This window comes from Alosa pseudoharengus, unplaced genomic scaffold (genome assembly GCF_046254945.1).
Source record: "Alosa pseudoharengus isolate Yale_2024_CS ecotype anadromous, Long Island Sound unplaced genomic scaffold, YU_APseudo_1.1 YU_APseudo_1.1_scf_4, whole genome shotgun sequence".
In the NCBI taxonomy this organism is placed as follows: Eukaryota; Metazoa; Chordata; class Actinopteri; order Clupeiformes; family Clupeidae; genus Alosa; species Alosa pseudoharengus.
Genome location: NW_027468774.1, coordinates 25,791,235 through 25,933,355, shown reverse-complemented (window position 1 = coordinate 25,933,355; position 142,121 = coordinate 25,791,235). Strand labels below are relative to the sequence as shown.

Genomic DNA, 142,121 nt, shown 5'->3' with positions numbered 1-142,121 from the left:
CAAACATGAAGTGAGAAAATTAGTTGGTATGCAGTTTATTTCAATATCCTGCCTACACCTCAGAAAGTTAATTAGTGGAGAGACTTTCTCCAATTAAAGAAAGAGACATCATGGGAATGTCATTATTAAAAACGAGAAATCATCATATGCACACATGCACTGGGTTTTTCTGAAGGCGAACATATTTAATAGCATATGGACCGTGTCTGTAAACTGTAAGAACATGGCAAAACCATGCCATTATTTGTCACAGTTTATCACAGTGCACAATGTGTTTCAGACATTTGCTTACAATGGCTGTCAATCACCAGTGTCACTGTTGAATCTGAGGTGTTGGCTAAATTAAATGTCACTTATCCAGTGATTTGCGGGTGATGCACTGTAGTGGAGGACTCTGTGGCTGGAGCAGGGACTGGAGGAGTGTTGCACCAGTGTAAGGGTGTGAGGGCATTAGGCATTTGCATGCTGGGAGATGTGTGGAGAATCTAAATGAGATTTGAACCATTGACTTTAAAATCTTTTTGGCAGAGGGGCTTTAGTTATGAGAGATACTAATCAGAGAGGAGAGATTAGAGACAGAGAGAGAGAGATGGAGGGTGAGTAGTGAGGGAGAGAGAGAGAGAGATTATTAGAGATTGCTCTAATAGCTTTAAGCTCTCATTTTAACCATGACCAAAGATGGGCAGATGAACACAAAACCAAAAAAATTAAAAAGGCTTCATTCCTCCGAGCAGCTCGAGCTGATGGGGAGAGTGAGGGGGGGAGGGGAGATGAAGGAGATGGGGAGAAGGCTGAGGAGGATATTAGCTGAGTGCATGTACCCCTTTTGTTTGTGTGTGTGTGTGTGTGTGTGTGTATGTGTGTAAACACAAATGTGTCTTCGTATGGATATGAATATGAGTGTATGTGTATTACCATATGTTGGTGTGTCCGTGTGTGCGAGTTTGGGTGTGTGAGACACAGAAGATGTATGGATTCCCCACTGTCTCCATTTCATCCTGATGGCCTTCCCATCCCCCTTTCTCACCCCCTTTCTCTCTCTCTCACACACAGTCAGCTTCCCTCCTCCCTTTCATTCCCACATCCCCCAATCCTTCTGTAGGGGTATTAAACCCCCTCCTAATAGCTCTCTCTCTCTCTCTCTCTCACATACACACACTCACACACACACACATTGGTACACCACCCCAAAAATGTTGTGCACACCCACATACCTCATCTCCCTCTGCACTGACCCAGTTTTGGGGGATAAGGGGTAAGTGGGGACCATTGTGTGTGTGCCACAGACAGAATCTCTCTCCTTCTATCTCTCTCTCTCTCTATCTCACACACACACACACACACACTCATTCATGTAGACACCTACTCAGGGATGGCTGCCGGTGTGTGTGAATATGTGCACATGTGTATGCCTTTGTTTGCGTTGTTTTTAAGTAGTTGATTTTTTTCAGCAAGTGTTATTGTTATGCCAACAAAGGTGAAGTTGATTTCCAAAGGAAACGGAAGAGAGAAGAAAGGAAAGAGGAAGAAGAGAAGAGAAGAGAGGGATGAACAATGGAATATGGAGAGGGAAGACCCAGACACAAAGCATGGGGACAGACAGGCAGATCCTTTGAGTGTGTGTGAGTAAAATGCAGTGCAAAAGCAGGTGTGTGTGTGTGTGTATGTGTGTGTGGTTAAATAAGGTTCCAAACAGTGCTGTTTTGTTGATAGTGGGTTGTCGCTAATGTTTTTGATGTATGTTTGTCTCACTAATCCTTGTCTGTTCTTCTAGAGGTGTTCACAAGTGTAGGCTGAAAACATGTCAGACGATATGAACATACACCATTAGATGCTGTAATTTTTCTGTACACCTTTATTCACTGCAAGAGACTAAATGTGTTGTACATTGACATTTTGTTGTAGACAAAGAGTGCACTCAGACATAACTGCACATTTCACATGTGGACTTCATCCCGCCCTCATTCTCTCTCTCTCTCTCTCTTCCCCCTCTCTCTCTCTTCCCCCTCTCTCTCTCTTCCCCCTCTCTCTAAACACATCTACTCAAAGTGTACAGTGTACAGTGCGAACATGCTGTTCGCATTTTGTTGGAGTGGTGTTTTGGTTTCCCCCCTTAAAAAGGTCAGGAGTTTCACGCCCTATTTATAGATGGCTTTTCCCAAACACACAGATATTTCCTTTGCATGGCCTCCAGCCCTCTCAAAAGAATTACTGAGGCTTGGTCAGTATGTGTGTTTGTGTGTGTGTGTGTGTGTGTTTGTGCGCACGCACACACACATAGTTTATATGCTTTGTGCATCATTAGTGAAGCCTTTTCAGCAGAGAGAAAAGCATGTGAGTAAAAACAAAGGGGAAGAACAGAGAAGAAATGGAGTGAGAATTATGAAGAGAAAGAGAGAGGAGAAAAAGATTGAGGGGCGGGGGAAGGGACAGAAAGAAAGAGAGAGAGAAAGAAAGAGATAGAGAGAAAGAAAGTGACAAGGAGAGTCACGGAGGGACACAGGGCAAAAGACAGACAGAGAAGGAGAAAGTCAGAAAGAGAGGGAAGGAGGGGGAGAGGGAGCAGATCAGAGCAGGTTGGCATTGACACTGACACAAGGACGTTGTACTGAGCCTGTGCCCCCAACTGCCATCCTTCCCTACCCGTGGGGCAGATGCCGTGTGTGAGATAACACTGTGTGTCTGTGTATGTAAGTGTGCACATTGGTGTAAGTGTCTGTGTGTGTATATTGGTCTATGTGTCTGTATGTGTATACATCAGTGTGTGTGTGTGTGTGTGTGTGTGTACACGTTTTTGGATTGCCGTCTGTTTGCATGTGTGTTCTTGTTTGTGTGTTTATGATTATATTTGAATAGTTGTTCTTGTGTTAAATCATGCCATTTAGACCACATCTTCATTTATAATCTGTTATACACACAAACACACAGAGGCCACAGGCCACGGCCTAATGAGCATAAATGGAATGACAATGTCCTTGTGTTTGTGTGTTTGTTTGTTTGTGTGCTTGTGTGCCAGATGGAAAGTTAAGACAAAACAAAAACTCTTTCCTCTTGGGTATGAGAAAGTAACAGAGAGATGAGAAAGTCTGTGTGTATGAGAGAGAGAGAGATAAAGGGTATGTGTGCGTGCCCGCGTGTATACATGTCTACACTGAGTAGAAGAGTTTATATCTGCGTGTCCGCTGATGGTCGTGCCTCCAAATGTGCTTACTAACATTTGAACACACACGTACATCACTGCACGCCACACTATGCGTTTCTCTACATCATGTGAGGTGGCTGATGCTCATATCTATATCATCCTCACTGTCAATGAGAGATCTTGCAGCAACACACAGACACGTGCATGTCTCCTGCACCACATACACACATCAGCTCTTAATCACAATTAAGAGGCACAGTGGAGTTTGCCTCAACCTCAGTCACAGCCACAGCATCAGCCTGCGAGATGCTTACTGGCATCCTGCGAGGGCTCAGTGGCCACTCATTGACAGTGATGTATAAACCCTGACACTTGATGACTAATAGGCATCAGTGTCATAAACAATGCTGATGAACACTCAAATAGGTCCTTAGGTGTAGGACATGCAGCACGGTTCCACGGTCATTTTGTGTGTGTGTGTGTGTGTCTGTGTGTGTCACAGTGAGTGAGAGGGAGACTTTGTGCGATACAAATGTTTTATTTCAGGGGTTTGCCTATCGGTGACTTTTGACCTCTAATGGTATTGTGTATTCTAACTTCACTGTGGGCTGGCAAGTCATAATGAGTTTGATGTTAGGTGAGAATATTCACAATATGCATAGATGTGTGTTTGTGTGTGTGTGTGTGTGTTGCAGAGTGCTAGACGGTCTCTGTGTTTGTGTTTGTGTGTGTGTTGGTGAATGCGTGCGTGCATGGCATGACTCACTTTGTAGGTTCCATCCCTCGGGTCCATTCCCCACTAGCACACAGAAACACAGATTGGATTGGAAAGGTGCCCAGGGTAACGTGCTCTTGTGGTTAAATGCAGTGATGGGGGGAGACCTCTGCCGCAGTATGCCCTGACTGGGGGTCCTCTCTTGGGCAGGTTGTGTTAGGAAAGCTCCATGCTTTTGCAAAGGCCTTTAACTGCCCGCATAGAGAATGCTTAAAACTGGCTGCCAGGCAAGGGGAAGGTTGCACCAGGGATTTAACTCACTGTAACACTTATCAACAGACACCAACGCACTCTCAGACAAACTTGTGCTCTAATACGGCCAGACAGTGTGTTTTTGTGTTTGTCTGTGAGGGTTATTTCAGTTATGGCATTTGAGTATATTGCTGTAATAGTGATGTTTATGTAGAGTCACTGAAACATACACACACACATGCGCGAGCGCACGCTCACACATGCACACACACGCACACACACATTCCTGTGTTTGCCTCCTATGGCTCCGTCACAACCTTATATGGTCAAAGTAATAGTGCACATGTTTTATGGAGCACAAGTCCAAACACCCAGCCAAACACAGAAACCAGCAGACAAAGACCAGAGAACACAAGCACAATCACACACACACACAGACATACATAGCAACCTACACACACACCACTTCTGTAACTCTTAAGAACTTGCTTTGCCGCTATACTTCAGGAAATAGCCACACTACTGTGACTGTGATTTGTTTTTTGGAAACATTCACAGACATTTGAATATCACAATTCAACGCCTACACACAAAGCATCAAATACTCACATACAATTAAACATCCCCATAACAATGAAGTGTGAAATCCTGCCATAGACCCTGATGTTTTGCTGTGTATTTTACTGATAGTGCCACTTAGCGGACAAAGTGTGTGTGTGTGTGTGTGTATGTGCATGCATTTGTACTCTTGCATCTTTGTGATAAAATTCTCCAACTTTATAATCGGCTTTCTCCGATAAGACATGGTCCCTCTTTGGGGCTTTCATTTTCCACAGTTGGTGGGACTCCTACACTTTAATGCTTTTTCTGATTTTTACGCGCCCACACTCTCCCTCCTTCACTGTGTGGCGTTCTTATCTCCCTTTTCCTTCCCCTCTTCACTCCTGTCCCCCTCTTTCCTTTTCCTCTCCCTCTCCCTCATTCTTTGTCACTGTCCCGACAGCAAATGTTTCTGATCCATGTGGCCTGTGGTTAAATGTCTTCTCGAGCACAGATAGTATAAAATTCAAATCATTAAGGCACAGATTAAGAGGAACGTTACATAATACACTATTAATTTAAAGCTATACTGAGGATGACATGTTCCAAGTTTTTAAGCACCTAAATGACAATAATGTACAATAGCACATTTAATTCTTAATGTTAATAAACAAAAAATGTGTAACTACACTGTGTGAATAGACTCTTCTAGGTAATAACATGAAGACTCTTTTAAATGACATATTAACATGTATGAATGCAAATGGTTATAAACCTTTTATAAACACAGGTTATAAACACAAAATGAATATAATTTGAAAAAATCTGTTTTTTCTATAAATGTCATCAATATCCATCATCGCTCTGTGTGTTAAAATATTTTTTTTTGTTTGCTTCTAACCTTGTATTACAGGACTCCAACTCCCTTGTAATATTTTGCAATGCCTTTCAATTCGACTCTCTATGTTACTATTTAGCAATAATGGGTTAATAATTTACAACTGTTACTTCTAGAAATAGTGAGTTTCTTTTGGTCACATTTCTGATTTTGGAAACCTTTTGAGGAAACCAGACAATTTTACATTATGATAGTTAATTTGCTACTGTGCAATACCAGCTCTCATTTCTGAAATGTAAGTGTACATTTGCTAGATGTAAACTAAATGTAGTATTAATTTGAAAAGCTGCCAACATGAGTCTACTCTCTTTTTTATTACTGGGGTTGGTCAAAAATCTTGCATCCCTCTTTCTATTCCTCTCTGTTGAACTTGGGATATCTGCCTTTATTAAACATAAAAAATTCCTCTCTCCCTCTCTGTAGAGTCTGTGATACCGGCCCTCTGAGACACTGTCTGCCCCGTTGTCCTCTGACATCATGAGCTGGAGCTTCCTGACGCGCTTGCTGGAGGAGATCCAGAACCACTCCACCTTCGTGGGGAAGCTGTGGCTCACCGTCCTTATCGTCTTCCGCATCGTGCTGACGGCCGTGGGCGGCGAGAGCATCTACTACGACGAGCAAAGCAAGTTTGTGTGCAACTCGGGCCAGCCGGGCTGTGAGAATGTCTGCTACGACGCCTTTGCGCCCCTTTCGCACGTGCGCTTCTGGGTCTTCCAAATCATCCTGTCCGCCATGCCTTCGCTCATGTACATGGGCTATGCGGCTAACAAGATCGCCAAGATGGAGGACATACGGGGCGGAGGGTCAGGAGCGTCGGGAGGCACTGGGACGAGCACCGGGGGTGGCGGCGGCTACACGCACCGCCGACCCAGGAAGATGTACTTCGGAGCGCGCAATAACCGGAGTGGGATGGAGGAAGGCGAGGAGGAGCAGGAGGATGACCCTATGATCTACGAGGTGCCTGAGCCGGAGCCTCCGCGGCGAGACCTCATGCCTCCGCGGCCCAAGCCCAAGACGCGCCACGATGGACGGCGGCGCATCCGTGACGATGGGCTCATGCGCATTTACGTGCTTCAGCTGGTGACGCGCACGGCGCTGGAGGCCGGCTTCCTGGCAGGCCAGTACCTGCTGTACGGCTTCCGCGTGGCGCCGGTGTTCGTGTGCTCAGGCAAGCCGTGCCCGCACAACGTGGACTGCTTCGTGTCACGGCCCACAGAGAAGACCATCTTCCTGCGCATCATGTATGGCGTCACGTGCCTCTGTCTCACACTCAACGTCTGGGAGATGCTGCACCTGGGCATCGGCACCATCACTGACATCATCCGCCGCCGGAGGGCCAGGCCGCCCGACGACGAGTACCAGCTGGGGCTGCTGGCAACGGCCGGCGTGTCCGTTGGCGTAGGGGGCACCGGCGGGCCGCTCAGTGAGGGTGAGGGCACTGGCGGCGTCGGGGGAGCGGGCGGCGCCGACTACGTGGGATACCCGTTCTCCTGGAACACGCCATCGGCGCCGCCGGGCTACAACATCGTGGTTAAACCCGAGGCCATGCCCTACACGGACCTGAGCAACGCCAAGATGGCCTGCAAGCAGAACCGCGAGAACATTGCACAGGAGCAGCAGCAGTACGGTTCCAACGAGGACAACTTCCCCACGGGCGCGGAGCCGCGCGCACCGCCCCTCAACAACAAGGACGTCATCATCCAGCAGGCGCACGATCAGCTGGAGGCCGCCATACAGGCCTACAGCCAGCACCACGGCGGCCATCAGCAAGATGACACACACCGAAGCGGAGGCGGGGGTGCCGATGACGATGACAAGCCGCAGAGCAACATCACCCCTGCGCAGAGGGAACGCAAGCACCACCACCGGGCCAAGTCTGGGAGGGGAGGAGGCAGCGCTGGGAGTGGGGGAGGGAGCAGTAGCAACAGCAGCAGCAAATCAGGAGAGGGCAAGCCATCTGTGTGGATCTGATACCTGCATTACACTAGTATCCAATATATAGATATAGAATATATAATACGAATATACAACTTTATATATATGCATTATTCAACACATATACACACACACACACACACAGGTACACACACACAGACACAGGTACACATGCTAATTAGAGTGAGGGGAAGGGATGGTGCTTGGACACACCCTCTTAGTGCCTTCAGAGTTCCCTTGCCCTCTGCAGGAGAGAGAGAGGGGATTTCTGGGAGATTTCATCATTTCGAATGCTTCAGCCCTGCGCACTGACTGGCACATGCCAAAAGAGCTGGCAGGCCTGCCATCTGTCCGCCTCAACGATGTGGCATGGAAGCTCATGACGAATTAATGCACCTTTGTCTTCCTCAAGGGGAGTCCTACAGAACCCCTTATGGCTCGCATTGTGTTTGAGAACTCACCGGAAACTCTCGATTCGCTCCTTACCCAGCACCCACTCAGACATGCCAATCCCAAAGTCGACTGACTGACTGACTGGCTGGCTAGCTGCCCTACGCAGCAGATCAAAGACTCCTGATTTGGAGTCATGTGCCATTCCAAACACATACTGAATTCCAAATTCTTTAGTCCGTGACATTCCAGACACTGTCTTCCATGATGAGAGTTGTCCAATCCCAAGAGATTCCCGGAGCAATGCTGTCAGTTCCCTTTCCCCTGCCGACCCTTCTGGGGTGACACAGAAGCACAATCTGATTTGAAGGTGCCGGAGGTCGTGTGCTACCTCCATTTCAGGGGGTTTATGTGAAACTGAAAGGGTTGCCTGTAACTTGGACCCAGGACACCAGGCCAAATTAGATCCAGAGCCATATGAAAGCCCACCCAGGAGCTTTTTGTAGGATAGAATGTGGTCGGATGTAGTTTCAAGACTTTTTGCTTTTATTTACCTTTTTTTTTTTTTTTCAAAAGTATGGTTATGGTTAATTCATATAAGTCGGTAAGAAAATTACAGAGTATGTATGAAATCTAGCATTTTGAGGGGTATGGGGGGTGAAATCACCAGCACTTGAACTAATGCTAAACCCATCCAGTGTTCTGTGATTTTAGATTAGATTCAGTTGCATTCCAGCTAATCCAGGTATTTCCAGAAAAATTCCCACAATCCTGCTCTTCTCTCTATGTCTACCTAATGCACAGTGGCGAGTCTAACTCCTTTGAATACTGTACATTGCCAGTGCCATGTGTCTGAGTATGAGACAGGTGAAACAGGTATGCCTTTCTATTGTATTTAACTGTGCATTAACATGTTTGCAAAGACTGTGGGAGACCATACACTGTTTTGATAGCTTTGATGATGCCACCTAGAGCCATGTACTCTGGCGGTTTAGCAAACGAATACTTATGCCATAGATACCTGACTAGAGAGAACACAGATTTGTGAATTTAATCCCTTTATGAGTCAAAATGTTTTTTCTATACGGTGAAGCCAATGTGAATGGCTGAAGAGACAAACAGGATTTGCCTAATTGTTTTTGTCCAATCAAGTTAACGTTTTTTTCTATGAACTTTTTTTATATCAGAAACTTCCATTATGAACATATCAGTTGTTTCTTTGGATAAAATCTTTAATATATTTTTTCTTTCTTTCATTTCCAACTTGTAAGAAAAACTATTTTTATATTTAGCTGTAGCCTAGGTAATGACATACTGCAGTAAGGAAAATTCTCAAACTTCATGTAGGTGTTGTAGAAATACAGTGTAAATTGTACCAGTAGTAAACCGATTAGGGTTAGATGACCTGTTTTATTTAATGATTCCTCGTTGGTTCAAGTCACAGTCCTGTTTACTCAAGGAAGAACTGACTGGCTGTTTCAGCAGGACTTTAAAACAGCAATGAACCTTGTGCACAATGGTACTTGCTCAGATTGAAAGAGGCGGTGTGTGTGTGTGTATGCGTGCGTGCGTGAGTGTGTATGTGTGTGTGTCAATATGGGTGTGCACACACGTGGGAGAGAGAGAACCACGGCCTTTAAAAAATTACAAATGCTTGTGTATTGTATCAAAGACAGGCCTATGTTCTGTAAAAATGATAAAATCACCGGAAGTTATTATTTTGTTGTCCTTGTGCGAGGAGTCCAACAAAATGGAAGACTGACTTGAAAAGAGGAGAGTGAAGGTGTTAGTGACTCAATCTTAAGCACTGACATGTTACTTATCAAGCACCTGTCACTCAGCGGGCCTGTACACTCTCATTAGTCTGGGTGCCATTTGCCTGTATGTGTCTGTATGCGTGGGCAAGTGTGTGTGTGTGTGTGTGCGCGCGCACACACATTTTCTCTCCTGTTTGAGAGGAGTGATGCCTCTATACTTGTGCAAATCATCATGTTAACTGTGTTTGTGTGAATGTCGAATTTGTAATGGCATTTTTTGATTTTTTTTTCTCTTAATGTCAACAGCTGGAGTCACCAGCAGTGTAATATATTTCCATTTTTGGAAACACTTTTTTCGATTAAGTATTCCTAAATGCATGTTTAAAGTTATTTTGTTAAGACATTCAAATAAATGACCATGGAAAAATTGTCACTGTCTGAGTGTGTTTGTTCTAAACCTGTCTGCTTGTGTGCATGTCAACCCAGGGACGTGCAAGTGTTGTACCGTTCCGTTCTGTCAGACCTGAGCATGCGGCTGATTTTGATGAGCATTGAACAAGAGAAAGTTTGTCGGTCAATCTCTATCATTACAGAAGTGATGGTTGATTCCGTGTCACATGTCACAGACCGCAGGCAGGCCGCGCCAGGACTGTCGCTCTCACTTTTCTCATACGCCAATTGCCAATCTGTCCGCTTGCGCTTGTCAGCCATGAATAACACATTCACATCTAATATACCTTTTAATAATGTTGTAATTTAAAATACAGTAACTACATAATTTGACTTTTGAACAAAGCACAACAGTGTCTAGACTACTGAGCTACAGTGTGTGAAATAATTCCAGCCTTTGGGCCTCTTGGAAATGCTTTTATGCTATAGCGTTACGTTTTTCTCTCAGGCGCTGATCTCTCTCTCTCTCAGTGAGTGTTTGAGAGCATATGCAGTCTATCTCCCATGGATCTCGAAGATTTGTAGAAAATTCCTCAGAGAGCTCGAGCACAGCTGGGTTGGTATTTGCGGTTTCAGCCGTTGTGAACGGAGCCTCCCGTCAAACAGCTTGCACACAGCAGAAAAAATAAATATAGCCCAACATCCTCAATGACTTAGCTCACTGACCGACAACGACAGTCAATGTAGATACTTGCCCAGGGCGTATAGACAGTAGAATTTCAAATCAAAGAGGTGGGCCTAAATTTAAAATACAGTGGTTTAAGCATACCACATGTTGCTTAATTGTTATTTAAATGATGGCATTAGCATTAAAACATAGGCATTGAACTAGCTCTGCGTTTTTGCACATTAAAGGAGAATATAGGCTACGTTATGCCTGTCGATTCAAACTCTGACTTGGTGGTGTGTAATAATTCGGTCTATAAGAATAATCTTTGGTTTTGTCCACCAATGGATATACTGTAGCTCTTAGTTTAGATTGATAAACTGGGATGCACAAAGATCATGCATTTCAAACTGTTCAATAGGCCCTCACCAAAAGCCAAAATTCACATGTGCCCTAATTTTGAAACAAAGACAGACGTCTTCAGTAGGCTAGGCTTAACCATATTAGGCCAAAACCAAACTGGCAGTCTAACAGCTATAACAATAACAGCTATTGTAACATTTTATTTTTAGGATTCAAGGCCAGTGTTGCTCAATCGTTTTATACACTTAGGTTTCTTTAAAATGGTATTTTGTTTCATTTAATTATTTATAATATTAATATATAAATATATATATCTATATATTTGTTATATAGATATTCATTTACATGTATTACGTAATTTCTCTGCCAAGTCTGACAGTGCAAATGCAGGCCTGTTCATTATGTATAGTCACACACATTTAGAGGACACTGCTGCCACCTAGTGTAAAGTCTCTTGTCACAAGTAAGTAAATTCAATTCAAATTCAAAATTCAATTTAATGACTTGCCATATGTAAATTCACTATTGTGCCGAGTGAATGTACCAGTAATCACTTAACTGTTTGTGTTTTCCAAATGAGTGTCCTTACATCAGACTATAGAAGAAATGTCCTGTTAATTTTCAGCTTAGTACATTATTTACAGCAAAGTAGTCATTACTACTGAGACTGACCATTTTCATAGGACTATTTCAGATTGGTGGTTCATAAAGACTTGGTTCTAAACACAATATAACATTCTCTCTGTCTCCTTTCTTTCTCTTTTCTTAGTCAATAGGCACTTAAAGGAAAATTCCGGTATTTAGCACTTTGAGTCCCTTTTCTGGTTTGTTTTGGATGAACTAGTGTGGTGGACACCGACATTTTGACGATTGGTCCTGTCTCGACTTTTCTGACTCGTTTTGAATCGCCTTTGACTACTCAGAGTGGCTGCCAACAGGCATACTCAAACATGTCCTAAAACAACCCTTAATGTTTGTTTTCAAAACTGTGCAACTCACCGAGTGGTTAGTGGTGTTCGTTGATGTTCCAAAACAAGTAGCATAGCGAAATACAGTTTCTGTCGTGTTTTATTTGGCACTTTGTAAAATCCCATTGATTTCTGTTGGAAGACTCATTGCACGTTGATATTACTGCGCCACCGTCTATGCTTCAGGTTCAAATATTGAGCGGAAGTTTATACGCGGTTGTGAGGTGTCTGAAAAAATAGTTCCACAATAGCAAATAAGACGGCTGGAAATCATACATTGCGCCGATATATTTGATTTTAATAATCAACGAACACCACTAACCACTCGGTGAGTTGCACAGTTTTGAAAACGAACGTTAAGGGTTGTTTTAGAACATGTTTGAGTATGCCTGTTGGCAGCCATAGTAGTAGTCAAAGGCGATTCAAAACGAGTCAGAAAAGTCAAGACAGGACCAATCGTCAAAATGTCGGTGTCCACCACTCTAATTCATTCAAAACAAACCAGAAAAGGGACTCAAAGTGCTAAATACCGGAATTTTCCTTTAAAGACCCTGTAAACCAAAATCAGAGATTTATGTGGAAACACCTTGTATAAGTTAAAAAAAGGAATACATACCCAACCGTTGTAAGCACCACAGTGGAGCTCTAGAAAGGCATGGGTGATGGACTCTGCCAACTACTTTATGTCATGTTTCCACAGACTGCAAAAAGCCCTAAAAGAAGAACCATGAGAAACATTGACAGCACCTGTAATAACTTGGACTGATCTTACACTGTTAATATATCCATAACAACTTCCACACGTCTGCATCTCTTTATTGGAACTCTCCGACTGCAAATGTAGTCAACATCCGAACCCAACATGAAGAAAAAAAATATTTTTGCCATGGCGAGATTAAACTCGACATGTTGACTTTAAAATCGACATGTCGACATTAAACTCGACATTTCGAGAATAAAGTTGAAATGTAATGTCGACTTTAATCTCGACGTGTCGACTTTAAAGTCGACATGCTGACATTAAACTCGCAATAGGCCCTACTGTTTAAACATAGCCTACACAGTTTAAGCTATGTAGCCTACACTAATAAACAATAGCCTATGTTACATGAAAAATGGGCTTCAAATAGGTGTTATCTCAGATAGATTGCTAGATTGCAGATATTCAGATAGATTGCGTCTTGTCTGTTAACTACTCATTGCCATCATCGTGAAGTGCTGTCTCGCGGTTATGGAAATACCATGCACTATGCCGTTTAGGCTAAATAGCTAGAAAAATATATGTATCCAATAATATAATGTTTCTATACAAAAGGTTATTTCACTCTGTTTTACGTGGGTAAGGCCACTGCACATCCAAATAACTGCCCTTCATGACCCACAGGCCGTCACTCTCCATAGGATAACATGGCAAAACTCATTTTTCTAAAACTGCTTTTCCATGTCTCACCTGCAATACGTAGCCTATAGGAGGCTAGAAACACAGGTATAGCCTAAGCATATATACTATTTTGATCCCGGGAGAAAATATGTGTGCATGCACTTTATTTATGCACTAGGCTATGTGTGCATATGTGTGCATGTAGGCTACTAGCCTACATGGGGTGGTCTGGAGGACAGCTTCATTCGTCCCTCCATAGACATTCAGCAATAGGCTGTTTTGCATCCATTACAAACAAGCAACGTGAAAGTCTAGGATTGGGGAGAGCGCCTAGTATGCAGTTGAACCTTTAGATGAAAAACAACACTTTAATAATGGGCCTACAATAAATAAATAAACCGCTAATGACGTTTAGGCTACTTTTGACCATCGCATTTACCGCCTGTAACTCCGTGATAGGACAGCAAAGTAGCCTTTTTGGCTGAGCAACGTAGGTTAATATGTTCTATGTTTTGTCCACATGATATAGTCCTATGTCTAATCATTGTTGCACTCGAACACTCTGAATCATTGTTGCACTAGTTGTTTCATTCGTCCTCCCTTTCAATCGTCTCGAGCGGTCGTTCTCTCTCCAAACTAACTTTATTCTCAAAATGTTGAGTTTAATGTCGACACGTCGAGATTAAAGTCGACATGATATTTCAACTTTATTCTCAAAATGTTGAGTTTAATATCGACATGGCGACATTAAAGTCGATACGTCGAGATTAAAGTCGATCTTACATTTCAATTTTTTTCTCGAAAAGTCGAGTTTAATGTCGACATGGCGACTTTAAAATCGACATGTCGAGTTTAATCTCGTCATGGCAAATTTTTTTTTCCTTCATGTGTGGCCCTAATACTCCGTCGTAGTATCAATATACTACACTCCTTCCCCTTAAGCTGTGAAGTTCCCCCTAATAATAAACTCCTAACTTAAACAAAACCTTTGCTACTACAAATTACTTTCCAATATTGTAACTAAATAATTACTGCCAACACAACCTATTTGACCCATAATTGCCGTTTACATTTCAGTCTCAGGAACTCTTTTTCACATTTGTGTCTGAACAGGAACTCTATTGTTTTAGGGACAATGTTTCTCAGAAACTGACTGATCACAAAGTCAGTCGTTTAGGAGGCGCCCTCTCTCTCGAAGGGTACCTGCGCCCAAGCACCTCAGGGGAAATGGCTGCTCGGTCGGCAGGTGTCACTGCCTTGTCACAGGCCACTGAGCCTGGTAAGGGTGTTGCAAGCGCCTTAGCCTATATTTGTGTCAACGGTGTAGCTTCAGGTGAGTACGGGCTACCACCTACTGCTCCAGGTGTGCCTTTCCCCCCCAAGTCCGCATGAACCACTGGAGGGTAGTTGTTGGTGACGTCCATCTGCTCATCCTGAACCTCAAATGTCTCTGGACTGGACGGTCGGTTGTACAGCAGATGGTCGATGTGGACTGGGCGTCGGTTCACTCCATTCCACACCAGGTCCACCTCTCCTTTCCTCCACGGAATTTCTGGATCAGAACTGAATCACCCTCAGACAGATGTCTCAGCTTGGAGGCGGTTTGATCATGGTAGTCTTTCTGTTTTTGTTGTTTGGCTTCCACCACTCTAGCAAGATCTGGTTTCAGTAAGCTGAACCTGGTTCTGATCTGACGTTTGAGGAACAGTTCAGCTGGTGCACAACCAGTAACGGTTGTGTGGTGTACTCCTGTAGGCCAACAGGAAGTTGGCTAGCCGGTGCTGCATTGTTATAGTGACATTATGTTTCTTCTCATCGAGCACTTGTTTCAGCAGTGATGCTTTCACTGTCTGGACTGCTCGCTCTGCGGCTCCATTAGAAGCGGGATGGTATGCTGGTACCTAGGTCTGCTTTATGCCATTGCTTTGCAGGAATGTTTTGTACTCCTGCGAGGTAAATTGCGGACCGTTGTCGGAAACAATCTCTCTTTGGGGGGAGACCGTAGGAAGAAAAGATGTTCCGCAGCACCTCAATCGTTTTTGCGGCTGTGGTTGTTGCCATGGGAATTACCTCAAGCCATTTCGAATGAGTGTCCACTAACACTAGGAAGTGGTGCTGATCCTTCTCTGCAAAGTCAATATGTAGCCTCTGCCACACCCTAGCAGGCCACTGCCAACAGTGTAGTGGTGCTGCTGCTGGTAGTTTCCTCAAACTCTGACAAGCATCACATTGCTGTACTGCATGTTCTACCTCACTGTCTAGCTGGGGCCACCACAAGTAGCTCCTGGCTAAATTCTTCATCTTGCACCCTCCAGGGTGCCCTTGGTGTAGGTCATGCAGTAGTCGTTCTCGGTGTGCTGGCGGAATGATCACTCGAATTCCCCACAGAATGCATCCTTGTTCCACAGACAGTTCATTCCTTCGGGTGAAGTATGGTTTCAGTGTGTCATCCTTGATCGAACTTGGCCAACCTGACCGAGTCAGCTCCAGTACCTTGCATAGGATTGGGTCCTTTAGTGCTCTGTGCAATCTCTGTAGCCTGCACGGGGAGCTCATCTACTAATGAGAAATAAAAGATACTACTCTCCTCTGCTGTATTATCCTTTTCCTTCTCTGGCAGTCTAGATAATGCATCTGCGTTTGCATTTTCCGCTGACGTCCTGTACTCTATACTGTAGTCATAAGCCATCAGTCTCAGGGCCCATCGCTGCATTCGCAAAGCGGCTAGTGTGGGGATTTCAGACTTGGGTCCTAAGATGGCAAGGAGGGGTTTATGGTCAGTTATTAAACTGAACTTGCGGCCATACAAGTACTTATTTGGTCACGCCAAATATTATGGCCAAAGCCTCCTTCTCTATCTGACTATAGTTACTTTCTGCCCCTGTCAGCGTGCGCGATGCAAAGGTGATGGGTTTCTCGTCCCCATTTTCCATTATGTGTGACATGACCGCACCTATCCCATAAGGGGATGCGTCACAAGCTAATCTCAGGGTTTTCTTGGTGTCATAGTGAATGGCCTCAATGTGTCCAGTTACATAGTCTGTCTGTTCTTAGTCTTGGATTCTGTGAAATAAATTTCTAAATATCACCTGCTTGCTGCAGCTTCGGTCTGCACATCCTTTTAAAACCGCATCTTTTTCTCTCTCAAGAATTTAATCTGCTGCCGGCTTGTCTCTCCACAAAATGCTTGATTGCATTGCATTCTCCACATTTTTAGCTAAATGTGCATGTACCACATCAGCATTTTTGTTCAGTGAATCTTTTGTAAATTGCTTTACAATTACCGTCAGGCCTATAGGCCTATTGCCTGGCTTGCCTCAGCTTCGGTCACGTCCTTTTAAAACCGTATTTTTCTCTATCGTGAGCATTTAATCTGCTGTCAGCTTGTGACTCCACATCGTCCAAATTGCTTGATTACATTGCATTCTCCACATTTTTAGCTATATTTTCATGTATCATATCAGCATTTTTTTTCAGTGAATCTTTTGTAAATTGCTTTACAATTACCGTCAGGCCTATAGGCCTATCGCCTGGCTTGCTTCAGTCTCGTCTAAAACTGCATCTTTTTCTCTCTCGTGAGCATTTAATCTGCTGCTTGTGACCACATCGCCCAAAATGCTTGATTGCATTGTATTCACCACATTTTAGATACATTTTGGTGTACCACATGGCATTTTCTTTCAGTGAATCTTTTGCTTTGCAATTACCTTCTTGCCCTCCTCTTGGCTCCTTCGTCTTCATTAACATTAGGCTAATCTTTTTTGGCTCAATAATCCAGTTACATAGTCTCTGTTTTTGGTTTTGGATTTTGTGAAATACATTTCTAAATAAATGCGACTTATAGTCCGGTGCGACTTATATATGTTTTTTTCCTGTTCATGACGCATTTTTTGACTGATGCGACTCAGGAGCGACTTATACTCAGGAGCGGAAAATACGGTACACCAATTCTGCATGGATATATATTTGTATGTATGTATTTTGGCAAGCAAATGTTAAACTGCTACAAAATTCCCTGATACCGTAATTTCCCAGCTATTAGCTGATGTTTATACATTGATTTTGTAAAATTTCTTCAGCTATGAGGGTAATACACGGGGGCAGTTAATAGGTATTAATATGGTTTTGTTTTTTTAAACTTACATAAAACACTGTCCTGCAGTGTATACACAATACAGCTAATACACAGGAAATTACTGTATTCCATGGCTTTGGCCCAAAAATGATAAAATTCCCTGACTTTCCATGTCTGGTATAGACTTTCAAAAATTCCATGATATTCCAGAAATTTCATGACCCGTGGGAACCCTGGATATGTTACTAATGTGGGTAGATTTAGTAGCAAAGCCTACTTCTTGTGCACAAGGGCTGGGCTGATTGGTGATTTTGTGTTTGCTGCTTTGGTTCACTGTTGTTGTTGTTGTTGCTGTTGTTGTGATAACTAATTATTAAATTATTACTAATTATAAAAATTGCAGTAATTTGAAACTATTTTGTAAGTGAAGCATTATCTAACCATACAGAGATGGCTTGAGTAGATTGAAGGAAATTCAATAATACAAAAACAGTTTGATCAGGATGACATGTCAGGGAAGAAATGCCTATTTGTGTCCTGTAATGGCAAAGGACAATGACTTGATATCTGGATCCAAAGGCATAACTACTCTGCTTGAAAGAAGTGAAGAGTTCAGAATTACAGCCATACATGTAATGAGACTTTATCAAACATCACTGCGACCTATGGTGCTCTATCAGCTTCTGTCTTAGGTCACAAATCATGTTGATAGCTCATACCTGCAAGACACTCTTTCTTGACTAAAGCAGAGATGGTTGAGGAAGCTAAAGTTCTAAAGGATCTTTGACTAAAGTTTTCCAGTTATTACATTTTTTATTTAAACTTTTATTCTACCAGGAAGGTCCCATTGAGACACAATGTCTCTTCTGCCAGGGAGTCCTGGTCAAGATCCAAGGAGTCCTGGTCAAGATGTTACATGTTGTGTAACTAGTGCACATATGATCTTTTTTTGTTGTTGATAATTTTGTGTTTAAATCTTGTTCCAGGTTGTGTTCTAACTGTTATTATAATGTGTTTGTATTATACTCCTTTTTCTCTTTTTAAAAATATGTTATTTAGACAAAATGTTATTACACTAGCTTGTTCATCTTTTTATTTTTCATGCATTTCATTGGCATATTATCCAGTGATTTACAGAGAGTAGGCCTACCTTAAGGTTAAGTGCCTTGGTCAGAGGCACAACAGTGACAGACAGGGATGAACCCACTTGTAAGTTCCCTAACAAATACACCACAGATAGCCTATGGCATGTGTGTGAATAGTCTGTGTTCATACTCACAGTGTTCTCAAATACCTGAATTACCCAAAACCTCATCAAAATAATCCTGCCAGGAGTTGAAATGTGACCTAGCCAGGGTAGGAATTTCATGGCGGCCACGACGGCCATGGCCGTCTTTGCCCCTTGCGTTGGCCGTGATGCCCCTTTGAAAATCAGAGGTTTACAGGCCACTGTGGCCTTGGTGCCCCCTTCTTTCAATATTCTGGTTTGCGTCCGACTAATAGCGTATTTTATTAGCCTATGACCTGACAAAATAATCTTAGCATTCACAGCGCAAATTAATGTAGTCTTTTATGCAGTGGAGAAAGTGACAGCGCATTTCAAGAACGAAAGTGCGTCCAGATTCACCCATTCTTCTCAGTTTAACTACAGTAGGCCTACTCGCGAAGTAGCCTACTCATCATACAGACATCACAAGTATCACATCACATGAAAGAGCTTTTTCTCAGCTTGTAAACGATGTTAGCCGTTTGGTGAACGGTTCACGAGACAAATAAATAGGCCTATTATGATTAAATTGAATCATAAATTCTAGGTTCTGCGCCTATCTCCCTACCCATTCATCTTGGTGGAATACTGAACCCTTCGTTCAAAACATGGCAAACCATATATCAAAATAACAGCAGACCTTACCGAACACGAAGGTTTAAAGCAGTCCCCCGTACAGTTAGCCGTTCCAGAGTAATCCGGTTTTGAATTTGCAGCAAATTTCGACATGCATGTCTCCAAATTTGGCCTTATAAGTTTCACAACGTGTTTCAATTTTTCGATGTGATTTCATAACAGGCCAAATACAAAATGTAAATGTTACAAATATCGCCTAGATGTTGGTAAATATTAAAATCAGAGGATATACAGCTGACTAAGAGTTTGTTAAAGTAGCCTTAATGATCACAAAATGCTAAGCATGCATATAGGCTATTTGAGTTTCTTAAAGCTGAGCTGTGCTTAAATTGTTCAATACATGACTTCATAACAGGCCAAATATAAAGTAAATGTTAAATATAGCCTAGATATCTGTAAATATTAGATAATCAGATGATTTACAGTTATGTAGGCTAATATGTCATGTTTCATGTTTTTGTAATGTTTCATACAGTGATACAGGTCTACTGCAGTGAATAGGCTAAATACAATTTTGATAATTTTTAGAGCCTACTACTGTATAGGCTAACTTTGACCTTTGTGCCCTTACATGTGGCCTTTGTGCCCCCCACCAAATATGCACAACTGAAGGCCAAGTGGCCTTGCCCAGGGCTAAAATGGTGAAATTCAGGGGCGATTCTAGACCTAGAGCTTTGCTGGGGCACAGGCCCCCAACTCCCAATACATAAAAAAAAAAAAAAAAAAACTGTGCGCGCAATATGAAATAAATGGCTAGCCTGATTTGGACCATCACATATCTCCCCTAGGTCACAGACATCCTCCTCCATACTCTGAATAGTTTTACGTCTAGCCTCCATCATGTTCTCATCCGTTTCTTGCCTGTCTCTCTCCTCCTCCTCCCCCTGCCTGGTACTGGACTGCCCAGCCTGTGCTCTTTCTCCCCTCTCTTCTCCCTCTCTTTGACCTTCTTCTCCTCCTCCTTCTCCTCCTTCAGCACTCTCTCCCTCAATTGTTGTAGCAGCCACTATCCAGCAACATCCAAACACATAGGCATAAGTAGGCCTATACTCACTGCATGAATTTAATAGGCTTTCCTACTAACACAAGGGAAGCTTATTTTTAGTCAAAATTGAGATATACTTCCCTCCTAGGCAAGGGTCCTATAGATATCCTGGCAATACTGCAGTTCTTTGTAGCTTAAATAGCCTACTAAAGCCTTCATACTGACTTTTGGTGATCATTTGCAAATGTAGCATATAATAATCTACACAGATGGCTATCTGATTATGTGTATTATTAGATAGATAGACAGATAAAAACTTTATTGATCCCCAAGGGGAAATTCAGGGGGGTCTCGGTAGCATATAGACATCACAAACAACATGCACTTACAGCAGAAATGGTAAATATAAGTATAAGTATAAACATATAACCAAACTCCACTGTACAATAGAGACAGTAGGAGATAAGAAAAACTAACAAAACTAAATACTAAATATACTATATAAATTAAATGTAAAAAATCCAGTGTGCTTGAGGGTGATCAAGCATGAGACGCTTGTAGTGACAGGGCCTGTAGTTCTGTGTGCATGGTGAGGTGCTCAAGAGAGTGAGTGTCATGGTGAAGGTGCAAAAGTAGTCCAACAGTAGTCCTGCAGTTCTGTGTGTATGGTAAGGTGCTCAAGAGAGTGAGTGTCATGGTGAAGGTGAAAAAAGTAGTCCAACAGTAGTCCTTTAGTTATGTGTGCATGGTAAGGTGGTCAAGAGAGTGAGTGTCATGGTGAAGGTGCAAAAAGTAGTCCAACATTAGTCCAACAGTGCAAAAATAAGGTCTAGAGACCAGCATAAATAATATGGACAAATAGGAGAGCAAAGTATAATGTAGACAAGGTAATATAAAAAACTATAGGCTACATTTGCAAATGCAGCAAACTTATTTAAGTTTGCCATTAAACCATTGATCAAATCACAGCACTGGCTATTACCAGCATAAATGTTAATGTTACCGTTAATGTGGGCAAAATTATCATACCTCCCTCATCCTCCTCATCTCTCCTCACTGTTCCTCTCCCTCTGCCTCTGTTCAGGAAGAATTTTCTGATGTCCATCTCTATATAGTTTATCAGAAGGCTATGTTTAGTTTTACAGTAGGACAGCTTCACAAACAGTATAGGCTACTTTTACAGGACTCTCTCTACAGTAAATCCGTATTAATTGTCCGCATGTGTGCATGCAGCCTACGCATGGTGTGTGTGTGTGTGAGTGAGAAAGCACAAGCAGGTAAACTGTTGCTAAATTTAGGCTACAATGACGCTAAGCATTGAAAAACAGATGCTAGTTATGTGGGCAACACTCTCTAACAGCGATCAACTTGTCATTTTTTCTGTCAAACAAGTTGTGAATTTGTTGTAACTTTAAACAGGGGACGACTTACTCTGTGCTCAAAGTGATGTAATGAGCTCCAGCGGATTCCACAGTGTATGTGTGTGCAGTAGCCTACAACGAAACACTCGGAAGAATCATGTGAACGATTTTCATTGGTTGTTGCGTTCAATCTTACCTAGCTACAGAGGTGCTATTTCCTGATTGGCTATTATGGCCCCTTTCTTTATTCCTTGTTTTTTTTTATTGGCTGGTAAGTGACAGGCTCGAGCCATGAGTTAAAGCAGGCACGGAGATGCGCTCATGAATGCCGTTTCCAGCTAGAGCCGCGCTAGAATTTTACTGGGGCACTGGAGACTTTTACTAAGGCACGTGCCCCAGTGAATAAGGTCTAGTGACGCCCCTGGTGAAATTCCAAGCCTGGTCATGCCATAGATTTTTGTGAATGTCATCTTTCATATGATATTCAACTGTAAATGCACAAATTAAATACCAATAGTCTAAAACGAAATGCAGTTTTACATCTAACCAGTGGTACAAATAACTGACATGTCCAAAAGGGCCTTCATGAAATGCGTCGCTAGACTGTTGGCCCCGATAACGACGGATACACGCTCTAAGCATCCCAAGTAGCCTAGGTTATATACCACACAGAGACATAAATAATTGTAATTATTTTAAGATTAGATTGTTGCACCATGCAATAATTTTACGCGGTGCCACTTAAGAACACGTTTGAAGATAAGAAAGAAGTCGAGTAAGAAAGAGAGGAAATGTGTAGGCTTAGATTTTGATGCAGTAGGTTACAGACTAAACCACATGTTGCTTTCTCTGCTTTTTACCTCATAGGCCTAATAAAATATTCACTTAGCAAAGATAATGTCAAACTATTCTGGCAACGTCTCGTTTCATAACTTGATTGCATTTTTGTCCGCTTTTCATCACATTATTATGACCATTAAATGTAGGCTATTTTGCACGCTAAAATCTGATTCATCACAGGTAAACACAATAAAGAATGGGAACGTAAATTGTATTCTAAGTTGTAATTATGACCGCCGCGCAGCGAAGCGGCGGTCATATAGGTTTAGTCAGATTTTTTTTTTTTTTCTTTTTCGCATGTCCAAATTTCCGTCAATGAGTCCCGGGACACTGAAAGACCGGGGTAGACGAAACTTGGTGGGCATGTAACCCCATATGTATAGCATGGAACCATCGTTTTTCGTTTTGATCTGTAGCCCCCGCCGCTGGACTGCACCCCCCGAAAGGAGGGTAGGGCAGACAGTTTTCTGTGAATATCTCGAGAACCATAAGGTTTAGGAGGACTATTTTTTTTTTGTATGTTGATCTCAAGGGGCCATGTCAACCCATTCCATAACCACTCATTTCATGTATAGCGCCACCTAGTTAAACACAAAAAAGTAAAAATGAGGTGTTGTAATCGCAGGTATCTGTGACCTAACATAGTCAAAACTGCACGAAATTGGAAGTGTAGGATCATTATGACACCCTCTGAATGCACGCCAAGTTTCGTGGAATTCCGTTCATGGGGGGCCACACAATAAATTCATTTATGTTACTATACACCAACTGGCCTGTAGGTGGCCGGAGACAGTTTTCTGTGAATATCTCGAGAACCGTAGGGTCTAGGAGGTCCACCTTTTTTTTGTATGTTGGTCTTAAGGGGGCATGTCAACCCATCCCATTACCACTTATTTCATGTATAGCGCCACCTAGTTAAAAATTAAAAAGCAAAAAATTAGGTGTTTTCATCACAATATCTCTGGCTGACATGGTCAAAACTGCACGAAATTGAAAGTGAGGATCATTATGACACCCTCCGAATGCATGCCAAGTTTTGTGAACTTTCGTTCATGGGGGGCCTTACAATAAAATAATTTATGTGTACATTTAGTGACCGTACACCAACAAGGATTCCCGGGACACTGAAAGACCGGGGTACACGAAACTTGGTGGGCATGTAACCCCACATGGATAGCATGGAACCATCGTTTTTCGTTTTGATCTGTAGCCCCCCCGCTGTACTGGACCCCCCGAAAGGAGGGTAGGGCAGACACAGTTTTCTGTGAATATCTTGAGAACCGTAGGGCCTAGGATGACCAATTTTTTCTGTATGTTTGCCTCCAGGGGTCATGTTAACCCATTCCATGTGCACACATGTGCATAAACAGATACACACGCACACACATACATTCACAGTAATCATACGTATGACACATACTCATACAGTAGACATATGTACGCATGCATGCACATGCACAAACACACATACGCAGGCAAACACACAAGCACGCACACACACACACACACACACACACACACACACACACACACACACACACACACACACACAAACATAAACGTGTACACGCACACATGCACACAATTCAAGAATTTCTCAGAATTATGAACAGGCAAGATGGGGGTGGGGTTGTATAAAATGAATTTTACATGTGAAATCTATGAACTAATCATGTTTTGGTACTTGTTGTCTAGCAGATACCAGTGAGAATTGAGTGTGGCTAATGCAATTTAGTGAGACAGTTAGAATCATATAGGCCTTTCAGCGTGATTTATTTTTGTGGAAAAAATGTGTTGGACTGGGCGGCGGTCATATTTTGTACCGCTCTGCGGTACATCTAGTTCCTCTGTATGTCCTGTTGGTGACCTCAGTGAGAAGTACTGTTAAGACGCTCTTAGCCGTAACGAGTACTCTGGAGCACTCGTAGATCTAGAGCTTAAGCTACGATGGTTTCGGGAAACAGTCGGCAAATCTTAAGACGTTCGTAAGAGGGACTTTACAACGCTCTTAGGCTTAAGATGCTTTCGGGGAAGTGGGCCCTGGTCAATAATCAAATTGGCCTCCATTTCTCAACCAATGCTAACTAGGGTGACCACCTGCTAATAATCCCAAGGGGGGACAAGGGGTATGTTTCTGAGGGACAATGTGGGACACTGCATGGCGCGGCGGTGCCCCCACCTCACGGGCAGACTCACTGATAGTGGTTTACCCATTTCTAGCACATACCACCGTACATGGTATATTGATAATGCCCTCCCCTAAACATGTGTAATTGCTGATGTATCATGAAGCCAACCAATGTGTATTTTTTTTTCTAAATAAAGATTCATAATATTTTGAACATTCAGTGAATTGACAGATGCACTTCCACTTCCGATTTACTTTAGCTAGGCCTATTTCATTTTATTTATTTCTCTTTATAATTTATTTAAAGTGTAAAGAAGGAGCTGTAAAAAACGAGAAGGGGGAGGAAGGATGGTGAACTTGCATGTTAGTAAAGGCAGGCGCAGGGGAAAAAACTGTTCAGTGTTCTGGGTAGCCTAACATTTTAGCCACCACTTGGCCTAATAGTTAGGGAAAGTTAGGCTTTTTTTTCGCCAATCTGCAAAAAAATTTCTTACCAATAGCTTTTTTTACTATGTGTTCCTATAGGTGTCTATTAACACCTCCCAATTTATCCACGGCCAAATCCTCGGGGAAACACCTGGAGAGCCCATCAAGTTTGGGGTGCCCAGAGATACTGGGCGAAAATAATGAAAACATTTTGTTGACCAATATTAGCTTTTGAGATGTCTAACTAGGGTTTTTTAGGGGTGCTCTATCCCAGCCATTAGTTTTGAGTAAAAATTACTTTAAGTCCATAAAAAATCCATAACAAGTGGGGGCGGTGGTAGTGTAGTGGTTAAGGAGCTGGGCTAGCGTGCAGTAGCCTGAAAGTTGTCGGTTCAATTCCCAGCTTCCACCGTTGTGCCCTTGAGCAAGGCACTTAACCCCAGTGCTCCGGGGACAATGTGATCCCTTGTAATATACTGTACAGTAGCTGAGATATGTAAGTCACTTTGGTCAAAAAGTGTCTGCTAAATGTAATGTAATGTTTTATTGAACAATTACAAAACAAAACTTTCTTAATCAGTTTAAAATTTAACAAACCTCATCCCTCAACTCCCCTGCACTTCCTCACTCCTGTTATCTTCTGGCTGGTTGATGTTCTGGCAAGAGTTACCATGACAGTTCCAACAAGCAGAAATACACTTGACTCCTTGCTTTTTACAGCAGCACCTGAGAGTGTCACAGACGCCTGCACAGTTGCAGCTGACAAACTTCAGAAGGTAGTCTGGTGCAATGGGATCTGGTGTGACTGCTGCATAATCATGTTCTCCTTGTTTCTATCCACACTCAAGGACATCTAGTGATGGATTTTGTAGCAGTAGCCAATCTCTGGTCTGGAGATATGCCCGCAGAGAGTGCTACAGTGTATGCTGCACCTCCTGTAGTCGGAGGTAGTTTCTAAGGATTGACACTAGTTATGTTGTCCTCATGAGTTTTACATGTTGCTCACTGTCCACCCTCAACGTTGGACACTCTTTTCTCTCTCTATCTATCTCTCTCTCTCACACACACACACACACACACATTTATGCACATTGACTCTCTCACAAACACATTCATAACCACACACCCACACATCTATGCACATTGACCCACACCCACACAAACACATACACATATGCACACACTTACAAATAAAGTTCACACCTTCACTGATACTTCACTCTCTCTCTCACACACACACACGCACAAATACACACACATGCAAAATGTCCTTTCTCACACACACTATGCTGAGACAAAACTATCTGTGATTATAGTACCAGTGTGTTACATGCAAAGTGTGTGTGTGTGAGTGTGTGTGTGAGAGAGAGAGAGAGAGTCCATGCGGAGAGTGGACGGTGATTAACAAAATGTAAAACTCATGAGGATTAACTGAGTTCATATTTTTGTAAATATGTTATTATATCTTTTAATGGGACAACACTGAAGAGATGACGCTTTGCTAGAATGTAAAGTAGTCAGTGTACAGCTTGTATAAAAGTGTAAATTTACTGTCCCCTCAAAATAACACAACAAGCAGCCATTAATGTCTAAACCGCTTGTGAGTACACCCCTGCAGTGAAAGTCCAAATTGGGCCCAATTAGCCATTTTCCCTCCCCGGTGTCATGTGACTCGTTAGTGTTACAAGTTCTCAGGTGTGAATGGGGAGCAGGTGTGTTAAATGTGGTGTTATCGCTCTCACACGCTCATACTGGTCACTGGAAATTCAACATGGCACCTCATGGCAAAGAACTCTCTGAGGTTCTGAAAAAAATAATTGTTGCTCTACATAAAGATGGCTAGAAGATTGCCAACACCCTGAAGCTGAGCTGCAACACGGTGGCCAAGACCATACAGCGGTTTAACAGGACCCGTTCCACTCAGAACAGGCCTCGCCATGGCCGACCAAAGAAGTTGAGTGCACATGCTCAGCGTCATATCCAGATGTTGTCTTTGGAAAATAGACGTATGAGTGATGCCAGCATTGCTGCAGAGGTTGAAGGGGTGGGGGTCAGCCTGTCAGTGCTCAGATCATACACCGCACACTGCATCAAATTGGTCTGCATGGCTGTCGTCCCAGAAGGAAGCCTCCTCTAAAGATGATGCACAAGAAAGCCCGCAAACAGTTTGCTGAAGACAAGAAGACTAAGGACATGGATAACTGTAACCATGTCCTGTGGTCTGATGAGACCAAGATAAACTTATTTGATTCAGATGGTGTCAAGTGTGTGTGGCGGGAACCAGGTGAGGAGTACAAAGACAAGTGTGTCTTGCCTACAGTCAAGAATGGTGGTGGGAGTGTCATGGTCTGGGGCTGCATTAGTGCTGCACTGGGGAGCTACAGTTCATTGAGGGAACCATGAATGCCAACATGTACTGTGACATACTGAAGCAGAACATGATCCCCTCCCTTGGAAACTGGGCCGTAGGGCAGTATTCCAGAATGATAACGACCCCAAACACACCTCCAAGACGACCACTGCCTTGCTAAAGAAGCTGAGGGTAAAGGTGATGGACTGGCCAAGCATTATTCCACACCTAAACCCTATTGAGCATCTGTGGGGCATCATCAAATGGAAGGTGGAGGAGTGCAAGGTCTCTAACATCCACCAGCTCAATGATGTCACCATGGAGTGGAAGAGGATTCCAGTGGCAACCTGTGAAGCTCTGGTGAATTCCATGGCCAAGAGGGTTAAGGCACTGCTGGAAAATAATGGTGGCCACACAAAATATTAAAACTTTAGGCACAATTTGGACATTTTCACTTGGGTGTACTCACTTTTGGTGCCAGCGGTTTAGACATTAATGGCTGTGTGTTGAGTTATTTTGAGGGGACAGCACATGTACACTGTTATACAAGCTGTACACTCACTACTTTAAATGGTAGCAAAGTGTTATTTCTTCAGTGTTGTCCCATGAAAAGATATAATAACATATTTACAAAAATATTAACTCTGTTAATCCTCATGAGTTTTACATTTTGTTGATCACCATACACTCTCCTCATTGGACTGACTCTCTCTCTCTCTCTCACTCACACACACACACACACACACACACACACACACACACACACACACACACACACACACACTTTGCGTGTAACACACTGGTACTATAATCAGATAGTTTTGTCTCAACATGGTGTGTGTGAGAAAGGACATTTTGCATGTGTGTGTATTTGTGCGTGTGTGTGTGAGAGAGAGAGACACAGAGAGAGACAGTATCAGTGAAGGTGTGAACTTTATTTGTAAGTGTGTGCATATGTGTTTGTGTGGGTGTGGGTGGTTGTGAATGTGTTTGTGAGAGAGTCAATGTGCATAGATGTGTGGGTGTGTGGTTGTGAATGTGTTTGTGAGAGAGTCAATGTGCATAAATGTGTGTGTGAATTTTTTTTTGCAGATTGGCGGAAAAAAAGTCTAACTTCCCTAACTATAACGTAGGCTACCGCAGTGGATAACGTTAACGTTAGTGAAGGTAGCGGTACCGTTAAACCTCTTTCAAGTAGGCCTATGGCTAATGAAATCTCTGATAACATCAATCCACAGCAATGAAATGTATGCTTTGAGTGGTAATGATGGGTAGATGTTTGGTAGCCTATTTGTAGGTCCTTATGATTTCCAGTGAATATAAACATCATTCAAACACTGCTCAAGTAGCTAAATTAAATGTGTGTAATTGGTCGCGTATATAACTCTTCTCGACTTAGGCCTATACTTTGTTAAATTTAACATCCTTACACCTAGGGAGAGGGGGGTGTAATTTAAGTCGTAACTTGTGTTACGTTGAAACTATTCAATTTGGTGCAACCCGATACATTTTAGTAGCTCGTAAACTTCAACGTGCCAGTTCACGTTAGAACTGAGCTAAGATGGAACTTACGTGCAACCGGCTGCAGGATATAGAGCGACCAATTTTTTTTTGAGCAAGCATTGATTATGCGTAACAGTCTCAATTTGCGGGACGCATGAATATGGCTTCAAACGCTGTGTGCGCACGTGCTACGCGGGACGGGTGGTCACCCTAATGCTAACGGTAGGCCTAACATTATTTTACCTAGGTCATAGGTATACAACTTGTATAAGATTAACGTACCTGCAGTTAAAACCAAGCATGTCCGATAAACATTCTCAGATTTATTTCGGCTTCAAGAAGAAATGGGACTTACATTTCATGTGAAAATCATCCTACCCTTAATTAGACATTCTCTGCGGTAAACTACAGTGTTGTCCTGAAGAGTCTTTCCAACCCACTTTAGATTAACTTCCAACAAAATTACGTCTCACTGCAACGATGCGCCATCTGGTGGACAAACGACTACGTAACGCCAATACTGGAAATGCTGCCAAATGATGATGAATATTTAGTTTTCCTTTAATCCTACTGAATTTGTAATTATGTACCTGCCGTTCTAATTGCCGATACCGATAGTATGTACGTGCCTGTGTGTGTGTGCGTGTGTATGTGTGTGCACCACCATCTACAGGCCAATGAGTGTACAGTCACTAAATGTACACATAACTTCATTTTTTTAGACCCCTCCCCCCCCCATGGATGAAATTCTACGAAACTTGGCATACCCCCAGAGAATGTCAGGTTAATCATACACATAAAATTTGGTGCAGTTCTGAACATCTTAACTGAAGAGAGGGGCGATTAAAGCAGAATGATATTGCATTTTCATTTTTTACCAGGGGGGGGGGGGGTTGGGGTGCAAATCACAAATGAGTGATTCCGTAAAAGTCTAGGGGGGCTACATACCCACCAAATTTCATGTGCCCCGGTGTTTCGGTGTCCCGGGTATCGTTGACCAAAAATTCAGGAAGTAGATGACGGAAAAAAAAAAAAAAAAAAAAACTTTGACAATCCCTATATGACCGCTTCGCTAGCTTTGCTAGCGACGGTCATAATAAGTGAATGTTATTTCCTGAATTCAACGTTTGTTGGCATATAGCCTAAACTCAAGTTATCCAACATTGACTAGTTAATGTTAGCTGTCCTGTCATAGCTCATCCATCCATCCATTTACCATGTTGGCTGATTCATTTTGTTAATATAATAAAAACCAACACCAATTTACAATTTCACTTACCTGCTCCATGACCCACACTCGTAGTTTTACTCTAATACACGTGTACACACTTGTCCATCAGTTGTGAAAATCTCTCTCTGCCATGCACGAGATTGTTTAAATTTCACACAGCTGCTCATGACGTAGGTTTTGGTGGCGCTCAAACAGGAACTCGGGGTCAAGCAACTTTAAAATATTTTAAAATTATGTCTGTTATGCAGTTCTTATGATCAAAATATAATAAGACCCTAATAAAGTAATAATAATGATCATAATATTTTAAGTGATATAATTTTTTGTATGCTGTTCATTACGTTAATTCAACTCACAGATCTTGATTGAACACTGATTCATAAGTGTCTTGTTGACCTTCCTTCCTTCCTTGACGGTTGTCAATGGGATTCTTTCCAGTCTGACCTGCAAAGCAAATTCAAATTTGCTAACAGGTCCGTCTGGGTTCACCCAGGCTAGGTTTTTGTGCAGTGAACATTTTGCTTGAAGTAGAGGATCTTAAATGTTTCCTGAATGCTTCTGGGAAGAGAAGGATGAGGACAATGGGATCACAGATCAGTGTTCCTTCAGACATACTCGTGAGTAGCATCCTATTTCAATGTCTTGTATTCAAGCTTGGCTGCAACAGTCCCCTTCTAATACATAAATAAGGATGATTAATGTCTTGATGGAGTATAAGAGAATTGGCATGAGCCAATTTTTTGTCAGCAAGTTTCATTTTGACTATACTACAGCCCTGCAGTCTGGTCTGTTACAGTGTTCTTCATTGGTGGTGGGAGGAAATTCTATTCTTGTGAGTTTTCCAGCTACACTATACATTAAACTCTCCATAGAGGTGTTGGTTGGTGAGCAATTAATCCACAACCAAACGGACTTCAGCTTTCTCAATGACTTCTGACTGACTGAAAATGACAAACATTTCACTTTATGTGCAATGAATTGAGAATATATGAAAGATTCACTTTTTGAAATAAATTATGTGAAAAAATGAACTTTTCCACAATATTCAAATGTTTTGAGATGCCCCTGTACTTTTTTGAGATGCCCCTGTACTGTATTCAGATCTGGAAAACAATCAAATAAAATTCCTTACTGCGTAAGAATCCTGCTTGTATCAACTATTCAAACTGGTGGTAGTGGTGTAATAGTATGGAGATATATTCTTGGCACACTTTGGGCCACTTAGTACCAATTCAGCATTGATTAAATGCCACAGTCTATCTGAGTATTGTTGCTGACCAAGTCCATCCCTTTATAACCACAGTGAGTGTACCCATTCTCTGATGGCTACTTCCAGCATAATAATAATAATATATTTCTGTTTAGATATTTTACTTTACGAAATACAGTATACAAATACAACAGCATGTGACATTCCATAGAATGTAAAACCCTTAGAATGCTTCGATTTGCATTCAGTAACTCAACATTATATTCAGCAAGGTGTTTTTGACTGTTGAGCCACGAAACAGAAAACAACCTCTGCAATAGCTTCAACAAAGAAGTTCAGCAACATGAAATGAGAAGGGAAGCCTCAATAGTGTCAATATTCTATCAGCCCTCTCATGTATCTCATTCAATTAATGTATTAAACAGGCAAAATTGTAAGAGCAGGCTTTCTCCTTTCTCCTACACCAGCAAGCTAACTTAAAATGGAAATTTCTGTGACTAAGAGTCTCTGGGAAGGCATCTGTAACTAGAAAGCCGCTATCACACAAATATGGATGTGGAGTGAGTGTTAAGATTGTCATGCACAATATTGTCGGTCATCTTGACTGCTCCTCTCCATTTGAACAGCCTTCTCCATTTGAACAGCCTTCTCCATTTGTGCACCCTTCTCCATTTAAAGGTGTGCCTCCAGCCACCTCCTCAGATCCCACTGTATCAGTCACTAAAACAAGTACAGCACATTAAGTTAATGGTGTAAAGGAACACTTAAGAATGTCATTATGAAAACTGCTTTAAGGGTGAAAATTATACTCCTGAATCTCTGATTAATGTTGCTCTTATTTTGTTTACGCCAAAAAACAACAGATTATGTATATCTTCCCAGATGAACATGTAACTCACATTGAGATGCTGCACTCTGCTGTTGGTTGTCGTCTGACTTTTCTGACAAGTCAACCACAAAGGAGCTATCTTCAACGACGGCTGGAGAAAACTTTGGAAAAACAATGACATACATCAGCTACAACCTAACCTTGCAATACTCTGACACAGTTAGGAGGCCTTCAATTACACACTAGAACACTAGTTTTTATTCTAGATTAAAACAGGCAGACTTCAGGAGACAGACTCCAGACACAAAAATTCCTGCTGTGGCTGAATCATTAGTAGGATTTTTGTCTCACTACTACTCTCTTACCGGTAAGTCTCTGGGTGTGGTGACTGGTTGGGGTTCTTTGAGGTACATGCGGGCAAAGGGACTCTTTCCAATAGTGGGATGCTCACTGCAACACAAGCGAAGAACACCACCAGGCAGGTACACATTCCAGGTATCAGGGTGTTCCTTTACGAGTTCAGACACCATGCTGTTAAAGAAACATTAAGTCATATTCTTGAGCCAAAGTGAACATGTCTGTTTTCATTTAGAAGAAGAATTCTTTACCTTCACAGAAAGAAAATCCAGACAGCCCATTAATTTAATTTTTAATAACACTTCTAGGAACATAAATTACATTTCATAAAGTACAAAAAATTGCATACTTTACTGCAGAAGTAATGGCTAAAACTTGAATGAAAACAATGGAAACATTAATTTTCTAATAGTTTAAGTTGGGCTATGTCACTTCAATTGGAAAGTGTATCACACTGCAGATATTTGCACAACCAAAGGAACAGTACAAACAAGGATACAAGGATACAAGGAAGTTTATTGTCACATGCATATAGTTACTGGAAGTAAGAAATGCAGTGAAATTATGTCTGGTGTCAGCCTATTTGTGCATTTATGGGGGGGGAGCAGTAGAAGAGGGGTTTAGTAGATTACGTGGCAAAAGCTGCATAAGAAAGGTGGGGGAGGATTGGGATTGGGGGGGGGCACCAACAAGGAGCACCCAAGAGCAACACAATTAAATGTATTAGTTCTACATACAAGAAATTAAATTACTTTTCCAGGATTTCCATGACCATGGAAACAACTGATTGTATATAGCGCAAACTGTTGTAAGGAGGTTATAACCAAATATGGAAGCATTTTCAGACATTATTGTAATATGGTGCATTACTGGAAAGAAGACTGTAATTTGCTGCCTCCTGGATGAAGTACAATTCTGACAGCACTATGGGTAGAATCAATCTTCTGGACGCTTTTACGTCTCTTTTGTCTCTTTTACCTGCTGATGCGCGACTCTGTGACAGGATCCAGGTATGCTGTTTGACGGTGGTGCACAATTAAATCACTGTCGTATTGCAGCCCCTTCTTCTTCTTCAACTGATAGCGGATCATAACGTTTAACTGAAAATAGCAAAGATCAACCGCTAGGGTCAGTGGGATATCTGCAGTGCTATGCCTTCAAGTTACCAAACAGGGGTGTGTCAGATTTACTCACTTTTCTTATGGAGTCTCTACTGAGGCGCGAGAGAACACCGAACGGGTAGCCAAACTGAGCAAAGAGATCACACAGGATTCCAGCCGCCTCATGACTGACCATGGCCGTCACAGGAAAAGCTTCAACCCACTTGGAGTGATAGTCAGTTATGGTCAATAGAAACCGGTCACCATTCATGGTCTGTGGTAATGGGCCTCTGAAATCCAAGCCAAGCCACTGCCATCTTCCGGTGACCTGAGGACAGAGTTGTTATTGAGAAGTGAAAAAAAAAGAGAGAAATTATGACCGAATCTTAAATGCGTTCCGTTTAACTTTAGGGTCTAAAAAATATTTACATTATTGTGACACTAATTAGCAGGTTGCCAAAACTTTGGGATTCTTCAAGGTATTAGCATGTCCATGCCACATTACAGGCCTGGGAATAAAACCTTTTCTCACATGTCATCACTGAATTACAAGGGCTCCCTTCCATGTAGTAAGATGTACCATATTGTACCTTTATAACATGTGGGATTGTTGACACCACATTCTTCTCAGTCAGCGAAGGCTCCTGGTTAACACAGCAATTATGGCTTAAAATACTTTACATTCAAATGTTGATGTTGATGTTGTATATATTTGTAATATGTTGAATCAGATAAAAAGTGCCACTTACAAAATTAGCTTCAGCATCACCAGGCCAGTGAAAAGACTGGAATAAAACATTTAAAAAAAAATAAAGGAACATGATGAAAACGTGGTTTTTTTTATGTTTTTTTCCACACTACTAGCTATAACCTATATTATGTTCAATATGTTGGTTGTATATAAATAAACTTCTAACCCAAACAAAATATGTGAGTGATCATACAAAATGAATGAGTATGCCAGGAAGAAAGTGCACCTGTGGACGACAGTAGTGGCTGTGGAAGAAACTTGGCAAACTTCGTCTCCTGAACATGGATGCATCTCCTACAATGGGCCAGATCACTATAGAAGCCCTGATTTCAAGTCAAACAAAAAAGGAAATGACAGTCTTTAGAATACAGAAATACAGGAGAAAAAATTCTCCCGAATGACTGAGATGTTGCATGCCTTATATACTACTCACTCAGCCACAGGTGCTGAGGACTGCTTCTGTGCCTCTGCGGGCTGCTTCTGTGCCTCTGAGGGCTGCTTCTGTGTCTCTGAGGGCTGCTTCTGTGCTTTTGAGGGCTGCTTCTGTGCCTTTGAGGGCTGCTTATGTGCCTCTGCTGGCTGCTTATGTGCCTCTGCTGGCTGCTTATGTGCCTCTGCTGGCTGCTTCTGTGCCTCTGAGGGCTGCTTCTGTGCCTGGGGTTGAGGCTGAGCATGGAAAATTTGTTTGAAATCTCTTGGGGTCTGTTGCAGATGTTTCTTCCTTCGCCACACTGGCAGATACTCCAGAGACGTGAGGAGCCCGGGGTCAGTCTCCATAAAGAGATTAGAGGTAACATTAAATAGTGCATTTAAACTATTCATAAACTATTCATTTTGACTTACCAACAATAATTAGATAATAATGATCAACTACAGACATGCCCAGAATCTTACTGTAGCTCGTTTACTGCGTGGGTTGATTAATACCTGGAAAACAACACACAAAATGTGTTTTTGCATTTGAGTAGCACACGCTTTACTAATAGAGATGATATTTTGCCATGTGCTACCATTAGAGGAAATACCAACTTTTCTTGGCTTGATGGCGATGGACTCAGGAAAGTCGAAGATGGTGGGCACGGCTCCTGGTCTTAAGCGTGGTCTAAATCCAGTCACATCCACGTCTTTTGCCTCAAAGTGTTTGGAACAGATCATTGTATTTGGACTTGGAGTCCAGTCCTTCCATTTAAGTTTGGCAATCCATAACTTGAGAAGTTTAGGGTTTTCATGCGGAAACCTGTGAATATGGTAAACAATCCATTTTAACAACCACTTAGCCTAACTTGAAATTTGGAGACTTTCCCTTCATTGCAGCAATAACTGAGTTATCAGTTACATAATGAACATAGATAATTTCTAAAACTGATAGATCTGGTCCTTGATTGTGATTGGCTGAAGATCATATCTAACAGGCCAGCAAGTATAATAGGGTTAGAAATGAGCCAGGTTTGCTACCTACATAAGAAAAACAGATAAACCTCAGGAAGCTTTTCAGAAATGTTCAGGACAGTATAAACCGTATGGTTAACCTAGTCAACGTTTCACATTTCTCCTAAGAGTCCAACCCATTTCAGATTGTTGCAAAAATAACTGTTATCAGTTACACACAATGGACATAGATCATATCTTACACACCCCCTTTGTCAGAAAAGGCTAGTTTAGCTTTTAGGCTTTCTAACTTTAACAAATATGCCAAGAAGCTAACTCACTGGTCTAATATCAATTTACCTGTGAAATCCCACGCCCTTTTCCCTTTTACTACGACAGTTGTATGCAATGCAAGATACTGGCATGTTTAAGGCATCCAAAAACAGATGTCTTGAAGAGTAAAAGCACAAAATGTTGGACTGCTGTGCTGCTGTGGCCATCAAACAAAACACTGGCGAACAATGATGACGCAGCGTACCACCTTTTCTTCTTTTTCGGGCATTCGTTTATTTTTGTATTAGTGCCCCCTACTGGACTGCGCTAAGAATATAAAGACAGCTGGAGGGCTATTAACAGCACTTCGGTCAACTGTTGTTTTTTTAAATGTGCTATATAAATAGACATTGACATCGATAAATAAATCTAGTAGTGCAAAGGTGCTGTATGTTAGAAAAAACATGTAGCTTTCCAAAAAGTGGTCGGACCAAGGCCCATTCTTAATATTAAAATAGCTTTAACCCTTAAAGGTGTAGGTTTTTGAACATTCTAAGTTCCGCAACAATTGAAGGTTCTAAAATTCTATGTTGAATTCAATGAACCCAGATATTCTTTAGAACGTTCATTTCTCAACATTCCCATCACACCGGTGTGACGGTACTCCTTTAAGGGTTAATAAATAAGCTAGTTCATCATAGAACTCTAAAAACAAGTATTGCACAACATGTTTCAGCCTCTAGGTGCAGGCCTTCATCAGGGCAAGGACAACCATCAGTGTTCCAACTGGAATATCAAGCCACAGGCTTCAGCTGGAGTAGGCGGAGTAAATAAAGTACTCATATAACTCATACTTATACTCGTATAAATATATCCCTATCCATATGTACTCATATTTATACTCGTATAAATATATCCAATGATACATACACTAAATTCTAAAATTTCCCTCGGGATGAATAAAGTATCTATCTATCAATCTACCTACACAAACAAGATAACATGGAATGGAAACATACCCATTTCTATTGTATTAGCCAATTCAATACTGCTCATCTAGCCTGCTGCTGTCTCGGACAAGAGTCCTTTAACATGTGCTTCACAAATAGGCTTCCTTAAAAATATTTATGATGCCTCTATTCAGAATGACACATTTAATTCAGTCAAAAAGTCAAATAACTCATTAGAAGTCAACAGATTTATTAGAAATCAGCTATGAATTAAGAAATGACAAGGGTATGATAATCATAATATCCATTGACCACAAATGTAGCATTGCCATTTACTTCTTTGAATACACACCACAGATTAGACAAACAATTCAGTTTTAAAAACCAAACTGGATCCATAGCCATCTGATCAATCCAATATTTACGCCCAGTTGGCCTTTACTGGACTGACAACATCTCTTTGTACTGCAAAAAAATATTCATCCATCTTGTTTCTCTACTGTCTTTTCTCTGTGTCTGAGACGTCTGATTCAGCTCATCTTTTTTCTCCAGTCTACTCTCCACTCATTCCAATCCAGAAGAGTTCTGTCTGTGTGCCATCTGGTCTCTTTCAGGTCTGCAAATGGATAGAGAATACAATGACATTAAAAAGATGCTAAATAAGTTTGTGATTAAAACAGATCAAAACTGAACTATCAACGACGCATTCATTCATAACCTTGTTACTCAAGGTTATCGCCAGGGATTCGAAATGGTTCAAAGAACAAAAACAAAAACCGGAAACATTTTTGGATGAAAGTAACAGAAAACAGGAACAAAATCAATTTCACTTGTTCCGGAGTGAAAACACTATTTTATTTTTTTTATAACCGGTTAATAATGGTATTTATCGTTCCAATTAACCTGAATATTATTCAAAAGTCCATAGGCTTGGAAAGTCACCTGCCCACACAGACCCCTTATAGGAAGAATTTAGTCAGATTCTATGAATCAGTGTCTCCCCTGTATAATAGTATGTAGCCTAAATTACTGAAACATTGTGTGAAATAACATAGGTTACCAGAAACACTAGGAAAATATCTAGGTCTAGTGTCATGCCGTTGGTAGCACCATGCATAGGTTATTATTAGGCTATTACAGAGCTTAAAGCAAGGACATTTTCTGTTAGGCTATTAGACATTTCTGAAGATCTAATATTATATAGGCTAATTGCCTACTTTCAAATCTCGTCCCACGCCTGAATTCAGGCACAGTGTTTTTAAGAGTTAGCCTTGATATCTAATGTGCTTTAACCTGTTGAGGAGTGAATTATTTTCCTGATTCCTTCTAGAATTCTATGCAAACGATCTATAGTTTCAGTGTTTTTTATACAGTCTATGGGGAACATCTCTGAGGGTAATTGTCGCATCATAATATGGAACTCTCGGATTGCGAACATTCTAATCACATATTTGTGACCGTACTCCTTAACAGGCTGTTGGGCAGGAAAAAGCCCATAGTTTTGTGCCACAGGCCATAAGTCAATTTGTAAAGGGAATATAATTTTTAAAGGAACGCTATTAACCGTTCTTCTATAACGTTCTAACTGGTTACCATTTAGAGGAGAGGCTTTGGAACACTGGAACGGAAACGCAAAATAATGTTTTTGCTCAGAACAAACCGAAATGAAAATCATTCTGTTTTCAGTCCTTGGTTATAGCAGATAAGTAAGTAAGTAAGTTTGTGTGACACAAGCATGTTTCTTCCAACATCAACCTACCTTTGAGGAAAGGCTGAAACATCTTCTCCATGAACTTGTAACTGTCAGACACCAAAATCCATGGGTCTGTATAAAACAAATAAAAGAATAATAAATAAGTGTCATTTATGACTTTATTTATCACTTTTTTCTACAAATATTTGTCATATTTTGTGTACAATAGAACTGAAACACATCAGTTAATGAACAAAGACTCAACCTCAAGATTCTTTTCTTATGCCTCTTTTGTACATTGAGGATCAAATGTGGGCATGTGAAATTAAAGTGAAAACTAGCAGTGTTTCCCAGAGAACTGAATTCCATTTGTGGTGGTTGGTTTGCAGAATTAACTTGAATGCAACCGTTTTTAACAAATTAGCATAGCGTGGTTATGATGCTAACCAGATTTAAGCACAATTTAGTACAACCTGGAAAATCATTGTGTGGTGGTCAATGTTGATATTGTGGTGGGCCGCCACAAATAAGTCAATGTATGGGAAACACTGACTAGCATTAGCAAATGTGTAGGGACATAGTTGTAATTTATATTTTGTCCCCTGCAACATGATGATGATAATGACAAACATTCATCCTTTGTTCAAACAGGAGAGGGGGGGGGGGTGGGGGAGTAATTTAGACTTCATAATTTAGAATAGACTCAAGATTTTAGACTGCATTTATAAAAGAGGAAAACATTGCTGTTCCTCACAACTCCTTGTTCTGTCATACACTATATAAATATAAATATGTCTATGGTCCAATTGGATACTTTGGCTTCTGCTCTGTGAATTCTGACCTTGACTCTTTGACGCTGACAATTGCTTGAGTGCTTCCTGTGGTGGAGGGGAGGCTGTCAACACTGTGCTGAGACACACTGCTTGGCAGGCCGCCTCGATCTCCTCATCAACTGATGCATCACTTGCCAAACACACACAAACACATCCTTGTGGAAAAAAAACAGATTGTTAGTGACAACTGTACAGACGGAGACAGACACCTTAGACATCTGTATCAGGATGATGAGAGAGCACTGGAGTTGAAGACACACCTTGTTGGATACCAATGAGGAAAGGCTTGTGATTGTTTTTCAAAGCCATCTGCAGGTCCTGAGGTCTACATGGTGTGAAGACAAGGTTTAAATGGTATCATAACAGTGCACACTGACAGTGGTTTTCAAACAGCTCAGCATATCTTAAATATAAAAGAGTGCACATACGATTGGACAACTTCCTTAAGACTCACTCCTAGCTTTATAGGCACTTCCTTCCACAGCTCTAAAGGAAAGAAAGTATTCACAGAATGGTGTACAGTTTAGTGTGATATTGCGAAAGGAATGAGTTTTGTAAACCTTTTATACATTTCAGTCTGGCTGTTTTGAGTAACTTGAGTAGCCCTGGCCCTAGCATTTTCTCTTCAAGCCAAAATTCACACACACCCAGAAATACAGGCTCTCTTTGGTTGGCCTCCAGTGGACTGAGGACCATCCCATCAGTCAAATATTGGTGAAGTACAATGGACAGTCTGGCCTCATTAAGGGTTTCCATGACAACAGAGCGTACAGCTTTGTAATTGGCGAAAAGGTGTAGGGTTGTGAACAGGAAGAAAAGGACAAATGTCAACCTATGGAATAATAATAATAAAAAAACATTAACTGTGAGCCTAAGATATAAAAACATAAATATCTTTTCTTCTTAATCACTTACCCTGGATTGTCTGTCACAAGAGGAATAAGAACAAGGCTAACCAGTAGACCAGCTAAATTTACCAAGGTCTCCTAAAACAGACAGACAAAAAGAGATCATCATCAGGCTCATCCATTGCAACGAGACAAGCATTAAAACCATTTTATGCTCATATTACTACAACAAAGGAGAATAACAAATCCAGTTTCAGCTGTTTCTCTGTGGTTACAAATATGACACCAGACCAGGGCTCCTTTAAAGCGAATGCTCACCTGACTTCCATCTTTTGCTGAGATGTCAGCCATGTTGTTTCTCCGAGCCTGGTGGACCGTTAGAGCAGCTCGGGTGGCTCCGCCAGCCACACCTACTATTGACTGGAAGGAGAAGAAGATTGAAATAAAATGAATGGAGGTAGTGAAGAAATGGTTAGGCTTGCATAACAAAGAAACAACCATGATGACTAGTTTTGTTACACTAGTGGTAAGGTATGATGGTGTACGGTGTACCTTAAACACCCCGGCTATGCAGACGATGAGCGTGAAGAAAGGGGGATAGTACGGGGCCAAGATCTCAATAAACATGGCAATATCGTTTAGAATATCAGCAAAGAGCCTGGAAGAAAGTGGGAAGGAGGACATGCAGTTCAAGATGAATAATCCCCATACAGGTATGTGTCCAAAACAAAAGCTGATAAAAAAGAAATACATACAGTAATCGCAGCCTTTTTTCTTTTAAAAAATTAAGTGATCATATAAAATACTATTCATCATGTCAGCAGCTACTTTCGTAAGAGACCAACCTCCATTTCTTGGCCTCGGAATCCAGCTTGCTCCTGAATTAAGGAAGCAAAGAAGCACAGATTGAAAGAAGAAAACAATCACATTTTGTACCAGTTCAGAATCATTCAGAAAACTAAAGAAAGTAAGAAACTAAAGGTCAAAAGAATCTCCAAGAATGGCAAACATAAAGGCCAAGCTCACCCTTTTAACCATGCAAACAAGATCCTCCCAAGCATCCCAGTGCCATCTGGGGAAGAGCAAGATCAGTGTACCCAAATTCATAAAAGACTGATAGATACATGTATGGATGGATGTGTAACCATAAAGGATGGATGTGCTCACCTCGTAGTAGCCAGGTAATGGTTGCAGCAGCAACAGTTGCTTCTTGGTTTCCAACCCCTACACCCTTTAAGGATGCCTGTGTGGCTAGGGTGCCAGAAAGGGAGCTGGAAAAGGCCTGTGGAGGTAAATAAGAAAACACATTACAGCTGCAATTGGGCATGTATTCCATCATTGATTACAACAACGCACTCATACACACCTGTACAGTGTCCCAGATCTGATACTGCACATAATCCTCACTGACGCTCTCTGGGAAGCCTTGAGGCAGGAAAACACTCTGATTGTATGATGGTGAACAGAGAGACACATTAAAACTCGTGTAAATCGTGAGATCGAGGTTATGTCTTTAACAAAACGAGACTACTCACTTTGAAAACACCAGTGATAGAACTCCCTCTGCTGAAGCTACCTTCGCTTTGTCTCTCTCTCTTCATCGTACCATCCCGCAGTCGATGGTACTTCCACGTTTCTTGAGAGCCATACCTCTCTGTTGCAAGCACTGCTTCTTCCACCGGTTCCATCTGATTCTGCAGTGGTCATTTGAAGATCATTTTTAGAATGTGGCAGCAGGGTGGCATGAAGATGCAATTGCACCACATGCAGTGGTCGACAAAACTGGTGTAAAGGACGGCATCTACCAATCAACTTACCAACAGCGTTTAGTCTAGCGAATTAACTGCCATTAATATCCTACACATTCCAACTTACAGCTAAGATTGCATGCACAAACACGACACTATCCAAATATATGCAATTCTACGTCGAAGCTATTTTGGATAAAACGGGCAACTGAGATCCAACCAGGTCTATATGTAGTATGTACTGTATGTTATTGTACAAATGAGCATATACCATGTACACACTTACTTACAATGTCCCGCAGCTCTTCCGTGTTTGACTTGAACCGCCACGTCAGCTGATAATGTGAAGCATTTTCATTGGTGTGCTTTTCCGATGACGTTTTGAGAAAACGTGCTTTTCAGTGTGTAAGCTTACGGAGAGCATCAACAACGCCTGTGACCACAACTGTGTATGCACAATGTAGCCTACAGTGGAAGATCTATTATTTAAGTTATGTAGGAGTGTTAAAAGTGTTAACACCCTGTGTTTGTGTGTGTGTGTGTGCAGACATGGGCAGTATTTTAATTATATGTATTTTAAATACGTATTTAATTACTTTAGCGTATTTTGTATTTGTATTTTGCAGGATTGGAACAAATCGAATGTAGTTTGTAACAAAATACTTTGAGGGGTTGTATTTAGAGTATTTCAAATACTTAAATACTTGAGAAAAATCTGTCATTTTTTCTCTAATAAGCCAACATTTCATCACTTAGTTAAATATACTAACCATTACAATAAGCTATGCTTATCATAGTCCGGGAGCCAAAGGCCAGAATCATGGTGAACCTGTTTTTTTTCCCTTTGTTGTTTCTTGTTGCCTAGGGGTTACTCCATCAGAACAGGGTGGGTGCCCAATGATATCCCTTGGGTAATTCCCTATCAGCTCTATTTGTCCATACAAATACTAATTTCATTACCCTTTGGGAAGGATAGCGTAAAATGTAAACTCATTTTTCCTTTTTCTTGCAGTATTGCCACATTGTGACCAACGTAAGTGTTAGATACAACTTTTCTCTTTTACGATCCCCTCTGGACATGTCTGAAGTTGGAAAAAATGAATAGAAAAGTCAACTGAGGGAGCCAAAATGGTCAACATGGGTTGTAAACCCAATTTTTTTGCATCTGTCTTTTCAGTTTTATCATCCCCTTAGAACATTGAAAGTTAAAAAATATATATAAAAAGTAACTATCTTCAGGAGCTTGAATTGTCAGGTGTGTCAAATCAAGACTAAAATGTGAAAACGATACAGATAAGATACTGAAGGAGAACATTAGGACATGGACCCCATATGATGACCTTTGACCCCATGACCTTGAGTACCTAATAGCTGATATTCATTCTCATTACAGGACAGTATTAAAACCACTTAATGGATTTGACATGAGGATTCATGCCAGGGATAACATCTGCAGAGGTATGCAGAAATAATGGAGGAGATGGACACAAAGACCTCCCCGATGCAGAAAGAGTTTTCTCCACCAAGTTAATTAATTCTGTAAATCAACCATGCAGGATGTTATTCTGTGTGTCCCCCATGTTGCCAGTCATTTATGTAGGCAATAGGCATTTATAGCACAAAAAGGGAAATGCAGTTCAGTTTAAAAAGAGGCCGACCTGTTAAATTTGTCGTTCTACATTCATTGGTTACGGAAATGATGGTGGGTAGTATGCCATGTCAGTGGTTCTCAACTGGTCTGACTTTGGGACCCACAATTTCCCATGTTCATAGTCACGACCCATATATTTCTTTTAGCGTTCAAGCCATGGATATTAGTCCAGCAGCCAAATGCCATAATTTAGGTGAACCTGGTTTTGTGGGTTAAAGGTTTTTTTTTGCTGTTTCTTGTTGCCAAGGGGTAACTCAATAAGATTAGAGAGGGTGCCCGGTGATATCCCTTGAGCAATTCTCGATATTCAGCCTTTCTTGTTCAATGTGTTGAATATAAGGCGAGGCACTACAGGTGAATAGGGTAAAAAAAAATAACTAGCAGATATCACTATGAAACTTCCCCAGTTGATTACTTACATTAATATGAAAAAAAAAATGTATTGCAAGTTTTCTGTAATTTATTAATGTTTAAATATGCAAATTAAGCATGATCTAATTAAATATGTGCTGATTTGCATAAAAAAGCTAAATCTGAACATTGGATAAAGCCAGGTTCAAAATTATTTTTTCATTGTGTTGACATATTAGATGAAAAGTATTTGACACAGGGAATTATGGATATCTCTTAGTTATTCAGTAAGTCAGAAAATACTACTACTGTTCTAGTTTCCATAAAATATAAATTTATTTTTTATTCTTTATCGCAGTATAGTCTATGCTCAGAGCCTAACCTCGTCATTCAAAAAGAGAATATTCATTTTTAAGTATTGATCCATAGACATGCATTAAAATACTAAGGCCTAATAATACACACAGGTCAGTCTGACTAATTAAAAACAAAATTATTTAAAAAAAATTCCAGGCTTGATTTTTGATTCCACTCAACTGAAATATTTAAATTCCCATCCCTATAGTTGACATAGTATATATATACTTGGATATTAAAGTGAGAGTTTTTAGTTTGGTACAGAGTTCACATTCATGGAGCCTGAAACCGAGGAATGCTACTTCAGTTGGAAATTCAACTGCTATTTGAAGAAGGATTCATTGATTCGTTACTGTCTATCCAGTCTATCAGAAAATGTCAAACTTGCACCAGACTCCATTTTGGAGATGATCAGATGTGGCTGCAAGAGTGAAACCCCTTGTAGCTCTAAGATGCAGTTTCCAGGTTAATGGTGTGCCCTGCACAAGGTTCTGTGCATGTTTTAAGGTACTGTAGGATGTTTAAGAACAAATGAGCCAGAACTGCTAAAACTAATACTAGAGGAAATGTGTACATATTCCGAATTATTACAGGAGATATCTGAAATTATGAATTCATTATTTGACATAGAAAAGGGTTAAATTTTCCCAATTTGAATGCATGAAAACTATCACACGGCAAACTGTTTTTAGTACATTCTATTTGAGTTGATTTGCTTTTGATATGTGTACTCACCTTGAAATGAGAGGTATTTCCTATTTTTTTCATGATTTTGGCACATAGGGCTTTAGGGGTTAATATATGAAATTGCCCTTGGGATATCACTGGGCACCTTCCTAAATATTAAAGAGCCACCCCAATCAATAAGTCTAAGCAAAAATAAATGAATAAATAACTGACAAAGCCAGGTCTGACCCCATGACTACTACTGGCGTTATCTGAAATACAGACATGCAATGGTATAGAAAAGGGTTAAATTGTCCAAATTTGAACACATGCAGTATTGTCTGAATAACTATCACACAGAACACTGTATTTTAGTAAATTTTATTTGAGTTGATTTGCATTTGATATGAGTAGGCCTACTCACCTCGAAATTAGAGGTATTTCATTTTGTTTTTCTTAATTTTGGAACATTGGGCTTTTTTCATATTTAAACATTAAATTACAGAAAACTTGTAATACATTTTTTTTTTCATATTAATGTAAGTTATCAACTGGGGAAGTTTCATAGTGATATCTGCTAGTTAAATTTTTTACCCTATTCACCTGAAGAGTCTCGCCTTACTGTATATTCAGCACATTGAACAAGAAAGGGTTAATATATGAAATTGCTCAATGGATATCACTGGGCACCCTCCTAAATCTTAAGGAGATCTAGTCTACAAGATTCTGCAAAAAAAAAACTTTAACCGACAAAACCAGGTCTGACCCCATGGCTGCCGTACTATATGGCGAGCTACATGGTAAGACAAGCGAAGTGCCTGTAGGCCTACAGTACTTGTTTGGCATTAGCCTACATTTGTGAAGTCTTCAACTCTTGATGTCACCTTTCAAAGTACTTTACATGTATGACTTTGACAGGGGTACCTTGTTTCTATGTGGCATTTTAGTTTTGATGGTTTCATGCTCTCATGTGCCAGCCATACTGCACACCACACAATGGGGTTTCTATCCTATTTTGTCCTCAGTTTAACAGAAACCATATCTGAGCCTACTGTAGGCTACTTCAAATATTCAGAGTAGCAGCCTACTTCCGTTTACCACTAAAATGATCTAACATGACCTGTCACATAAACATTGTCTATGTCAATCACAATGACTGATATGTAGGCTACAAATAAAGTTTATCAAAAAAATAAAGGTCCAATATTAGATCTGATAAGTTATCATTTTAAATTGCTGATTTTTAAAATTTATTTTTAACCACAAGCTCTGCGACCCACCCAGAACGGTTCTGCGACCCACTTTTGGGTCCCGACCCACCAGTTAAGAAACACCCTGCTATGTTACAGTTGATTCCACTGTTGCAAAGTTTGCTTCTTGTCAGTTCAATCATCGATATGGGATGCTGTTTACATTTTTGTTTACCAGATCTACTTCATAGGAGCACCCATGTACAGAATTAATAGCCCTCTGCCAGCCAATCAGAAAATAGTATTTATTGTCTCTTGGGGATACGTTTTCAATAATATGACTTGTAGTTTCTTTTTAAAAAGTTGGTATACCATGATTATTGTGAGGACATTTTTGTATTTTCAAATGACTAATTACTTGTATTTTAATTAAATACATTTTTCACATCAGTATTTTGTATTTTATTTTGTTACATTTTATGAGCCAGTATTTGTAGTTTGTAACAAAATAGTTTTTGATGTATTTGTGCCCACCTCTGTGTGTGTGTGTGTGTGTGTGTTCATTCTTCACAACACAGCACCTTAGCACCACATGGCAGGACATGTTATTTAGGCTCTGCATAAGCTGATAAACAAAATAGGTTTCTTTCGGAATGACAAAAATATATTAGGTCATAGTTGTTTAGAACTTCATTGGTCTAATATGGATTAAACATGACAAAAATGCCCTGCCACAAACAAGGACTGTGTGTGCCTATGGCCAATGTGGGGCATGACTGAAATGTGCTCTCTCTCTCTCTCTCTCTCTCTCTCTCTCTCTCTCTCTCTCTCTCTCTCTGTGTGTGTATGTGTGTGTGTGTGGGTGTGTGTGAAGGCAAAGAAGAAAGGCATGATGTTACCAACGTTTGAATACTGATTATCTCACCACAAACAAGGAAGTTGCTCAAGAAAATATGTTCTGTCTAACCTCGAGGTAAAGTACCCGCCCCTCTTTTTCCCCCTTTTCACCATAGTAGGCTGTGCTAATGAAAACCCTACACTAGTGGTAGTACGACAGTAAAAGCACATAGCCTACAAGCTGACAACTACTTAAGACACTACCCTGAGGGAAGGCTTGAATAACCTAATTTGATGAAAAAAGGAGCAACTAACAGCCTAAGACAACCGGCAAACCCAACCCATGTGGGTGGAGAGAAGAGAGGGGGAGCGTGGATACCTGGGCTGTGGGGCGTGTAAGTTTCACAGCAACTTAGTTTCAGTCACACATTACGTCTCAGGGACAGTGGTGTAGCCGGGTACGTGCTTCCTCTCAAGTTCACTCACAACACACTGTGAAAAGTGAAAGAAGGACCTTATTTTGTGATTTAGAAACTTGATCTTGTCTTCTTGAAAATTGTCTGAGCTGGAACAGTTTAATTTCTTGACATTCCTTGAAATTAAGCTTGGATATAATCTGCTGAAAAGCTGAGGACTGGAAGACCAGAGATCTTTATCAGAGCCCTTGTATCAAAATCACACTTACTTTGGCTGGTGTGTTACTAAGTCTGCCTCAGACAAACAGCACTGAGGGCCCAGCTGTGGAATCTCAAACAGCCCCTCAGCACAAAGATCAAGTCCAGACGAGTCTGTAAGTACGAAGAAAAATGGTATTCTGTGTTTTGCTGTACATAACAAAGAAGAAACATCAACAGATTATTCTCTGGTGTTTTAAAGAGACTGTTTTTTTCTTGATGCTCAAAGCAAATGACAACCTGTTTTTCATTTTGTTACACAAAAAGTGGCAACTTAATTTGACTTGTCAGTTTGACTACATACATACATACTGTAGCACTGCTCATTTGACATCTCAAGAGAAGAGATATGAAGAGCCAATGTCACATGGACAATTAGGTTTCTCTCATCGCTCATAAAGGTTTCATAGCCAAGCAAACCTTTTCAGTTAAATCAGAGGTAGGCAGTGGTTTGTAAATAGCCTGAAACCGTGTGAATCATACAGAGGGAGTGACAGGCAGACAGAGTAAGGGCAGTTAAGGTGAGGCCAAGTATTGTTTACACTGATAAGATCTGTGTAGAAACATTGTGAATCAAGTGACCAAAGGGTTCAGATTCCTTTGTGCTGAATACATACCTGTCTTATGAGAGGTAATATTGTGAGGTAAATGAGGTTTAAGGGATTGAGCAAGAGAAAAATTGAAAACTGAATCAAAACTGAAAGAAAGACATCTAAAAGAAACCAAATGACAAAGACCTACGCTATGGTCAGACATGCTGTCACCAGACATTGTAACATGAGACAGAAAAGTTTTTAAGGTATGGTATCATACTCCATTACAGCTAATCATACCAGTTCTTCAAGCTACTTTTCTGAATAGCAGAAAGTTGATGACTTCCCAATGATCCATTTAAAAAGGAGTGGGTGGAACATTTTTTTGGCAGATAGCCTACAACACACTGTATACAGTCATTCTCTCTTTGAGAGTGTACCTGTCTCAACTGGCTCCTCGGAAATGACTCATTAATCCCTCTGAATGCTGAGAGCAACTGTACACTGACTTCTGGGGCCCTGCTAGATAATTTGGGCCCTATGACAGACTGGGCCCTTATTCTGTCAGTGCTGGACCCTTACGTCTGAGCTACACCAGGCGCGTAACTGAAGCGTTCCGTTCGCGACGCGTAAAATCCATTTTAGATGAATGGTCTATTTTTTTCGAACGTACGCCCCACTGTCACGTCTGGTGTAGCTACTTCCATTGATTATAATGGAAGCTAATTGTTGCAGCAGACGCAACGCGAACGGAACGCTTCAGTTACGTGCCTGGTGTAGCTCAGCCCTTAGAATCATCCTAACTATACCCCACCCCCCAACGGTGCCCCTGCTTCTGTTATTCATTTACAAGCCTGTTGTTTTCCCTGCTAAAATCTGTTCTGCATCTTCATGGTATTGAATTAAATTGTGTGTCCTCTGCAGCATAATTCTGCAGCAAACATGGCTGAGACTGGGTCAACAATGTTATCCCACATTTTTCTGACAATAGCTATGGACTCAAATGATATTAAGACTAATGTGACATGTTTGGTATCAATTTATCATCTGTTCTCTCATATGCACACCCTTTTGTTTAAATATATCTCCTCTCCCCTCTGTCTTGTGCCTTGTACAAAGATGTCTCAGATGACCAATCACACAAACTCATCAGGGGTAGAGAGACCTGAGGCGGTCACCGTCCCACTGCAGCTTGTTGGAGGGACAGGTGAAAATGGGGACGCTCCCTGTGGCTTCAACAGTCAAAAGTTTTCCATCAGCAGATGTCTTGATTCCCTTAGCCAGCGCATCACTTCCCTCTGGCCCTGCTGCAGGGACAGAGACCACAGGAGACTAGCCATCTACAGTGTTATTTGTGGACTGTCTTGTGTTGGGGCCACAGCTTTGATCTTTTCTGTCAAGGTACAAGAGCACCTGTGTTTATTAACTGTAATAGCTATGATTATGGGGGTGGGGTGGTGTGGGGTCACCACATCTGGGTCCATGAGCCCATAAGCAGAGATGTAAAAGTTCTACCATGTATTGGTTCTACCTGTGCACTTGTTAACTAACTAGCTGATCTACCTGGCTTAAGAGTTAAATCAGCTGATTAAGGGAATGGTTGAAACAAAAATATGGCAGGACTTTTACTTTCTGAAGCCAGACTTTTACACCTCTGCCAATAAGTCCACGGCGATTTCCCACCTCATCTCTCTAGGGATAGGTGAAACTCAAATCTGTGTACCTTCTGCCTCATCTATCTCCCACTCGCCTCCCGTCTGTCTAGAAAAAGGCAAAAGCCCAAAAATACATGTGATCAGGTTGTGGAAAGACCTGACACCAGACTAAATGAGAAAGATACAATTGTTCATGTGTTTTCATAGTTTTACTAAATGGTTAGCACAACCGTTTCCATAGGGGTGTGATTTGTGTCATCTCTTTTTGCCATTTTTTTGTGACAGGCACGGGAGAGGAGAAGGGCTGACCCAGAGAGTGCACAGATCTACTCGGACAAGGCCAGGAGTCGGGCTCTAGTGTCCATTCTGCTTTGCCTGGCTCTTCCTTTTCTCATCGCAGCTGTTGTGATTTTTGCATCGTACCTCCTCACTTTTGTAAACTGAGGCAGAATTTGGGCTTTTGCTTCTCATCTGTACACAAAAGGCATAAACAATGCTCTGCTGAAATCGAATTGAACATCGAATCTACTCGGAGGAAGCCCATTGGCCAGCATTAAAGGATATGACCGATATGACTATTGAATGTGAGCATTAGTTACAATTGGACACAAGCTCTTCACTGATCACCAGCTTTGAGGAAATGTAGCACTATATAGCCCTGCTCTAAAGGTTAGCTCACTCCAAGTCACTCTGGTTAAGAGCATCGGCTAAATTCATATAATGAATCCAAACCTTATTTCACAGTACTGCAGGTGCATTTCCACGAGACGCTGCCTAGACCAGTTTATCAGCACCTCTGCCACTAAAGAAATGAGAGAGGTCAAGTTCTGTTTTATTTCCCTGTCCATTGGCGAGGCGTAAGGCTTGTTATCGGAGTGGTGCTTTAAAGTCAAGCTAAAGAAGGCCGATGAGATAAAAACAATGGACAAAGGAAACAGAGTGGCATTTGAGATAAATACTTTTATCGGACAAACAGCGCATGTTAAGATACAATTGCCCTGTTGGACGGACTGAGCTCAGAGTGCTACACTTTGCAATCAACTCACAAATCATTCCTCTAATTTTGGCACCATGAAGACCATTCTTATGGACTGTGGCTGACCTGTTATAGAACTGTAATAACTAAGTGGGTCCCCCTCCATTGTATTGTTACAAACATGGGAATGCCCATCAGAGAGAAGCCCAGCCACTCGGCCAAAGGGGATGTAAATAGAAACTTGTTTGGGGCCTTCTAGCTCCATAACATGATGTAGGCATACATTTACACAAAAATACAAAATCATGTTTTGAACTTTGCATGGTTAGTTCTCATGAGACATTCTGGTCAGTCTGAACACCATCCAAGACTGCTTTTAGCATTGATTCACACTGTTAAACATTTCTATTCTGTTACATTACCGTGTGAATATAAAAATGTATTTTTGTGCTTTCAAAACCTTCTTTTATATATGTAATTTGTACATTGCATGTTTTCAGTACTTCTCCAATAAAAAAAGATAAAACAGCACTGTTGTCAACAGGCATATGTCAAAAAAGAAGGTATCTTTGTCAAAACCAATATGAATGCATTAATGTAGACTAAAAATGTACATAGAAGAGAACTTACATTTATTCATATAAAACATTTTTAAAACTCCAGACAATTATCCCCTATATATACACATGACAAAAGATACAAAATATGAGCTCTCCTATACATGCCATCCACATTATCAAAAATATACAGAATGATTGTATTAAATGTTTCACAAAATGATCGTAGCAAACTAAAGAACTTGCCCTGAACTGCATTCATTCAGGTAACATAAAACTGATCCTGTAACGCCATCAGACAATTGGATCTTGATTTTCAAAGGTGGCTCAAAATCGTTTACGTGATTAGAGCAGATCACCAAACTACTCACTGAATTAAACAAACAAAAAAAAAAACCCTGAAAATGCTGTTCATTGTCCTGATGAAAACATGGGAGAAACTTTCATATAAAATGGCAGGTTGGTGAATTTAATTTAGGATATAAAGAGTAGCTATTTCTGAGGTTAGTCTTACTGTTGTTGTTAAGGGGATATTAAACAAAATCCCATTTTAATGGTTATATTAACACTTACATTCACCTTGATGCCACATTGATTTGTATAAACAAAATACATAACCCATGCAATATTACTGAGGCAAAATAACTTCTCTTTAAAATGCTGAGACTGGTGCAAGTTTGAGCTGCCATTTGACAAAGAACCAAACCAACAAAGTTTGACAAAGCACAGGACTTCAAAAGCAGCGGTTGAATGAAGCAAATGGTCTTCTGTTTGATTTGAAGCCACTACAGTACAGTGAGTGCTAGAAAATGGCATGTTGCTCTATGCCTTGATCAGTGACCCATGTGCATGTCCTTTACTTGAATAGCACTATTAAATAGTCAATCTATAGGCCTGGATGAGCTGCACAAAAGGTTTTGGCACATTAAATAAATACAGAGCACACAGATGGCCTTTTTGGTTGTGTTCTTAAAGGGTGCGTTGGTAATAGAAGGCTATGAGTGAAATTATTGCCCCGTTTACAAAGAGGATATTACCATGAGAAAGACACTCCCTGTGCTGTGACTATAAGTAATCTAACTTAATGTACCGAAGCTATGCCATAACTGTAACTATACAAAACCAAACATACAAATTAAAACATACAAAAATACAATTTAATGAAAACACACAACTAATAATGGAGGGAGGTCTTCAAACATATAAAACTAAATAATAAAAAAAAAGGGATCTGGATCTGGAGGGATCTTCCAAAGTGCTGGAGATCGCCAATCGCCTGCATTGTTTTTTTTTGTTGTTGTCTCAGCTAGTGCCCTCGTCCACAGCCATCAGAGAGTCCAGCTGATCCAATTTGGAGCACAGAAGGGAGTCCAGGTCCTCTGGGGACGGTTGGGGGTCATCCTTGGAGGTGGACCACATTCCACGCCGGGGTCGTCCACCTGAGGACTGCCCAACCGTCTTCTGGGTGCTGCTACCGGTACCTGCAATGACCAGTGGCTTCCGGAGCTTTCTAACCTTGCCAATTTCAGGGAATTCAACAAACCGCTTCACTCGTTTCTGCGCAAGCAGACAATGGGAGCCATCACGCCGCTTGAGTGGGTCTTCAAAGATGGTCTCTAGACGTCTAAAGGAGGACACAGAAAAGGGAAAGTGTGAGAAACTGACAGGAGTGAGCCAACAAATATGGAACATGTAAACATGTAGAACACATTTTAAAATAAACATAAGCTTATCATTTAAGAAGCATAAGCAGCTATGTCACTGCCTAATGAAGAAAGAAAAGGAAGATTATGGTAATATCTAAATATTGGCAATATGGTCACAACATTTTATCTGCTATTGTGGCACTGACCCTTCTGCAGGTTTGGTAAAGTTTTTGTTGGTATAGATTTCCTCAACACTGAACTCTTTCTTCTTTGGCCTGTTAAGAGAAGAAAGTAGCTCATTACATACTGAATAAAGTGCCATGATGCAGGAATAAATACACATAAGAATATAGTCATAAAATGTGTGTTGACTCAAATGTTCATGCATACCTGATAAGTTTGGGTAGACCCATTGGTGTCAGGTTATTAAGAGGCTTAGGCAAAGTTTTACGAATGCGTATAGATGAAACCTTTCCCTGTTCACCTTGCTTTGTTTCCATCTGTGATGAGAAATTTGACAGTTGCATTGTGGGTGAAAACATGGGAAGGGGAGAGTTAACACAAATCGGACAGTATGAAAGCTACAAAAGCAATGTTGTTCCAGAAAATGGAATGTTCCAGTAATTGTTATGCAACAAAAGGTTGTTCCAAAAATGGAATTTTAGATATTGAGGGAGTTCCAGAATACCAAGTAAAAAACAAAAACAGAAGCCTAAGCGGGAAGCTACACCAGGCGCATAACTGAAGCATTCCGTTCGCGTTGTCTGCTGCAACAATTAGCTTCCACTTAATCAATGAAAGTAGCTACACCAGATGTGACAGCGGCGCGTACATTCGGAAAAAATAGACCAATCTTCTAAAATGGATTTTATGCGTTGCGAACCGAACGCTTCAATTACGCGCCTGGTGTAACTTCCCTGTAACATCAGAATAGAACATTTTAAATGGACGTTTTCCTGCAAATGTATTTTATGTAGGCCAGACATAAACTGTGAATTATCAAATAAACCACGGCAATAGTAATAAACTTAAAACTGTTATGAGTAAATTGTAACCCTGTTGGTTATACCTTAATTTCTGAATCAGAGAGAGCTTTTTCCTCAGGCGTTTCTCTCGACAGCAGATCGAGACTGAGATTACCCACGTTCTCCTCCCCATCTTCAGACTGCTGCCCAGAATCATCCTCTCCCTCTGAGGAGACCTGAAAAAGGCTGCTGTGTGCCAAAAGAAAGCATGCAATATCAGTGATCATGCCCTCGAAAACATCAATTACTTATGGAAGGCAATCATTAATAATCAATACTAATTTACTAGTACTTATCATAGTTGTATTAACATGTATTGAACATTTGTACAGGAAATATACGGTATATACAGCCTCTGCATATACAGGCTTCTAACAGATAACTAATTCAGTTGGAGTTTAAAACAACCAGTAAGGGTCTGACCATTATTATCCATCATTGCCTCTGCAGTTGGGTAAGGGGCAAAACATCAATTACGATTGAGTGAGGACTTTAGACAATTTACCTGCAGCCTGGCGATACAGAGGCTGAAAAAAGGCTTGATCTGGGTGGGGCATTGCATGTGAAACCAGCAAGCGAGTGGTGGACGGCTGGGCCCAACGCAAAGGGAGGGGATGAGGTGGAGCAGGGTGGGGTTACAATGGGACTTAGTGGGCAGGAGGAGGTGGAGGAGGTGATAAGGCTATCGTCCTCATGGGCCTTGCGTTTCCCTCTGTCGGATCTCCTCGACAGAAAAGCCAGGGGACTGGACAGAAAGCTGGAAACGAGGGCCGTGAAGGAGGTGGACGGGGAGGCCGTGCTGGGACAGAGCGGGTGGGACGGGCTGCCGTAGAGGCCGCATCTACCGGTGGGATACACCTCCTTACGGAGACACAGTGGTGCAATCTCCCTCTCTACCTCTACACTGCAGACGGTGTGTCGGCGGGTGCGCTTGGAGGGCGAGGGGGGAAGGTGTGGGGTGGGGTGCACGACGGGATGGTGTGGCGCGGGCACTGGGGGAGCTCGGCCATGCGGGAGGAGAGTAGGGGATCTCCAGAGCTGTTCGTGGTGGGAGAGAGAGGCTATCTCTGGGCAGGAGTAGCTCCGCAAGAGGCGGTTGGAGCCGCTACCTGACGCTGTGGCCTTGGGGGGCCTCTCCGTGTCTATAAAAGCATCGTCGTCCTCCACTCCGTTTTCAGTGCCATCCACACGGCTCTGCTTTGTGGAAGGCGACGGGGACTTCCTCTTGAGCGCTTTACCACACTCTCTTTTGGACGGTGTCTTTTCGACTTCATCTGAGTTGTTGTCCTTCTGGGTCTGCACAGACTCCTCTTGCCTCTTCTTCTCTCCCCTGACACACATCTCAGAGATGGTGTTATCCAGCTTGAGAATCGAGGCAGACGGGGAGTCATCGGGAAGCTCCTCACCGTACATCTGACCCCATTTCTTCATCAGCCTCCTCTTACTGCCTTTGGCACTCTTGGAGTTTGACTGGGCTAGGGAGCTCAGGAATGACCCAGAGGAGTTCTCCATGTTGGGTGAAAAAACAGAGCTGCGGTCATCTTCCGATTTCAATGTTGATTTGCTCGTCACTAGGCTGCGGTCATCCGAAGCAGCGGTCTGCTTTGCCCGCTGCCTGGGCTTTCGAGACGATGAACCAGTGATTCCGTCCTCATTGTCTCTTCCATTGATGCTTTTGTCATTAAGTGACTTATCGTTTTCTGCATAAAAGCTAACAGCAAGGCAATCAGTAAAAATATCAGCATACTCATTTTCAAGTGGGTCAACTTTCACTGTGGCAGGTGTTGACTGCTTTGATTTGGCCTGTCCTCTTGTCAATCTACTGCTGCCTTCAAACTTTAGACCAGCATCTGACACATTCATGTCTGGCATTTCTGTATCTGCTGTTGACTGGGAATTTGAGAGCAGATCTTTTCCCGAGTCAGTCAGCTCACGGTCTGTTGTCTGTGTGTACAAAATCTCCTCGGAGGTTTCCAGCCATTCGCTCAAGGATTCTTTTGGTGCCACATCTTTATTTCTACCTCTTCTCCTTGTAGCTCCCTCAACTTTTCCGGCTTTCACTCTTCTCTTTGCCCTCCCAGCCAACTCGGGGTCCGCTTGGAGCGGCTTTCTTGTTCGCTTCCTCTGCCTGAGTTGGGGTCGTCTCAGTATGCCCTCAGCATCAGGTGAAGACTCAGGTGACAGGCCCAACTCTTCATCTTCACTACTTCTCTGACTTTCAACTTTTTCCTCCTCATCTTCTACTTGGACTTTTATATCAAATGTCACTTTTCTCCCTGTAACTTTCTGCCGGCTACTTTCCCGCTTCACTGCGAACGGTGCTGGAGTAACAGAGATGCTCTTGGGCAGCTTTCTGGGGCTTGAACGAATCTGCGTGTTCTGAATGGGGGTGCTTTCCTTAAGGTCCTCTTGCTCCGGTGTTCCCTCATCTTTGGAGAATGAGTCAGGAGGGGTGTAAAACACAGAGGAATCAGACAAACCGCTCGTCTTCACGTCTTGCAGGTCATCTACATTCTTCAACTGCTTTAGATTGTGAAACAAAACTCGACAAGACTCGGCAGAGGATACAGCGCTTGTCTTCATGGCATAGTCTGGCGAGACTGATTTCTTCTGGGCAGCCTGTCTGATTTGAGGACGTCTCTGTAGAGTCTGCCTTTCTGAAACGTTATTAGAGGAACTGGAGTTGCCACACAGAACAGCGGGACTGTGCCGGACAGACTGATTATTCCGAGATTTAAGTGGGTCTGGGCAAGCCGGCCCATCACCCCTTAGCAAGGCACCTCGTGTCAAGCGAAAAGAGGCAGACTTATGTTCACCTTCTGGTCGCTCCATTTTGACTTTCAATTCTCCCTCTGTGCCCGCTTGTTCATGCTCTACTGTGACCTCATTTGAACTTCCATCAAAATGCAGTGTCTTGGACACGTAGGCCTGCTGGTTGTGAATGGGATCATTGCTGTTGTCTGCCGTTTTGCTAAAACTCAAAGCTTCCCCATCATCCGTCCCTTTTGCATCTGAGGGCGGCAAGTCAGTGGGTTTAAAAAGACGGACAGGGCTCATCACGATCTCTGAGAAGCTTGACATCTTGGATTTGAAAGAGTGCAACAAGGGGCCGATGACCCAGCCCTTTGCAGCAGGGTCTTTGTCCTTTGCCGTTTCACAGGACTCAAGCACCTGCTTGGACTTGTCAGTGGTGGTGCAGTCCATTTGGTTTTTGGCCGAGGGTGGCGCCATATTCTGACTAGGGCCTTTTATATCTTTGTGTCTATGGAACAAAGAGAAGTAAACCATGGACAAACATTAGCAAACAATATGTATTATTTGGAATAACCAAATAAAAACACAGAAAAAATATAAAAGAAGGCAAAATCAACACATACTTAAATGATTTGCTAATTGCAGTGTTTTCATCCCCACAACCTGCCTGAAAGGGAAAAAAAATAAGAAATTCAAAATTATAAACAAAAACAGGGAGTGTTAAATCAGTGAGGCACAATGATTATTTGAAGGTGAAGGTAATTATTTATGATTATTTTGGCACTGATGCACTATTTTCCTAGGGTTTTCCATGCACTCAAATTCAATTGCTTCCCTATGGAACAAAGAAACTAACAAGTTTGTGTGCGTAAATCATCTGTATTTTTACAGCGACTTTGGATGTCTTAAAAGGCGCTTTATAAATAAATTGTATTATTATTATTATTATTATTGTTATTATATATTAATATAGCACATACGAGCCCATTGACGAGCCCAACACTGTTCAAAAAGATTTCAACTCTCAGCGCTCTGAGCACTGCGGAAAAAACGTAGTAACAAGGGCTTTTTTCCACCGAGGGGGCTGAGCGCTGTGAACGGTGAGCTTCATTAAGATTTGTATAGAAAATAGCTGTCGTCGGCACAAAAAAACGAGATTGGAGGACACAGGCCCCAATGGAAGACATTAGGTACTTCTCTATGTATAAAATTATGATATCAACACGTTTACACATGGACATTATCAAATACTGTTGCTGAATATGGCTGCTTTCACTGCCAAAAAAACCTCACTGATGAAGAACAGGCCAGTGAACCTTTCTTCTTTTTCGGTGAGCTTTTTTTTTGGCAGTTTGCAAACGGAGTGCATTACCACCACCATCTGCTGGACTGAGCTGTAATGGCAAGTGTACCCCTTAGCCTCGTAATGGCTGCCGGGTGAATAAGGCGAATTAGCCTAAGAATTAAACTAATACTGTTCAATCAAGAGGAAACCTACCACTCTTCTGTTCCCCACTCTCTTTGTGGATGCTACTATTTGGGACCGTTTTGGTGCAGCCTTGCGGGCTTTGGGTTTATTCCTGCCCTCCTTTGGGGTTGCCTGTAGTCTTTCACTGTGCCTCTTCTCAGCTTGCCCTTCTCCATTGTCACAGCTGAAAGGAAATAATGTGTCAGTTACTGAAAGCTACTTTGGAAAGCATATACTTGGCTCCTTGAGGTTCCTTGTTTGCAATACGACTTGAGTTTTGAGTTTAGAGATGAGTTTTTGGTCCATGTCCTGGTAAAAAGAGGTGCATGTGGAAAACCTAGGGAGCACTACGGCATCTACATCAAGGATCCAAATAAATATTTAATGAAAGTTGTAGTGCACCAACATGCTTCATCTCACCATAAACATGGAACTTAGCAGCACATAAGCCTAAGGGGCCGTTTATACGAGGACGATTGCGAAGGAAGACGACAAAATATTTTATCATAAGTGCCTTTCGTTTACACGGCGACCCCGCCATCGGGGCTTGAAGACGCAAAAATCAGAAGACTCCTTCCAGAGTGTAGCGTTTTGAAGACGACCCGGGTTGCGTCTCCGTCTAAACTGTCAAATTAGAATGTCTGCGCGTGACGTACCGGGGTTCTATCACACCACCACCCAGCGGTCTAGAATGCATATCCAATCGAATATCACATACTCTTGCGTCTTCATATAAACAAAGATTTCCCCCTGAGAATGCTCGTCTAAACACGAATAAAAAAATGAAGACGAGACGCCACTTCTGCGTCTTCTCTTTTCATCGTCACCGTATAAACGTAGCCTAAATGTCAGGTGTAGTCAGGTTGTTTGGCAGGTGAGAGGTTATTCTGAACGCTGATGAATATTTACAGTACAGGCCAAAAGTTTGGACACACCTTCTCATTTCAATGCGTTTTCTTTTTTTTTTCATGACTATTTACATTGTAGATTTTCACTGAAGGCATCAAAACTATGAATGAATGCAAAGTTATTTGGCCCACAGATGAATATTTGTCAAGTTATGGCTTGCTGAATATGGTATTAAATAAAAAAAAAAAAAAAAAAACTTTGAAGAAACTAGATCATAAGACATGTTTTCAGTTATTTCACACTTTTTTGTTAAGTATATAATTACACGTGTTCATTAATAGTTTTGATGAATCTACAATGTAAATAGTCATTAAAATAAAGTTTCGCATTGAATGAGAAGGTGTGTCCTAACTTTTGGCCTGTACTGTATATTATATTTATATCTAGATTTATATCTAGAAACAAAAATGGGAGACATCCTTTAAAAAAATCACTCTTAAAGATTAAATCTCTAGTTATGTTTAACCATTCTAACATAGCCTACTCTTTCATCAGTAAGGTAAATTTCTGTTTTTGTCAAAAGCAACATTGCACTGTATTGTGATTTTTTTTCCTTTTAAAATGTTCTACCATGGATTATACCATCAAATGATTACACTTTTAACACCACAATATCAGCAGCAATTTGAGCCTTCTTCAGGTCCTCACTCCCTGTGCAATGAGCCATTAGCTCCATCCCTGCTATGTAAAAAACAAAACTTCTGTGCTGAAAAAATTACTGGTTGCAGTAGAATCAAATATATACTCTGAAAACATCACAAAAGGGTGGGAGAAAGAAAACAGGGTGAACTACAAAAAGAAATACATTGGTTGCTGGTCACCATTAGAGTAGGTCAGTAGCTAGCAATCAAGCTCGGATTTAAATCAAGGGGGTCAGGATTTTGAGGGTTAGCTTCAGCCAGTTAACATCCACCATCTTAAAAAACAGCATTGCTCAAGTGCTAACTTCCACCCACATTTTCACTGGGCTTGGGATCCAGGCCTTTTTCTTGTATTGATCACCCATAATTTCGATAATATTAAAGGTGCTCTAAGCGATGCGGTCACATCTGTTGACTTTCAAACAAAACAGAGAGCTAGCTCGCTACTTCCTCCCACTCCCTCCCGTGCAATTGAAACTCTCCTAAACGCGCATCTCGTCTGTTTACAGCTGAATTAGAATAGCTTACAACCGACGTGAAGAAACACTTTCTTCCTGAGCATAATGTAGCCTACATTACACATATAGCCTACATTCTTGCCTTTAATCTCAATGAGGGAAAAGTAATGTCTTTAGCCTACTTCCAGTTTAAAAACGCTACCTGGGCTAGCCTTTGCTGCATCATGTGTCTCTTGGTTACGTGACTGTGCGTGTGTTTGTGTGTGAACATCCACCCCACTCTGCCTTTGGTGGGCTTACCATGAAATTTTACTCTAATAAGTTAGTAGTCAATCATACTTTATGTGGTTGTCTCACCCCCTCCCCTCGTCAAAGAAAAAACTTTGCCGCTCCGGTGGCTGAGAGTGCTTGGTCGGATGAAAATAGCTTCAATGAGCTTATTAGGCTATAGTAACGCGGCACGTTTGATTGTCATCCCGTAAAAGTAACACCGTTGGTAACACTGTTTATTTTTAACACTGTTCCCCTCTCTGCCTATTACAAGTTAGTTTACCATCAAAACAACTCTGAAGGTAAAAAAAGGCATATTAAGATAGGAATAAGATAAGATAGGATGCCATTAAATAAGGTAGGTTATGGTGTCCAAATATATCAGATAACAGTTAAATGATTTCAAGTTCAAAAGGGAACCCAATTGTAAAGTAAGAGGCAGAGGATGCATGTCAGTGCGTTTGGAAAAAAATTATGTGGTGGTGGGAAAAAAAGAAACTAATGGGAGAACTTCCACAAGAAATAAATAGCCTACAGCCTATCACACCACTTAAATCACACGTTAACATGAGGTATTTTGAATTCAGTTGTTTCCACATACTTCCTACAGCCTACTTCACAGGCCTACTGTTGATTGAACTGGTCTGTACAAAGCCAAAGATTGTATACCGCCCCATTGTGGCTGTAGAAAGCAATTGCTCCATAGAACAATGAATTTAAATTTTTACACAAATATTTTGGCGTGTAATGTAAATGTTGGCTAATTATAATATACGTATGCATCAAAAATATATTTATGAAATCCATTTTTTATAATTACAGGCCAATTAATTGCCAACTGGTGGACACATGTTGTCTCAGTGGATTGGTGGATGAGCTGGCTAGGATTCTGCTGGGAGGATCAGCCAATCCACATGGACGACATCAGTTGTGGCCACTGGTAATGTGGCACTAAACTGGCTTATTTGTGAAAATGTAGGCAGAAGTGAGCATAAGTTGGAAGCCATGTTTAAAGATGGCTGCAGCCCACTAGCATCAGCCATTGAAATGAATTCGGACAGAATTCCGAATTTCGCCCTCTCCGTGGTTTGAAGGAATATACTGAGAAAAGAGAAGGCCTTTGGATTCTATTCATATGACATTTAAAGGGACACCAGGCAACGTTTTCGTGTTAATTACTCATCTTCGTAAGTCGGTATATGGCTATAATGACTCATTACAGGGTGAATGAAGACTCTCTCGCCCGCCCCTACTGCCTGTAGGAAGAATATCCCTCTTGCAAGTTCAGTGTATCGTACCCGCCGACCGAAGCAGGATCAGTTTATATCCTGCATCCACAGCACAGAGGCAGGCTAACGAAACGCTAGCGATTGTTGCAAACGTGTGTATAATGGCAGAGCCGGCGAAGAAGCAGCGAAAAAACCCTTGACAGAAGATGCAAAGAAAAGGAAAAGAGCTTCAGACCGAGCGAGGGGGAGTTTCGTAGAGAAAAAGCATCAGGCTTGCCTGGTGTCCCTTTAAAAAGCAGATGGTACAAAACAACCACCTGCACTACTTAGAAGTAGGTTAAACATGGTATACCATTACAAACAAAAAGATACCTCTTCTCACGGAGTAGACTATTTATCATTTCTTCCAAACAGCAAATTGACAAAGATTGCATATCAGATTCATGAAACACCTTTACAAATGCAAGTGAGGGAGACATGTGCAAGCCAAGAAGATAATGAAGAGTCAAACAGAGTGCATTATGCAGGCTACAAAGCTGATGGTACCTGGATGAGACAGAGGAATGAGGGGGAATTTGGGGTTTGGGTTCCATGTCATGGGATATGCAGAGAGTGGAAGGGGAGCCCTTGGCCTCTCCTTCCACTGGACGGACAATCTGAGGGAGCAACTGAGAGGGGGATGTCAACATCTCCCTAATCCCCAATTAGGCTACCTGTCTGATTACAACAAAAATACACATGCAAAGCACATCAAATATGAGACAAAGAACACAAAGCATGCAAATGAAAATGACAGGAGGGAGCATGTGCTGCACTACATCTTGAATTGCTAAAAATGGCAGAAACTGTTCAATTGCAGAATACAAGCACAGAGAGCAGGGGGAAAAAACATCGAAAACAACGAAACAATCGCATTTGCAATATATTTGGCCAATTTTGTTATTTGACACATTGAGCGAGATAATAAATTGGATTGCTGTTCATTTCGTGAACGTTTGGATAGGGTTACATTAACGTTACATAGTAGCCTATCATTGATTAAAAAAAAACGTAACTTACTTTAACTAGCCTATGCTTAATAGGAAATATATGAGCTCTGTTGTCATTCAAAAATGTTAATGTCATAAACCAGATAGCCAATACATCAACAAAAACAGAGTGATGGCTATCTACATAGACCTAACGTCGTTGATGTAAAAAACAATGTTTATTCTCTTTACTCATCCTATCGAGAAAAATAAAACCCAGCTAGACACCAACCTCAAAGCCTGCTAACGTTACTACACAGAACATTTGCAACAGTTGAACAATGCCTATTGTGTGGTGTTGATTCTGCTCGACTAGTTCTATGTTGCTGGCAACACGACTTCAGAATCCGAAGCTCAGGCGAAACCAACGTGGTGAACTCCGACTACACAAAAGCGCCAAAACATAACAAATCATAACCAACCACTACAACCACACAAAACAGAAAACTAGTTATTAATCCATGCGAAGCAAAAACACAACTCACTCAATCGATTCTACGAGAACTAGAATCTATATCCAAGTTGATGTTTCTATATCCAAGTTGTTGTTACCTATGCTAATGTTATCCGTTTTCACCATGTCCTCGCCTCGCCCGGCTTTTATCTGAGCCAGCTAACGTTAGCTAATCAACAATGATACACATACAGTTAGCTATTGGGCTAACATTGGCTAATTATATTGTAGACAATCATTCAAAGTGCACATAACTAATGGTTAAGACATGGCACATGGTTAACATTGTGGCTTAGGTATTGGCTCTGCCAAGTTGTTTAATTTTAACCATCACAGTAGCATGCTGTTAGAAACATCATCAGCGCTTACTCGCTAGCGTTACTACATGGTTAACGTTACCCATTTTTCTAATCCAATGGCTAGACGTTTGCTACTGCACAACAGCTAACATTAGCCGGCTAATGTTAATGTTGTGTGGTTTCCTTCTGCTATGGCGATTTTTGGTGGCTAACGTTATAGCTAGCTAAATCTTACCAACACAAATTATTAATTGACTATCCACGCATAAAACCATTTAATGTAAAACCATGTAAAACACTTACATATCAACCAAGAGTTTTAGATGGGATGCGTATTACATCCGTTCAGTTTTACTACACCATAGTTCAGACAGACACTAGTCACCGGGCGGCGCCCGTTTTCATTGAAGCCAATAGCTCTTCTTCAGCACCATGTCAAACAAAAATAGAATCCAATCATATGGCTACACAGGCAAAGAGTACCGCTCCCAAATGTCCCTCTCGAAAATGCACCAATGAAAGCGGTGTATACCTACTCTTGTCCACTAAACATTTAGGAGGGAGATCAAGTTGGGTCGAAAGGAACCAATCACAAGGTGAGAAAAACACATTTATCCTGAAGTGAACTTATTTGCGGTCTGTAGGTCTGCCATCATCATGATAAAGTTAAAAGTGAATAAAAATAAAGAACCAGATTTCAAAGTCGTTGTACAACTTAGCGGGTAAAATGTCATGGTGTGCTCGTAAGGTTATTAATAATACAAGGTAGAAGGACAATGAATTCGTTTCGTGTGAATAAACAGCTCCTTTAGTGAAGATGGTCTGAAATGCATGCAACAAACTTACACACTAACGTTGGCCCAAGGTTTTTATGATTGTTAGGAACAGGTTCCGAGACAGATATTTATTCGAATATTCACAGCAAATATTTACAGTTGAAGGGTTTGCTGGCCCACTGATGGCCACTGGCAATATTACATATAATTTGAACATCTATGTGGATATGTTTATTCAATGCATCTTTCAATATTGAAATACTATAAACTACAGAAAAAAAACACTACTGCAGATAAGGACATCATTGTTATTAAAAGAAGAGGACCACAAGATGGGATAATTCAGATGTCAATACACCATGTTTATTTTAAAATCTTTAAACAAAATTTTGGACAACCTCAACGCCATACATGTATAATCTTCCAGACTCAAACAACCTGTAGGAAAGTTTGTACAGAAATGTAGCTGCCCCATTTCAGGAAACACCCATTTATTTATTACAAAAAAAGATAAAGTTGTTTTAATATTGTTGTGATCAGCGCCAAACACATCATGTGTACAAGTCAAAGTCCAATCTCTTTGAATTATAGAACTGTGCATTCTCTTGGCCTACCCTCCTGCAGTACACGCCATCTTTGAAGTAGTCTTGGTCCACCCATTCCTGAGGCAGAAAGGAAAATAAAAGACACAAAATAAACTTCATTGTTCTTAAAAAGCAAATCTGTCTCACAAGGTACCTGAGGAAAGCAAAATAAAGAGAAGAAAACTGGTGCGGAAATAACTTCAGGAAATAGTTAAAGAACTTGAATTACAGAAATGTCAGCAGTAAAGCCCCAATCCAAAATCTTAAAAATTATTTATCAAAGTATTTTTGGCATTAGGCCACCTGAACACAGACTAAACATTATTTAATGTTTTTTTTCCAACTACATGATCATAGGAGAATATGTATGAGGACAGACATGCACAAAATGGGTAATTGAAATCCCAAAAAATACACTTATTTTTTCTATATCCGTTTCTGACATAAAATTCTGAAACCGATTTTGTACTCAAAACGAAAATTGACAAATCGGATAAAAAGACAAGTTTTCACGTTCCTTCATTCATTTTGTTTACTTGCCAGAGAACACAATGCACTCTATGCACAACTCCATTTTGGATTCGCTTGTACTGGCATATCAACTTCCTGTTATATGTAATGTAATGTTTACATGAATACTAGTGCTGCCACTAACGACTAATTTTCTAACGACTAATCTTTCGACTAATTTTTCGATTAGTCGACTAATCTAAACGACTAATTTTTAAAAAAAATCAAGTGTTTGTTATTTTGTTGTGTCCGTTTTATTTTGAACTCAACTAAAGGGAAAACGTAAAATATATATCACCCTTTTGTTAGAAGCTGTATTACTTTAATACTAAAATCATGTATTAAAAAAAACACCCCATTTAAAATGCTACCTTCAGATCTAATGTCAGACCTTTGATAGACTTTATTTGTATGCCAGTGTTGCCATGGAGATAGACAACTTCTTTGACCTGAAGCCCGGTCATGGCATACTTTGAGGTCATAGGGCCCACCTACAGTACATGAACCCACCTCCCATCAAATTATCATTATATCACATCACAATTATTATTGTTATGCTATATTGTTATACATGCACTTCAAAGCAGCCAGCATGAAAACATGCACATCAGAGGACTGCTTTACTAATGTAAAATATAATTACAATAGTTCCATTGCTTTTGCATGGTTGCATGATAAATACTTACAAAACAACAGCAATGATATTGGTGTAATTATGCCACAAGCTTTTGGCCACGTTATTCAAATTTGACTATACAATACTCTAGATAGTGTATTATAGTCTGTGCTCTGTTTGCATAAATCCACATGCATAAATAAATCCACATTGTTCTATTAAATGTAGTTTCATAATTAAATAGCCTTCCAATAGGTTGAATTGGAGCTTTGCTACCAACGTTATCAAGTGGTTTCAGTTTCCTGAATTCAGTTTTCTGAATGAACGCTCATACCACCATTTAATTGTATGCCTCTATGTTTGATGACACCAAATTAGCAAGTATTTCCTACTGATTGCATAAACGTTTGTTTTCATTTTCTGTCGGTCCGCGGTTCCTTGATCAATTGCGCAGCAAATTATCAGATGTAACCCCGGGAATTCTCTCTGTGGCTTCGGACCAGCAGTGTCCACGTTACGGCCGGTGCTGGTCCGCGCGGCCCATAGTTTGAGAAACGCTGGACTTTGAAAGGTGACAGAAGTTGAGGACTTTGCAAATGAGCCTAACATCAGCATGTTTAAAGCAAGTAGGCTACAGGCACTTTGTGCGTACCACATATCAGTTGGCTTGAACGCTAAAAAAAAATGCGTCGTGACTTATTGACCATGGGAAATGACGCGCACCTTGATTGTTGATATCACGGGAGGCAGCATGTTCGTTTAAACGGTTTTTTGTATGAATGAATTACAGTAATGACGTTGTCAACGTGAGACTAAAATGAGACATTTATTTCAATTTCCACTTATTTTTTCCGCTTATTTTCCCCTAAATTATAGCGTTATACAATACTATATTAGTCAGAGTCTGGACTAGCGTAACCTACTAGCTCTGCCTAATAATGAATTGCGCTGAAAGCAGGCTGCTGGTGTTAACAGTTTGCGTGCATATCGGGGTTTAAAACATGACTGCCAATGTCTTAGTAGCCTGTTTAACATCCAAAGACAGTCATTGTACTTTTCAAGAGTTAATAACATAGAGTTATTAAAGAGTTTTTGGTTTGAGACCAAAAATAAATAGGCGGTCAATAGTAAAACGACTTTTCGACTAAAAAAATTGCCGTCGACTAATTTTCATGGTCGATTAGGTCGACTAAGTCGACTAATCGCGGCAGCACTAATGAATACATTAGCAGATATGGCTCTTTTCTATAATCATTGTCTTCAGGACCTCGCCTCACAGTAATGTAGACCGACTTTGTGAAAATTTTGTTTGCCACTCCCTTCAGCAAACGGGATTAGGGTTTAAAATGTTCTTAACCTTAATCAATTAATTAACTGAAGTTACTGAATTGGTTAAATAAATGTAGCTTTGTTGTTCAACTAGCAATATCCTACTATATTAAAATTGACAGGCCAGTAATCTGCCATTTTCTGTCATAGCCTACTGTGTACAATGTAAACAGGAAGTAGATTGCCTAGTAGGAAGCGAATCCAAAATGGAGTGCACAGAGCCCACTGGCGTGACCTGGAAGTCCGTTGTCCTCAAATAGAAAGCATAGCCTACAATGTTAATTTACCCAATTCTCTTTATTTTCGGGAGTCAGTTAGTTATTAAACAACATTGGATCAGTAAACTATGTCACACGTTCGTATTGCAAAATAATTCCAACCAAACGGATACGCAAAAACAGCTGTTGAAGACTGAACACGTCAATCAACGATATGGCCAATATTATCCACTAGGTGGCAGTATAAGATCAGGAATGAACAGCAGTGTTGGCAATCCACTTGAAACGCGAAACCCTTCAGTTTACATAAAGTTCATATTGTATAGACCACAACAGTCCTGCCCACAGCCGATTCCAGAAGTAAGTATTCAATACAAATTTTCCATTGACAGCTGGAGTCTAAGTCATAAAATCGTAACCATCCATGGTAAATTTAAAACCAGCTACGATATGACTAAGCGATTGTACATGCTCATATTGAGGCCATTTTAACATTAAAATAGAAGCATGTTAAACTATCGTTAGACTGCAAATGTTTGAAATGTGTACGTTTGAAAAGACTCATGGGATATTAGTTCTTTCACTCGGAATTTAAAATTTGTACACAATCTTGTACCTTTGCCTTTTTTGGATTTTCTGTTAGTTTTTTTACTCGAAATGATGTGTTGTATGATTATGAGTCACGCCGCAGCTGGTTAGCCTAAGGCAGGGATTCCCAAACTGTGGTACGCGTACCCCCGGTGGTACGCGAGCTGCTTCTAGGGGGTACGCGAGATGAAAAGGGCTATGGCGGACAGGTAGCCTATAAAATTTAAATCTTTTGTAATTAATTCATGAATAAATACATAATTTCGAATCAGGTCATAATGATATGAAAACGTGAAATTAAAGGATATCATTTATAAACTCTGTATGTGTTCATCAAAAAAAGGGCAGCTTATTAAACATGACACCTGGAATAGCTAATAGAATGCGTACTTTGAATGCGTTGGATGGTCCGTGGGGGGAAAGTTTCGCGGATATAACAGGTTTTTGAAAACAACAAAAACAGAAAGGAGGGAAGAAGCAAAGCTAGGAGTTATTTCAGATGGGCAAGAAAGGTAACATTAAGCTAGGCTTTACATTTAACAAACTAAAGGTAGCCTAAGTTTAGTCTTTCTAGGCTGTATAGTGTTGTACAAACGAATACATCCTTGTCATGCGTTGTTGTAGGCCTATTATAAGATAAGATATTGTATGTGGATGTAGTTAGGCTACTATGCAGGCTAATTTTCATAACTTTTTAACTGACCAAATGCACGCACCTAAAACCAGGAAACGGACAAATATTGTCAACGCGGGGGGGGGGGTACGCGAGCCGAGGGTATGTGTTTATGTGTCGGATGGTGGGGGTACGCGAGCCGAGTCGGAATGTAGGCGGTGGTACGCGGAGGGAAAAGTTTGGGAACCGCTGGCCTAAGGCATGGTCTAAAACTCTTTATATATGGATTTTTCCAGATGTTGATTGGAGAAATTAATTGGAAACTTACTTCCGGAAACTAAGCTCTCTCGGAGGAGGGGCGGGACTGTTGAGGTCTATATAGCCTAGAGTCTATGGATAGACAAGTCTCTGACATAATAACCTGGGCCATGTCTACAGGTAGCCGGTTATTTATTTAATGCGTTTATGCGTTTTGGCCTTTCATCCACACGAAAACTCGGTTTTCGGTCACTGAAACTGATATTTAGAATATTTAGAAGAAAAAAACTCTGGCCAAAGTGGAGATTTTCGAAAACTCTGTTTCAGAGTTTTTAGATTGATGACATGACGTTTTCCTTTTTCTTTAACATGTCGTCTTTGTTTTTAAACCCCTGTAGGTGTGGACATAGTTATTAAACTAACTGACTCCCGAAAATTAGAAGAGAATTGGGTAAATTAACGTTGTTGGCTACGCTTTCTATTTCAGGACAACGGACTTCCAGGTCACGCCAATTGTGTTCTGACAAGTAAATGAAACAAATGTGAGAGCTTGTCTTGTCTTGTTATCTGATTTATCCCTTTTCGTTTTAAGCACAAAATCAAAAAAAAAAAAAAAGACTCGTTATCCGTGTTTTTCATTTTGGTTTTAGAAACAGATTTAGAAAAAACAATTGCATTTTCATTTTTTGATTGTTGCTTTTAAATGGAAAAACAAATGAACGAATCATACACGGACCTATTTCCATCCTCTCTGTCCAGTCATTTGTCATGGTATAAAGTCATCCAAGTCATTTGTCTTGGTATAAATCCACCTCTCACCTGCATCTGCTGACTGCTGAAGGGTCCGTAGATCTCAGAATCTCCTTTGTTCTCCCACTTATACTCCCACATTACCTTATCAGTGCCTGCAAAAGGATTTGAGAAAAAACAACAACAATTGAATAAGAATTCATCAGTGAAGAATCCACCCACAAGTCAAGACACAGAAGACTCAAACACAGTCAAAGTCCTGTCCACTTATGTTCCCACAGTTTAGTTAATAGACTGTGCACTCCAAACACCATTGAAGCCATGAAGGCAGAAAGGCTCTCCATTGTTTTCATTGCTAAACTGTCCTCCAAAAACATTTCATACAATGCAACAACCCAAAACTATTATAACAGTAGTTGTCAATCATCACAGTAAAACCACTGTGTTCAGTTAATGTCCACTACATTAACATACATTCATGTAAAACTTTTACATTCACTCACCTCACCTGTAATATTTTAACAAAGAGTGAAAAAAATGACAATAAAATATGACCATCAATTATTAGGGTAGAGACCATTTGCTGAAAATATGCGTATAACTTTTCTAATGTTTTCTAATACACAAATGTTCTATTTTATGTTCCCAGTTTAGGGTGCCAGTCATGGTATTTTCAGATTATTTATTTAAGTGATTCATGGCTACACATGAAAACAAATAAACAAACATGCAAATAAATTAGATGAGGACAAGAAAAACAACTAGAGCACAGCACAAAAAGAAAAATAATGAGACTGATTTGTTATTGCAGATAAACAAAGCACTAGACATAATATTTACATAGGCAAAGTATTACGTTATTACGCAAGTTATTGTCTTTTAGTTTGAAATGTGCAAATACCACAGAAAATCATAGTTCCTCTACTTTTTACGATGGGAACAATGTCTAATTTAGTTTTAGTTAGTTCTACCGGGACACCATAAGACAAGCATTTTTGTGGGATCTTCCTTTAAAATCAGGCCTCGACCTTCAGTTTGCAAATGCACTTTACACCATGCTCTTTTCCTTACCTGTCTCAGAATCATCCATCTGGTCATCACTGTCTTTTTCGCCTTCATTCTTGTCGTCAAACTTTTCAGCAAACATGTCCAGTTCATCATCTTCCTCATCATCTTCACCCTTTGCAACCCAACGAGCCCCTTTTCCCTTCCGCTTGTTCATGTTCTTCACCTGATAGGCCAGCTTCTCATAGGTACGCTGGTATATCTCATACTCTCCAGTTCCTACCAGTCTGTCTGCCAGGGCCGTGAGCCGGTCCAGCTTTTCAGCGTTTCTGTCTGCCGTCTCCTCCTTCGTAGGTTCCCCCTCCCTCAGTCTCCCTTTTTTCCTGCTGCCCAGTCCTCCGAGCCTACGCAGGCCGGATGTGACCGTTTCGCCAGGAACTAGCAGCTCAACCACACCCTCTAGGAGCTGCTGTTTGGTGTAACTGGCCAAGGGGTCCTCGGCTGGCTCGTCCTCCTCCTCACCGTCTTCTCCATCGCTCTCTTCCTTCTGCCGATCCTCTCTCTGCTTTTCCTCCACAGCTTCGTCTTCATCCCCAGCCCGCCGCCATCGTTTAGCGCTGAGACCTTTCTTCTTTCGCTTCACAGGCTGCTCTCGAATTTTGACCTGAGAATACGAGGACGGGTGCAAAACAAGTGAGATAAAGGAAAAAGGAAAGGAAATAATTTAAATATCTCTGAGATTAAAGTGAGACCCTGGAAGAAAAGATCAGGCAGTGTGTCAAGAGACCTGCCCCAATAGGCATCATTGGACCATTAAACCAAACAATGATCCAAAACATACAGCTAAACAAGGCCAGAAATGGTTAACAGAGAACAATGTCAACATTTTAGACTGGCCCAGCCAGAGTCCAGACCTCAATCAGTCAAACAAGTTAGCACAAGGCCAAAGTATAAGTATATATACTTTTTTGATCCCGTGAGGGAAATTTGGTCTCTGCATTTATCCCAATCCGTGAATTAGTGAAACACACTCAGCACACAGTGAACACACAGTGAGGTGAAGCACACACACTAATCCCAGCGCAGTGAGCTGCCTGCAGCAACAGCGGCGCTCGGGGAGCAGTGAGGGGTTAGGTCAGGGGTCTCAAACACCCGGCCCGCGAACCGGATCCGGCCCGCGACGTATGTCAAAATAATAATGTAATCCGGCCCTTGAGACTTTTTAATTGCGACAAACAACGATACTGATTAAAATAGACGATAGTTCCAAGTACGGTGACAAATCTCATTTGTACTCTGCTCCACTATGTGCTAGACATCCAGAGCTTCATTCAAACCCAAAATCGCTGCGCAAAGTTTTCAGGAAATACTTGTATTACACGCGAGAAACACAAAGACGTGCATTTGTAATGACGCGGAAGCGATTCAGGCCATAGTGTTGCATAAATTGAAGCAGAAATTAAGCAGAAATAGGCCTACACCAAATGTTGAAAAACGTTTACGTGTGATGAAGTCTTTGGGTAGGCTATGTTATTCACCTATTCTAAATCTGAAGGAGAATATCCTTTTGGAGATTATGATCGATCGTCTATTGAATGGAGGTGCGTCTGCGTGTATACGACAGTGTCCACTAAGCATACCATGCTTATTTCGACCCTCTGCCCAACATAGCTTGGAGGTTGCAGTGGTAATCGTGATGACAGTGTCCGTAATGGACGTGGTACAGACAGCAGGGCTAGTAGAAATAGGGCTCTAAACTACAAAGTCACCCGCAATATGATGCGAACTTCTGGGTACTCAGATTACCCGCGATAGGAACTGATTTGACCAGAATACTTTATTGTAGGCCTTGTGGTTTAGAAACCATATACATCTTAGGTGTTTTCCTGTTAATTTGTTATGTGGGTAATATGAAAAAAGGAAAGTAAACCTGCTCAAATATGTTCATCCAGTATTTACTGAAAGGTGCATAATTTGAGGTGCTTGCCATCCAGTGGCAAATTAGATGGGTAAATTTACCCCCTTCATAAACTTTTGTTTTACTCAAAGATTTTTACATTTACAGTAGGACTTTATCTCTGACCACTTTCAAGCCATGGCCTTTTGAAATTTTGATATAAAAATCCAATGGTGTTGCTTTCTTAACCCTGACGCCTATAGTTTGCCAGGTTTAAAAAAGTTATGAGAGGAAAATATTTTTATTTGGTGTGAAACACACTGTTTTTATGCTTTTCATTTGTTTTAATATTTATTTTATCATTATTTTATTTATAAGCTAAGCTTGCTAGCACAGGTGTCTAAAACTAGATAAAAACACTTGCACTTTCTGTTTGCAGTTGTGTGGTATTTGAAAAAAAGAACATTGCATTTTCAGAAATAGCCGGCCCTCCAATCAGATGACGTTGGCAGAATTGGCCCCCAGCTCATTTGAGTTTGAGACCCCTGCCTTAGGTGCCTTGCTCAAGGGCACTTAAGCCGTGCCTACTGGTCGGGGTTCGAACCGGCAACCCTCAGGTTACAAGTCCGAAGCGCTAGGCCACGGCTGCCCGTGCAAAGTGATGGCAAATAATCGTTCCTGCCTCAAAACCCAGATTGCTGCTAAAAAGGTGCGGTCTAAAATCATTGTGGAGACATGGAGAGTCTTGGTAGATATTATTAGAACCATTTTGAGAGCTTTGATGGTAAATAAAGATGTTTCCTTTGATTATTTAAAAAGGGTATGAATAATTTTGGACATGCCATTTTTCATAAAAATGTTAAAGATTAAAAAAACTATTATTTCTTTGATTCCATGTTTCTACCACATTACCTATACAACCTTTTGGCGTGTGGCAGTGTCATTTTCAGTCAGAACAAACATATTGGTCAAGAGAAAATCAACATTACATCAATATTTGCCAGGGGTATGAATAATTTTGTTCTTAACTGTATATTTTTAAAACATCTCACAATGACACCACATGGGCTCCATATCTTGAAGTACATTTTGTAAAAATATGTTTAGAAGAGTTAGAACTCACCCAGTCAATGTTGTCTAACCAGTTGTCCCTGATATCCGCATCTTTGTTGATGAAGTAATTCCCTTCAGCATCAAAATGGCCCTCTTCCATCTCCTCCTTAAGGTTAAAAGGTGTGATGGGTACCCCTTCATCACAGTCAATTGTTGCCCCTTCTTGACCTAATAGATTAACAGATGGTTAGTTTACACAGAACAGACATCAGCAATAATCTTCACAACACATTAAATTCATTTTACAGCAGCAGAGCAGACCTTCTACATCGTCACTGTCCAGCACGTTATAATTGTTGCCAGTGTCTCCATCCTCTCCTTCATCTTCCTCGTCACTATCAAGGGAATGTTTTCCCTTGAACCTGGAACCAGGTCCACTTACTCCCTCGCAGATCTAGAAAGAGACAGAGAGCAGGGTTTAATCTATGCATTCCTATACATAAAAAAGGGATAGCTGCCAGGAGTAAGATCAGCTACCTTCTTTTTCGGCACATCATCCAATTCTAGGTCGTACTCCCCGTCGCCGTCCTCGAACGTGACTTTTCTTTTTGACATGCTAGTGGACAAACAAATACTGCAGTTGTAGTAACATCTATACGAACACCAAGTGTTATGTTATAGGACAAAACGGCGTAACTTCGCAAAAGACATTCAGGTTAGCCATAATTTTTGCTCATATTACTTTAGCCCTGTGTGTCTCGAAGTAGCCAGACGAGGGACTAAATCAGTAAATGTCATGGTAATTGTGGAGGGACTGCCCCTCTTCATGACTAGCGAGACAATAGCTAGTTGGTGAAAACAATATTAAAGTTATAACCAGTTAACTACCAGCACTAACTGCGTTAGCTAGCTACCATAAGATACCTATTCGGCTAATGAGGCTAACCTCGTGTGTTTTTACAATACAGTGATTTATATGCTTTAAAGTATAAGGGAAATGGACCTCGCAGTGCTACTGGTCGGTAAATGAGATAGGCTACATGTATTATACTCCATACCTTAAATAATGTTTCCCATAAACATAACAAATGTACTAAAACATGGACGTTCCCCAGTCGTTCCCTCCAGCGCCATGTATCCGAATACTTAACGGAACTGACGTCATTCTTTTGCCCTTTGGCTTCACTCCGTTCATCTACAAAGCACAGAGTTGACCAACTGTGGGCAAAAGTCGCACAAAAATGTCATCATTTGTTATCGTTTATTGACAGTAGACTGCCCTCTAGGTCCAGTAGAATTTACAACTGCACGACTATCCCTATCCATCCTGGGCTATCCCTGATTTGATTAAGTGGCTTTGATATATGTGGAGGCTATTGTAATTTCCCTTCACATTCTTCTCAGAAACACTTTTAGTGATATATGATGCATGATTCTACAAAACTGGGCCAATAGGCTACCAAATAATTGGCATGAGATATAGGCCTAAGGTTTGGGGTCACTTAGCTCATTTTTAGGCCACCAATAACCCTAGTCAATCAGACATAGGCTACAGTACATACATTATTGTGACTATTATATCAGGAAGAAATGTGTGTGTGTGTGTGTGGGGGGGGGGGGGGGGGGGGGGGGGGCTACTGAATCTTGTCTAGATCCCATCACAGACAGGCTAACTGTGTGTGATGGGAAACTTGCTCTTGCCTGTATCAGGGCATTTCCTGCAAAACTCGTAGGCCTAATAGGCTACCACAAAACATACAGTTGTGTGCAGAATAATAGCAGTGTGTTTTAAAAAAATGAACAATGCTCAAAATCCTTAGAATAGCTGTTAATTCCATAATATCAATGCATTGGGAACACTGCACATTCAATTTCAAATCACATGTACTGTGGCTTGAATTCGGTGCATGTGGGTCGTTGGACAAACTGTCTGTGGCCGCCCATGCACTGAATTCAAGCCACAGTCCACTGTGAAGACAGTAAAGCATGGTGGTGTACAATTCATGTTATGGGGATGTTTCTCATACTGTGGTGCTGGACCTATTTATCGCACACCAGAGATCATGGATCAGTTTCATACATCAAAATATTCAAAGAGGAAATGGGTGTTTCAACAAGACAATGACCCAAAACACACCAGTAAGCAAGCAAAGTCTTGGTTCCAGACTAACAAGATTGATGTTATGGAGTGGCCAGCCCGATCCCCAGACCTCAATCCTGTAGAAAACTTGTGGGGTGACATCAAAAATGCTGTTTCTGAAGCAAAACCCAGAAATGCAGAGGAATTGTGGAATGTAGTTCAATCGTCCTGGGCTGGAATACCTGTACACAGGTGCCAGTAGTTGGTCGATTCCATGCAACACAGATGTGAAGCAATTCACAGAAATAATGGTAATGCAACTAGATATTAGTGCAGTGATTCAAAGTAAAGCAAAATCTTGAGACAGTTTATACAGTAAATGTTTGAGTTTGTAAAGAAAAATGCAAACACTGCTATTTTTTTTGAACAGCCTAACATTCCTTTTTCTTCACTTTCTTTAAAGGTATAACACAAACTTGATCAGTTTTGGTCATGTTTTGATTTGAAATTGAATGTGCAGTGTTCCCAATGCATTGATATTTTGGAATTAACAGCTATTCTAAGGATTGTGAGCGTTATTAAAAATGTTTAAAACACAACTGTATTATTGAGGAAGTGAGATGTGTGTTGCCGAACAACTGTTGCGCGACGAAGCAGCATCGTTTTAAAAGAATGTCGTCCAATCCAGGTTTGACTTCAAAAGAAGCTTTTGTTACCAGGAAGTGGGTCGAGTTATTTATATTTCAACACTTGTCCTGCAGGACTTACAAGAGGGCGGGTGGTTGTAACTTGAAACTTTGTCAAAATATCATCCTGTTTTTCACACGACCCAGGTAAGGTAAGTGATCACCGTCTCTGCTGTTACATTGGCATAATGTTTGTACGCTTATGATTTATGGTAGGCTATACCGACAATGATTAATAAATAAACAAACCGAATGGACGGAATGTGAGGATGGATAATGAATGAATTGCCAATCCGAGAAGGTTTTGCCCAGGTAGGCTACGCGAACTAGGTCGTCGATTTAATTTAGCCTAGTAGGCTATGTTATGATAGATATATCTATAGCGAAAGGCAATAGCTTGTCCACTCCAAAAACTGTTCGATACCTTCTTCGATTAGCGCAAAATAATTGAATTGCGCCTCCTCACCCAGCCTAATCATAGCCTAGCCTACATTTCCTCTGACAAGAATAAGATGGCGTGTAAAGACGATTGGTGATGGTCATTGCGAGACACCTGCTTGTTCATCTTTCTTGCCAGGGGGCGTTGGGATGAAGATCCATGAGAAACTTTTAACTCATTACCTGTCCTGCCCTTCACCTGTCGATAAAGAGGGATATCTCTTTAAAAAGGTAGGGCTGTTGTGCATGAAAAGTCCATAATGCTTATTCTCTCTATCATTGCTTGCATTGCACTAGCTATGGTCATCAGCATTAGACAATCAGAAAAAATGCTTAAATATTTAATGCCTGATGAACCTACATGTAAAATGTCTGAACATTGCACAACTAAGTGCATCACAGGTTTTGAGTAACATCAGTTACACAATAGTGTGTTTTCAATAGAGTCAAACAGTAGAGTGTTTTTAATGCCCCAGGAGGACATGTTCATGTTTCAAGAAATAGTTAAAGGGACAACCGTGATTTGCAGCTAAGAATCTGACACCAAAGCTGTCCTGTGAGTATTAAAAATGTATTATGTAACCTTGCTGTTAATTGGTGGTGGTAGTGGTGGTGGTATTTTTCCAGTGTATTTCCTGTTTAACAAAATGCCCTCTGGCATCAGACAATACACTGGATATCACACACCCATTAATCTTGTGCTGGCCTATTTATTTATCAGTGACACATATCCCAGTTTAGAGGAGCTCTTGCCAGTCTCAGGACATTTCCATGATATTACTTTTTCCAGCCTCTTAAATTAATTTGGCTCAAAGCTATTGTGTCAGCTGTTACTTACAACAAAAGGGGTTTCTTGTTTGCTTGACATTTTCATATCATACAGGAATATGCTACATGCTTTGTTATGGTAAAACTGGCTGCCTTATTTTATATCCTTTGCAAATACAATTCTTGAAAGTGTGCATTGACCTCAGTCATAAGTCTTTACCAAACTGTGTTCATCCAGGTATTGTACTCTGACAATGAGTCATCAACACAGATATACATTTTGATGGCTTCCATTGCTCTTTCCTTCATATTCTGAATCATTTCATGATATAAATTGTGAAATGATTTGAGAGGACTAACACAATGACTTCACCTGCACTCCTGTTTTTAATGTTTTCACTGCACTGGTGCTGTACAATCTGTTTCTTGTTGGGGATTATTGGAATAACACATTGTTGAATATCGGGCTCTATTCAGTCTTGACTATTTCATTTGAACTCTGGGCCCTTAATCTTTTGCAGAGAGAGCGAAACACCTCGTACCAGAGACGCTGGTTTGTTTTAAAGGGAAACCTACTCTTCTACCAGGAACGGCCAGCGGATCGTCACTTGCTGGGGGTCATCATTTTGGAGGGCTGCACTGTGCAGCCCAATCTACCGGAAGGCCAGCACTGTTTCTCGCTGGTGTTCACAGGCCTCGGACTGAGGACCTACAGGCTTGCAGCTGAAGATTGCCTGAGCCAGGAGAGTTGGGTCCATGCCCTTCACTCTGCCAGCCACACCTGTCTGTCACTGCTGGTGAAGGAGCTGGGCAGGCTGTATGAAGGTAAGAGGACTGGATGCACTGGAAACAATAAAACAACAGTACAAGGGCAGAAAACTCTTCAGAAAATGTCATCTTGCCTTTCATCTTAGGTCAGATACTTAAGTCTGGATATACTATCTGCCCTTACAAGCATGTGTGAATTTTGACTTTTGAATTTAAAATGAAGACTTTTATGAATAATGAAATAAAGATAGTGGTAGTAGACTCATTCTTTTGGACTGGTCATGTATCCTTATTGACTGTCATGTTTCTTTTGTCTTTTTCTTTTTGATCTCTCCCAATAAGAGGCTAAAAGAGCCTCTGGTGAATCCACTCAGTCGCCTGCTTTGACAGGAAAAGGACTCAACCAATCGATGGCCACATATAATCCAGGGTCCTCGTACTACCTGCAGGGCAAAGGACCATCCATGAGAGATGCATGGGCTTATGGTCGCAGCCAGACTCTTCCAGCCCCTCAGGTTACCATCAAAACCACCAGTAAGAGATCCCCCAAACTCTGGCCCAAAAGAAACGCACTTGTCACACCCTTAAATGGTCCTGCACCAACCTATGGGGAGTGGCCTTTGGTGGGCTCAGATACATTAGAGGATTTCAGCAAACTACACGAGCACTATGGCAAAGAGGTGAGGCAGCTGAGAGCTGATTGGCTGAGAAAGAAACGTGAGGAGGCAGGACACATTGAGGAGGACCTGATTGATCTTGGATAAGCAAAAAAGCTTAGAATTTGGCAACTGTTACATGAGGAACTGTCTCTTCCCTTTTCATCATATCCTCCATTGTTTCTCCAAAACCTTTTCAGGGAGGCTTGACCTTGCTTTTTTCCCCTCACATGTTTTAAAAGAAGAGATGATGTCATCTTCAATGTGTTTATAGCCACAAACCTGCTCTGTACACCATTAGAGAGAAGTGAATTAGCCTATGGGAGTGTTGTTATACTCTCAGTCTAAGCCACATACATTGATGTGGGTTAAATTGAGAACATGAGTGTTCATATGGCACAGACAGGAGAGCGGTCAAGCATTAGACTCAGGGCCTTTTGAATGAATAATTCACAGCGTCGCTGTCCAAACATGACTCCCCTTATCTACTCTGGTTCTCTCTCTTTGCAAGGGATTTTTCTGTTTTCTACTTAATCTGAAAACATCTATCTTTTTGTTAGGTGATAAGCTGATATTACCTCCAGCACAATGCACACACAATGCACACAAAGCCCCGAAGAAACTATTGCAAGATGTGTTTTGTTTTTCATAAAATAAATTCTACTCTAGTGGCACAAGTATACCAATTTATCCTGGATTGCAAATATGGACTCTTGCTTCATACAAACAGCTTTGGAAATAATACCTCTACATGTACATATATATGTACATATATTCATTCTAAGGCAGTACAGGACTTTTTGAAGTGTACTTTCTTGTTTATGGTCTTGATGCTGTTGTTAGACTTCGGAACATTATGGGAGACACAAAATGGAATACTTTTGTGATAGAGGAATAATGCATGGTCTGATAAAACATTAGTTGGTCCACAAAGAAAAGTTACTGTAGAAATTGAATATTGTATTGATAGCAATGTTTGCCGCACAAGCAACAATGTGTAACAAGCTTTTCTCTCCAAAACATTTTTGTGCCTCTGGTGTGATGAATTAATATGCACAATGTGGTTTGGGTTTGATTGCCAAAATGGGATGATGAAGGAAAATATCAATTACATGTATGTTTTATGCAGATGTTGTGTTGAATATTTTCATAGTAAATAATAAAAAACAAAATATTGTATTGTGTTATTTTTTCTGATGAATCATCTCACAAGACAACCAAATAGAGTGGGATAGTAGCTTTTGCAGGGCTGCTTGGGTCATATAATTAATCACTACCGGTCAAAAGTTTGGGGTCACTTAGAAATGTCCATTCCACACCATTATAGACAGAATACCAGCTAAGATCAGTTGCATTGTTTTGCAAGCAGGGCAGCAGTTTTCAGATTACATTATGTGCTTACACAATTGCAAAAGGGCTCTCGACTGAAATAGCTGATCGTTAATGCAATATCTACATTGTCAATTATCAGCAACCATTTATCCAATGTCCCAAAGGCACATTCTGTTTACTAATCTAATATAATTTTGAAAGGCTTACCAAGAAAACATTGGAGAACCCTTTTGCAATTATGTAAGCACATAATGTAATCTGAAAACTGCTGCCCTGATAAAAAAAACAATGCAACTGATCTCAGCTGGTATTCTGTCTATAATGGGGTGGAATGGAAATTTCTGACCCCAAACTTTTGACCGCTGTACATTTTTTTAATGTAAATGTAATGTTTATTGTAAGTCACTTTAGACACAAGTATCTGCTTAGAACCATAGACATAAACAATTAATCCAAAACAAAGTACACGTAATTCCCTGTGAGAAATCTTTACTGAGGTGCATTCTATGTATGTATGTATTTGATTGCACCAGGGACAATGAGCATGGAGATGGTGGTGTGAGTGGCAGAGACGAGAGAGGGCGCTACACACCCTGGGGAGAACAGAGGAGCTTCTCAAGTGCACTTTGCCTGTAAGGAAGACTTTATTTCTCAACATTAGCCTCTAAGACTGATTTGTGTTGCCAATGAGATTTTTCCATGCTATTAGAACCCCAAATTAGAAAAAGATGGGATGTTGTGTAAAATGCAAATAAAAACAGAATGTGATAATATACAAATCTTGTAAAAACATATTTAGCTGCAAAAATGACAAAGACAACATATCAAATGTTGAAAATGAAAATTGAAATTGTGGAAAATATATATTCATTTTGAAGTTGATGTCAGCAACATGTTCCAAAAAAGGTTGTGACAGGCATTTTTTCTACTGTTCTGCTTTACCTCTTGTTAAAGCTGCAGTTGCACCCGCACTTCTACCTCCAACTTGAGCCTGTTATTTGTTTTGCAAAATCCACAGCTCCCGGTTCTTCTGGTCCAATCAGAGCAGGGCTGTGTGAGATCTGACTGTCAATCACAGTCTGGTGCAGTCTGGTGCACACTGACGAGCAAAAACTCGTGGTGGTAGTGGGTGAGGGGCATGAGAGTTGTAAACATTCAAAATGTTGGCTAAGTCCCCTTAATCTGTCAGACTTGCCCACTGCAGCTTTGACAAAATTCTGTAAATGTTTTGGAACTGAGGAGACCAGTTGCCAGAGTTTTGAGAATGAATTCTGGTGTAGGATTAAAGTTGCTTAATAGTATGGGGTATTCTTAATCATATTTTTCATTCCATGATGCACCTATTTGACAGGTCTGGACTGCAGACAGGCCACTTTAGTACCTGCACTCTTCTTCTATGGAACCATACTGTTTAAATATGTGCAGAATTTTTGGCATTGTTTTCCTGAAATATTCCGGTCTTCCCTGGAAAAGACATTGCTTGGACGGCAGTATATGTTGCTCAAAACCTTTATAATTCAGAATTGATTGTGCCTTGCCATGTGCAAGATGCCATTTTGTTTATCAGCTCTAACCCTTTCTCTGGATTCTCTGAATATTTTAATGCTATTATGAACTGTAGATGATGAACTCCCCAAACACTTCACAATTTCATGTTAAGAAGCATTAATATTACATTGTTTCTTCATTTGTCCACATAGGCTCACACAGAGTGATGAATGCCCCTCTTTACTTCTAAGAGACTCTGCCTCTCTGGGATACTCTTTTTCATACCCAATCATGTTGCCAGTTACCCTAATTAGTTGTGAAACATTCCTCCTTTTGTTTTCTTTATCATTACACAACTCTTCCAGCATTTTGTTGGCCCACGTCCAAACTTTTTTTTAAACGTGTTGCTGGTATCCAATTTAAAAATGAACATATATTTTCCATGAAATAGTAAAAGATGTCATTTTTTTAACATTTAATATGTTGTCTGTGTCCTTTTTGCAGCTACAGCAGCTGTAAATAATTATGAGTTTGTAGCTATAAATAAATATGAATATAAATATGTTTGCAGCTGTAAATGAGTTTACAAGATTTGCAGATTATCACATTCTGTTTTTATTTGCATTTTACACAACATCCCAATTTTTTTTTATTTGGGGTTGTAGTTGATTACAGGATTTAGTAAAAACTACCTGACCTTCTTTCATAAAATGTGGGTGTAGCATTGCCTTGCACAGCTGATTAGGGATGGATCCTATGTCCTACGGCTCTCCAAATTGATAATCTGAATGGTGACCCTCAGAATGGGACGTGACCACTCAATTCTGATGATGAATGTCATTAGACAATGTACAGTATATTTAGCAATGTAGGCCTAAGTAACAAATGTAGGCAAAGTTAGGCTACAAAATGTCATTTGTAATGTCATCTGCACAAGTGCAGCGATGCTCCTATGACAGCAAAAAAACTTTAACGATGAACAGACACATGAAGCAGGCTTTCCATGGCAGAAATAATGAGTCAGCCTTCAGTGTCCTCTTTTGTCACTTCTCCAGGCATATCCGTTAGAGCGAGGCAAGCCCTCACAGAGAAATGGGTTGAGTTTTTCTGCAGGGACATAATTTTACGTTGTAAGTGGCTAACGTTTCTTCATTCAACAAACATAATAGTTTATACATGCTTCGTCCTCCATTGCATTATTCATTAATATAATTCTAAACAGATTTCTGTAGTTCAAACAACTCGGAATTGTAGTTGAGAACGTCAGTTATAATTGCCCACATATTAAAAAAAATTCAGGTTTAATCGGCCTCGAGCTCATAATTACAGTTAATGTGTCGGGCCAGGCCAGGTTGGGCTTGATTTTTTGGGCCCGATCTAAGCTCTAGTGCACAACACCCTGCTTCTCTCATCCACAGGAACACGCACCAGCGCACATCCATGCAAAACATTACAAATTACACGATTACAATGGGAAACATAATTAGAATAAAGATATGAAATACATCTCACAATGAGTAGAGGCGAGAAGCGAGAGGCAAATATGAAGCACAGCTGAAGATGCACTGTCACGAGATGTAAGCAGCAACTCCTGCAGGATAAATGTTTTTTATTCAGTCATTCAAACATTATTGAGGTAAGTGTTGCTTTTTCCAGGCTTTCAATGGTAACCCATTGTCAGTAAATAGTGAAAGTAATTAACTGTATATAACTGTTTTGTCATTGACTGACACCACAATGAAGTTAGTTTCACTTTGCCAATGAGTTCAAATAATAGATGAGTGCAAATGCATGTAGGCTATACTAGGTTAGGTTTTAGGAAAGCATGGTGTAGTGGAATACCTGTTCCATACGGTCTCGCGTGCAAACAGATTCCTTTAAATTCGCCGCTGACTATCAAAATACCGATGCGCTGTTTGAATTTGCGCTGCTTGCTGTTATTAAAGGGAATGACAGATGTCATTCTCATTGGTTTAAATGATGTTACGCCCAAAACACACTGATGACTGATATATACTTGTTGCGCCATCCGCCCAACGTTTGATAACGAAAACACTCCCAATGCATCCCACTAAATTTAAATAAGCTTTTCGCCAGTGACCATGCGTAGGGCCCCATGAGTCTGTGGAGGGACATTGAGATTCACCGAGAGTTTGTACCCGTCATGTGTGCTCAGTTCACTTCCTGTTTCCTAGTTCTTATCAGCCAAGTGTTGTCTTTATTTCTCCATTCATGCGCCTCTGTGGTTAGGACCTAGTGTTTGACCTATCCTTTATGTTATCATTGTCTTTATATCATGTTTGTGGCTTTGTGTTTGCTGTAAGGACTGCTTTCTAAGTTGACTTCCTTTTGTGTCTAACGCTGTCTCTTGTTTTGCACATGGGTCCTACTGCCTACCTCAGTGAGAATGTGACGGAATGATGATGGACCACCCAGCCAACAAGCTCCAAACTAACTTGCCTTTTTTGTGCAATATTTTTGAGGCAAGTGAAGACCCTTTTCGAAATGAAGAGCCCGTATTTTTTTTAACAAACAATTTTTTAACAAACACCATTTGGAGGCCTTACCCCACTCAGTGGATCCCAGGTTGAAACCTCCTCCCAAGCCTTTCTTCCAATCCAGGAAGATGGTTCCAGGTTGACCTGTGCCTGGCCTACTAGTTCCCAGCCAGGCATGCAAATGTAGGAAAGGTTTATCTTACCTTAATTTTTTACTGTAACCTCTCATAAGGCAGTGAGCTAAGAAGCATCTTGACGGTAAAACTTTCTGCAAGTCATCTTCACTTCCACTGCATACCTATCCTTTTTGGCATGATAAATGAGTCTTGCATGACATTGCGAGTCATATTACACATTTCCCCTAGTGAGTACACATTTATATGAATATTATCACCTCTGGATCAGAGGATTCAACACCGATGACCACAGACTGGGTGGCCACAATGTTGTGTTGACAATTAGTGTAACATTGTGTTGAACAGATAAAGTCAGGTAGGTAAGCTCCATAGGGTCTCATCCCGTGTCAGTTTTTCTGTGTATAACATGACGTTTTAATCCACATGACATTATTATTATTATATAACTGTATGTTGGTGTCCTAATCCAATGTTGATAACTTCACAATAAACAAGGCAAATTCTATCATTGAAAGCCAGGCAGCTACAGCGCTACACTCTGGGGGCATGAGCATGGGGGCGAACGGTACTTGCCGCACTCTGAGCAGGTCTTATTGCTTGTAAAAAAAGCCATAGGAAGATGGTGTTCGGGTAGGAACACTGCCCCCCCCTCCAGAAAAGCTGCTATGCTACAGAAATTTGGAGCGCTCTTTCTGCTGTCTGTGCATTCCGTCTATATTGTATCGGAGTTATGTACTTTGTTGCAAAAGACGCATATTCAGTTAATTTATTATTGTTCTTTTCAACTGTAGGGGGACCCCAAGAGCAAATTTGATTTAGTGCTGTTTTAATTTAGATTTGGCTTTTACAAACCTGGTAGGTTTCTAACTATTCAACTAATAGGTTCTAACTGATCAACTATTCAATTTTAGCACTGGTGGTTTTAAAGATTTATACATACAGTATATATCAGTCCAGGTTGAAGCAAAAGCCTCTCAATTCTGTTTCCTCAAATTCCTCACTTAATTGGCCCTTCATTTGTAAAACAGGCCCTTAATATTACCGTACAATGCCTTTTTGCGACCCCTTAATCTACATTTAAGGTGTCAATTCCCAGAATTCACATAGATTGCTGACAACCAATTGGAATACGTCCTAATCTGTTCAACCAATAAACACCATTCCCTCTCCACAAGCTAACAACTTTCATTTCTACTTAATTATAGAAGGGTTTAAGTCAATTCTAATTCTTTAGGACGATTCTAAGGGCCCAGCACTGTCAGGGGGCCCACAGAGAGCCCCAGAATATTGTCTGTCATAGGGCCCACATGATCTAGCAGCGCCCCTGTGCCCGGAGGAGGGAGAAGAGGAGGAGAAAGAGAGGGGGGCTCTGGAAACAGAGAAGCCGTTGATTGATGAGGAGGGCGCATGTTGAGAAGAATAATGGGCGCTGAGGAAGCAGATGTTCGTTTAACAGAGCTCCTCAGCTGGTGCATTCCCCATTACATTAGGGACAGTCCAACCTCTAACTACACTGGGTACCCCTCACCCCTCTCTCACCAAATGCTCAGCTGCAACCCTCCAAGGCCTCCGGGAAGCCTGTGGTAATCCCTGCAGGCATAGGCAAAGGAAAGGAGAGATCACTGCCATGGAGGGATCAAGCCATGGCAGGTCCATTTTCAATCTAGTGGGAGGGATGCAGAAAAAAGGATGGAGAGACCGACAGAAACCAGAGAGAGAGAGAGAGAGAGAGAGAGAGAGAGAGAGAGAGAGAGAGAGAGAGAGAGAGAGAGAACTTAAATATGGGCAGGGTGGGCGTGCAGAACATCCACTATTCTCAACATCTTGGTCATGTCATCTCTAGAATGCAGTCTATGGGCTGCACTCGGGGAAAGCAAAACCATGTGGTTGTATTTCTTCATTGAAAATAAATAGAACTATTCTGATGAGCTAGAGAGAATGGCAAAAGCGCTTCAGTCTGAAGTTGATGACAGCTTGACAACCTCAGTTGTCATGGATGGACGGATGTATTTGTTTTCACCTAGTTGTCTCAAACCAGAAGTGGCTGGGATGTGGAGAATAGGCCTTCTAGGAAAGCTATTAAACCTACAGTATTTTGTATGTATTTTACACAAGATTAAATACCAATCTTGGATAGAACCCTTCTTGGACATGATGCATGTGGATTTATTTACAAACCTGCAAAGATACTTTCTGAGGAGCCATGTCGATTGACAAGGTAATATTACACAATTTAATACAACTTATTTTAAACAAACATATGGGCATTTGTGGGCTGCAACAGGTATGCCATGCTGTTGGAGGTGCAAACAAAAGGTGCATCACCATTGAGATCATAATAGGAGCTTCATATAGATAGGAACTGGCTAAGTGTTCTACAAGTATTGTGTTATTAGTATGTTGAAAGGAGAGTTTTTATAATGATCGATAATGGTAACTATAACTATTTAACGTTTTAATAACACTGAACAAATCAGAGGTGCCTAATGTTGAATTACTCCAGCCTAGATTGTTTAATGTTAATCACTCCTCTGAAATATTGCTATTGTCTATCCAATATAAGGTGCCTGTTTCAAAGACTAAAACTCGTCAGTCAATCTGTAACTTGACACACATAACATACATGACATATCCTTAAACTCAGCGATAAAACAGTGCATAATCAACTTATATCCAAGTTAAACTTTCCACAGCTGTCAGTGTTTTTGGGTTTTGAGTGGCCTGTGACCTGTGAGTGATATGTGACGTACAGTAAGCTTCTGTCAAACAATACACCTCTGAAGTTCCCCTACAAAAAGGACCCAAATCTCCCATCTTTGCCCAAATAAGAAGGTCTGTATCTCCTTATATGGCCAAAGATGGTAACTAGATCTCTTTATATCGGCAAAGATGGCAGCTTTTGGGTCTTCTAACTCTGTATTACAAGGTCTGTATTGCACAATTGGCGTAAAGCGATTTGTGATTCTCTGAGACATTGACAAGTAAGTTGCAAGGCTTCTCCGTAGCCGCCTAGGCTAAAGCTGCAGAGAGCATGCATGTAATTCACCCTATTACAAGTTTGCCTACCATCAAAATTACTTTGAAGTTGTTATATCATGGGGCGGTGGTAGTGTAGTGGTTAAGGAGCTGGGCTAGCGTGCAGTAGCCTGAAAGTTGTTGAAATTCCCCCCAAGTTGCTCCGGGGACAATGTGATCCCTTGTAATATAGCTGACCTATGTAAGTCACTTTGGTCAAGAAGTGTCTGCTAAAATGTAAATGTAATGCTCAGTAAAATGTAAATGTAATGTAAAAAAACAGTAACAAATTTGCATAGGATGCCTTTAAGGACTTGCTAGACATTAAGGAATTGTGTATTCTTGAAAGAGTGGCAAGGGGACTCTTAGCTTACAACACTAATTGACTTGTTGACTGTGAAAAACACTGAGATGCAAAGACATGTTAAGAATGGGACATTAGTGTGAGAGTAAATTAGAGATGATATTGAATACTGACACCATTCAAGAGGTAATTTCAATTAGGTGGAGGTTTGTTGTGGTTGTGAAGTGTTGCCATGGGTTTGCCAAGGAGCCATCATCACTTCTGGATTACATTAAGCTGAGAAAATACTGCACAAGTAGAATGTAATGGCACCATAAAAACTCCTGTCCTGGATTTCACGGAAAAAAAAACCCATGCTGGTTAAAAATAAAGACGTGTCCCTTCAGCTGCTGAAGCTAGGCCTACAGAATGTTAAATGTGCTTTTTACGTGTGGAATGAGCATTGCACTCCAAAAATACAGCAGATGTACGTCTGCAATGGGATGCATTGATGGAGGTCAGACTCTGGGACAACAGTGGCGGCGGTGGTGGTAGTGGAAAGGAGAGTAGGGGGCATTGGGTCTTGACAGCCCTCCCCATATCCATATTAGTCCACGTGGGACATGGACCCACCACCGCATCCTCAGGGTATCAGGTTCCCTCCATTCCAAGACTATTTCTGAGCAGTGGTAAGTCGAGAGGGCCACCCTTCTTCTGTCCGTTACTTTCGTCCTAACTCATCCGTCCCTCTCATTCCTCTCTCTCTCGCTCTGTCTCTCTTTCACTATTCCCAAGCCAAAGTTGAGACCGGGGTTTATATTTAGCTGGACCCGGAGTATAAAAGTCTCTGGGGACTAGGCCTCTATGCGGCTTCACACAAGTCTTCTCCTCACGAGCATCCAACTGTCCTAACACACACCGTCTCAAGATGGTGAGTAACCGTTGTTTGTCCCTGTCGTCTGGCACCCCCTGTGGCAGTGCCAGTGAGAGAGCAACCGGCCCCATGGAGATAACTTCGCGACATTGTTTTATTTCAGAGAATTTCAGGGGCGACGCATACAAAACAGGCTTTTTTGTTAACAATGTGGTAGGGTTTGGGGCTGCCATGGAGCAACTGCTCAGTGCAAAGAATTTGGAACCAACTACGCTTGCTTTTTTTGGAACATTGGACATTTTTGACAAACCAGTGGATATCTCTTTAAAGAACAGGATATGGTATTGCCGTTTTTATTTAGTTAATTGAGTATATATTTATTTTGGCTGCAAGAGTTTGCATTGTACACTGAAGTCATATGTAAAACGGCTGTAAAATTCATTCTGGTGCCAGTGAGTCCAAAGAGGGAACAGTGGCAATTTACTTACAGTCCTGGATTAAGAGTTTTGTATAATGTCGTGAGAGTGTAAGAATTTAGCTCCAACAAGATACACAGCAAGAGGAAAACTTCCAGGCAAAAACACCTTGGACTGTACAATGTTTATATTAAGAACAAATGGCAAATACCAGATGCCACTGGACAGTTTCTCATAGAATAGCTACTGGTGGCTCATGTAAATCGGCAACCCTGCATCTTTGACAGTGCATCTATGTGTCATTTGTCTAGCAGATTATTTATAAAGTATAAAAAGTGGAGTAAGTAAAATATACAGTTAGCTTCACAACACTGCATGGCAGAAATGCACTTCAAGGAAGCCACTATTCACACAGTCACTTTCTGTGACATTTAGGTTACTAGGCTTCATGCAAATGCGAACCTACCCAGCAAAAAATGTAGAAATGTGATATTGACGGTCTTTATGTAACAATTGTTCTACGGTTCACCTCAGGCACCCAAGAAGGCCAAGAGGAGGACAGGAGGAGAGGGTTCCAACGTGTTCTCCATGTTTGACCAGAAAAAGATTCAGGAGTACAAAGAGGTGATTATTGTCCACACTGAGCAGCTTTTTAGCACTCTTCACAGCCCTGTCATACTTTGTGCTGGCAATTATTGAGTCAGGCTTGGGGAAACTCACCAGGAAGTCACACCTGTGAAGGTGCTACTCTGTATAAATAGCTATAGAATTAAAATTTACCTGGCTATGTCATTACATTTGAAGAACTGAATTCATCATACTTTGATTCAATTACGTCTGTTTGGTGTCAGTTTGAAAGTCAAGGACATAGTCATCTTTATGGCCAGAACTACAGAGCCTCATAACCAAAAGCAGAGATCTGTCACGTGTCTGAATCGGTTGTTTTCAATTTCGCATTGTTTACGCTCTTATCTCCAACTATACCAACTATATCAAGCAGTCATGTGATCCCACGTCTCACCCTGGGAGGTTACTACCGATGAGAATGTGGTTTGCTGGCTGGCAGCTCTGAGGTTTCTGTTACCCTGTGAGGTGCCCAGGGCCTCCTTCACCCCTCACCTTTCCATCTGTCAGTCAGCCCTCTCAGCTCCTCAACAAAAATTCCCCGTCAAGGCTGAGGAGCAGCTGAGGCAGGGAATGGCATGCAAGAGAGAGAGAGAGAGAGAGAGAGAGAGAGAGAGAGAGAGAGAGAGAGAGAGAGAGAGAGAGAGATGTTTACAAGAAGGCTGAGAAACATAGACAGAGGTAGGTAGCTGGAGTGAAAACATTATACAGTGATGGTGTAGAATGAAGGAAGGGTAGGTAAGAGAGAATGAAAAAGAAGTTAAATTTCATACATAGTGAAAGAAAGCTGTCATTAGGGGGTAGAAGTGCAAACGGCAGAAAGAGAGAAAGGGTTGACACAGAGACAGCCAAGGAAGGACATGAAGGGACAGGGGACAGAGAGGGGCAAGCAGTGTAAGCAGGTGTAAAAGGCATGGATATAAGACTTCAGGCCATGGAAAAGGTTAGCCCAATACATTTGCATTCTGTCAGAAGAGTTTGCTATGAATGATGAAAGGGTTTAAATGACTAACAGTTTATGGTACAGTTAAAAGTTCATATTTCTACACAAACGGGCTGAATTTGCCCTTAATAGAGTTACTTGAGACTGTATGATTCCACACATTACTTCATATTAACAACTCGTGTGTGAATAAAAGCTCTGTAGCTGATAGCTTGAAACATTGGATTGCAAGAAAACATTATAGAGGAAGCGAAAAGAGTGTGTGAAATTAACGCAGGTTAGGTGATGCAACGGTTATTTTGGGAACGAGGTTTAGTGTCATAAAGTGGGACGGAGTGTTCATGTGTGTGCTCCCCAGGGGGCGTTACTGACTGGTAAGGGGATCTAGCTTCCTTAAGCACCACATAGGGAATGCCTGACATGACAGTTAGAGTTGAGTCAACTCCTGGAAATACATGGTGGGGGTGCTGGAGCTCTGGTGGCGTCAGTAGGGTGTGGTGGTGTTGAGGGCAGAGGGAGGCAAGCAGCTGCCTTATAAAGAACGATATTATTGGGTCATCTTGGGTTTCAGGACTGGGAGAACTTTTCAGAGTGGGGGTTGGGGTAACATGAACACTCGTTAGATGAAATATGGCAGAATGTTCATCGATTCCTGGGACTGCTTAATAGTGTAGGACCAGTGGGTGTTAAGGATTCCACAGTAAATTTGTTTTATATAGATCAGTGTAGATTCCACAACCATGCACCTGTTCTGTTCAGCAATTGTGTTGAGTGCTTGCATATACTATAAATCCCATAATATTATACACATGCATAATTATTATAATACAGTTGCACACAAATTATGCAAGTCACTGTGAAAAACACACACATTTAGTGTAAAGTAAGGAAGTAAGGAACCATCTTTCCTTTTTTCTTTCATTCTTTCTTTCTTCTATCCTGCTACCTTTCTTAGGCTTTCACAATCCTTGACCAGAACAAAGATGGTATCATCGGCAAGGAGGACCTTAAAGATTGCATGTCTGGACTTGGTAAGTCAGATTCTCAATCAGATTTAGCTCCTTTAAAATTCCAGTTATTGACATTTTCAAAGCTGGCCCACCAGGAATGATAGACTAACCTTGGGCTCTGAGGTCAGATATGTTGCTGAGATATGTAAGCAGTTGTGTGGCTGAGTGTGTGTGTGTGTGTGTGTGTGCATGCACGCAAATGACCCTGAATCTCCTGTATGTCTGCTCCAATAGGAAACGTGAACATTAAGGAGAGTGAATTTGACTCCATGATCAAGGAGGCCCCCGGTCCAATCAACTTCACCTGCTTCCTGCAGATGTTCGGCGAGAGGGTGAGGGGTACGTACAGTAATAACACCCTCATAACACCTTTCTTATTCTTTTCTTTGATTCTTCCTCACACTTCTGCGCTCTTTTCAATCTGGTACAAAAGAATCTTGAATTGAAACCATATTTGACAAAGTTGAGCAAGGCATTCTCCCATTTCGAGACGTGTAATAAGGCAGCACAAAGTAGGAAGAGGCCATTGGGCACATCTCTTTGTCTTTGTTCTTCTTCTGAGCTCAATTACTTCCATTGCTCGGACACTCTTGAGTGTATGAACCATGTTGTGTAAATCTCGGCCTCCCTGTCTCCTCAGGTTCTGACCCCGAGGACGTCATCGTGACTGCCTTCAAGGTGCTGGACCCCGAGGGCACTGGCGCCGTCAAGAAGGAATTGTGAGTTCTACTTTCATCTTTCCTACCAACAGACATGATAACTAGTCTAGATAGGGTTACACTTTACTTAATGGTATCTTCATAAGAGTGTCATGAATGTGTCATAAACATAAACGTTTATGACAAATCACTTTGTCATTAAGTGTCATTCGGTTTTTCGGTTAGGGTTCATGTGTCATGACAGCATCATGTGTCCATGACCGTGTCATGTCAATCTTATGTATGACAGAATAATAATAATATTTTGATCAAGAGCTCATTATCTCAGCTAAAACTCATTCATTCTCTGTCCTTTCCCCAGCCTTGAGGAGCTTCTGACCACTATGTGCGATAGGTTCACCGAGGATGAGGTGGGCTAACATTCTACCTTCAGATGTTCCCATCTTGCTTTTCAAGTTTACCTAATACCTTATGACTGATCACATTCATCATGATTCATTTCTTGTCTTATTCTCTACCTCTCTCCTCCTCTTCTCTACCCCTCTACCTCTTTATCCTGTTCTCTCTCTTCTCCGCTCACAGATGAAGAACCTGTGGTCCGCCTTCCCCCCAGATGTGGCTGGCAACATTGACTACAAGAACATCTGCTACGTCATCACTCACGGTGAAGACAAAGAGGAAGGAGAATAAGAGAAATGGATAGAAGAACAGAAAAATGAAGAGATAAAATCCGCATCCCTCATTGCTCTACCTTCACAATCCTTTCTCTGTCTTCCTCCTCTCTCTCTCTCCATGCCGCATCCCTTCCCCTCAACCCCCTCACCTTATTTAATCCTTTCTTGTTTACCTGTGGGGACTCTTCCTTTCACCCTCCTCCACTCATGTTCACCAAACAAAGGCTCCAAAGACTCTAAACTGAGAGAGCAGAGGGAACCCATAGGGTGTCTGTTGTGTTTTGTCAGTGGGGACAATGGAATTATTTTCAATAAAACGATCTAATACCAGTCTCTCCATTTCACTCCCTTTCTCTTTCCCTCTCATTCTCTCACTTCCTTTTTCTCCCATGTCCTTACAGTACATCCACCCATTCCCCTGGTTAACCAGCACCGGAATGTGTCTGATTGTAAGTGTATGTGTGTGGCATTGCACTAGCTACACCTGTGGCAGAATTTGTTGGAAGGCCACAACTGTTGTGAAATTGGCCAAGGCTGGCTTGTGATGTACGCACAAAAGCCTTCTTCAGTTGACACACCTGAGGTCCGGGCAGTCCATTGTTCAAAAAATGAGAAAAAAGGAGCTTTTAAAAAAGTAAGGTCACTGAAAGTGATTTCTGTTTTTTTTTTGTTGAGGGAGATAGACTGCCCCAAAAAGGGAAAAGAACGAATGAAAGAAACATACCATCTTTGTTCTCATCTTTTCCCCTTTTCCTTCTGTGTCTTTTTCTAAATACCATCTCCCTCTTCTTTGCTTTCTACATCTCGGTGCCTTTGTCAGAAAAAACACCTCTGTAAGTAATAAAACCAGGAAAACTGTGTCCAACGCCTCCATTTTTTTGTACATCCTCTTTGAAGCTTTTAGCACCCTTGTTAATTAAGTGGAAAGAGCACCCTCCTGTGGGCATTCATATCATCACAGTGGCCCGATGAAGCTTACAGGCTGTAAGGTTAGGATGATAAATATGGCCCAGATATATTTTGCAGACCTACTTCCTGGTCCATCACCAAGTAAGGACTGAAACTCCAGCACAACTACCCTATTGGTGCTAGATAGATATGGGTTTTTATTTGTATTTATTATTTATTGTAAAGGATTGCTTATAATCTGTTAAATATTCAAGGTGCTGCCCATCAGTTTTATCATTCAGATTTCTCATACCCACTAACCAAAACTTGGATAAAATGTTCCTAGAAAACACCCAAGTGTAGCTCGAAATGAGGAAGTGCTGCAGCTGTGCCAGGTGCACTCTGTCACCACAGAACAAAACAAGCTTCACCTCCATCTCTGCTACTTCCATTTCAAGGTATTTGAGGGCGTTCAAGGCAATAAGTATTATCCAATGTGTTTCAAGACATACATGAGGACTTCAAGTCTAACACCACAAATGTTAAGCGCATGACTGTGTGATGGTTTATATTATATTCTTTTATGTACCTGACTGATACTAGAGATTCTAATCCAACAACCAGGGAAAGAAACACATCCAAAAACAATTACTGAAGTAACACGTGGTCAGTTTAATATAATTATGTTTTATTATTATTATCATTATTATTATTATTATTTCATCACAACTGTTCTTCATTATCATAATTATTCATTAAATACGTCATGTGTAGATTATCTTCTGCTGTTAAGGAATGATTCTTAATCTACCATTTTTTCTGACACTGATGTACTGCATGTAAACTCAAAAACAGAGAGAGCCCATACACAAATACATGGGAGGCTGGAGTGGAAGACGTGCCAAGTGCTAAAAAAAGAAAACAATTACATATATTGAAATGGCAAATTCAAAGAAATGTAACGGCCCTAATTTTAAAGGCGCCCGATTCAACTCCTCCATATGCCGGATGTGCATTAAGAGATGATGCATTTCCTGTCTTGCACATGACAGTGCTTTTCGTGTGTGTGTGCTTTTGTGTCCATGACAATGGCATTCCGTGGCATGGCATTCCAACTGGCATGGCATTCCAACTTCAACAAGCTAAAGGAGCAGTTCACAGTCTTTCTGTCCTGTACACCAAATCTTTTCCTCTTGGCATTTAAATGGTATGCATTGCTCTTTGTGCCGCAGGCTACAGCCCCTTTCCGCCAAGAGGGGACTAAGCTAAATGTTTGGTTGGCATTTCATGATGACTGAAACCGCTCTCTGCTTAAGCCACAACATCAGCTCAAGTATCCCAGGTGACACCCATGAGCTCGAGGTGGTTAGGGTTGCATAGTAACAATTTGATCAATCAGCAAACAGCAGTGGCTTTTTTTCAGGTGTGCCATCATCCACAATGTGTAATTCCTCAGCACTGTTAAAACACTTTTAGAGTAAAAGCAGTTGTGACAATTTAGAAAAACTAAATATATTTAAAAAAAAGAAAAAAAGAGTGTACCGGGACAAAAATGGCATCGCACCCCAACACCAGTCCCCAAACATTAGTTAGACATCGCACCCCAACACCAGTCCCCAAACATTAGTTAGACAGACGCAGAGACAGACAGAGAAAGAGGAGCACAGTACAGTCTACGTTTTCTTTTCACTGGCACGACACAAACAGATGTCATGAAGTCAAGATCAACGTTAGAGGAGTGTCAGTAATCTACGTTACAGTAACCCACTAGCGCCTCCCACTGACACACACCTATCGGGGGTATCGTGTAAGCACAAGTGCACATGTGTGCGTGTGTGACAAATAACATTGTTGGTCCTAAATTCAGTGACGGGTTAAGAGCAAAGTCAGGCCAACAAGTGCAAATGAACTAAAGCTCATTAAATAACACCATTCAAAAAAATCATCATTTTGCCAATTTAATACCATTAAGATCCTATGCACATTGCACAAACATGGGTGGGCTCTGAGCAATGCACCCACACATCACGCAATAGCTTAAGTTCATGCACTAGACACTTTGTTTAATCGACTTTGCTTGCTACTCGACATTGAAATGAAGGTCATGTGAGTTGATAGGGGAAAAGTGAATTTAATAGTGATTTCTTAACCACAATGCTGTGTAAGACACCTCTGACAAAAGGAGCTTCCAGTTAAAACATGGAAATGTTGTTTGGAATGCCAGTGCAATTTCATATTGGTTTTGCCTGCTGTCACAAGGCAGTCTCCTCATATCAATCAGGGATGAGGATGCTCCACCACATCAAGTTAAAGAAATATGATGAACACTTTCTCCAGTTACACCCTCAGCCAAAGCATTGGTTCTGTAATACTGTCAGGTGTAAAAATGATAATTCATGGACATAATTAATGATCTACACAAGGGGATTTGTTCTATCAGATTATGGGGATATGAATGTGCAAACAAATGTGAGATTAAAAAAAAAAAAAAAAAAACATAAATAAGAAAATACAACAAAAACAAAAAAGCATAAGATTCCAACTCATATTCCAGTCCAGCAGGCATCCTTTCTGCTGCCATAAAAAAAATAAAATAATACAAAAAAACTCCTAGGTAAGCTTCAGGGTAGGAATAGTATACAATATATAGCAGATCTGTTTTAAATTAACACATTTTATACACTGATACATTACAAACCCAAAAGGTTAGAAGGCAGTTAATGCTACAAATGCTGCACCAAGCCTGACCACAACAGGGTCCTAACGCACACTGGGTTAAGGACTCAAACAGTTCAGCTGAATAAACATACTGTGCATTAGATACAGAAGTGGTTAGTTAGTGAGGGGGGCCTTCAGCTGATTCAAAATGTAATAATAATAATAACAATATCGATTAAGGGTTCAGTGCAAAAATCAAAACTAATCCTTCACTATCTGGAACACTGACAAGCATTTCTGACCAGCCTCTTGCCTCTCACAGAGTACTATGAACCTTCCCCCATATAAATAGCATTTTGTATTTACAAAATAAAAACTGTAGATACACTGTTGAATCTTTCTCAGACACGCCTCACCAGGAAAACAAGCTTGAAATATACCACAATGCTTTCTCTCCTGCTTACGTCACAATGAGAAAATAATATCAACCTTTTATCAACCTCTGTATCACCTGATAAGCCAGTATCCAGAGAGAGTTCAACTCCAAACAGGGACACTGTTTCAACAATACATTCCTTGAAAAACAACAACAGCCAGTTGCATTCTCATGAGACCTGACCATAATTTCCAGTTCAAAACCAAAAAGATGAAGATGAAGATGAATTCGACCATGATGGCATTACAGTACAGGATGGGGGGGTAGCTAAGTGACCGTACACACAATGATGACCAATGAGAAACAATGAGCCCATCAATGGCAGTTCCTCATCTTCACTCGTCATAAAAGTGAGAGGGACTGGTGAGGCGAGAGGGGGGGGGGCAAAAAAAAGCTTCTCTCTTCTGTAGCCTGAGGTGATAAGGAGGAACATCTTTTTTGCCCCCCTTAATTAAGCAATTGAGTTAAAAAAAAAAAAAAATCTGTAAACAGAGACATAAGCTAAGCATGGGTCGAGTCAAAACGGACTATAAGAAAAATAATTAAAATGATACTCCTTCAAAAATAAAATAATGTTAAAAGACTATTTCCCTATGTTTTTTTTTTTTTGTTGTTTTTTTTTTTTTTGCCGGGACAACACTGAGCACATACACAATTTCATAAGTCCAGGACAACACCATGCACTGGGTCGACTTCAAAATGTCCCTTGTTGAAATTCTCTTAACCTCCTCTGCTCCACCAATCCACCCCTTTAATACCTTCAATAAGAAGGTGGGGGGGGGGGGGCAACGTAAGTGATGGGGGGACATGGGAGACAGATAAAGACACACAGGAGCAGTTTGACTAGTTAGACAAGACCCGACTACACTATACTAATCTACGAAGGCACACACACATACATACATACATACATACATACATACATACATACATACATACACACACACATACATGAGCTACAGTTCTAGAATAAATACATCCGACAACTCAACAGACCACCCAGAATTATATCTTGAGGGCTTGAGGGCTACGTCAACCGCTGATAGATTCACCAAGTTTTTGTTATACAGTATGTTCTTTTTTTTTTTTTTTAATCAGGCGTTCTGGCTGGACACCACCCACTGAGCTGGCATTGGGGGTCCTTCATCCATGTAGAGTTCAACCTATATACATGCCTATGGCATACACCACTGTAAAACTCCTCAGCTTCAGCACATGTCACTGTCCAATTTGATTCCTTTTGCATATAGTCCTTCATGAACACCACCACATGGCAAATTATAATTAAACACACGTCCACAGAAATGAAACCAGTCCAATGAAATGAGATTAGGACTATGAGGGCGAACAAACACTCGGTTCCTTCCAAGAGGTCTGAACATAGGTTTGGGAAATAGATACACAGTGGACCAGGGGGAAACAGAGGGGGGGGGTGAGGGAGATGGGGAAGGGAAAAGGCAGGGGGAGCGAGAGGAGGGGTGAATAGGTGGACCATAGCCAGGGGTGACTGGGCAATGTGGTCCAGTTGATGATGGTGATGCCTTTGACGAGATGAAAAGCGTTTCAACAGGAGAGCCGTGTTCCTTTCATTCTTGCCTTCACCCTTCCATGGTTCTTTTGTTCCTTTGTCCTCTTTTTTTCCTCCCCCCATTCCTCTTCTCCCGGGCTTCAGCCCTGTGGCCAGGCCGGACATCTGAGTGTGTGTGTGTGTGTGTGTGTGTGTGTGGGGGGGGGGGGTGGGTAACTAGGCCAAATCCCGCGCTGCCGCTGCACCATTCTTCTCCTCCGCCTCGGCCCCTGCACCACCCGCCTTGTCCTTCTTTTTGCCGCCTTTCTTCCTCTCCTTCTCCGCTCGCTCTCGCTCCTTCCTCTGCCGCTCCTTCTCGGCCTTCTCCTTCTCCTTCCTCTCGCGGGCCTTCTGTTTCTCCTCCTCCTTCTCTCGCTTCTTCTCCTCCTTGCTCCTTTTCTTCTTCTTGCCGTCCTCCTCTCCTCCAGAGGCTGCTCCACCTCCAGCCCCACTTGCTGGTTTAGTTGCTGGGTCGGGGCAGGGGGGCAGAGGAGCGTTGTTGGCGGTGGGCGAGGGGAGGGTGGGGGTCACCTGCTCCGCCACCACTTTGGGCGAGGGGGCGAGCGCGCGCGAGGGCGTCCCCTGCTGGTTCTGACCCGACGGCGGCAGGGTGGCCAGGTTCTGCTTCTCCGAGGGGACCTGGGACGCCGGCTGGGCGGAGGCGCCCACCAGCAGAGGGCTCGGACCGTGCTTCCCCTGCAGCCGCCCTCCGGTGTGGGCCGGGGAGCCGCCCGTGGAGCCGCCCGTGGAGAAGTCGTGGAGGGACACGGTGTCCATGCCCGAGGGCCCGGACAGCGAGCCCTTCTTCTGCTGCGAGTGGAAGGGATTCTTGGACCTACGGAAGCCTGGGAGGGACAACAGGCTGGAGGAGGCGCGCAGGGGGCCCGGTGGTGGCACGCCAACGCCCAGGAAGGACAGGCTGCCGCCGGAGCTGATGGAGGCGGCGCGGCGCTTCTGGTCGTAGATGGCGCGGGTGCCGTGGAGACGGCGGGCAGGTTGGTGCGTGAGCTCGCCACGGGACTCGCGCCACTTACGCACCTGGATGCTGCACTCGCGCTCGATCAGAGCCTCCGTCACCGGCAGGGTGATCACCTGTATACACACACACACACACACACACACACACACACACACACACACACACACACACACACACACACACACAATTAACAATACACACAGGTAGGGACACACCGAAATCCACACATTCGAGACATGAATAAACCTGAAAATAACTGTTCTTCAAGAAAATATATGAAAGACTGGATCTTCCCTGTGCATTCGATAATTAAAAGCAACACACACCTCCCGCCTTACGTTGTCCATAAATAAATAGGCTAAATATATCTTGCATTGTAGCTAGTATGTGCAGCTCTTCCAGAGTAGGTGATAGAAGTAGGCCTAACTCAACACAGACTCTCAATGAGTCCTTGGCTTGCCCCGCGCACTCTCTCTCTCTCTCTCTCTCCCTCTCAAAAGGCGCATCCCTCCTCATGCACATGTAATCCAAACATTCACAATCGTGCAAGACGACTGGCTAAATTGCTATTAAATCTGGTTAGCATCATTAGCACGCTGGACGAATTTGTTCAAAACTGTTGCATTGAAATTGACTGCTAAGTTCTAATCATCTCAATCCCGATGCAAATGGAAAAGGATTTTCCAAGACTCAAACGGGCCTGTCCCAAGGAGAAAAAGTATTCATTTGAAACTTAAACACACGTGGGGAAACTGAACAGTCTAACCAGTAGACTATGATAAACTAGCAAATTAAGCTACTTTGTTTACAATATTTCCAGGCTTCAACCAGTGCTGCTTTTCATTCAGACTTATGTGCACATTTATTTATTTGAGTGTTTTTCATGATTGTGTTGCTATTTCTTTTCCCTGTTTCTTTGATTGATAACTGAGGTGATTAAAATTAGAGGAAGGTTAAGTTTAAAATAAAAGTGTTTAATTGAACTTTTTTTCCCCTTCTGGTCCTTATCTGAAACAGATTTTTTTAAAAAATCAATAATTATTGTTATCGACTGATATGAAATACTTATATCGTGATACAGTTTTCAGCCATATCGCCCAGCCCTAGTTCTAACAGTACAATGGAAAGTGCATATGGGAAGTATGTTGGTCTAGACATGAGTCATGACTCCATGAGCCTGGTGTGATCTGGTGTGTCTATCGTTTGCTGTCTGTGTAGGGCTGGGTGGGGGAGAGTGGAGGGCTTTCTCAATGGGAGCTAGAGCAACACATGAGCAGACTGACCAGACCAACCCTAACAGCGCTAAGGGAGGTGCCCCCCTCATGAGCATTCCTCATACAGAACACAAGAGGAAGGCTGGCGGTCAATGTCCACTGACTGCGCCTTACACACACATATAAAGAGACGTTGCCGTTTAAAACTCAGTTCCTTTTCACAGGGCAACACCCAATTTAGAACTTAGTTCTTCCTTTTTAATGGGCAACGACCAGCTGTGTTGATGTGTGTTGGCACCAGTGTTTACAACCAGATGGTTCCATTTTTTGAATCTCAGGTCCATAGAATTGGCTTGTTTTTGGTTGGATCGGTTTTAAATCCATGTGTTTTTACTGTCTTCAACAATTTGAGCCAACTTGTATGACTTTAAGGGTCACAACAACTGCTAGGAAACTACTGTTAACCAGCTTATAGCACGTAGGCCTATTTAGCTAATACATATGAACACTTAATGGAATAGTACCAGTAATATCTAACTAGCCATTGTAAATGTAAAGTTCACTCAAACAAAGTGTTTTTGCCTTGGTATGATTTAAACTATCACTTAATAAGCATGTTTTCACCGTTTTCACGGATCACAAAGTGTTTCAGTGCTTCACCGAACATCGTAGCCAGTGGGCACTGGCCTTGAGTGATGATCAGTGTGTGTGTGTGTGAGTGAGAGACAGTGTGTGTGTGTGTGCGTGAGTGAGTGAGTGAGTGAGTGTGAATGCGTAGCCTGCCAGAGGCCCGCCCACCTCCTGTATGAGCAGGTTCACCCACCTCCTGTATGAGCAGGTCCTCCTTGATGGATTCGGGGGGGATGTTGCGCAGGCGCTCCATGGTCTCGTACATGCCCTGCAGCTCCCGCAGCTTATCCACCGAGCCCAGCATCTGCTTCAGCAGTACTAAGCCTACGCGGAACACCACCTTCACACCTGAAACACACACACACACACATAGATCATAGACACACTCACTTTACCTACTACATTTCCAGTCAGATCCATATCTACTCAATTAACACAACTAAAATATATGCTCCCAAAAATGTATTTTATTTGCAAGTCATGAGTGTGTGTGAGTGTGTGTGTGTGTGTGTGTGTGTGTGTGTGTGTGTGTGTGTGTGTGTGTGTGTGTGTGTGTGCGTGCGCATAAGCTCCTAACCCTCGCAGAAGAACATGTCCCAGACGCGCAGCACACAGGACCACGGCAGCGTGCGGGAGAAGACGCACATGAACCACTCGGTCATGTAGAGGATGGGGTCGATCTTGAACTTCTTCAGGTGCCGGTAAGCCATGGGACACACGCGCCGCAGCAAAGAGAAGAAGATCTCTCCGTCCAGCTGAATCGCTTCCTGATGGACAGATGGAGGGAGGGAGGGAGGGAGAGAGAGACAGAGAGAGAGAGAGAGAGACAGATCAAACGAAGAGATGTCAGTTTGAACACATAGCATATATAATGTAGGGAAAGGGAGACAGACTGTTGAAGGGTGGTCATTGCAGACACTCACCAGTCCTGCGCTGTAGTACCCTGGCAGGTATCGCTCACAAATCTGCACCAGACACCAGAAGGCTTGCTGCCAAAATACAAAGTTATATACAGGTTAAACACCAAAGAAAGCATTAAAGCATGTTTGTCATCAAAGTTCACACACACACACACACACACACACACACACACACAGGTCTCCCCTACTCTCTGCTCACCTCAGCAGGCATGTGCATGAGCAGCACGGCCGCCACTGGGGCCTGGGCCTGGCAGTAGCCCTCGTCTGGCCGGTACACAGTGTACGCCTTCAGGATCCGGTACAGGTCCTGCTGACTGCAGAGGAGCCAGAGAACAAAGCATAAGGAACCAAAAGGCTGAACAAGATGCAATGATATGATTGCTTTTAAGTTCAGGCTTTACTGAGTTCACAGCATGTTTATAGGTTTTCCAGTAACTAATCAACTACTAGAAAACATGATTGAACACAAGCACCAACCATGGTTAGCAACCTTCTAGCAATTATTTTATAGACAGACTCTTCAGGCTTAAATAAATGAACACATTAGACACTAAATGTAGGAACAAGTCCTTTAGCTGGGAAACACATATTTACCCATGTCCTCCACGCGCAGCAAACATCTCATGGAAGGGGAACTGGCGATGCAGGTCTTTCTCAATGATGTCCAGCCACTTGGGGTCTCCCGGCTCTCTCTCCAGCTCCTGCACAGCAGGTGAGAAGATGCAAACAATAAATAAACTTTAAATAATAATCAATAAATAATTATTTGTGCTTCTGAGAGGGTGCCTAAGTGTGTTTATAGAATGTTGTTCTTATAGGGCCATATTTTTGTAACCTGGTGCCTGGCGAAAAGCGGATTATTATCCCAGTGCAAAATGTATTCTTATCTTGCACATCTCTCTTTTTGAGCAACGCTCCAAGGGGTGTGGCAATTAACATCCAAAGGAGGGGTCTGGCGCGTTGTCTAAAAATCGCCATCATACACTACCTAAAACGCATTACGCCACTGACCAAGAAAAACCTGGTCAGAAATCCATGGCAAGTTGACACACTCACACACCAGCGTACATCCATGTCAAACATTACAAATTACCACGATTACAATGGGAAACATAATTAGAATAAAGATATTCCGAAATACATCTCACAATGAGATATCACAATGAGATGACAAATAGTTGTTCACCATCATTTGCAGATTGGTAATGACGGATAAAAGTGATTAGGCGGGGGCGAGAGGCAAATATGAAGCACAGCTGAAGACGCACTGTTACGAGATGTAAGCAGCAACTCCTCTGCAGGATAAATGTTTTTTATTCAGTCATTCGATCATTATTGGGGTAAATGTTGCTTTTTCCAGGCTATGTTTTCGGTGGTAACCCATTGTCAATGTCAGTCAATAGTTAAAGTAATTAACTTTTTTGTCGTTGACTGACACCACGGTGAAGTTAAGTTTCACTTTGCCAATGAGTTCCAATAATAGACGAGTGCAAATACATGCTGGCTATACTCTGCTAGGTTTTAGTAAAGCATGGTTTAGTGGAATAACTGTTCCATATAGTCTCACGTGCAAGAAGATTCCTTCAAATGCGCCGCTGACTATCAAAATACCGATGCGCTGTTTGAAGTTGTGCTGCTCACTGCGTCGCTCGCCTAAAGGGAATGACAGATGTCATTCTCATTGGTTTAAATGATGTTACACCCAAAACACACCCATGACTGATTAAGAAACCTGGGAACGCCTTGTTGCCATCCGCCCGACGTTTGATAACAAAAACACTCCCAATGTGGACTGGACATCCTACTAAATTTAAATAAGCTTTTGACTAGTGACCATGCGTTTTAGACCACGATAATGGGGCCCTTAGTGTCCAATGCATAGACTAAACATAGTTCTAGATTAAAAGAGAACTTCTCCACTGAAAAAAAAAGCTTGATAGTGTTCCATTGAAACAGGCTGATAGTGTACTTCTATAAGAGTGCATGCTGTTTGTTGTGCAAGTGAGACGAGGGAGAAACAGATGTGCATGTCTGTCTGTGAGGGAGAATATGTGGGTCACATTGATCCTCTAATATGTGACAGTCACCCTCTACCTCTGCCCTACAAACGCACTGCAGCGAGACTGGACACTGGACACTGGGCCAGAAGGCCACTGTGGATCTCGCCGCTCCGCTAAAAGGCCCACACTCAGGCCAGGTCGCTTGCCAAGCCGTGGAAGAGGGCCCAGACTGGCAGGATTAGCTGGCCAAGGCTAAGAGGATTAGAGCTGGGGAGGTCTTTGCCTCGCTGTCTTGGGAAGGAGGCCACCGGGGACCTTTTAGGGGAGACGGTCTGGGTCTCCATTAGGAATCCAGAGCAGCCCTTTCTGTGAGGTGTGAGAGGACAGTGTGGCCACGTCTTGGCCCCGTGTGTCCTGTGTGGGAGTTGGAAGGAGGCTGCAGCAGGTTGTATGCTGCTTTAGGTGACAGTAGGTGTGGATGTTTTGGACAATCAACCAGCCTGGGCTTAGAGGAGATTTAAGGGGCGAATGGTGGGGAGGGCTGGATACATAACTGAGGAGGATTTAATTAGCTGGTGCCGGAGTAGGAAGTGATTACAGCAACACTGCACTGTGGGCCTGGACATGGTTATTACTCTACATCAGATTCAGATCAGAATTGTTGTAGTTTTTATTAATGCAGTGCAAGTAGTAAAAGATTTGAGATTTGCACTTCAGGATTCTAGTCAATATAAGGTATGGACAAAATGGTGAATTAGTTTGCAACAGTGTCAAGATGGATGTGAGCAAGTGAAGGTGCATCTTTGGTGTACTTCTCATGTGCTTTTCTTGTGTGTGTGTGTGTGTGTGTGTGCGTGTGTGTGCGCTTTTCAGTACATCAAATTTCCCAGGGTTGGAGTCCAGGAGCTCTTTGCTGTTGGAGAGCAGCTGCCAGGCTTTGGCTCTGAGCGAGGACGGGATTCCTTTCCTGCAGCGCAGCTTCACCTGCAACAACACACACAAGTCACACACACACACACACACAAACACACAGTAAACGATTCAAGTGGACCCCAGTCCACATCAAAAGCTCTAGTGTGAAAGCAACACAAACCAGCTCTGGCAGTAAATCACAGATAGGCACAAATGTCAGCACATTCAATTGGTTTATAAATCATGCAAAGACAGAGGCATGCACACACAAAAGTATGAATGTGCACACATGCATAAATACATATGCTGGCAGTCTCTCTCTCTCTTACAAACACACACACACACACACACACATGCATAAAGGTATTCAGACCAGCCTACAAAAATAATTGAAATTCCATATACAAATGCAATAAATGCAAGCATTCACAATCCCCCAATACCATCATAAATCAGGTGCACAGCACAGACCTTCTGGAAGCGCCGGATGACCCATTTGTCCCAGTGGTTGAACATGTCTAGCCATTTCATCTCTCTCTGTCGCGCCACCTCCACTCGGAGTTCCTTCTCACTGTCAGAGAGAAAGAGCGAGTGAGGGAGGGAAAAGCAGACAGAAAGAAAGAAAGAAAGAAAGAAAGAAAGAAAGAAAGAAAGAAAGAAAGAAAGAAAGAAAGAGGGAGGGGGAGAGGCCCATGGTTACAGCCTGAGTGACTACAAACTCATCTGACAGTCAGTGCAGACCAGTGTTGACCACAGCAATGTCTCACTCTTAGTGTCTGACAATCACAAACACAAGATGTATTGACAATGCCAAATATACGGTGTGTGCAATCATACCAAAGCACATACACAGACAGACAGACAGACAGAGACAGACAGACAGACAGAGACACACACACACACACACACACACACCAGGGCTTAAAAATCAATAAAGTATCTATCTATCTATCTATCTTCACATAGGGGTGATTAATACAGTTGGGGGGGGGGGGGGGGTTAGACATTAATGGCTGTGTGTTGAGTTATTTTGAGGGGACAACAAATTTAAACTGTTATACAAGCTGTACACTCACTACTTTACATTGTAGCAAAGTGTAATTTCTTCAGTGTTGTCCCATGAAAAGTTATAATAAAATATTTACAAAAAAGGTGAGGGGTGTACTCAGTTTTGAGATACTGTATGTTGTCCTCATGAGTTTTACTTTTTGTTGCTCACCGTCCACCCTTTCACACACACAAAGAAAGGCAGAAAAGAACAGATCTCAGCTTGTCAAGTTTTGTTTTGCATGTAACACACTGCTGCTATAATCACAGATACTTTTGTCTCAACATTGTGTGTGCAAGAAAGGACATTGTGTGTGTGTGTGTGTGTGTGTGTGTGTGTATGTGTGTGTGTGTGAGTGTGAGAGAGAGAGACAGAATCAGTGAATGTGTGAACTTTATGTGTAAGAGTGTGCATCTGTATTTGTGTGGGCATATGTGTGTGTGTGTGTGTGAGAAAAGAGTGTCCAACGCACAGGGTGGACGGTGAGCAACAAAATGTAAAACTCATGAGAACTTCATAACTAGTATCAAGCCTGAGAAACTGCCTCCGACTACAGGAGCTGCAGCACAGGACTCTCTGCGGGGATATCGCCAGACCAGAGATTGGCTACTGCTACAAAGTCCATCACTGGAGTCAAGTGTATTTCTGCTGGTGGGAACAGTCATGGTAACTCTTGCCAGAACATCGACCAGCCAGATGATAACAGGAGTGAGGGAGATGCAGGGGAGTACATTTTAAACTGATTAAGGAAGTTTTGTTTTGTAATTGTTCAATAAAACCACTTTTTATGGATTTGTTATGGACTTGGGGAGTCATTTTTTACTCAAAACTGATGGCTCTGGCATAGATTCAGCACCCCTAAAAAACCCTAGTAGACATCTCAAAAGCTAATATTTGTAAAAAAAAAAAAAATGTTTTTCATTATCTTCACCCAGTCCCTCTGGGCACCCCAAACTTGATTGGCTCTCCAGGTATTTCCCCGAGGATTTGGCAGTGGATAAATTGGGAGGTGTTACTAGACACCTATAGAAACACGTAGTAAAAAAAGCTTTTGGTAAGAATTGTTTTTGCAGATTGGCAAAAAAAAAAGCCTAACTTTCCCTAACTAGTAATGAATGCGCCTAAAAAAAGCCTAACCTAGGGCAACGATGCACTCCTCAATTCCTCACAGTTTCTGATCGCTAAACTGTTGTTTTCCCGTCAGTTAGAAGTTGATGTAGAAGCACTTAGCATAATTTGACTTCAGCGGTGACAAGTCCTGCTTGAGAGAGAGAGAGAGAGAGAGAGAGAGAGAGAGAGAGAGAGAGAGAGCGCGCACCTGCAAAGTGGTTATGTGCGTGTGTGTCTGCATGAGGTTACGTTCGATTCAAGTCAGAAGTTGGTCCGTCCGTCCCGCATTCACGCCACTCCATTATTAGATTAACGTCATCAGATAGCACTGTAAAATGTGTGCGGAAATTTCTCGCATTATGATGGCTAGAGTTGCGGGACTTGTATAAATTATGCACTATACCCGCAATCCTGCGCTGAAATGTAGGCCCTGCGCGGACACAACACAACACAACACAACACAACACAACACAACACAACACAACACAACACACATTCTCGTACAGACTCAAATGCCCATTTATGGAGCAGAAACACAAAACACTTGAAGGGTCAGCAAAATGACTCATTTCAGTGTAATTTTAGTCATTCCCACAAATGAGCAAAACCAAGAACAGACAGCAGAACCAGATAGAGGTGCTAATCACAGATAGCATGGCGAGGGAGGAGAGAGAGAAAGAGGGAGGAGAGAGCGAGAAAGAAAGGAGTGAGTTAGGCGGGTGTAATGGGGGAAACAGAACGATTGAGGCACCAGCCTTCAAATAGCGAGTCAGAGGCAGTGTCAGCACTAACTGAGTCACAAGGAGAGATGAAGGACACAGACAGACACAGGCAAATACAGCAGGGCGGGGGTCAGAGGGAGAGATGGAAACACAATACCCATGCATGTACATGTATTTATATAGGTGTCTGAGTATATGTGTATAAAGAATAAAGATACACACACAAATGTTAAAGAAAGTAAGAATAATATGCATGTCATGTAGAGGCGAGAGAGATAGAGATAGACAGACAGAGATCAACCTAAAAAAGAACAAGAGAGAGAGAGAGTGAGAGAGAGAAAGAGAGCGAGAATGATCCAAGGGAATTGGTCAAGTGCCCACAGCTGAGTGGTGCATTATTGACCACAGGGAGGGAGGACATGTTGATCAGCACAGCAGTGATCTTGCTGATAGCACTAATAACAAACGTCATAGACACAGGAAGCACGTGGGTAAGAGGGAGAGATGGAGTGGGATTGAGAAAGAGCCTCCACAGGCCGTATCACACGGAGATTTTGATCAAAACACAGGGAGATGTACCCACTGACTTTATCTCCAAACAGCCTAGTCAAGGTGGGTTGGAGTATGGCTCTACTGATTTAACACAAACCATATGCACTGAGCTCAATTTCACCCAAACATTACAGTTCGGACAGAAACACAAAAATACTATCCATCCTGGCAGAAACGGAACACCACCATTGCAGGAGACTGTCCTCACTCATGAGCCAAGGCTTGCTCAGCATGCACATTTACTGATGGCAGAGAAGTAATTACCAATGTGTGAAGATATTCATTATTACATAGCTGCCACAGAATTCTTCATCTAAGCCTGCATTCACCTACATGCTAAAAAAAGTGTCCTGCTACAACGCAAATAAAGACTCTGATATCAGACACTGATATTTAACCTTGGATGACGTTAAATAGTTTTAATAAGCAACATTAGAAAATGTCAACACTAAATACTTTTGCTGCTGGTAAGTGTGTCTGGATTGTGTTGTGTGTGGATTTCTGTGAATGTTTATGAAAGTGTGTGTGTGTGTGTGTGTGTCTGCACATCTGCCTGTGTGAAGCGTACGTGCTTGTGTGTACCTGCGTGTAGGCGCTCTACCCACCTGGCCTCGCAGTGCTGCGCGCCGCCCAGGAAGCCGTACTTGTCGGTGCGGCGCATGACCAGGCCGTTGATCTCCGAGTCGGAGCCCACCGAGCTGCCGTCCTCGCCCAGCCCCGACAGCGACTCCAGCGTGCCCGACATCAGGCTGGCCGACTCCAGGTAGCTCATCGTGTCAGGGGCCTGCCTCGACGACGGCAGGGGCAGCATGGGGCCCGACTCCTGAACCACCAGGGCGGGGGGCTCCGACCAGGGCGGGGTTCCCGGGGGCTCCAGGGCCTGTTTGGAGGCACCTGGTGTGGCGGGAGAGGCCGGTTTGTGTCCAGGGGCAGGGTAAGGGTTTGAGGGGGTGGTGGCGTCCCGTGGCTTGGCATGTTGCGGAGGCGGCGGGGGAGGCAGTGCTTGTGAGGGAGCGGCTGGTGCTGCTGCTGCTTGTGCTCCTGCTGTCGGTGCAGAGGCGCTGGTCTGACTTTGGGTGGAGTCAGAGTCTTTGAGGGCACTGGAGGAGGAGGAGGAGGGAGGAGGAGGGGCAGAGGTGCTGGAGGGGGCTGCTGCTGCTGCTGCTGCCACCTCATGGGGGGTCTGAGCAGTGGGCTCGGAGGGGGGCTGGCTCTCCCCCGGAGCGGGATTAGCACTCGTGGGGTTGATGTGGACACTGGGGTAGAGATTAGGGCTGGGATTAACGTCAGGGGAGGGAGCAGTCTCCTTCAGCCCTGGGTCCACTGACGCCCCTCCTGCCACGCCCGGGATCTCGGAGCTGCCCGCCTGCTCAGTGCTGCCCCGCCCACGACTCTCTTCACTGGGGGGCCCGGCGCCTTCCGCAGGCTGGGGGACAGCTGTCTCGTTGGTGACAGAGAGCGGAGGTGCTTCAGGGATGCTTACGCCCGCCAACATGGACGCTCGCGGCGAGCATGTGGGGATCTCTGTGCTCGTTGTCGGGGAAGACGGGGTTCCCATTGTGGCACGATCGCCGTACAAGGCGGACTTGGGAATGAGGTCCTGTTTCGGGGACTCTGAGGGGGGCAGGCTGGGCAGGGCGTGGGGAGAGGAGGGGGCAGGAGGGAGGGAGGGGTCGCCCATGCCTGGAGGAGAAGGGGTGAGGGCGGAGATCTCAGCCATGGCTGCTCCTCACTGCTGGCGCTGTCAGGGCCGAAGGGGAGAGAGAGAGAGAGAGAGAGAGAGAGAGAGAGAAAGAAAGAAGTGAGTGAGGGAAGAGGACTTCATATGCATCATAGAATCACTTCTCTCAATATGCTTGTACTTCCTTTTTTTAATTCATTATATTTGTTAAGGACCATGTACAGTTTAAAACGTAAATGATTCCATTTGATGCGTTGTACCAGAATGTACTATATAATTTACATTCTACATAGTGTTAATTTAAATCCTAAATGGACTGTGGCCTGTATATATAACTGTGTAAAGCTTGATGAAATTCCATTTACTTTCAGTGCTCTTCAGCAAACAGCTTGAGGATATACCGCAGATGATCTACTACAGTGAGAAAAGGCCAGTATGCTCTCTCATTCTCTAGTGTGGTTACCCCTAAGCCCAGTTCCTCTAGTCCATACCAATATTGGATACGGAGATTCATCACATGATGACACAAAAGTTCACACCACTCTGATCAGACCGTATACCCAAGCAAGACCCTGTTAGTACCAGCGCTGAACCACACAGACAAAGCTTCTACCCCCGTCTCTGTCTCCCACGCACACACACCAGCACTTTTTACGGTGTCTAATTTACAGCTGTGACCACAGCCACTTCCTTGTTTTATCACAATACAGCTGGCTAAAAAATAAAGAAGTAACTTGCTATTTTTATGTTATGGAAAAAAAAAACGATGTGGGAACATGCTTCAGGGCCCCCCCCCCCTTTTACTGCTCTTTCAGACAACAGGATGGTGTTCTTCAGGATGGTATTCTTCAGGATGGTATTCTTCAGGATGGTGTTCTTCAGGATGGTATTCTTCAGACACAAATACAGCAAATTGTTCACGCCACAGTGCTCCAAGGGCCTACTACATTAAGGCCCTACATCTAGCTGGGGGTAAGGGGAAGGAGTGTAGTCTGAAATCAGCAGATAAAGCAGTGGAGTTTAATTCATGTCTGACACAGCATTCTCCGGCAATAGACCTGCTGTCCAGGGTACAGGGCGGGGGGTGGGGGGGGGGGGGCCACTAGAGGATTCAAAATGTCTATGCCAACACTCCTGCCACCTAGCCAACACGGTGCGGCCATGGACAGGGAACAGAACTGACCAAGGAATGAAAACAAAAACTGCAGTGGAACAACACTCGGGAGAGCTGGGGCCTGTACTACGAAGCGGGGTTTCTGGCTTATCTGGGTAACTTCGAGAGTAACTTGATCACGTGTGGCGTAACTTCCCGATTAACCCGTACTACGAAAGGTGGATAGGTTTTAACCGAGGTATGCTGCCATGGCAATTTACGCTGCATCTCAAACCTGTTCCGACCAGGTTATGTTCTTGGTTAACCCGAGGTTTCCGTTAACCACACCCTTTATAAGTACCACCCCTCCACTAACAATTTCTTCCGAGACATGTCGGCGTACCTGGATGATCCACGACATTGGAGCGCAAATCGTGAGGGACTCTCTTCGCAGGGCGAGGGGTTTTAGAGACCGCCAGAAAATATATATAGCCTACCCGGACGATATTCTCTATGAAGATATAGATTGTCAGCCGAGGGAATTCGTTATCTTTGTCAGATGATCTAGGAAGACGTCTCATAGCAATGCCCGTACGTGGACATTCATGTATTCAATCGTGATGCAAGAATACTGTATGTCCTAAAATAAATCGGACATAGGCCTACAGTATGCTGAACATCTGAGCAAGAATAGCCTAAAATAAATCACCATTTTAACAAACTTGTTGAATTGAATGTCATATTACTGTACCCTGCACATAAAGGCTACACATAATCGGCCTTCCACTATTATTTGCGATGGCCAACTCCTCTGCTACTGTAAAACACTCTGGTGCCTTTCCTCCTACAGTAGTGTTCGAAGACACCTGTTACTTGTTAGCTGTAAAACAGAGGCCAAGTGAATGCTATAAGCTAGGCCTACATGTTTTCATAATTAAGAAATATTAATGCAAGCTATAACTATATAAACCTACTATTCTGAATAATGTTTTTGTGTTTCATTTTCACCTGCTGCCATGTGCGTTTGGCAATGGTGTTGCATCTGAAATGTTCACAGGATTAGGCATACACTAAATCAGTCAATGGGGGCTACTTAAACATTCAATTATCCTTATTACTGTAATCTATATGCCCACTCCTGAATAGGGTTGCATCTGTAGGCCTTTCTATGAACTCAAATTGGGCTATTTAATTATTTCAACTCATTTCAGACATTCCGTAAGCTACTAATCCTCCGTAACACATATTTGAAGAACATGTGGGAATAAAACTTTACTTTTAGGCATTTAGGCTACCCGATCTGTTGCCAACAGCCTTGCTTTGCTCACTGCCGACGTATTTGATTTTTGTCGTAGAGTGGGTTTTAATTCCTCATAACTTGTCATAATAATTGTGCATTCCTCATCTGTAAAATAAGGTGATCGCGTCATCATTGAAAGCAACCGGCCCCTTTTATGTGAACGCGCACAGGTTAACCCCGGCTCAACAAATCAACTTCATAATCAGCGTCGTAGTACCGATTAACACCACTTAAGATAACCAGGTTTTGTCAACCCTGGTTTAACAAAGTAACCCTGGGTTACATCTGGGTAGGTTAAGCTCCCTTCGTAGTACAGGCCCCTGAACACGGCAAGCTTATGGCTCAGTGCACTGTGACTTTTAACTTTGGCTTGTTTACCATCAGATGTTCCAACAGTCAACCACAAACAGCAGCAACATTATCAATAATGCAGACTAATTTTTGATTGGGGATCTGAATACACCACCATCAGTGGAATGGGGCTGGGGTTAAGAGTGCAGCACACATTAGAGATCCACGTGTCCACACAACCACATGTCCATTATAGACAAACTTTAGGCCTACACCTTAATGACTGCTTGTGAAAAGGGCCCCACAAGGAACATGTATTTACAGTCTGGCCTCTCTGATGACAGCCGCCCCATCAGGTGGAGTCACAAGACTGGCGAACCATGAGGAGGACGCCTACAGCGGCACATGTGAGAGCTGTTTGCTTGGTTTAGTTCTCTGTCTCGAGTCGCGTGAGGTCACAGCGCAGAGAGCTGTGAGAGGTGTTTGCTTGGTTTAGTTCTTGGAGGTCTTGAGTCGCGGAAGGTCGCAAACAAGCACAAGCACAAACCACAGCATGGGTACAGTTATAGATGAAAATCGTGGGCTGGAAAAAGCACATCTAGTGTGTTTATTTGTGTTACTTGACGTGTGCAGTTCCTTCTCAGGCCCACGTGTACTGTCCCTGGACCAGATTACTAAAGTTCACACCGTGTGCGTGGTATGTGCTAGGAGTATATCTGTAAACTCCAAAAGAACAACAGTTCAGACACGGTCATAAACTCAAACAAGGGTCCAGGTCTTCTTTATGGCTACTGTTAAATACTTCAGATTGAGAATAAAAGTGAACTGAACCAGGATGATGTAGTCTTGGCCAATCACATATCGCGTGGGCAGACATGAGATGTTACTGAGGAAGCAAGAATTCTTTGAGTATGTTGGCCCCACTGAAAACAATAGTTTCAAGAGGGAGCGTCCATGCAAGACAGAAAACTTGCAAGCACCTCACCTCAAGACTGTCCTCAGTCAACATGCAAATGTGAGCCATCAGAATCAACAAATAGCCTAATTCAAGGGTTGATCTAAATCTGTACTCTGTACAACCATAGACTATGTTGCAGCAGAACAACTCATGAAGGGGAATTGACATAGCTGCACTTCTCACAGAAGTGAATGTGCGCTATCCTCTTCTGCTACTGCTACTGCTACTGATGTGTGACTATAATGGAACACAAACAAGTTATATTACAGAAAGGTTTGCCATACAGACCAAAGACATCTGCAACTTCTGAATAGGCTTGTAGTTCTCTTACAGTAGCAGTGGTAACGCGGCAATAGAGACGGCATAGACGGTAAATGCTAGGGCGTAACAAGGTGGATGTTATGCATCACTAACATAGGAAGAAATACAATTGTACCTAGGAAGGTGTGCATGGGGAAAGTGCAAAAGGCATGAAACCACAATAAATGATTTCCCATGTCATGGGCCAAACCTGACCTATCACCAGGATGGGTAACAGAGCATTAATGAAAATGCTTGGCACCACTGATCGTGCCATCTTTCTCAAGCATTTAGGCGTCCTTGTATACTACTTTACAACCAGCAGCAAATGAAACACACATCAGCTGGGAAACCTAACACCAACTGATATGACAAACGATGTTTAACGTTACTTCAAAAGCAAATTACTTTCAAGGGGTGTGTCCAGCATAACGACAAATTGTGTGAAACATATCCATGCAACACCCCATGGTCTGATATTTCGAAATATATTCTACGTTAACCTACAGAATCTCAAACAACATTTCCTTAAGTAGCAATGCCAATAAGCACATTTTGATCAAATAAAAGGAACTCCGGCTCTCGATATACTGTAATCAGACTCCACCCAAACATGCGGTTAGCACTACGCTGATGTATGCAAAACAAGCTTTTGTGAAAGTGGTGAGAGTTTATGACTTGTCTATGTGTTAATTAGAAAAACTGAGAACAGCGGTAATAAGCTCATGGTCTTCCATCTACCATAACTAACGTTAAGTTTCTCCGGGAAACAATACATTCAATAGACACCAACAGCAATTAACAAACCAAATTAATACATATAAAAAATAATTCTGTAAATTGGATGTCGATACCTACCATTCTGGCCATATGTCAATATTTTGTCAGATAAAGCGAAGTTAATTGCTTCCCATTCCCAATGGTTACAAAGTTCTTTACTAGCTTGTGGGAGCTAGCTACTATACAGCTAACCGGTTAGCTTGTTATTCGAATAGGACCTTCACGGCGGAATGCAAACATGGGGGCGCTTCAAAGCATTTACGCATGAAAAAGTCAACGTGAGCATTGGCAACAATTTAGCTGGATGGGCGTTTTGCAACTTTTCATTAACATTGGTTATTCTTAGTAATCGGACTTGCTAACTGGTTTCATATCCTTCCTTGCGGCCTAACCTGTACCCACACAACTTCTCAATTCAAAACGCAAAAATTAGATCACCCACAAACTCGCTGGTCAGCTTACGTATTGGGCTTGACCAGCTCACTCTTCCGATAACAGGCCCCGAAAACAATCAGCGACCTTGGTGTGACTCTCTCCTCCCATCAACTCACCCACGTCCCGCGTGGCTGCTTGCGGAGTCCGCCTGGACGCCCAGGGGGGTCTTGTCCGCGGCCCCCCCACAGCTCCGGTTCAAGACCTGCTTCTTCCGTTATGTGAATCGAAACGAACCAATGTAATCAAAATGGACAAATAACATCCAGTGAGAATTACTTATTGGACTTGTCGGAGTTGAAAAGATGAGTTGAACAAAACAAACGTCCACGACCACGAATTTGATTAGCTTGTTTGCTGGCTAGCTACCTATATAGCAGTGTTAGCTAACAGACAGGGTGGTTTGCTACTTTAGCTAACAAGCTTGCTTGTGGGTTCCGCATCGTTGCAGGTGAAAACAAAACAGTGGTGGTTTATCCTTTAGTCCATGTTCAGGTTCTTGATCGTGCAACCGGCATTTTCTTGGACATTTTTTTTTTCAAATGAAACTGTTCAGTTTATAAGGATGGTGAAGCGATTTGACACATCCACTGGCCGTCTGTATTTCCTGCTGGAAGGAACTCTGACAGCGACGTGCGCGCCCCCGCACGTGCAGCCGGGTCCTTTCATATGTCACCCAGACAAACAGGCTCGCGCATAGGTCACTTGTTACACCCTTTATTTTACCGTGGTTATATCCAGACTGAATGAAAATATATTTGGCTTGTTAAAAGTTACAGTCTTGGAAAAAAATCCTCATATTACTCCCAATACAAGGTTTAAATTAATGTGGAATATTAACAAGTATTTGCTGTTTTTAAAGGAAGGTTTCAACTGTGACGAAGGCTAATGCAGGCTGTTGATGTCTGCCAGACAGGGTAGCCTAGCCTAGCCCAGCCTACTATGATTCGGCACCTGCTGAACTTCTGTATGATCTAGCACCTAGCACTATCAACCAAAGCCAAACACTTTTCTTAAAATTCCCATAGGATCAATCAATTACTCGAGGGAAATTTAGATAACGTTGTGTATCTATCTATTTTCCTTTTACTGTAGTGAATAGGCGACAGGACAGGGTGGTGTCTGCGTGGATTTGGAAGAAAGCCAAAGCCTTCGAACTGCAGTTCTGTAGGGATAAAATTCGCGTTCATTACCATTGTTTTGGTCTTGCTACAAGGCCATAAGTAGTCTTGTCTTGAAATAATTTCCAGCAGATTACTAAAACGAAACAATAGCAATCAAGCGCCTGCAGACGCCTCTTCCTGTTCTGTGCCTAAAAACTAATGGTGAGTAAAGAGAGTGAGAAATGGATCGTAGTCCAGATTGCATAGTAGGTATAGATTATGACCCTTTACCTGGTCTAAGATGTTGGAGAAAGATGGCTCCGTCTAATGGCGACATAGTGCCTATGCATTGTGCTGCTCTGTCTGTCAATGTTTGTTAGTGCTATCTATTTATTGTAAAGTTTTTGGATTTGCGCTCTGCATCCCTGCAACATGTCACTTTAACCTGACACCTGTCACTCATAGCCTCCTGGACTGTCATCCAGGTATGTTGTTAACAGTGTGCTTTTTTATCTGCCTGTGTCAAATGTGATCCTGTGTGGGATACCGTATATGTAGGCTATGTCATGTGTGTTGTGTCGTATATAATATGCATCTATATGTTCTGTGTCGTTTGTGTCTTTGTTGAAGTTCTGAGCACACTGAAGCAAATCCCTAGCAACTTGCACCGAGTTGTATGGCAATAAAGTATTGAATCTTGAATCTGGTCTAACAATTAGAAATAAATCGGACCTGTAGCCTAATTTTTAAGTTATGCTATAATACAGAACGGCGTGAGCTGAGGGTAAAAAAGCGGTCATCTGCTGCCCTCTACAGACAAAAAGCAGGAATAGTTTATTTCAAAATAGTTAAACCAGTAGAGATACTTGCCAGTAGATGTCACTTCAGTAGTATAAACTTATCCCAGATCACACCTCAGTCCCGAGGATGGCGGTAACGCACTTCTTGAACATTGAAAGAGACACAATGCACTTGCAAGGTGAAGATAAATTTCAGACAATCAACAATGATAGACTGTATTTGACAAGTATAATAAAAAATGCATGATTTAATTAGTAAAATTCATTTGCGGACACAAATGTGTGTGATCAATGTTAGTGATCATTAGGCGTGATACAGACAGTGTAATAAAGTGTGGTAAAGGAATAACTGGTAAATTACAAAACAAATTAAATTTATTTGGCATTTTAATAGGCAAAGTTTACTACACAACAGTGGACTATAATACAAAAGCGTTTTAAACACCAACCAACTTTAATACCAGTCGTTCTAAATGAGCCATCCTTTTCCCATAAATCCATGGAATGTTCATCAGGGATGCTAGTAGGCCTACTAATTGTTTTCAAATGTAAAAGAAACCTTCTTTGGCTTGTTGTCAGTGTTGTTGCAACAACGTCTGACAACAGAATAAATAATCACCTTCATTCAATACTTTCAATCCCCTACACCCCCCATTATTGTGAGGCACTCCATGCTGATATTTATTGATGCAGATGCTGCTAAGGCCTCTTTTAAGTTGGCGATTTTAGTGTGATTCTAAAGGCTTTGCCTTCAATGTTATATGGAATTTTAACAGCTGTTTGACTGATTTCTGTATTGTGATACGTATAATATTGTGTTGGGGCAGCCGTGGCTTACTGGTTAGCGCTTCGGACTTGTAACCGGAGGGTTGCCGGTTCGAACCCCGGTTAAGTCCGAAGCGCTAACCAGTAAGCCACGGCTGCCCTTGAGCAAGGCACCCAACCCCCCACTGCTCCCCGAGCGCCTCCGTTGTAGCAGGCAGCTCACTGCGCCGGGATTAGTGTGTGCTTCACCTGTGCTGAGTGTGTTTCACTAATTGACGGATTGGGATAAATGCAGAGACCAAATTTCCCTCACTGTCTCAAAAGAGTATACATACAACATTTTCTTACGGGGGAGCATGCCCCGGACCCCCCTAGGGGGGCTTGTGCCAGTGCTGCTCTAGAATGATGACCCTGGAAGATGTTTTGAGGGGCAGTAGAGATTCAAGATGTAAACCCAGAAGTGTGCAGAATCAGTCATTTTGAAGTATAGGCTATAGAACTATGCATTTAGTAGAAAAACCCTAAAGAGAGGCACAACATTAAAGGTAAAAATAACAATGAAGTATAGGCCAGGGATGGATTACTGCACGGGCCTACCAGGCCCAGGGGCCCAAGGGGTCAGGGGGCCGTGAAGCCCAAGCCTTTGCATGGAATCATTGCCTCAATATCAACAAATCAGGATGTAGCTATGAATCTGATTGAATTTAGCATTGGCCATCCCCAAAATGCACCAGATTACAGGAAATCACATCAAACAAATTAAACATTTTCTGGGGGAGGACCCCCAAACCCCCCCTCCCACATATGAGACAATAGTAGCCCTACCTTACATTAATACTGGAAAAAGAGCCCATTTGGTGTAAAAACACATTGTTATTTTACGGCGTGATTTTGAATGATGACCATTCACCGTAAATAAGGGCTCCCCCTCCTTACAAAAGCCAATTTAAACACTGCTTATATCATAGCCACTGCTTATAACCATAGCAAATAGACTTAATTTGTCCAAGCTGAGGACCACATGTATGACTCAGTATCTCTGTTTGCTTTTCTCTCTCTGTTGTCTCCCTTGCTCCCTTACAGCGTAAATATTATGAGGATTACTACGGAAAATGGTTGTCATTGCCGTTTAATTGTGTGGTCACATGGTTGAGGGTTTCCTTCATAGTGTACCAGGGGGAACACCCTTCTCTGTATTGGGAAAGAAATCGTAAATGTTTTTGTGGTTTGGACATGTGTATGTTTTGTTATGACAACCTGTACTCAGCACCGCCTAAAAAATGTGGAAAATCTGGAGGCTACTCTGAAGTATCATAGTTGAGGGTTTCCCTCTTGCTCTACCAGGGGGAACGCCTTTCTCTGTATAGGAAAAGAAAGAAAAACAGAAATTAAAAACCTAGACAACATGGTTGTTACTATTTCTGTACATTGTTATTGCAATTGCTGATCTAGCGGAAATTCCAAGTATGTGGTTTAGTGACAAACCTGGGTAAGTTAACTCAGAGTAAGTGGTACTTGGAATACCCCCCTGATAAACTCAGTCTCAGTTATTTTTCACAAGAGATTGAAATGTTCTCTGGCTATACTCAGTGATGGGATTTGGCAGGTGGGGGAACCCTGAGAAAAATGACTCACTGTTGGACAACATATTGAGTATCGTGGTGTAGCAATAGTTTTTTGGTCAAGAATTGCTAGTTTCTTGGTCACCTCTTTCAGTCAAAATAGTCCCCATATTGATTTGTACCAGGGGTGTCATGCAGAAGTGGTCACCTGTGTTGTTCAGCCAGAGCCATCTGCTACATGCTATTGCTTCCTTTTTCATTCTGGGCTACACATCTTTCCCTTTATATTTTTTTGCATTAATGTCACTAGGAAGCATGCCAGTAGAAATATATATTCATATCTGTTTAGATGGGACTGTCTGTAATCTGGCAACCATGATGATGGGATACTTTGGCTAAACAATTTACAAACATGCAGGCTACTAACATAAATTGTTTACATTTCGGCCCAAAAGTTGGAGAACATGTAGAAATTTGTTGCAATTTCAAAACCGGATTATTAAATGCATTTTTCACATCTTCATATTCGGTAAGGCCTGCTGTTTATTGTGATATATAGCTTGCCATGTGTTGAGTGAAGAGTTTGTGAGATATTGGGAGTAATGGGTGTGCAGAATTCAAATTAAATTTCATACAAGTTCAATGTTAATTTTCTCGCGAAACATTTATCAGAGCAACTTTCGCTAATGTCAGTTAAAAGCTTAGATTCCGCTTGTTCATGTTATAGGTTTCCTTTGTGGACAGACTGTGTGACATTAACATAACATCTATGTACTCTAGCTAGAACAGCAACTGTAAACACAGCAACTTCATCTGCATGCATGAACCGACACATGTGCACTGAAATCAGACAGGAGATATGAGAACTTCGGGAAGGGACAACAGGGGGGATAATGGGTGTTAGTAAAGGTGGGGCCAGGGGGTGATATTATATAACACGTGATCCTGAAGGAAAGGCAGACTTTAATTTAACGTAGAATATATTTATTTATTAATTTATCTGAGGTGCCCACTTTAACCTGAGGGGTATTTCACAAAACCTAAGGGATTAAGGTTATCCTGGATGAATTTAGCCTTGACTTGGTTTCACAAAAGAGATGGCACATAAGTTACCATGGGGATTTATTCTCTGCACCTACAGCCAAGCTAAGTTAATTCTAATGGTAATTATGTGGTCTTATTGGTTCAGCTAGCTGTCATTCACATCAGACCTCCGTGCTAATTTTAAGGAGCTTTATTTCATTTATAAACTATTTGCTAAATGTATTTGCTCGCAAAACTGGTATCCAAGATAAGTAATAAAGCGAGGTTTGACATAGCGTTGTCTGGTCATCCTAGCTCAACTCGTTTCACTAATGCCAATCTAGGATGAGTAGCGACTATGTCAAGCCAGGTGTAAGTAATTCAGGATGTGTGCGCGTTCTCGTTTCTGCTCCAAAGTGCCCACGGTTGGAATAAAAAAGACGCGGAAAATAGCGTCATTCACACAAAGGGAACAACGGCTTTTGACATAGACTAACAATTAAGTGAAGTTGTCCTTTTTGGTATGGGGAATCATGGCTATTTCTGTAAAACAGCAGGAGTAGGCGTGGTAGACCAACTGAATGCAAATTTACGTATGCACCCACGTGTGAGTGCTTCCTTGTCTCGGAACGCAACGTCAATAAGAAAGCGCTTGCCACTGCAAATATGTACATATGATATACCAATATTAATATTGTAGTTGAAAATACCTTCGAAAACTTGCCCCTCCACTCCCAATCAACTACAGTAGACCCTAGGCTATTCATCAAACGTCTATCAATAAAATAAGCAAACAATGAGTACCTAACCTATGTTAATAATTATAAGGCTATCACAATTAAAATAATAACCATATGGTAGTAGGCAGACAATCTCTTTTGTTTTGCGAGCAAATACATTTAGCAAATAGTTTATAAATGGAATAAAGCTCCTTAAAAATTAGCATGGATGTCTGATGTGAATGACAGCTTGCAGAACCAATAAGACGACATAATTACCATTAGAATTAACTTAGCTTGGCTGTGTGCAGAGAATAAATCCCCATGGTAACTTATGTGCCATCTCTTTTGTGAAACCAAGTCAAGGCTAAATTCACCCAGGATAACCTAAAAATCCCAGCTTAATCCCTTATCTAGGTTTTGTGAAATACCCCTCAGATGATAGATAGATAGATAGATAGATACTTTATTGATCCCAAGGGGAAATTCAAGAAATTTGTAGATATTTCTATCACTGAAATATTTGAAAGTCTTGTATCCAGAATGAATCTAAAATCTTCCTTTCATCTTCCTTTCAGTTGTTTTTGTTTTGTTTGTTTGTTTTTGTTTTCTAAATGGTGAGTCAACATTTTGGTGTTGATTAGTTCATACTGTCCGAACCATAAAATGTAACATTGTGTAACACAAAGCATCACAACTTTGAAAAGATAAAATTATTTATTTGTCTTCATAATTAGATAAAATAAATATATGTTAATAATAGAATAAATATATTTTTCAATTACACAATACAAAATTACACTTTTAATAACAAGAATGAGTTTCTGTGTCCTTGTCAACACACAAAGGACATGCAGTTGTTTACCTTACAATTAAAATGACTACATTTGGAATGGTCATAGACTTACAGTTCAGCTCCCTTTTCAATATGGTTGTAAAATAATACTGTAGTAAGACAGATATAACCATAACCCCATTTTTAAACAATTTCCTCTACATATCGTTATGTCTAAGTGATGATACATCGACTGATAATGCTATGGATGAAAGTAATGACACTGAGGTAATGGATGATTATAAAGAAATGCAAGCATCATGGATGAAAACACAAGCCTCTTCTCTAACCAAATATTTCACTGCAATGTCCATAAAGGAATAACATTGTCAAATATTCTACAAATGGCAATGTATTGCCTAAATCTCCAAACTCGCCACAATTTCATATAAATGGCATCTGGGAATATTGTTTTAAAATATCAAAGACTTTTAATTGTCACACCAGCGGCATGCCATATACTATACTTCAGACAATGTTCACCCAAATTCATCTCACTTCAGTCAAAACATCTGAAGAGACACTTTCTGTCAAACTTTCTTTTCTCACATTAAAAATGTACATACATACAACATGCTCTGTCTTTCACATGGTTTCCTTTTTCCTGAGAACCTTAGGGCTACAAACAGTTCACTTCACATTACCAACTTGAGACTCTGGAAGAACTGGAACAGAATGCACATACAGTAGAATAGTAATACAATACTCATAAGTTATGACACCTTCTTCTCCTTCTTAAACGTTCCTTTCAGACTTTTCTGAAGAAAAAAATGGATAGGAGACATTAAAACGTCCTTTGATTATTCTCTCTGCAATAACAACAGAACAAACAGTGCAGCAGATCTGCTGCAATCAAATGGTATTGATTACTTTCCTTTACACTCATTCCAGTATGTAATCCGTTAATTAAAATAAGGACAAGCGTGTCCTCATAAACAATATAGTATGAATTACAAAATAAATAGGAATATAGAGAAGCCTATAAGAGAGTCAAGCCATAAATCAGGCATTCTTGGCATCAGCTGTGGTGAGGGGGAAAGTGTCTACCCAACGCTGCGTTCGGGCTTGGCACTCCTCCCAGTCGTAGAGCGGGCGGTACTGGAAGTGCCGCTGGGCCTTGTCGGAGCGCACGGTGAAGGAGGTGCAGGCCACAGCCAGCGTGTAGCGGTTGAGCAGAGGAGCATAGCAGTGCACTGGCTTGAGCAGCCAGTGCAGGAGATCATTGAAGCAGGCAATGAACCACAGGAGCCACACTGGCACACGAAGCTGCCGGAAGTTGAAGGCTGACAAGAACTGCATGTTGAACTCCTCGTAGCTCTTGTAGGGGGAGTCATCGTAGCAGAAATACACTTCCCCTCCCAACCTCTCAGGGTGCTCACGAAGCGAACGGGCTGCCAGCAAATGCATCCAGGCCACATTGCCTGAAAAGCAGATTTAAAAATGAAGTTATGATAAGGTTGCTTCAGCCAAACGAGAGACTGTACTCTTACTTGGCTCAACATATTCCTTGAATTCTCCTTTATTCCTTTTGTATCGGCCCATTTTCTTGTATGTTTTAGCTCACTGAAAGTTTGCACAAAGTTCTGTTCTCTTTCTGTTATAAAAAACAACTCAAGCACAAAACTGAAAAGGAAAACAACTGTGCTGGGTGTGCCTAACTTTCTGCTGCAGGGTTCCTGACATTCCTAGCATGGCCAGACATTATGACAGTCTGGATGGTATTGACATTGGCCATTCAGAGGGTAAATTATGTAGACATTATCACTGCACCATTCTGCCACACAACAAACTGAACATCATTCCCAGACGAACATTCAGAGGTCACCTCTCCCAGCAGGACGGAAAGGAAAGGACCCACCTTCACATGCACACACTCTGGACACATACAGTACAACCTTGACTGATTTATGACAGATTTATGGGACTCACCGACATATACCCGCCCATGTTCTGTTTCACGGGGGACACCCATAATCAGCCAACCTCCAGTTCGCACCCCATTCTGGTAAAACTCCTTCATGAGCTGATGCTGTTCACCATAGATACCAGTAGGCCTGAGGGAGCATGTGTACAGAGGGCCTCCACCCTTAACCTGCAGCAAAGAGAGAGTGAGAGGAAGAGAAACAGATAGAAAAAAATGTCATATAATGTCATTTTTTATAGGAATTAAAAGTTGGTTTAAAGGGTACAGTTTCCTGAGGGAAGCAGCCAAAATGTTACCAGCTGGGTGGAGTGGTGCCTACTGTTATAGTATGTTTTTTAGAATGCAGTTATATAACGACTCTTAAATGGCACACCCCTTTGCTGTCCTCCCTTCCTTTCCTTCATAATCCTGCAAATCTGGAACTCTGTGATAAACACCTGTGATATTAGTGTAGTTGTATTGTATTGTATTGCATTAGCAGTAACATGGCTAGCCATTTTGTACTCCTCCTCAAGTCAAATTGTCACTTTACATTGCAAGATGTCCACCAAACATACAACATACAGTGTGAAGCCTGAAAGGCCCTCAAATGGGTTGGTACCTTTGTTCCATTGGCCTCCAGCACCAGTTTCTCTGCGGCCGCCTTGCTCCTGGGATAGGGCATGTCATGGAAAATATTATACTTTGTATCTTCGTCACCCCTGTTGAAAGGAGAGATGGAGGATTAAGCCCACTTGACGGATGGACACGGTATGGAAGGGCATGCATACAGGGTGTGTACTGTAGCGATAAAGTGTAGTAAAGAGAAGATGGTGATGTGTGTGGGGGAGGGAAGGAGAAAAGATGACAGATAAGGATAAGTGTTTAAACAATTGGGAGCCAAGTCTTTTAGTGGACACCAGATGCAATTGAAGAATGCATGGAACTACTTCTAAAAGACCAGATGTGGGAAATGAAAGCGACCAGCTGGACAGTGCCCGGGAATTAATATCCTGTAGTCTGTATCCTGTAGTGTTGATGTTGATAACCTCTGTGAGTGTTTTACTAGACTGAAAAATCTTTCATGTCAATTAAAAAACACAGCTAGAATGGGTGGTTTAGCATGTGTGCTTATGTCTCCACAGAGGGCATACATTTGATATCTCTCTCTCTCTCACACACACACACACACACACACAAAACCACCATTTATGATGACATACACCACAATGCCATTGAAAAAATGTAGCCACAACTATGCTATTCAGGACATTCAGGCCTGTACATGCACAGATATCAACTGATTCAGGGCAGGTCCCACAAAACAGGGTGATGTTTGAACATCTGCAGGAAGATATGAACTGTTTGTAACTGTAATCTCTGACTTCAACTGAAATTGACTTATATACTTAACTGAATAAAAGTATGCTTCTTATGTTGCTTATCACTAATGTGTTAAATGTGAGCTTGTGTAACATTATTATGGCACGGCTTTTATTATTCATGGGTTTCACCAGGTCCCTTACCACAGGTGTATAAAATTAAGCACCATGATTATGAATGCAGGCTGCATGGTGCTTGATTAATACACCTGTGGAAAGGGACCAGATGAAACCCATGAATAGGCAGGCTTAGACGTCTCCCTTACAAGCCCTAACATCGAGTCACTCTAATGTCAACAATTTAGCTCATCAGATGTACTGCACAAACACTGAAACGTTGTTCTCCTGTGACTGCAACCTTGTATCAAGCAACTTGTAAAGGATCTGGCGTCTTGTGTGACATAATTTAAATTCCATATACAAAGAAATATGCAGAGGCAGAGATGACATTAAGTGGCGAGTATTTACGTTTCTGAACGCAGAGTCCGAGGCAGAAAAAGCGAATGATACTGCCACTATGCCATACGGAGTGAGATGTCCTGGGCATCTGGTTAGTGTTGCACGTCTCTGGGCCTCGCTGTACTTTGGCCTGTCTATTCTGGAATGTCCTGAGGCTGAATGTTCTACATTAAATAATGGCAGGCTTCTCAACTATGTGGAAAATGTGGCCTGTTCTGCGGGCTGCCATCCCCATGGGCCCTCAATGTGGAGCAACAGGAGGTGGGACTTTGTTTAAAACTGAAAACACAATAACATATTTACTGAGCAAACCCTTCCTTCCAAGACCTCCCCAACCCCAAATAAGACAGACAATCCAATACCCCACGTCCATTTTCTACCCACATGGTTTGAAACCAAAGAGGCAGGGTGGATAAGTTAGAAGTCTCTGGTCATGAATGACGCCAGACGGCACGCGCGCCTATGAAGCAATGTGTAAACAGACAACAAGACCCACGCGCAACACCCTCACAGGCATATATGACAGGAAATTGGCGACAGATGCAGCTCAAATGGCACAAATAGCACAGCAGAACAGTATACTGTACATACAAAAGAAACTCACCTAATGAAAGGATCTCCTTTCACGTTGGGCCCCACCACCTCCATACTGCTGGTGTACACTAAATACTGAATCCCGTTTTCCACACAGGCATTGATCATGTTCTCCGTGCCTGGAGAGAGAGAGAGACAGAAATGTCAAATATGTGTTCACTCATTTAGATGAGGATATGGAAATGTGGATGAATGTTTGTTTTGTTAAAGCTTCAAACGGATGATAGAGTGCTCTTAAAGTGTGGAATTCATGTGTGTACACTGCAAAAACTGCTTATCTAACAAAATCTAACCAAGTGTTATTAATCTTATATCAAGATAAAAAAACTAGTTGGTATTGTTTTCAGTATAAAGAGACTTACCTAGCGCTTTCTTGTGAAATCATTTGACTTAATAAAAAAAAAATTTGATTTATTTGAAGACATTTCATCTTGAAAACAAGCAAATTTGTCTGCCAGTGCGTTAAGCAAATTTGTCCTAAAAACAAGCAAATTTGTCTGCCAGTGCGTTGAGCAAATTTGTCGTGATAAGAATCCTTAAAATAAGTTAAAGTCTTCTTAAATTAAGTGAAAATGATCTTTTGAGAGGGCGCTAGGTAAGTCTTTTCATACTAAAAACAATACCAAATAGATTTTTTAATCTTAATATAAGATCAATAACACTTGGTTAGAATTAATTTTTTGCAGTGTATGTATGATTGTGCCTAACTACAAATGAAGTTAAGACAAATAAAGTTCTCTTGACTTTAGCAACAAAAAAAAACTACATATACACCTATCATTCCAAATCAACTTAATGATACACAAAACTGTGAATATTCCCAAAGTGATCCCCAATGCATTAAATTGTAATTTCTGTTGGAAATGGGAAGCTCCAAGGTGAAAAGAGGTACTGAAGCTCCAAGGTGAAGAGGTAATGACTGACTCAGATGTTGGCATGAATAGAGTAATTTGAGCTCCACATGGAACTTCTGACCTCAGAGCTGGAAAGCTGGACACAACACAAGCTGGAAAACAGTAGTGTACAAAAAATGTCTATAAAATCTAAAATGGCCTGTCTGTAAATATGTAAATACGTAAATATAAATTGTTGAAATAATGTGCATTGTCTATATTGTTTATACTGTATTGTATATTGTGTAAATATTTACATTGTCTGTACATTGTGCACTGCCTATATTTCAATAATAAAACCCATAGAAAGACTCAATACATAACTTAATACAGAGTGTCTAAACCAATCATGAGTCTTTGTCTTGGTGTGCTGAAAAGCCTTTTGTGTTCTGGCTCACTAAAAAGTCTCAACAGATGGCAAACACATTTCTGACAAAACACAATAAACCTCTATTCATCTGGGTAAATGTAGCCAAGTGGAACCAGTCCCCAGCTCACTGTGTGAATAGGGTCTCTATTGGGGATTGTGTCTGGTCACTGCATCCCTGGCACAGGCCTTAGGTTAATTTTGAAACAATTGAATTAGCCTTAAACCAATCGCTACTGATTGGTATAGGATTGCTATACTCAGCAGTTTCCAGACCATACTCCCAGTGAAAACTGAGGTGGGACTGGTAGGTTGGCAGAGCTCAACTAGGGAAAATGCGCCGTCTGATTATTGCTTTGTTTGTCTCCATTTAGTTCAGTGTATATGCCTTAAAGTATGCAACATGTGTGTTTATATATGCAGCAGGTCTCCATGGCTTTCTGTGTAGGCCACGAATGGAGTGCACCTCAGTGAGTCATGCCAGCTAAATAACCTAATCCCTGTTATACACGTGATGCCCGGATACTAACTCAGTCATGAGATATATAATACAGTGCCTTGTCTAGAAAAACAGGAAAGGACTGTCACTTCACCAATGCACTTTATGACATCATCTTGACAGTATGTTCAGGAATAGCTGTCCCTCATAAAAATAGAAAATAAAAACAAGCCAAAATCTACATTCAACCTAGCCATCTGTTTCACTACAGTTTACATTTCATAGACCTGATCAGCATTTTGAGTAATGTTTCACACTTAATTCTATCTTATTATGAAGAGGAGCTGAGTAACTAAGATAGCATAATGTTAAAAAGTGCTGCATTAACATCTAAGTTAAGTGACCTCGTAAGAGTATTCTAAAATAAGTCTGTTGGGGCTCTGAACATGGAAGGAACCAAAGAATATTATCCACTGAATTTGTAAAATGCATAAAATATTACCAGTCAAAACAGTCTGACAGGTGAACACCCTCCAGAAAGCATTCCCACCAATGCACATGTATCTCTGTTTCACCTTTAAGCGACACTGCAGTTATTGGCAGGAGCCAGAGGCAGAGATGACTCAGATGCAAACACACACGGAAAGTAGAGCGCGACTTTTGGGAACTGAGTGACAATTACTGTGGAAACTGGCTTGAGGTTAAGGAGGGTTTTTTTCCCCTAAATGCAAATTCCAAAAGTCTGCTTCTCTTTCCCTCTCTTCCTCCCTCCTGTGTTCACCATATCCTGTTCTTTCTTCTTTTTCTACATTGTTAATAGTTGCTTTCTTCCCCCTTTCCTTGCAATTATTCCACTCCCCATTCTAATCCCCTCCGGCCCCCCTCCCACCACCACCACCCCTCTCCACACAATTCTGCCAGTCTGCTTCACCCTTCCACTTTGTTGTCCCCTCTTTCAACCTCTCCAACTGTTTTCTTTGTAACTCACCTTGCACATTGACAGCCTGTATGAGTCTCTCAGGGACTCTGTTCCAAACGTCCACCAGGCTGGCTGTGTGAATGACCAGGTCGGCTCCCCTAGAGACATCCACCACACTGGGGTAATCAGTGATATCTCCCTGGATCACAGTCACTTTTACCCGATCTAAGCAAAAGAGGCCAAGATAGAGAGAGAAGGGGGAGGGGGGGGGGGGGGGGGAGTAACAGATTGAGACTGTGAAGGGATGAAGCCAGCAAGTTACTATCCCAAAGCAACATTTAGAACTCAATAAAGCCAGTATAGCAGCACTCATTGAAGCAATTTCAAGTATATAGTTGTGAGTGGCCTTTTTAATGAACTGAAATGGTTGATTGTTGTTAAAGACGTGTTTTAGTAGTTTAAAAACAATCACCAGAGACTTATACTCAAGTGTTTACATGTGCTCTTTACCATAATTTCAGCTATACTGACTGGAAATCTATAGAGAAATGTGGAAGTCTTGAAAACCATTATGTCTTTGTTTGCTTCATGTAAACTATATTATTTACCGCTTTCTTTAAAAGGAACAGAAATTGCAGACTGTTACGCACCCACAAACTTCCGCCTGACCTAAACTTCTACGTGACCGTGGAAGTGTGTCAGCCTGAAATAGCGTGCTGGCAAGAGCCTCAACATTTCTCCTGATGTTTACTTCCTCTACCCCACTGCATCCGCATTGTCTTCTTAAATGACAAACAGCTCCTGTCACTGTTGTGTACTACTTCCACCCCATAAACAACCGAAGAGCACAAACTTCCAGGCAGCTCTGGCCATTTGCCTAGAATGCTCCAAAAATACACATTACACCTCCACACAACCTATCATCACACTGCAATGTTTGTGCTGAAATGGAGCAGCAAAGTATTGGGTGACAAGACCACCACACCACTCCTCACCACACAGTTTGCAATTACATCTAAAGCCCACAGCCTATTATAAAGTTCACTGAACTATACAAAGGCAGTTTCAAGTCACTGTGCTTTGATGTCTCTACGCGGAGGTGTTCTCTGACACAGTTCAAAGTGGACCCCAAATTGTGGGGATATTCCCCAGATGAGGGTTGGATTTCCTTTTTTGTTTGGGGTTGCTCTAAATACATTCAGATCAAAAATGTTTTCCTACACTCTGAGAGATACGATTATCAGCCATTCTTCTACATAATCTTATCTAAGACGGGGCCTCCAATGCAGACTTTTTGTCTGGAAGGCACTGTTGGACTGTATGAACTGTGTTGAACTGTTGCGCTAAACAAGTGGATGCAGCAAGGCCCTTACGGCTGAATCAGTCATTCATTATAGGCAAACAGGCTCATAATAAAGAGACTGTCTGTGGTAAATCTTGGGGCATGAACTGCTGTGGCATTGGCCGCATGAAGCTGATATCAGGTCATAGTCCTAACATGGTGAACAGCCTCAAAAGATCTTTTTTCTGCACATAAAATTATATGGAAAAAAATACCCTTTAAAAATGCTGTGACCATACTGACTATATAAAATGCTTCCTGACTCATGAAACTGAAAACACTGGTGACTTCGCCTCCATGCAGCCCATAAGATCCGGAGGCACCAGGTCAACAGGGCAGGAAATGTTGGAGAGGATTGGGAAATGATCCTGGCACTGACCATACACCCATGGCAGTCATTCACAAGGATGCTCGTCACCAAGGTGTGTGGTTTCCTATGATTTTTCTTCTTAAATGTTAAATGACGTGTTACCATCCTGTTCTGATAACCTACTGTGTGAATATATATTTCTCGGTATCTCGGTATATCTATATGAATCCTGTTGACTGACTGAAAAGTCAGACGTTTTTTTGTTTTATTACATCATCCTAAGACCAATCGAAAACCTCTCCCCAAATCGTCTTGTAAGTAAACTACCAGTGCTTTTTCAAAGTTCTCAATGTCTCTTTTTAAATGTCAGGGTCCTCAGAAGTCAACCAATTAAGTGTGGAGATACATTGAGCCTCGTAAATGGTGTAAAACAGTGATTTATTTGCATGGCTATGCCGATGCCGAGGCACCACCATTGACCGCCTTGTTGGTGTGCAGGGGACAAGCCGAGATGGGCTATGAGACATACGTTCACACTCGGTATCATGTTTCAAAACACTTTAGGTCAAAATCACACCGGAATTCTCCTTTAAAGTTCCATATATCGACTTCAGTCAATTATTCTGCTGAAGTCCAAGAATGTAGGCTAGTGTAGGATACTCCCACTGGACCAGAATATAGGGCTTTCCTTTTTTTGTCCAACTGCCTAGGCTATAACAACACAAACTAACAATCTGGCTACATTACAGGCTGATATCTTCCTCTTTATTAGCCTAAGCTACTTTCAGGGTTCCCACGAGTCATGGAATTTCTAGAATATCATGGAATTTTGGAAAGTCTAGCCTATTCCAGACATGAAAAGTCAGGGAATTTGATCATTTTTGGAGCAAAGTCATGAAATATCAGGGATTTTTGTTGTAGCAGTTTAAATTTACTTAATACAATACCATTTTTTCCACAGAGAATTGGAGTATATCTGGTTATTAGCTTTACTACTTGCTTGAGTAGCCCGAATTTGTTTATTCAATTCACATTTAGGCCTATTCATCTTCCGCTCTAAAGAAGTGATAGATTGTTGACTAAAATCATTGGTCGGCATATTGTATTCAGGTTTTTTTGTCAGGGAAAGTCATTTGACTTAGCCTAGAGTGGGAACCTTGTATAAATAGCACATTTTGCTCATAGGCCTAGTATTTGTTTTGTTATTTGATCAAAGATTCAGTAGGCTAAAAGAAATACACAACTTGTTCCCATGGTTATGTAGCCTACACATTTTTGAGAGCTATGGATATCTCACCTGTGCTTTGATCCTGTAGACTAGCGTCAATGTGTTTATCAAATAGACGAATCTCTGATATGTGGTTCTCCTTCTCAAGAATAACTTGTAACAGGTGCTGTCCAAGGAAACCACATCCCCCGGTGATCAAATAGACGAGACCCGTGCTTTCGCTGGACATTGTCGTCAGTTGTTGGATTTGCTGTTTCGAACTCGGTAGCCGTAGTCTACTCTCGAATCTATCTCCTTTAACACTAGCAGCAGTCCGTGTAGGCTATATCTTCGTTATCCAGTCAAACTTCACCTGTAAGGAGAAAGACGGCATTTGGTACAGTTGGATACGCTGCAGCGTCTATGTAGGGAGGTGAAACTGGGGGGGAGGGGCGTAGCCTAAGCTAGATGAATTTGACAGCACAGGAGCACGCGCACGCACACACACGTTCGTCTATCATGTTTCATCGTGCGTTTAGGCAGAACAGGCTGGATATTCTTGGGTAGGCTAGTTTTCGCGACCTAATGTTTGCTTAGAAATTGTTAAAGTTTCCCAACAGTAGCCTAGCCTAGCAGCTCGCTGTGTTCGTTCATCGAATATAAGAATCGAATAATAACCTGCAGTGTCCAAAATATAATAGGCTATTGCCATAGGCCTACAAACTCCAGTGCGAAAGGCTTTCTTCATAGGAGTTAAAAGCAAACAAACAAACAAACAGACAAAAACACTAGGCTACAACAATCAATCAAAAGTTCTTCCTACTGGTGTCACGGAACCTAGGTTACAAAAATAATCGATGTAGGCCTTTTGCCTGGTTGCTGATGCAGTTGCCTCCTACGATAGCCTACCTGGCAACCAGAATTGTAGGCCTATGTCCGGTCATGACAAATGTTGCCTCTTGTTTCTTGCCTCTTTGTGAAACAGCAGGGTCATTCTCTAATTCGGGTTACATTTCGCGTCTCCATGATAAAGCTTTAGTTAGGCTATTATCAAAAAATTAATCTTTATGGAATCAATTTTGAACAATTATAATAAACACAACCTTTCACCAAAAACAATGCTTTATATTTAGCTATTTTAGACCCAATTTATCCACAAAATATTAACTAAATGACTTCTAAACCCCATACTATTGACTGTCTCTGACATCAGATTCATGCATTCAACTTGACTAAACATAACTCTAGTCTAGTCTATAACTCTAGTCTAGTCTTAATTTAGCCTGTTATAGCTTAACATCAGTTACATACAATGTCTATTTAATGTATTATGCAAGATTTAAAAAAAAAAAAAAAAAATTGTCTCAAACTCAACTCTGTTAACTCTGTTATAAATGTCAATGTGTCAGTGGCACAGGCTGAATGTCAGTGGCACAGGCTGAAAAACGCTTGGTTGCACGTTTTTTGTTTACTTACGCACCCTTACGCACATGGAAGAATTTGCCCCTGAATATTAATATTTACCACCCACTACATGCACAGGTTCAACATGAAAACATCCTTGTATTGATATTGGGGAATTTGTATAAAAATCTCTTGATGCCTACATACTCATGCATGCAATGTGAGGTCATGTAACAACTATGGGCTAGGCCTACTCCTTGAATTACAGAATTAGAATTGTTAATGCAACAGCAAAGGCATCTGTAGTTGTTCTGAACTGTAGAAAGGACAGCAAACAGAGTGTTCAATCTCTAGGTCAAAGTCAAGTTCTTGTTCTAGTTTTGTTAGATGACTTTGTACCTGGAATCACATTCAAGGACCAAGTATTAGAGATAAGCAAGAGGGTAATACAGGATAAGGACAAAGTGACAGAGGGCAATATTTATTCAGTCTTTCAAATCATTCAATTATCTTCTCACTTCATTGTGATACAATTAAAACAGGCCTGTAGGGCTGTTGCTTTTTGTGAACCTGTCTCTGACTGATCTAATCTGATTATTTGAATCGCATTTGAATCATATTTGGAATTTTTAGCATATTCTGTCACAGTGTTTGTCAGAAGGTTATGTCTAAGTGTCTCTCATTTCATAAATGTGACCTAAGACTGGTTTACTGTAAAAAACAAAAAGTTTAAACAAAGTGGCGGAACATTTCTCCCATGAGTCTCTGTGTAACCCATTCCTAAACTTAATTATTCATTTAGCTGGCATGCTGTCATGCAGTGTTTACATTTTGTCATGAGAGGTTTATTTCTGCTGTGTAACTGAGGAATTGTACAATACAATGATGCTCTCATATTACCCCAAAACAAATTGAAAATTTTGAATGCCCTCACCTGATTTCCCAACAACATCCCCCAGTGCAACACACAGAATCTCTGGTAGCCTGGGGTTTTTTAAACAGCTGGAAATGGAGTCTTGCTGCCTTTACTGATTGTTGGATGAGATGACTTTAAAAAGCTTGATTAAGATTAGACCAGGCTTTGATTAAATTGTACCCTTCAACAGTCACTGGAATCGAAAGACACCATCATGAATTATCTACAGTATTTAAAATATCTTTATGCAAACAAATCCATATCAGACAGCATACATGTAATATGAGAGGATTCTTCTCTTAACCTGTTTGCCATGCTCTTCAGTCTCTTCTTGTCTGTAATTCCTGTCTGCTGTTGCATACCCACATCCCCTGTAAGGACACATGTCAGAGACAGTTAAACTGTTTCTCTACAAATGCAATTTCAGAACTCTTTGCCTGACAGGAAACCATAGACTGAAGTGTTGGCACACACTTACAGTCTGTTTCATAAAACAGTGTCAAATTTACCGTGATAAACAATGCTTCCCTCCTGTGCAGGCATTTCTCTGTGTTGTTTTCTTTCATTCTTTCAATTATTCAAGTATCAGTTTCAGGTCTCCTTGCTGTGTTGCTGGTGATTTTTTTGAGACGGAATCTTAATTTGAATTCATTGTATTTTTATCTCTCAGCCCACACACATTTCCTCATTTTACAGGAAGTCAGGTGACAGCCCTAAACAGATGCATAGACAGACAAAATGTAGGTCATAATGAATATACTGCACGTTGCACATATCTCTGGACTCTTCTCAAGTTTGGTAGACAATTTCCCTATATGCCAACCATTTTGGTCATGCCAGTGGCACCTTATATCACCTTATTTCATTGCACTGCACAACCTTTCTGCAGCACTGAAAAATACAATGGCACAAATCTATGGATCCACAGGTGCTGATCTCTGGAATGCCCTCACTGCCAGCATGAGCCAACTCATCCATCTGGATCCATCATCCAGTTGAGTTGTTTATGCCACGCCCATTCATCACCATTTCTGGCAGGCATTTGGGACACAGAGCAGTCCACACTGATGTTTTTCCAAGTAATTTCCAAGAGGAGCCAGATGTTCCCTTCTGGAGACAAATGAAGAGTTCAGAGGCAAAAGCCTCTAAACTCCGCCTCTGTCAAAAATTAGGTAACGATGGTGAGTGAATGCTCTCTACACATAGAAATTTTGCATCTGAACTCTTCATGTTAAGTTGCCATGTTAAGTTCTGTGTTGAGTTCGGTGTTGAAGATAAAGATATTTTTTCACCTGTTCAATAATTGACCAGTTGTATTATTGTATTGGAATGCTTATGCCATGTGGAGATGGCTCTGAAGGATTGGGCAATGCTATTAAGTGACAAAAATACATGTTTGACTAACATATGAATAATTATTTTCTGTGTTTTTCATTAGAGTGTGGCGTGGGTGGCCCCATTGATATTGATTGAATTATGACAAATATTTGGCCATACCAGGCTATTAATGTTTGCGGCCGGTAGATCTGATGATGACAAGGTGGTGAAATCTAGTCTCAGATGTCCAAAATTGGATTCCACCTAATGTGCACAAGTGTGTCCTTCAGAAAGACACTGCAAACCACCAATGACAAAATGCCACTAAAGTACTTTCGTCTAAATGGACCCTTATTAGAATTCAAAGCATCTTTGACATTTAGCTGTTTTCTGTCTGGTACACATAATCATCAAAATGCTGGTGTTGTTGCATAGCTTTAAAATGTTTTGAATTTGATTAAAAAAAAGTTTGTGATTACTTCACTATGCCAACATAAAAACCTTGTAAATCAAGATTAAAGCAAAGCGTGTACAGCCAGGGCCAAACATATTAGCACCCTTGCACTTCTTTAAGATAATAAACCATTTCTGCAACTGATGCAATTACAGATAGCTTCTTTTGTTTTCATTGGAACAGCATAAAAAACAGAGGAAAAAAGTCAAATCTGCCGGAATCATCTCAGGCTGACTGACTTTTTTCCAGCTACAAACAGCCCCCCCATTAGCGTAACCTTGGTTGTCCTCCCATCTGGCACATAACCAAGGAAGGAAATGGCCATTACTTTGCCACTGCCTGAAGGCCATGCTATACATCTGCTTATCCAAAGTCTCCATACAAGTGTGACCTATGTCACTCACAGAAAGCAGACGCCCAGGAAGCCTGCCTCTGCTCTGGCACAATGGCATGTTGAGAGGTTCCATCTCAGAACAAGACGACGCCCACAATTACTTGCTATGTTTGTGTCAAACATCATTTCTGAAACACCAAATATAGGCATAAACCAGAAAATATGCTAAATGTTTATTTCACAGATAATTTGTGCGGTATTTCCGCAGAAATCAGGGTGCGGCCTTTCTTGGTGGATTTTTTGTTGGATTTCATTATAGGCAGGATTTCATGTTGAATTTTATTAGGCAGGTCTTCTCTCTCAAATAAACACAAATAGCTCTTTGCCAAATATTAGGGAAAAGTGTACACACAAACTAAACTTAATGTATTTGCATGTATAAAAAAAGTGTCAGAGATGCAGTTAATCAGTATTACACAGATAGACAAGGAAAGTCCAGTTGTCAAGCCTATTAGATTTATGGAAGGGGTGAAAGAATGTAATTGCCTTACGTAATCCAGTCACAAATTCCCCTTAACGTGTACAGATCTTTACCTTTAAACACTGCTTTTAGTCCTAGAATCTAGAATCCTAGAATCTAGAAGTCTGAAGGCATGAAGCCCAGAGCCATATAAAGGTATACATATATATATATATATATATATATATATATATATGGCTCTGATGAAGCCCACAAAAGGGATTGTTTGACAAAGGCCAGCGACCACCCAGAGCCATCCGCAAATTCTTTACAATATTCTCAGGCAGTCAGTCCCTTCTGAAATAAATCCATATGATCTTTACATGAAATAAGGATAGCACAATTCAACAGATATAAACAGGAATAGGAAACGAGGGACAGGAATAAACATGGGGGTGGCATAACATTATATATCAGAAAAAACTTTCCGGCAACACTATGAGTTTATCTCAGATAGTTTAGAATCACTATAGGTCAAAATGCATCTTCCTCACCTTAAGCCGGTGCTGATCGGCTGCTGCTATAGACCTCCCAGGACTGATGTGCAATATCTAAATGATTTATGTATGTTAATTGACAGAGTTACAGATGTGAATGGTGATATTTTTTTACTTAGGGATATGAATATAGACTGGTTTGCAAATCAATGTCCAATGAAACAAAAGATAGCTTCATTAATTCATGCTTGCAATCTGTCTCAGATGATCTCTCAACCAACCAGATTCTTTACTAACAGTGCTGGCCATATTTCTGCCACATGCACAGATCATATTTACACAAATATTCCTGAATGCTGCACTGAACCTGTTTCTCGATCAGTGGGTTTTAGTGACCATAATATTATCGCAATTACTAGGAAAACTAAAATTCCTAAATGTAAGGTCAATATAGTACATAAAAGGATGTTCAAGAAATTCATTCCGGAAAGTTTTTTGGCAGATGTTGATGATATTGACTGGACTGATGTGTATGCTGCTGAAGAGCCTGAGGCCTCCTTAAATATCTTTATGGAAAGCTTCATGAAGATTGTTGATAGGCGCCCCTATGAGAAAGTGTATTGTAAAAGCGAGACCAGCTCCATGGCTGAATGAGACTCTAAAGTAGCCTGACGAGCCAGACCCACATTAAAATGTAGGGTCTGGGCACTCACCGTTCGCAGTGCTCAGTCCGAGGGGCAGGATAATCGGTTGTCTTTCAAATTCCCTCTGCACGCAATAGGACAGCGCTATGAGTCCCATGCGTTTCCCACCAGCGGAGCTAGTTGGCTAGTTCAAACTTTTGCCAACTTAATAAAAGCTTAACTCGTGTCACACTGTTCGCCAACAGCAACATTATCTTATTATGACCGCCGCTAGCGAAGCTAGCGAAGCGGTCATATAGGGATTGTCAAAGTTTTTTTTTTTTTTTTTCGTCATCTACTTCCTGAAATTTATGTCAACGATACCCGGGGCACCGAAACACCGGGGCACATGAAATTTGGTGGGTATGTAGCCCCACTAGACTTTTACGGAAAAATTTTGTTTGGTCCCCGGGGGCCACTCCCCCTCCGCGCTGGGCCCCCCGAAACCCAAAAAATGCGGTTTTTCCTAAATAACTACCTGAACCGTGGCACCGAGGATGAAGACATTTTTATGGTATGTTGGTCTCAAGGGCCCACATCAACCTAGCCCATAATCACTCATTTGTGATTTGCACCCCCCCGGTAAAAAATGAAAATGCAATATCATTCTGCTTTAATCGCCCCTCTCTTCAGTAAAGACGTTCAGAACTGCACCAAATTTTATGTGTATGATTAACCTGACATTCTCTGGGGGTATGCCAAGTTTCGTTATGTGTACATTTAGTGACTGTACACTCATTGGCCTGTAGATGGTGGTGCACACATATACACATGCACACACACACAGGCACACACATACTATCAGTATTACAACGGCCGATACATAATTACAAATTCAGTAGGATTAAAAGAAAGCCAAAATAAATATTCATCATCGTCATCATGGCTGCATTTCCAGTATTGGCGATAAGTAGTCGTTTGTCCACTAGATGGCGCATCGTTGCAGTGAGACGTAATTTTGTTGGAAGTTAATCTAAAGTGGGTTGGAAAGACACTATGCTTCCTACAAGGACTACAAGACTGTAGGCTACAGTAGTTTACCGCAGAGAACGTCTAAGGGTAGGATGATTTCTGCATGACATGTAATTCCCATTTCCTCTTGAAGCCGAAATAAATCTGAGAATGTTTATCGGACATGCTTGTTTTTTACTGCAGGTAGGCTACGTTAATCCTATCAATAGCAGAATGTAGGTAAAATAATGTTACCGTTAGCATGGTTGAGTGATGGATAACCTGTCTATGATGCACCCTAAACACCGGGCTGGGACATTTCTGCTCAAGGTCTCAAAAAGCATCTGAGTCAACGTTCATTCCCAAACGCCCATATAGGCTACTTCAATCCTCTATTTTCAAAGGTGATTCAAGTAAGGAGGAGCATGGCTCAAAGTAAAGTAACTGAAACTACATAAATTCGTCAAAGTGAATAATTTGTGTCAACTCGCCGCAATGTAGATTTATTAACGCACCCGTGATGATCTACATCTCCATTTAAACCAGATGTTTTAGAGCGCACGTTGAGATGTATTCAGGGCAGGGCTGTACCTACACATATTTGTTGCACGTGCTACAAAAATCATTCTTTGCGATGGATGATTTAGTACCAACGTTACACCGGTCAGATACAGTTTTGCCTATGGCTATTCCGTGAGACTGAGGCGCTTTTTGTTTGTTCGAAGTGCGTGTTTAGGGTGAGGGGAGTCGATGTGCTTTGATTCCAGCTTGGTAGTTGTAGTCTATGCGATTAAAAAACACGTGTGTGTGAAGTATCCAAACAATGATAACGCTTTCATTATGGCTGCTTTAGCCACAGACCTTGAGCTACTGTACAGTGGGTTGGGTTCCATTTAGAAGTGTCCACTTCATTCGCCCTTCCCGTGATTCACAGCTACGTGAAATGTATTACTACTGATATGCAAAACTATTAACTTTTCGCCAAGAGGTGGCAGCTTGATACTGTAAGGTGTAAGCCATTGGTTCCAACGGAGATTTTATTTGGGTCGCCAGCCTAGTGACAATTTGTGTTGTGTAATAGGCCTAGCATAGGGCCTACCTTATATAGCTTATAGTTTGTTAACAGTCACGGTTTTGTCATAACTCCCTCTATGCATTTTTGCATTTAGAATAGCTCTAAAACCGGGGGGCGAACACGTCGCAGGGGGGGCGCCAGTGCATGGATATCTCAATCGCAAAATTAAACAATATTTCTACACTGTAAAAAATACAACTTGCCTTTAGTACTGCCAAATAACTTTTCTGACTAAACAGAACTCAAATAATCAAATAGTGTAGTGAAACTCATTATAACAAGTTTTCACAACTAATTTGGGAATTTCACCTAACAAACTTAAGAAACTGAGTTGACTCAACTTGTATAATTAAGTATCTATAAGAGAGAAGTTTCCCAAAGTTCACTGAACTTTTTAGTCAAGTTGGCGCAAGCGCATTGTTTCCTAACGTATCAAGGCGACCTGTGGGCTGCGGCTTGAATTTGTCAGGAGGACAGAAGCCAGACACCTTCCCTACGTGTATGCAGCGTGGAGCAAATGACAACAGCGTTGTCAAAGGTAAGTAAGGCATTTAGTTTTATCCAATTGTTATGATAGTCAGTCTTTCTCGGTGTCGTGTTGCTTTAGCTAAGCTGATCTGACTGCCCACATTCCGTTAGCAGCTATCACTAGCTAACGTTAGTGATGTCTAGTTATGACTGAATGTTAGAAGCTTGCAATGTTCTGGGAAGACATAACCGATAGCTGCTAATGCTGAACAAGGATGTTCCTAAAACATTCACTTTCAGGAACAACTTTGTGTAAAATGGATGTCAGCAAGGAACGTTCTTGGAAATAGTGTGGTGTTGTTGAAATAGTAGCTGCTAGCTATTAGGCTAAGCTAGCCTGCTAGCTAATCTTAGTGGCTAAATTCCACCATAGTGATAGCCATACAGCTCAATTAGCTGCTACAGCTCAATTATCAAGGCAATGCAATAGTATAATTGTCTGGTTAGCTATTTACCTGTTTTGCTGAAAACATGTATGTTCCTAAAATATTAACCTTTATAGAAAGACCTTTGTATTGGATGCCAGCGAGGATAGCTATCTCACTGTGGAGTAAGCTAAACCCCCTCACTCCCGCCCAAAGTTTTTAGCAATGTCTTCCAACTGCTGCCACTCGATCTGCAGAGGCGCTGCATATAGGTTGAAAAAAATTAAATGGCAATGTAATTTTTAATGCAACATATGTCAATAGAATGCAGGCACATAAAACAATGGCAACCCCACATTCGCCGATCGCGCTCCCTTAAAAATGCTTGATCAGAGCCAACAAATGGACAAGTTATAGCTTCATCACTACAGTACGTAAATGTCCTCCAAGATGTTTAAAAAAAGTCCACTACACTACAAACCTATATAAAAAAAAAACAATTTTCTATTCTTGTTTGTTGTTGCAGACTCTTCTGTTGCTATGCAATGTAAGGACTGTCCATTTTCTCACCCGGAGAGACCCTCCTGACCCATTACAGGCTTCATCACGGTCACTAGGGAAAAAGCTGGCTCTGCCTCCACCCCCAGTGCGTGTGCATCTTTAAGACTTCAGGTAAGCTTACATTAAAATTTAATTTGGCATGGTACCAT

General features: G+C 41.6%; 9 protein-coding genes and 3 long non-coding RNA genes across 24 annotated transcripts in view; 6 read left to right on the top strand and 6 right to left on the bottom strand.

Annotated features, from left to right (window-relative positions):
* Positions 1 to 6,024: 6,024 nt before the first annotated feature.
* Positions 6,025 to 7,518, top strand: gjc1 (gap junction protein gamma 1). The gene has a single exon (XM_076266902.1). It carries the CDS (start codon positions 6,025 to 6,027, stop codon positions 7,516 to 7,518), a length of 1,494 nt encoding a protein of 497 aa, XP_076123017.1.
* A 24,032-nt stretch (positions 7,519 to 31,550) lies between these two features.
* Positions 31,551 to 36,319, bottom strand: LOC143103107 (uncharacterized). The gene is made up of 12 exons (XM_076266901.1): positions 36,176 to 36,319; positions 35,477 to 35,684; positions 35,342 to 35,374; positions 34,881 to 35,218; positions 34,674 to 34,770; positions 34,446 to 34,481; positions 34,287 to 34,340; positions 33,791 to 34,024; positions 33,575 to 33,696; positions 32,605 to 32,770; positions 32,310 to 32,400; positions 31,551 to 32,130 (listed from the first exon to the last, which is right to left on the bottom strand). The coding sequence occupies exons 1-12, from the start codon at positions 36,313 to 36,315 to the stop codon at positions 32,006 to 32,008; spliced, it is 1,644 nt and encodes a 547-aa protein (XP_076123016.1). The 5' UTR covers positions 36,316 to 36,319; the 3' UTR covers positions 31,551 to 32,005.
* A 986-nt stretch (positions 36,320 to 37,305) lies between these two features.
* On the bottom strand, positions 37,306 to 47,659 carry rusf1 (RUS family member 1). Of its 4 annotated transcripts, none has more exons than XM_076265566.1 (15): positions 47,592 to 47,659; positions 41,948 to 42,106; positions 41,779 to 41,856; positions 41,580 to 41,694; positions 41,439 to 41,484; positions 41,258 to 41,290; positions 40,965 to 41,070; positions 40,731 to 40,832; positions 40,480 to 40,550; positions 40,212 to 40,396; positions 39,993 to 40,050; positions 39,825 to 39,889; positions 39,573 to 39,719; positions 38,798 to 38,863; positions 37,306 to 37,654 (listed from the first exon to the last, which is right to left on the bottom strand). In XM_076265566.1, the coding sequence occupies exons 2-15, from the start codon at positions 42,098 to 42,100 to the stop codon at positions 37,569 to 37,571; spliced, it is 1,311 nt and encodes a 436-aa protein (XP_076121681.1). In that variant the 5' UTR covers positions 42,101 to 42,106; positions 47,592 to 47,659; the 3' UTR covers positions 37,306 to 37,568. The 4 variants fall into 4 exon arrangements, with proteins under 4 accessions (XP_076121681.1, XP_076121678.1, XP_076121677.1 ...); XM_076265563.1 differs by lacking the exon at positions 47,592 to 47,659 and adding an exon at positions 42,447 to 42,482; XM_076265562.1 differs by lacking the exon at positions 47,592 to 47,659 and adding an exon at positions 42,451 to 42,478.
* LOC143102147 (uncharacterized) lies at positions 47,627 to 51,055 on the top strand. The gene is made up of 3 exons (XR_012982555.1): positions 47,627 to 48,002; positions 49,539 to 49,820; positions 50,360 to 51,055. It is a non-coding gene; the product is annotated as an uncharacterized LOC143102147 (long non-coding RNA).
* A 419-nt stretch (positions 51,056 to 51,474) lies between these two features.
* On the bottom strand, positions 51,475 to 64,192 carry prr14 (proline rich 14). 3 transcript variants are annotated; one of them, XM_076265558.1, is made up of 9 exons: positions 64,092 to 64,192; positions 62,554 to 62,724; positions 58,531 to 58,684; positions 57,656 to 57,699; positions 54,784 to 57,540; positions 54,323 to 54,467; positions 53,644 to 53,753; positions 53,460 to 53,528; positions 51,475 to 53,231 (listed from the first exon to the last, which is right to left on the bottom strand). In XM_076265558.1, exons 2-9 carry the CDS (start codon positions 62,694 to 62,696, stop codon positions 52,910 to 52,912), a joined length of 3,744 nt encoding a protein of 1,247 aa, XP_076121673.1. In that variant the 5' UTR covers positions 62,697 to 62,724; positions 64,092 to 64,192; the 3' UTR covers positions 51,475 to 52,909. The 3 variants fall into 3 exon arrangements, with proteins under 3 accessions (XP_076121673.1, XP_076121676.1, XP_076121674.1); XM_076265561.1 differs by having other exon boundaries at positions 54,323 to 54,464; XM_076265559.1 differs by having other exon boundaries at positions 62,554 to 62,720; positions 64,092 to 64,158.
* Positions 64,193 to 64,897: 705 nt separating this feature from the next.
* cd2bp2 (CD2 (cytoplasmic tail) binding protein 2) lies at positions 64,898 to 75,128 on the bottom strand. Its single transcript, XM_076265557.1, has 7 exons — positions 75,044 to 75,128; positions 74,523 to 74,601; positions 74,307 to 74,439; positions 74,056 to 74,213; positions 71,102 to 71,699; positions 70,100 to 70,185; positions 64,898 to 65,226 (listed from the first exon to the last, which is right to left on the bottom strand). Exons 2-7 carry the CDS (start codon positions 74,598 to 74,600, stop codon positions 65,116 to 65,118), a joined length of 1,164 nt encoding a protein of 387 aa, XP_076121672.1. The 5' UTR covers position 74,601; positions 75,044 to 75,128; the 3' UTR covers positions 64,898 to 65,115.
* A 1,672-nt stretch (positions 75,129 to 76,800) lies between these two features.
* pheta2 (PH domain containing endocytic trafficking adaptor 2) lies at positions 76,801 to 80,558 on the top strand. 4 transcript variants are annotated; one of them, XM_076265555.1, is made up of 4 exons: positions 76,801 to 76,898; positions 77,329 to 77,420; positions 78,479 to 78,782; positions 79,068 to 80,558. In XM_076265555.1, exons 2-4 carry the CDS (start codon positions 77,340 to 77,342, stop codon positions 79,487 to 79,489), a joined length of 807 nt encoding a protein of 268 aa, XP_076121670.1. In that variant the 5' UTR covers positions 76,801 to 76,898; positions 77,329 to 77,339; the 3' UTR covers positions 79,490 to 80,558. The 4 variants fall into 4 exon arrangements, 3 of the variants coding, with proteins under 3 accessions (XP_076121670.1, XP_076121669.1, XP_076121671.1); XM_076265554.1 differs by having other exon boundaries at positions 76,805 to 76,903; XM_076265556.1 differs by lacking the exon at positions 76,801 to 76,898 and adding an exon at positions 76,910 to 77,063.
* An 8,406-nt stretch (positions 80,559 to 88,964) lies between these two features.
* On the top strand, positions 88,965 to 94,194 carry mylpfa (myosin light chain, phosphorylatable, fast skeletal muscle a). Its single transcript, XM_076266899.1, has 7 exons — positions 88,965 to 89,065; positions 89,959 to 90,048; positions 91,947 to 92,022; positions 92,236 to 92,340; positions 92,642 to 92,720; positions 93,022 to 93,070; positions 93,243 to 94,194. The coding sequence occupies exons 1-7, from the start codon at positions 89,063 to 89,065 to the stop codon at positions 93,348 to 93,350; spliced, it is 510 nt and encodes a 169-aa protein (XP_076123014.1). The 5' UTR covers positions 88,965 to 89,062; the 3' UTR covers positions 93,351 to 94,194.
* Positions 94,195 to 95,586: 1,392 nt separating this feature from the next.
* tbc1d10b (TBC1 domain family, member 10b) lies at positions 95,587 to 116,416 on the bottom strand. Of its 2 annotated transcripts, none has more exons than XM_076265552.1 (10): positions 115,925 to 116,416; positions 109,576 to 110,711; positions 106,010 to 106,109; positions 105,503 to 105,610; positions 103,221 to 103,327; positions 102,826 to 102,940; positions 102,630 to 102,695; positions 102,284 to 102,473; positions 101,900 to 102,054; positions 95,587 to 99,975 (listed from the first exon to the last, which is right to left on the bottom strand). In XM_076265552.1, exons 2-10 carry the CDS (start codon positions 110,688 to 110,690, stop codon positions 99,061 to 99,063), a joined length of 2,871 nt encoding a protein of 956 aa, XP_076121667.1. In that variant the 5' UTR covers positions 110,691 to 110,711; positions 115,925 to 116,416; the 3' UTR covers positions 95,587 to 99,060. The 2 variants fall into 2 exon arrangements, with proteins under 2 accessions (XP_076121667.1, XP_076121668.1); XM_076265553.1 differs by having other exon boundaries at positions 115,836 to 115,925.
* Positions 116,417 to 122,481: 6,065 nt separating this feature from the next.
* hsd3b7 (hydroxy-delta-5-steroid dehydrogenase, 3 beta- and steroid delta-isomerase) lies at positions 122,482 to 135,408 on the bottom strand. Of its 3 annotated transcripts, XM_076265548.1 has the most exons (9): positions 135,257 to 135,408; positions 135,052 to 135,118; positions 134,766 to 134,940; positions 132,518 to 132,800; positions 129,638 to 129,793; positions 126,961 to 127,069; positions 125,138 to 125,237; positions 124,542 to 124,704; positions 122,482 to 124,033 (listed from the first exon to the last, which is right to left on the bottom strand). In XM_076265548.1, exons 4-9 carry the CDS (start codon positions 132,675 to 132,677, stop codon positions 123,615 to 123,617), a joined length of 1,107 nt encoding a protein of 368 aa, XP_076121663.1. In that variant the 5' UTR covers positions 132,678 to 132,800; positions 134,766 to 134,940; positions 135,052 to 135,118; positions 135,257 to 135,408; the 3' UTR covers positions 122,482 to 123,614. The 3 variants fall into 3 exon arrangements, with proteins under 3 accessions (XP_076121663.1, XP_076121665.1, XP_076121664.1); XM_076265550.1 differs by lacking the exon at positions 134,766 to 134,940; XM_076265549.1 differs by lacking the exons at positions 135,052 to 135,118; positions 135,257 to 135,408 and having other exon boundaries at positions 134,766 to 135,020.
* On the top strand, positions 131,250 to 136,649 carry LOC143102140 (uncharacterized). Its single transcript, XR_012982553.1, has 3 exons — positions 131,250 to 131,332; positions 135,676 to 135,928; positions 136,186 to 136,649. It is a non-coding gene; the product is annotated as an uncharacterized LOC143102140 (long non-coding RNA).
* Positions 136,650 to 141,016: 4,367 nt separating this feature from the next.
* LOC143103103 (uncharacterized) overlaps positions 141,017 to 142,121 on the top strand; it is a 2,120-nt gene continuing 1,015 nt past the window's right edge. The window contains exons 1-2 of one of the 2 annotated variants that reach the window (XR_012982721.1): positions 141,017 to 141,056; positions 141,938 to 142,083. This is a non-coding gene — a long non-coding RNA (uncharacterized LOC143103103). Of the gene's footprint in view, positions 142,084 to 142,121 lie in introns of both variants that reach the window. The other variant, XR_012982720.1, reaches the window with a different exon arrangement.

Coding starts and splice junctions, on each gene's coding strand:
- prr14 (XM_076265558.1), bottom strand. CDS start 62,696: ATGTTGACATCCCCCTCTCAGTTGCTCCCTCAGATTGTCCGTCCAGTG. Junction 54,468..54,783: donor TCTGTATCGCCAGGCTGCAG/GTAAATTGTCTA, acceptor TTTGGCACACAG/CAGCCTTTTTCAGGTCTCCT. Junction 53,529..53,643: donor GGTCTACCCAAACTTATCAG/GTATGCATGAAC, acceptor TTCTCTTAACAG/GCCAAAGAAGAAAGAGTTCA.
- gjc1 (XM_076266902.1), top strand. CDS start 6,025: ATGAGCTGGAGCTTCCTGACGCGCTTGCTGGAGGAGATCCAGAACCAC.
- mylpfa (XM_076266899.1), top strand. Junction 92,341..92,641: donor GTTCGGCGAGAGGGTGAGGG/GTACGTACAGTA, acceptor CTGTCTCCTCAG/GTTCTGACCCCGAGGACGTC. Junction 93,071..93,242: donor ATAGGTTCACCGAGGATGAG/GTGGGCTAACAT, acceptor CTCCGCTCACAG/ATGAAGAACCTGTGGTCCGC.
- LOC143103107 (XM_076266901.1), bottom strand. CDS start 36,315: ATGGCCACAGCAGCACAGCAGTCCAACATTTTGTGCTTTTACTCTTCA. Junction 33,697..33,790: donor GTAGAGACTCCATAAGAAAA/GTGAGTAAATCT, acceptor TGCTATTTTCAG/TTAAACGTTATGATCCGCTA. Junction 32,771..33,574: donor ACAGAGTCGCGCATCAGCAG/GTAAAAGAGACA, acceptor TTTCTTTAACAG/CATGGTGTCTGAACTCGTAA.
- tbc1d10b (XM_076265552.1), bottom strand. CDS start 110,690: ATGGCTGAGATCTCCGCCCTCACCCCTTCTCCTCCAGGCATGGGCGAC. Junction 106,110..109,575: donor GCGCAGCACTGCGAGGCCAG/GTGGGTAGAGCG, acceptor TCTCTCTGACAG/TGAGAAGGAACTCCGAGTGG. Junction 103,328..105,502: donor CCAACCCTGGGAAATTTGAT/GTACTGAAAAGC, acceptor CCTGCTGTGCAG/GAGCTGGAGAGAGAGCCGGG.
- hsd3b7 (XM_076265548.1), bottom strand. CDS start 132,677: ATGTCCAGCGAAAGCACGGGTCTCGTCTATTTGATCACCGGGGGATGT. Junction 129,794..132,517: donor TCTACAGGATCAAAGCACAG/GTGAGATATCCA, acceptor TCTTTTGCTTAG/ATCGGGTAAAAGTGACTGTG. Junction 124,705..125,137: donor TGGAGGCCAATGGAACAAAG/GTACCAACCCAT, acceptor TCTTTGCTGCAG/GTTAAGGGTGGAGGCCCTCT.
- rusf1 (XM_076265566.1), bottom strand. CDS start 42,100: ATGGAACCGGTGGAAGAAGCAGTGCTTGCAACAGAGAGGTATGGCTCT. Junction 40,833..40,964: donor GCATAGCCGGGGTGTTTAAG/GTACACCGTACA, acceptor TTCTCCTTCCAG/TCAATAGTAGGTGTGGCTGG. Junction 40,551..40,730: donor CAGCAAAAGATGGAAGTCAG/GTGAGCATTCGC, acceptor TGTCTGTTTTAG/GAGACCTTGGTAAATTTAGC.
- pheta2 (XM_076265555.1), top strand. CDS start 77,340: ATGAAGATCCATGAGAAACTTTTAACTCATTACCTGTCCTGCCCTTCA. Junction 77,421..78,478: donor AGGGATATCTCTTTAAAAAG/GTAGGGCTGTTG, acceptor AATCTTTTGCAG/AGAGAGCGAAACACCTCGTA. Junction 78,783..79,067: donor GCTGGGCAGGCTGTATGAAG/GTAAGAGGACTG, acceptor TCTCCCAATAAG/AGGCTAAAAGAGCCTCTGGT.
- cd2bp2 (XM_076265557.1), bottom strand. CDS start 74,600: ATGTCAAAAAGAAAAGTCACGTTCGAGGACGGCGACGGGGAGTACGAC. Junction 74,440..74,522: donor ATGATGTGCCGAAAAAGAAG/GTAGCTGATCTT, acceptor GTCTCTTTCTAG/ATCTGCGAGGGAGTAAGTGG. Junction 65,227..70,099: donor TCAGCAGTCAGCAGATGCAG/GTGAGAGGTGGA, acceptor TTTCTGCCTCAG/GAATGGGTGGACCAAGACTA.